Genomic DNA, 144,179 nt, shown 5'->3' on the forward strand with positions numbered 1-144,179 from the left:
ATGAACTCCGTTCAACCTTTGAAATACCTCTGTGAAGGCAGGAAATTGAAATATTGTGCTATATTGGCAACTAAACAGTCATTTATCATCCATGCTAAGTTTGGAGCACAGTGAGTGGAATGATTTTTAAACTCTGAGGGTCCTGATTAACAATTACAAGGTGTGTTTATAGAGATACAGATTATGTACTGAAATATAGTTTCAAGAAGAATATGAGATAATCAACAGCTGTATTCACCCTCCTATTTGCCTAAGATCAAATTTGGCCTGTGCTCAGAGGCACAAACACTATATTAAAACACAACAGAGTTAAGACACCTACTGACAAAAGCAAGGAAATTCACAGTTAAGGGGGAAAACACGCCATATGTTCTGCAGTACCTAGGCACAACAGGGAGCGTTCAGCTCATCATTAAAGAGGCACCCAGTTGTGCCTAGGTAGTGGAGAACATATGGAACACTTCCCTGCTCATGTCTGAATTTCCTTACTGTTGTCAGCTTATGGATCAAGCTTGACTTTTTACTTTTTTTTTTAATACACGGTGCAGAGGACTATTTTTTGTTTTAAATATAGAGTTATGGGGATTTTTAAAAGTAGTTGTTTCATTTGTGATATACCATTTTAAATTTATAATTAACGGCCCCACAGACTGATAATTATTACAAATCTGATCATTATTACAATACATAAATTACTGCAAGTCAGCTTTTAAGAAGATTTCAGGATCACTGGAAACCATAACTTGTAAAAATGAAGCAGTGATTTGCTCAGGGAGTTTCTGGACAGACCTCTATAGAACATTACAACAGGAAGGACTCATGGGCCTTACTGTATCTGAAAAGCAATGGTTTCATTTCATACTTCAGCCCTTCCCTCTAAGCTATCTCAAGGTTTTAACTGCTTAAGACAATGCAATCAATCTATTGCACTACAACGTTTATATTTTAATTAGCAGACTGTTAGGAGTCCCCAGCTGGAACTGCCAGCCTGTGCTTGGTAGTGTACACCTATTTATGAGCTCCAAAGGGCTTACAGTCAAAGCTGCTAAGGAGCTAAAAGAGAAGAGATAATGGTTATTGTTCCCATTTCAGAGCTAAGCAAGGATGGACTGGGACAAGCTGAACTGTGCAACGCCTCCCATCGAGCAGGCAGGATCCTGCTTGGGCATTCTGCCTTTAAAAGTAAAGCAATCAAAGAGAAACCCAAACAAACAAACTCCAACCAAACCAAAGAACCCCCACCAACCCAAGCCAAGCCAAGCCAAGCCAAGCCAAGCCGAAGGCAGGGGCGCCGCAGAGGGACGGGCACGGGCGGCAGGGCTGTCCCCGCAGGGCAGGGACAGCAGGAGAGGGCGGCATCGCTGCAGCCACCTCTGCTGCCACCCGCGTGTCCCCTCCTGTCCCTTCGAGTCCCTCCTGCCCAGGGAGGAACCGGTGAGACACAGGAAAGTGCTGTGCCCAGCGTGCACAGAAATTAACTTTGCCTCAGCTTTCTTGTTATTATTCATTTTAAAAAGTAATCTACATCATCATAGAGTCAAATCAAATTATACAGTATGTCAATTTTTTTTTTTTAAGAAATCACACAGAAATCTGGTGTCTTGGAAACTACTCCAGTCTCATTAAAATGACTATCAATTTGGTTCTCTCATTCAAAGTATACTGAGGAGGAGAAGCGGGGGAGTGGGGTTTGTACAAACAGTAAGTCCTGGTATCATCTCACATATGTACTGGATAACCATAGTTCTCATTTTCCTAGAAAATGAAGCAAAAGAGTAAGTTCATCTCCTTCTTTTGCCTCCTAAACAACCTCTCTTCCTGTCTCAAAATCAGACTGTTCTTTCAGTAAAATAAATAAATAATAATAATCATCATCATTTTTTAAAGTTTGATGATTCTGAAACGTCAGAGTTTTCCATTTTTCCCCACTTTGCTCAGAAAGAAACAAATTCTGCAGACTGACAGGCCACCTGTTTCCTGGCCTTACGGGGTGCTGAGCCATCCCTGCTGCTTATGCTGTTGGTGCAGTTTAAGGCAAAACAGTGACAAGACAAAACTCCTGCCAAAGAGGAAGTCCGCAGGTGCCTGGATGCGCTGCCGGCCAGCTGGGACACCTCTGGCTCTGTCCCAGAGCCTGCGACAGCCCTGGGGGGACGCTGAGGAGGATGAGGAGAGGATCTGCCCTTGGGGGCCCTTCCCCTCTTTGCCCTGGGAAATCCCAGAGAAGTCTCTTGCAGAATATTTGTGGGTTGTAAGGGGATATCTGGGGGTTTGTCAGCCCTTACCCAGCCCCTCACTGAGCCACGGGGCTCACCCCACTTGGCCAGAAGGGAGTGAGTGATAACCAAGGGAGAAAAGCCTCCTCTGCCTGACAGAGCCATGCCTGGGGCACAAACGAGGTCTCCAGGCTGGAGCTGTGTCATCATCCAGAAGAATGCAATGGAGAAAGATTTCCACAGGAAACTGCCCGGCCTCTTCTTCCTCAGCAAAAGCTGCTGGTCTCAGCAAGCCTGGGAGACTAAACCTGAGTGAAATTCACCCAACCTCCCCAGGTCTGCTTAAACTGTGAGAGCTGTACTCTCAACTCCATCCATGCAGAAAATGAAGGTAAGAATGAGATTTAAATCAAAACAATGAAACAACTCCATCACAGTATTAAAACTCATTTAGGTTCCCCCTTTGATCCTTAAATTACCTTCCTCCCCCTCAAATAGACTATTAAAATGCTCTTATGATCTGAAAACAAAGCTAATTCGTATTTGTAAAAGTAGTTTTAAGCAGTCTAACAAGTTAAACAATAAGACTATACATACATTACTAAGCCCAGTGAGTTACCTGACTGTGCTGACGTGTTCAGGGCTGTGAGCATCCCTGGCAAGCTGAACCATTTCATGCATTTGCATAAAAGTTAGGGTGGAAGATTTGTGAGGAGAACACTTGCCGTAAGCAGAGGGAGACAAAGCAAAGTGCAGAGAGCACTGCTGTTACACTCAATTTTCTGTGCCAGCCTGCTCAGCTCTCCTGGAAGCAATGCCTTTCCCTTTATTAAAGTCCTTGAGAGAATGGATACTCTACAATTCAGATTTCAATAGTCTGTGTGACATTGACTACTCAGTTATTAAGTTGTCTTCCAGAAGTTCAGAGGAGCCCTCCCTGTGAAGAGCTGTGGAGCAAACCCAGCCCTGGTGCCCTTGAGATGTCCTCTGTGCCTGGCCTGTCCCAGGGAGCCCCTGCTCTGCCCAGGGCACGGGGGCAGCTGGGCAAGCACAGAGCCCTCTCCTGATGGAAGCTTGTCTGGATTCAAGAGCCAGCTCCAGCCTCTCCTCCTCAGCACTGCTGAGGCCTCGGGACCCGGGGATACAGCAGAGAGCATCAGTGCTCCTCACCCTTTACTACAGCACAGAGCATCAGTGCTGCTCCTCACCCTTTACCACAGCAGAGAGCATCAGTGCTCCTCACCCTTCACTACAGCAGAGAGCATCAGTGCTGCTCCTCACCCTTTACTACAGCACACAGCATCAGTGCTGCTGCTCACCCTTTACTACAGCAAAGCATCATGCTGCTGCTCAGAATGATCACTACAGCACAGACATCAGTCTGCTCCTCACCCTTTACTAAGCAAGAAGATCAGGCTCCTCCCTTCACTACAGACGAGCATCAGAGCCCCACCCTTTATCCCATATGAGATAGTGTCCTCTCCCTTGCCTGCAGAGAGCCTGCTCTGCCCCTCACACGGGAGCATCTGGCAGCTCACCCTTACCACAGGAAGCTTGTGCTGATCATCAAGAGCCAGCTGCTCGCTCTCCCTACTACAGCAGCTAGTGCGCTCGACCCGTTATACAGCAAGAGCATCAGTGCTGCTCACCCTTTACTACAGCAAGAGCATCAGTGCTGCTCTCACCCTTATCACAGCAAAGAGCATCAGTCCTGTCACCCTTCACTATAGCACAGAGCATCAGTGCTGCTGCTCACCCTTATCACAGCAAGAGCATCAGTGGGTCCTCACCCTTTACTACAGCACAGAGCATCAGTGCTGCTCCTCACCCTTTATCACAGCAGAGAGCATCAGTGCTGCTGCTCACCCTTCACTACAGCACAGAGCATCAGTGCTGCTGCTCACCCTTCATCACAGCAGAGAGCATCAGTGCTGCTGCTCACCCTTCACTACAGCAGAGAGCATCAGTGCTGCTGCTCACCCTTTATCACAGCAGAGAGCATCAGTGCTCCTCACCCTTCACTACAGCAGAGAGCATCAGTGCTGCTGCTCACCCTTCACTACAGCAGAGAGCATCAGTGCTGCTGCTCACCCTTTACTACAGCAGAGAGCATCAGTGCTGCTCCTCACCCTTCACTACAGCAGAGAGCATCAGTGCTCCTCACCCTTTACTACAGCAGAGAGCATCAGTGCTGCTGCTCACCCTTTACTACAGCAGAGAGCATCAGTGCTGCTGCTCACCCTTCACTACAGCAGAGAGCATCAGTGCTGCTGCTCACCCTTTACTACAGCACACAGCATCAGTGCTGCTGCTCACCCTTTACTACAGCAGAGAGCATCAGTGCTGCTGCTCACCCTTTACTACAGCACACAGCATCAGTGCTGCTGCTCACCCTTCACTCTGGCATTCACAGACAGAATTAGGTTCTAAAGAGCAAAGGAGGCTGACAGGGTCCCTCACAAGAGCTCTACCCTCCTCTCAATCTTTAATCCTATTTTGGAAAGTAACAAAAACTCTCTAATGACTCCAAACCTTGGAGATGTTCCAGACACTACCTTTTAAACTCCATTTAAAATATCAATAAACCCTTCCTGAACGCCTGCCATGCCCATGTCAAGACCTACTGGCTCTGTACAGAAACACAAGGCAGCATTGGTCTAGCTCTGTGCTTAGATCCCATCTCTCCACTGGGCAAAGGAACCGTTCGGAGCCTGGCTGCAAACGCAGACCCTCACAGCTAATGGGAGCACAGTGACTCAAAACACTGCTGTCACTGTGGTGCAGAAGGCTGTGCAAAGCTGGGGATCAAGCCCACTGCCCTTCAGAGGTGCAGAGATCTCCTGCCAGGGTGCCAGGGCAGGGATGGGACCTGCACCCACCCTGCTCCTGCCCACAGGAAAATCCCCGGTGCCACCAGAGTTTCTGCTGTGCAGTGGCGGGGGCAGCTGCTCCTGGCCTGCGTGCCAATTAGTCAGACACAAGTTATATCAAGTAACAGGGCACAGAAATGTGACCTTTTGTCTGATGAGGTTTTCCAAATTGTCGGTCATCTGGAAAGGGTGTGTGCAGGCAAGGGTCAGGAGTTTAGCAAGGGCTACGCCAGCAGCATGGCCAGGCAATAAACTATCATGCAACAAGTGCAGATATTAGCTGTGTGTACATTTCAAATCCTGAAACAAATTCACCAAAGATTTAGGACTTCATTAAGGTCAAAAGGGTTATGCTGTAGTTGATAGGCACATTTGTTTTATTAATTGAGTCATAAGTTCTGGCAGCCTGAAAATAGATTGCAAAACATGGATCAGCTGCTTTTGATTGCCATGAGAGATCTGAAAGCTTGCCAGTAAGTCTGTTTGCAGCTCTTAAAAATTTTGGCTTAAAACCTGTTTTAAACTATTAACAATTACTTTTTTTTTTAAAGCGCCCAAAGAGGGAGGGCAAGATAGAGAGAGAAAGAGAAGCACATGTTTCCTTTAGACTCAGAGCACAAGAGTTACTGATGGAAGTACCTCCTCTCAGGGAGGCTGATTATTTTCCAGACAGCCCAAGCTCTCCCATTCCCTGGTGTCCCCAGCCTTACTGTTTATCATCTCATGCAGCTCTCGGTGTGGTTTAGAATGAAGAACATTTGGTCAGCGTCCTGCTGGAAGAGAAATGTGCAAGCAAAAGGGGAAGATGTCCCATCTGCATGCTGTGTTTTAAATCTGTAGAGCACACAGGACAGGAACACCAAAAGGAAGCAGTGCAAAGCACGCCAGGGCCTACACTTGCTAGGATCTGCCCCAAATACGTGTCAAAGTACCACTAACAAAATAGAGAACAGCTGTTTTCCTTGCGCAGTCCCAAGCCCAAAGTGATCATATCACAACTCTGAGAAGGTTTCAGCTATGCAGATAATGTTTCATACGTGAGTTACTTAGGCTTCAAACCCAGTGAGTCTCTCCTATTACGCCACCACAGCACTGGGATGATTTGTCAGCTGCTCTCCTGAAAGCTGACACAGCCAAAAGTGGCTGGGGCCAGACAGAGCTGCTCAGTCTGCCCTCCCCTGAAGAGGCTTGACTCGTTACAGGCCATCCCAATGACATACAAGGTTCCAGATTTGGCACCTTCATTCGTACCTTGTGTTGCAGTCTGGAGGCAGGCTGAAGGACAAGGACTGGCATCAGCAGATCTCTCTAGCACGGAAGAGCATTTGGGATTCCCAGCAAGTCTCCAGGGAACAGGGTCTGCCCGGCCTGTCCTGTGTACACAGCCCCTTTTGGAATTCATTTCAATGTCTGAATGTCATCTCAAAGTGGCTTTGCATTTTTTAACAGCTCCTGCCAAATTGCATGTATTTATTTCAAGCCTGCCCAACGTCTGCTGTTTACAAATACTGCCATATATTTAAAACCAAGTCACTCCCAATTAGCTCAAGTGTTTAAGAAAATCATCATATATTCTGAATGATGAAAGATCACAGAAGGAGGTCTCCTAATGGATGGCAGGTGTGGGAATGAAAGCATCTAAAGACTGTGAGCCAAAATCTAAGAAGTCACAGAATATCATAATTCACTTTAAATTGCACCTAGGTCACAAAGTTAAATAAGACCTTTGGCTCAGAAAATATTTTAAACTACCACCATTTTTAAAACAGAAAAACAAACAAAAACACCGCCCAAAATGCTGATTCTTTATAACAAGATATGCAAAGTCAGCTACATGTGGAGGATAAATATAAAATAAATAATAAATATAAAATTAATAAACATAAGATTGAAAACACAGATATTTTTGCCTCTGCCTTCAGGCAGCTACAAGAAGCCTTGAAAAGCTCTAGTCATCCACAACGATCTCCTCCTTCTGTTTTGTTAGAAAACACTGAAAACCAGGCAGGCTAATTCACATTTGAAAGTTTGCATCCACTACACATTGTAGTAACAAAACTACTTCTAGGATCTTCAAACATGTACAATAACACAAAATAACTTTGTCACAAAAACAGTAGAGTAAGATGAACAGATTAGCTGGATGAAGCTCTCCACCCTGGACTCTCATTTGACTCCAGGCACATAACTGACCATTAACTGAGTTCCTTGACATGTCTGAAACTCGTGCCAACGTTCTGTGCCCCTGCCCATACCCAGGCACAACTTTGCACGTGCAAAAGGGGGAGCCATAAATATGCTTTGTATTTCCTAAGAGCTGCACCACAAATTCCACAATGCACTCATTTCATACAATCTCAGGGTATTTATCAAACGAGATAATACTATGCAGGGCCAGAAATGGTATGAAAAGCCACAGGTAGAAAGAGATATGATTCACATTTCTAGTAGTGGATCAGTTGCGCTGGAATATGTTTTTCATCAGAACTTGGTACCAAAGCTACTGTGGCTGCTGATCACACAGAGACAGTGCTGTATTTTAGTATCCTTTTGAGAAAAATACACCATTTCAAAGGGAGTTCTCTTTCTCTTTAGGAAAAAAAATCAAAGCAGCCCCAGGCCTTACCCAAGTGCCCCAGTGCCACCTGCACTGCTCCCGCAGGACACAGCTCTCACCCTGCTGCCTGCCCTGCTGAGCTCTCTTGGGGCAAGGCAGGGCTAGGGCAAGGCAAGAGCTCCCAGTGTGCAGCCAGGGCAGAGCCTGAGCGGCTCCCGGGCTCCCAGGGACCCCCGACATCCCCCCTCACTGAGCAGCACCAGCGGAGCCCAAAGGGAGCGGGGGCTTCTCCACCTGCTCTTGGCACAAACCTCATTCACCTCCCGCTCCTCACAAAGGAGCCTAGAGGCACATTAAGCCACATGCAGTACAGCTTGTTTTCATTGATTTGCGTTCCTTCAGTCATTCCCTGCAACTATCTAAGTAATTTTAAAAAGAGAAAGACAAAACAAGACTTGTGTTGTGTGTTAGATTCTGCCCTCTGATTCTGGAAGCACTTCTCACCACAGCAGTGAAAAGTCTGTCTCTTCTATTTTCACAACATGGTTAGAAATCTCTGAAGTTTTGGATATTTTTTTCCCAACCAACATGCTTATGTACTGATCAGAGGAGGTCCAATTTATGTTGTGAGAAGCCATGGTATATGCTCCAGGCCTAACTGAAGAGGTGAGGGATGCAACCAGCAGGTGAAACCCCAGAGTTGTTCATCTCTAAGATTATCTTCAGCCTGGAATGTTGATTTCTCTGTTTCAAAAGAAGTTAAAAGCTGTGAGTACAATTTTCAACAGACAAATATATAACTGTTTCATATTTGTTTAATATTAGACTATCTTGTCTGTCTTTTGAATATTTGTTTCTGTCTTTAGAAATAGTGTTTTGCAGTTGTGGTGGCTGTAAAGACTATTTGTAAATAAGAATGGACTGGTGGCAGATCACAAGCACCTCTGCTGCCATTCACTGCTGTCCTCAAGCAGAGTCACCAGATCTTTCCATGCCACGTCTGCTGAAGATGCTCCCAGGGGGAGCACAGCAGTAGATTAGAGTCACACCAGCCTTGATTTGCAAATTCTAGTGTAAATCAGAGCCACATGACAGCATGTTAAAAGTTCCCTTTCCTTTTAGGGGAAAAAAAATTAAAATAGTAGAGAGGCCGGTCAGAACATCCACAGTAATGTTTTCAAGTCAAATGAAAAAAACCACAATAGAAATAAAAGTGCTCAGAGTTCCTAATTTGCAGCTTATAACAAGCTGAGAGGAGCATCAAGCATTGCCCTGAGAAATACTCCTCCAACCTTTAGGGCAAATCCTTCTGGCCCTGCTACACGAGGTACACAGAATCAGGCTTCAGGGGTCACACATCTCCCAACAGTTCCGCCAGATCTTTGAATCAACTGCAAATACACTGAAAAAAAAAAATCACTGCACTGACTTCAATACCTAAATAAGGCCCAGACGCCCAGCTCTGAAAACCTTTGAAATAAATCGTGGCAGTGAACCTCAGCCCACACCCAGCTGACATCTGAACCACTGAAAAACTGCTCCAATTACAGCCCAGCTCGGCAGCCAGACAAGGCAGCTGTAAGAATGTATTAGCCTTTTGCTGTCACATCCAACCCATCTGAAGTGGAAGTCAGCAGCCCTTAAATCAGAAAAGGGAGGCAGCACTTCCAGCTCCCAGCCAGTCAGAGATGCAGATAAAACTTCAGCCTTAAAAACAAAAAGTTTGGTCTTACCTGGGGGCCACCTTTGCTGAAGAGCACAAATTGCAATAATATGGTGGCCTAGAGGCAGTGACAGGGTTTGATGCTCAGTGCCAGCTCCAAAGATGGATGAGGGGGCATTACCAGTGCAAGGCAGGGCAGCCCCAGCCTGCTCCCCTCTCAGCCCAGGCAGGCTGCCTGCCCACCCCAGCTCGGGATGCAGCAGGGGGATGCTCAGAGTTCATCCTTCTGCTGTTTGCCAGTCAAACAAAGACTCCCTTTGATTTCAAATTACTTACAGTTTTCAATTAGACTGAAGTGACTGGCTAGGAACAGATTTTATAAGCAATATCATGGCATTAATACACTGACTAAATAAAATAAATGCAAGAAACCATCTTAGTTTGGCTAAGAGAGAGAATCTGTCTGCAGCAACATTTGCAAAGTACTTTATTTCTTCTCCTTTGGAACTGATGTACCCCTTCAGGAGCTGTAAGGTTCAGAAAGCCACACACCATCACAGTGCTGCTATTAGCGTGCCCCACACTGAGAACCCCAGTGATTATCACCTTTGTTAGACTGCCTCTGACCTCCACACGGGGCAGAGGATGGCACTTTCTGGAGAACTCTGTGTCACCCCAGCAGAAGATGCTGCCTCGTGCCTCAGAGAAGGCCTGGCAGCCTTTTCAAGCACACTGGTGTAAAGCAGAGGAGCTCCTGTGTCTTCCCTCTTGCTGTGCCCCTCTACAGCTGGCTAAGAAAAAGGCATTGCAGGATGTTCTTGGGCATTTTCCTAGCCCTGACAGGAGTATCATGATGAGCTCCACCCAGTTCTTCACCAATCTCTCTTCAAGCACACCAAAAATGAGGTACACATATAGGTGCTTCAAAATGAGCCATGCTGCACCTAGTGATGACTCCAATCCAGCTGGGCAGTGCCCAAATCCTAACCCTTAAATTCCACTTCAAAGAAACCAGGATTCACATCAAAAAGCACGCACAAAAAGTACTTTAAGTGAAAAGATCTGCACACCATTTTCCTTTGCTCAGCACCGCAAATTACACCAGCCCCAGCAGTTTCTAGTCCAACTCTGCAACACTTAGTATTTGTACAAATAGATCTCTGTCACTTATCAGTCAAATAATTGCAGTGAATCTGTTAAAGCCCCAAAAGCCCAAGACTGCAGGAGCACAGAGAAAGCCAAAGCCACCACCACGCTCATCTTCATCTCATGTCTGCAAGCAGAGCCAGAGTGCAGAGCTGGAAACGCCTCCCTGGGAGGGCTGATTCCCTCAACTCACTGATGATATAAATATCATTATCTGCAATTCAATCAAAAAGCAATCAAGAGCTGTTTATTAGTGTATTTTTAAAAGGCATTTAGAGCATAGGTTGGGCACTTATTGAATTTAACTAATAAATAAGATTACAGGAATCAAATAACTGCTCTTGGAGAAAAAGCACTTTCTGTGGCAAGGAGTGATTTACAATCATTACCAATTTGAAAAGGAATGAAAAGATAAAAGGAAAACATCAGTGGAAAAAGGAGCAGCAATCCATTTATTTTTACTTTTTAAAGAGGATTTGCTATGAGTGTGTAAACACCACACAGAATCCCAGGATGGCAGTATTTCTCACTGCAGACGTGTGCCACAGGACCGGTCTCCTCAGTCTCCAAAACTGCTTCTAATATTCTTGTTTGGACTGTAACTTGACCCACACCTTCCACTCATGTTTTGTTCACATACACCTTTTATGCTGGATGACTTTACTTGTCTTCATGGCCTTGGCAAGTCAAAAGGGAAACATTTTTAAAAGCTGTGGCATTACTCAAGCTGTGAGGTGGGAAACTCAAGAGAAGCAGCATCTTAAAACATTCTGCACGGGGCAAGTAAAACGTCAATAAGGAAATACGATAGGCTGTTTTTAACTTGCTGAAAGTGTGAGACAGCTGTTAATTTCCTGATCACTCATGTGGAAATGGTAAAAATAATTAAGAGCAAAGACTAATCACCAAATCAAAGCAAATATTAAATAAGCAAACTTGTTTTCTAACCCCAAATCCAGCGTGCAAATGAGAAGTGGCAGTCAAAAGTTTAGCCTTTAGATAATTAAAAAGTACATAAAAAGAAAAGAAAGATCCAGTTTATGGCTGCATCATGTTAGAACATCAGCAATGGGAGTTATGGGAACAGTTGGAGCGACGTGGTCAAGGCTGGAATAAAAAACAGAGAATGACATTAAAGTCAGAAATAAATTGTGTATGAAAATAGAAAGTGTACAAGGGAAAAGCAAATTCTGCCCTTTGCTCATATCCTATCCTGAGAAAATGTCGCTACTGTGATGACAGCGAGGGGTGTGTGGTCCTGGCTGGCCCCTGAAGGCTTGTGCTCCATTTCCTGTCCTCTCTCAGAGCCTGGCTGGTTTGAGGGCCATCCAGGAGGGCATTAAAGCTCGAGATTAGATAAATACACCACCCCTCTCTGGGCATGAGGTGTGCATCCCCGTGGGAAGAGGCAGGGAGGGAGCAGCGGGCCAGGCACAGCGCTGGAGCCAGGGGATGAGCACAGTGCCAGGGAGCGCCATCAGAGCCCATGGCTGCTCCTGCTTGGGATGAGCACAGTGCCAGGAGTGCCAGGGAGCTCCATTATATCCCATGGCTGCTCCTGCTTGGGATGAGCACAGTGCCAGGAGTGCCAGGGAGCTCCATTATATCCCATGGCTGCTCCTGCTTGGGACGAGCACAGTGCCAGGAGTGCCAGGGAGCGCCATCAGAGCCCATGGCTGCTCCTGCTTGGGATGAGCACAGTGCCAGGGAGCCCCATCAGAGCCCATGGCTGCTCCTGACTGGGATGAGCACAGTGCCAGGGAGCCCCATCAGAGCCCATGGCTGCTCCTGCTTGGGACGAGCACAGTGCCAGGAGTGCCAGGGAGCGCCATCAGAGCCCATGGCTGCTCCTGCTTGGGATGAGCACAGTGCCAGGGAGCCCCATCAGAGCCCATGGCTGCTCCTGCTTGGGACGAGCACAGTGCCAGGAGTGCCAGGGAGCGCCATCAGAGCCCATGGCTGCTCCTGCTTGGGATGAGCACAGTGCCAGGGAGCCCCATCAGAGCCCATGGCTGCTCCTGACTGTAAATGCTGGGGTGCCCCTCAGGGCCCTGGAGCCCCCCATCCTCTCTGCCCAGGGCTGATCCCACCCTGCCTGTGCAGGCAGCTCCAAAGGGCTCCCTCCCCTGAAGGGCACCAGCAGCTCCCCAGCACAGGGCCCCAGACCCCTTAAAAACAGATTTCTCAGGCACAGAGAAGATGGGTATTTCTCCTCCATATTGTCCCAGAGACTGCAAGGGAGCATCTGACCAAAAAAGCAGAGAGAACTGGGATCTCACCTGTTTTTATAAATGGATGAGAGGAGCAAAGGACAGAGCCAGACTCTTCTCCATGGTGTCTAGTGAAAAAAGACAGGCAGTGTCTTTCAAATACAGCAATGTCCAAAATACAGCAAATATCATTTAAACATAAGAAACCTTTATGTAAGAGTGATTGATCACTGGAACAGGACACCTAAACAAGAGAACTCTCCTCATCCTTGGGGATATTACAAACGCACTGAACATGATCCTGGGCAACCTGCTCCAATTTACCCTCCCTGAGCAGGGATGTTGGATGAGATGATCTCCAGAGACCTCTTCCAACATCAAATATTCTTCTACTTGAATGGAACTTCACTACAAGAAAATTAAAAAAAAAAAAAAAAAAAAAAAAAGAAAAGTCCTCAAACTCTATCTTAGTGATAGAAAGACCAAAATGCAATTCACCAGACATCACTTTATTCAGGATATTTTTTTTGGAACAGCACCCATTTTACTGCATGCTTGGGAAGTTGTCTGGAAAAGCAACAAAAGCTGTCTTTCCAAGCACATGATTAGAAAGCCAGATATTAACCCAAATGCTTCCTAATGGAAACCACTGTGTTCTAAGCAGATGAGACTGGGGAAAAAAGGTTCTTCCAAACCTTGTGATGAAACTTTCCAAGTTTAGGTTTGCATCCACATTTTGGCATTTGAACTTAGTTTAATTACTGATTCCAAAGGACAGTCTTCTAAATATTCATCATTTGGCCACATCCCCACCATCTCTATGCTTTCCTTCTCTCTATCTCATAGATATCATCTCATATCTATCACAAAAGCTGTGAGAAACAGCTTTTGGTTAAAAACAGATTAAAAATTCTGATGGTTAATTAAGCACATAATGAAAGTTTTATGTAAAAGCCTCTTTTTGTATCCTAAAAAATGAGGGGAAATTGGGTTTTTTATTATTTATATCCACAAATTCCTATTGCGTTTTTCAGTCTATCCTAGAAGACCAGAGAATTCACAGATCCTGTTTTTCTCCAAAATACAGTGGGCTCTTTTTGTTAAAGCAGTCACTAAAAGCTGCTACTCTTTTACTTCAAACAAACAAAAAAACCCCCAAAACTAAACAAAAACACCAGCAAATAACCCCAGCCCATAACTATCTTAGACATTGAAACTTCTGTGAATAAGGTAATAGTTGTATTGCAGAGAGACGTGGCTAAGGAAAATAAGTCAAACTTTTTGCTTGACTTCCACCAGGTCCAAGGACCTCTTAACAAACTGAGAGCAATATTTCATTTCTCTCAGCCTCCTCTCACTTTGAGAAGCAGAGACTTTTCACTCCTATCATCAGAGTGGCACAAACACCAGGGAGAACTACATGGGAAATAACAGAGCAAAGTTTTGAGTGATGTTTACTACACAGAAAATTTTTATCTGGAAAATGAATAAGGAATTCCAGCAATGGCCCAAGTCCACTTCAATGAATTCCAAAAATATTTGTATAATTTTTAACACATTTTGAAGAGCAGCTACTACAAAGAAGATGATTGTACAGATGTGTTTGCAAAGAAAGGGGGTTATTTTGAAAGATTTTGCACTCTTTTAACAAGTAAGCCAAATATTTTTAAATGGTCCCATATTCAGACAGTTCCAGTGAGCTCCATAACTTCTCCCAGGGTGAGGCCGCTAAAGACCTCAGACCCAGCTTCTCATGAACTCACTGCATGAGTTTTATTCTTTTGTTAAAGTCAGGGTGCAAGAATATCCTTAAATAACTGTGACATCTGTAGGAAATACAGAAAGATATATTTCCATGCACTAAAATGAAGCATTGGTAAATGGTTTAATGAATCAATTATATTTCAAAATGTCCTTCTGTTTTGTTTTCCATTTCCTTCCCTTGTAAACGGCGTGCCAACTCCAATACTTCACTCAATAAATGATTACTAAATGAGTAATCATTTATTGAGGGCAGTTACAGGCACGTTGGTCTCTATGACAGGCCATACATAATCACCATAGAAATATATAATTACACCTGTCAACCTCATCTCATGCAACTGGTTCAATAACTAACAATGTCAGCAGCGGGCTAAGCTTCGAGGTCTCACTGTGTGAAAATACTCATACATGGCTAAACATCTTGGTATTTTAATTGCCTGTCATAGTGCCAAGGTTCCTATATTGTACCTATCTCCACAGCAACAGGCTGGAATGAGTCAAGCATATTTAATAATTGCAAAAAGGTGAATTTATAATCTTGCAGTTATTTTACAGCTCTCACAGACAGTGCAAGGTATTCTGAAGACATCTGTAGATATAGTTGCATTTGAGAGAACAAGCTCAATTTGCAAAAAAAACTTCTTCTCTGGGTGGACTGTATGTGCACACTGTGAAATAGAACTCATCATAGAAATCTGAAAATTGTTTCTAATTACAGCCACTGGAGAGGTCAGCTCCTGCCTGGAAGTGTACACACGCCCAGTGTGACAGGACATTTAATCTCAACACACCAGGAGCGGCTGTGAAAAACAGCTTCTCACAGGCTCCTAATCATGCCATGCTTGTCCATCTCATATTCTGCATTACCGGCAGGCTGTGCTGTGCCCAGGGCTCGCCCCCAGGCCAGCCCAGCAGCAGGAGCACCCAGCCCTGCTGCCCTCGCTGCCAATGGCACACGGGCACGACCAGGGCAAGGTCCCTGCGCCGAACCCTGGGCACAGCAGCGCCCGGCTCCCCGGGCACCAGGGCTGCCAGCACAGCCCCAGGCACACACTGCCAGCCCGCGGCAGAGAGAGAATGAACTCTGCAGGAAATAGAGGCGAGGCAACCAAATATCTGGCTAGGAAAAAAACAATGGGGAAAATGAGAGGGTAGACAAGCAGAGGAACTGCTCCACACATTGGCAATGGGCAGTTCTGGAGGCTTCCACACTCTAGGACTTTAAAATCAACAAATGTAAATTCTGTTCACATTCTCTCCAGCACAGAAAAACCTTCAACTGTGTGAAATTTCCATGCAAAATGTTAAGTTGCTTTCAAGCAATTTGTAAGCTCAAATATGAATGATCAAAAAGTAAACAACATCACTGAAGAAATCCTTCTACTCACCAGCAAAGCTGCAGAACACAAGTGGGTGAGAATGCATAGATATTTAATTGAAATGAAGTGAAACAGCTCTACAATCTTATTTACTCTGTAGACTTGTCAGGCTATATTCTTCCCCTCTGATGACTGGCCTTCAATTCTTCTGTGTTTTGGCGGAGTTCTTTCTTAAATATCACCATGAACTGGAACTCTTAAACATAAGAGAAAAGGTGCAACTCCAAAGTCACTACAGACAAAACAAAAAGCAGTGGTAGCATTTACAAACAAATACTTTTCAGTCAAATGTTCAAGGAGAGCATAGCATGGCAGAAAGATCAACCCTGACTTATTCCTGCATGGTTTGATGTTGCATGATCACAGGAAGGGGATGGAGGGCAGATGTTAAAGCCTATGAATACAGAACACAGGAAAATAGGAAAATAGAATTCACTTGCCTTCTTGCTTTAATCTAGTGTTAAATAAAACACCTCCAAATGGAAAACAGCTAAGTGGCAAACACCATTTTTTTAAAAATGGGGTTATTATGGAACTCATTTCCAAAGACAGGATTTTATAAAACAAAAGAGAAATTAAACCCTGTAAAGACTAGCAGAACCTCCTGTTTTCAAACTTAGGTCTGAAAAGGAGAATAAGCCTGGTAGTGCCAGGCAAAGGAGCCCTTTTGTTGAAAACTGGAGCAGCAGAGCATTTATTCATAGCAATGTTCAATGCCAGACTGAAGTGGGATTTCTGAAATGAATCTTAAAACTTGGAGACGTTTTCAGACCTTTTGGAAGGAGATTCTTCGTACACAAGTCAGGAGCCATACAGGCACCCCAGCCTCAGCAAGCGCTGTCTCCCAAAGGAGCACACAGTCTGCGAGGAGCAAGGAGCAGCTGGTGGGGTGCAGGGGAGCTGGGGCCCAGAGCACAGAGCACAGTGTCCCGTGGGCACCCACCCGGCCGAGCCCTGGCCCTGCCCAGCCCCAGGCTGAGCACCAGAGCCATGGAGCTGCCACCACCCTCAGGGCTGTCCCCTGCCTCCCCACAGCCAGGAACTGCCCCGCACACAGCGCAGATCTGCTGCTGAAAAACCAACATCCAAGCTGCTTCCACTGCCTTTGCTGGAAATAACACTGACCCGAGGGGAAACAACCTCAGCAAAAGCCAGCCAGGGGTGCCTGTGCTGGCGCAAGGATGTGGAGACCCAGACTTTCAGCTGGCATGAATCACCTCACCCTGCTGGAGGAAACAGCAGCTGTGCTGCTTGTCCCTGCTGAGGAGTGAGCCTAGAAACACACACAACCCAGAGGCAAGCACACGTTTCCCTCCCTGAATTTCGGGGTAGGCGCAGTTGCCATCACACACTGGCCAAGCTTTCTTGGAGCTGCTCCAGAACATCAATCTAGCATGTTTTCAAGCTTATCCTTGGAGAGCTCAGCTGGCCAGAAGACTTCCCAAACGATGTATTTTCCATATCCTTTCAAAGCAGAGAGGCCAGAATAAGAATCAGCTCAAAGAATTTTACAAAGCCTTTTATACTCATTGTAGTACTTGAGAAACAGCAAGGGTATCACAGTTCTAAGTGGTTCATAGTATAGATGATCCACAAAGTTACATTCTAAAAGCCTTTCATCCACACACAGCTACTGTCTTCTCTACCCATTCATCCCTACAAAACTCCAAAGCAAGGACATTTCATAAAATCTTTATCCTTTTTCATATCAGCATTTGCAAGGGAAGGTCATCAAATTTGCAAGATCTGCTTTTCTGACCAACTTAGTTTATTTTTGCTTTTGCTAATTAGGCTCATTTTCCCCTTGCAGCCAAAGTAAAGCAAAAGGAATAGATATTGTTCCTTTACAAACAATGAAAATATAAAAACCTAAAGTTCAAAATAATGATTATTAGAACTCCTTTCGAGTAGAAGGTTTTTCTAAAGATAATGACACACTTCAAGCCCTGTGAGCTCGTAGGTGGAGAGCTGAAGGAAGCAGAGCCCAGGGCTGGCCTGGCACAGAGAGCTGCAGGGTGTGAGGGTGACACAGCCCAGGGCAGGGCCAGGCACATCAGCTGCCTCATCCCCAGGAGCACAAAGCCAGGTTACACCGGCCAAGGACCGGCCCCAAGAGCTGCAGCTGAATTTTCAAGCCTCAGACAAGGCCTAATTCAACTCCCATTAAAGTCAATAAAGCCTCCCATTGATTACAGCAGTGGCTGGATCAGGGCCATACTAATGTTTACTGGATGCCAGATACAAGGTCTGATTACTTTTATACTGTTACACATCAGATCCTTATTCACTCCATTATTTACGGGCTTGCAAACAAGCAAAGAAATTCTGATCACACAGTCATACAGACTCCATTTGCATCCTTGATTGGCACGATGAGAGCTCAGAGGAGGGTTTGAATATGTATTACACAGAGCAGCAGTGCACAGAACCTGCAGGATGCAGTAAAGCAATCAGGCAGCATAAAGAAATTGAAATGGAATTCCTTGGAGAAAGGGATCATTAAGTGCTTAACAAGCATCACTCCGTTATATCTGTTTTAGTGATGTTAGCATAATTTTAATTGTTACCAACCAATCTGTTTTGATAGCTTTGGAGTTATCAAGATGCTAAATATTTTACGGTGACATTTGAACAATCAGGAAGATTAGCTGCAAAGCCCTCTACCCAGTAGCCCAATGCCTGTGAATAGACAAAAAGGGGGATCTATTTTCTGTGTGGAACAAAGACAAGACAGAAAGATCAACACAATTAAATATTAAACAGAAGTAATTACATAGGCAGCTAAGTAATAACTCAAACACCCTGTATTTTATTATGCATTTCCAACTAGCCAATTAAATTATACAGTATTGTGAATGTGCCTGGCATATCCTGCTGTCTGGTAGGTCATTCAGCCAAGTTTTACTTCTAGTATAGAGAATGTTGCTAAAATTTGTACTGAGCCAAGGAAGCGTGCAAGATAGAGGGTTCTACTTTGTCTTCAGCTGACAAAAAGCTGTTGTTCTTTCTAAGAAATCCAAAAGTCCTCGAGTTCTATCTAAAGCCAGTGGGCTGCCAGGTGCAGTTTCAGAGCCATTCCAGGTGATAAGCTGAGATATGACAGGGGTGGCACTGGCAGCCTCAGCTCACAGCTGTAGCAGCAGCAGCCCCTCTGCACGGCCACTGGCCCAGGGCTCCTGCAGCCAGGGCATGCAGGCACACAATGTCCCAGGGCCACACGGAACCTCAATGGGCTCGTTCACGGGCTTTAAAATGACACACCTGCTGCAAGCGTTTGCTGAACCAGGGCCACACAGGCTATCTGCAAGTGGGCTGTAATTAAATGCAAACTAGTGCTCCCAGCAGAACCGTAGCAACTAATAATGATTATGATAAAGCTAAATATTATCCAGAAGAGAGGCAAAGGACAACTATTGCCAAATGAAATATGGCAACACCAGGGTTTTAATATGCTTGTAAGAAAAGCTTGCAAAATCTTTGGCAGCATAAGACTGAGCCTTCCATCTGGATAAATAAGGATCCAGGCTGAAATCTGACAAGTTTTCGATTTCTTTTGGGAAAAGCTCAGAACCTAGCAGCATATATTGCCCTTCAATCAAATGATACTGCTCTCTAACAATTTCCACCTTAAGAGCTCATCTCTCTGATGAAACTGTAACTGGTTGTAGTTATTCCACTCATGCCCATAAATGAGTATTGGAAAATAATCTCTCACAGGAAAAATTGTATTCTTTACCTATGAGGAGAAAGAATAAGCTTGAGATTTGGGGTTAATGTGATTAGTCAGGACATTGTCAGAACCAGGATGGCAGGGCTTAGAAGTGCCCTGTTAAACCAGGGTCACACTAAGGTACCAGAGGATCTGGCTTTGTTAAGCTCATCAGGGTCAGGCACGGCCTTTGTAGCCAGTCCCACAAAGCCCCCAGCCCCTCCTGAGGGGCTGCCACAGGCAGTGCACAGGTAAAGAGCACACACTCCACTCTGGGCACTCAGCACCAGCCTCGCCTCTGATTCCGCAGGCTCAGAAGCTGCCAGCTCAGTACTCGTCAGGGAAGGGGCTCCTCCTGAGCTGCAGGCTCGTGTAACTTAAAACACAATCACAACAGGGCCACCGTGCAAGGGCAAGGGTTCAGGAGGGCTGCTGCTCCACACGTTCCCCGAGATCCTTACGGGGAAATCTCTTCCACTGAGCACACGCAGCAGCTCCTGTCCTTCCTTCACATGGCGGACATCAAGGGACTCTGCTGGGGCGACAGAACTTGATTTGCAGACTGGCACTGCACCTCTGCACTGGTGATGGGGCCCTGAGCAAAGAAACTATCAAATGCTATGAAGATTGTCACTAAGATTTTCCTTTTTTTGAAGTTCAGGCAGTGATGTTTCTTTCTTTTAGTCACAGGTCAAAGTTCTGATTCCCGCTGCCAAAGGGAGGAGGGCAGTGTGATGGGTTAGACCCTGGTAAATCCATCTGCGACACAACATTGTTTTCCAGCCCTCTGTGGGTATATTCAGGAAATTTACTGTAAGAGTTTTCAGGCAGTTTCACAGGCACTGACACTGGGCAATAGACCAACACCAAAACACCAGTCAGTGTCCGACTTACAGGGCTTGGTTCCCTCAAGAACACGTGTTAAACATATTACTAATAAATAATTGGATTCAAAAGGGTAGCAACAGCTTTATAAGCAAACAGAGCTTTAGAATAATTAAGAAAAATATTTTTAAATTATGCTGACGTACTACAAGAGGACTCGTCTTTGAACATCTAAGGAGAAAATTAACCAGTAATTGGGCAAGTTCCTTGATCCATCTAAAATAGTTCTGTGCTGCACCCCTGGCAGCAAACTGGAAGCACCAATAGCCTTGACAATGAGTAGAACTTTCAACAATATTTTTGTGCATGTTTGAGGAAAAGAGAAAATCTTTCAAAGGCTGAAATACAATAATCCAGTGGAACATCAGGGTTAAAGATAAAGGATTTGGGATGCCACATATAACAGTAGAGCCCAGAGCTCTGAGAGAAGAGGTGTTGAGGCTCAGCTCCTGCAAATCTCATCCAAAGGGGGCAGAGACAGCGGCCTAAAAAGAGCAGGTCTGGAGGGGGAGGCCCCACCAGCAGCATCTTCTCAGGGGCTCTCACAGCCACGCCTGGCTGTGCTGACTCGTGGGGCACCTGCCTGACGCTTTCCTGACGCACTCCTGGAGGGGCAAGGGGCGCCCAAGGGCTGTGCAGAGACCACACTGCCACTCCAGGACAGGGAGTGCAGCGCTGGCTGTCTGCATCAGTAACAGAAACTCAGGACCTGAAACTGCTTCCTGGATCTGGGGCTATTTTAGAAGCTTTTTCTTGAGTCATATTTCTTATAACAATTTTGCAGCTACTCCAAATCACAAACCCTTGGGCCAAACCTCAAGAGTGCCATTCAAAAAATGAAATCTCTTTAATCTTTTCAGGGAGATAATCAACTTAAGTGGTTAATAACTTCATTGTTTTAGAGGAAACTGGTAAATACTTGTATTCTGAGAAAGTTTCAGAGCAAAGACACTAGCTAGAAAGAATAAAACCAAAACCAAAAGAGTGAAATTATCCAGTCTTGGTGTTAAAAGCCTGAAACATTTTAAAGATTAAATAAGTATTTCATGTTACTATTTTTAGCTGAAGAAAAACAGCATTGTCCCTATTAGACATTTCAATTTACTTAAAATAATTGCGCCTCAGTAGCTTACAAAGGAGTGATTACATACAATGTGACAATTGTATTACTTACTACCCTTGACATCACTTCAGTGAGGGTCACTCTAGTTAAATATTTCATTTGCTATAATGTCCATCTTCATCAAGCTATTTTTGAAGCAAACTGAAAAATCTTCAAATCTTTGTTTCTTTGTCTTTGTAAAAAGAGGGCCCTGTTCATTGTTCCCTTTAATACTTAGCAAATTGCCAGAGCAATTCACAAAACCCTTAAAAGAAAAGGGCATGCTAGAGAAATTCAAAGTAACTCATTGAAAACGTCCTTTTCTCACTTTCTTAGTCTTTTCCACTGTCAAACACCCTGCCTAAGTCCAGTGTCTGTCAGAGAGGCAAAGATGCTTTATTAACAGTATCCTCATAAATATTCTGCGCTTGAATGAACAAGATGAAGGATACTTGACATTTAAATGTTTCTTACAACTTCATTTATAAAGCAATTTTCTGATATCAAAGCATGCCTCCATAGTTACACATGAAAAAAATTACAGCCTTCTTAGACTCCTCCATAAGTGTCTTACCATCAGAGACACATCACCATTTTCTTAAACCCATAAAGAACTGAGTTCTGCTGGCCAGATCAGAACCACCCGGGTAACGCTGCTGAGAAGGACTCATCACTAAGCTTTGGTGTCTGTAACTCACCTACCAACCTTCACCACAGAAGCTTTGGTGTCTGTAACTCACCTACCAACCTTCACCACAGAAGCTTTGGTGTCTGTAACTCACCTACAAACCTTCACCACAGAAGCAGCTTTCTGTCCTGGGCAGACTGCAGAGCTGGAAATTCTGACATTGCATGGGTACTGGGGAGTGGAGGAAACATTTCAGTGAAGTCACACATCAGCCACCTCCTCTGCACTCTCTGATCTGCACCGCTGCCCACAGAGGCTGAGGAGACACAGGAAAACCCAGAGGCCTCCCCACCCTGCAGAGGCGTCTCCAGAGCAGCAGAGCAAGGACATTGCCAGGTCAAAAGCAAGAACCCCAAAGCCAGCAGCTTTCCAGCAAATGGTTTGTACATGTACCAGAGGCTGATACTGAGCCCCACAAAACCTGAATTCTCATTAACACTTCCATTACTTTTTCTATAGATTGGAGGTCTTCTTAAGCACTCTAAGACAAAGAAAAAAATAATCATTTTTAAAATGCACTGCATAAGTATTAATTGGCTGTTATCATTATTATTAATAGTACTATGTATCTTCATATGGTAAATATTACTTCCTGCTTCTCACATCAGCATGAAATAAGCCCCCTATGGAAATGTCATTCTGCAGACCTCAGCACAGGCAGGCTGACCTCAGTCCTCAGGAATTAATGCACAGCTTTAAAGAAAGTCACACCAGAAGCATACATTACTTTATGGGTTTCTCTGTAAAATAACCTATCCCTCTTTGAGGCATGATTTAAAGAGAGCCTGCAGGACATAAATCACAGCTGCTAAAAATACAAACCCCTTCAGGACATCACTCCTTAATGGTATCAAAATCTTCACAGGAAAAGACACCTGCCCCAATGGCAGGGAATAATCACCTTCTCCAAAGCATGTGTTGGATGCCTGCTGGAGTTAGCAGGTTCACAGTGCCAAGTTTTCCTTTGGAAGAGAAGACAAGTTTCAAAATGCAAACCAAAAACCCATATTTCCTCAAAAAAAAACCAAACCACTACTTTTCGAAAGGGTGAAGTGTATTATAGAGAAAAAGGTGCACAAAGGTCTCACACAACTCCCTGGGAAAGGCTGTCCCATTCTTGCACCCCAATTAGCAATGCAATCAAGCCAGGACATGGGAACTGGCTGCTAAGAGCCACCCTCATGTAGTGGCTTCACTACCCCAAACTACTGGTAAGAAACAGATTCAGAGAGTTAATTTTATGTAAGAGGTCTTTCTCCAAGTTCCTTTTGATGATGCACTAGATCATCAGGTCTTAGAAGTAATAAATAAATTTGATTTAATGTTAATTTTCTTTCCCTTCCTACCAAAGTAACAATGCCATCATACTTAGGCCATTTTATTTGGTCTACAAGACTTTCCAGCCACCATGGAAAATGTTAAAATGTTGATAGTTTCATCCCAAATTGGAATAAAATGTCTACAGTTTACCTCATTTTTTTTAAATGGACACTTTACCAGGCTTTTGATGAGCTTGCAACACACTGCTTCAAAGTCTTTCTTTGCTCATCCCATCCACACTCTACTTAACATTAGAATAATTTTACAGAGTATAATCCATGTGCATCCACAGGGCACAGAAACATTGAGCAGAAAAAGCACAGTTTGAAAAAACCCACAAATTTTGTCAAAACAACATCATCTTACCACAAAGCGCCTGACACATTTTGCTGGTAACACCAAAGCCCACAGAGTGAATGTTCTCATGTATTGGTGTCAGAACTGGACACCATGCACTCAAAGCAGAGAGCAGATGTGGCAGCAGCTCTCTCCCCTCCAAGTGACCTGGGTCACACAGGGCTCTGCTCTGCACAGGCTGTGACAAATATTCACCTTGCAGCCCCCTGGCCTCCAACGCTTCCAGGGATGGCTCAGCCTCTCAGGCCAGCATGTTCCAGCGCCTCAGCACCCTCACAGCTTCAAACTTCCCTCCCCTCGCCCTTTACTGAAAGGCTTTAAATTCCAAAATAATGATCCAATTTTTAAAGAGAAAAAAAAAAAAATTACATCATCCAGAAAAAAAGAAAAAGAATCTCAGTTTGAAGTGAAGGCAGATTATCCCTGACTAAGGCTGGCCCAGAGCAGAAGCTTGTGCCTGAGCCTGGCAGCTCTGACAATGAAAGCGAAGTTACTTGCAATACCTATCTTAGACCATGAATGACATTCCTTTCCCTACAAATTTCCCCACCCACATGGCAAATGTCGCATTAGCAGATGTTCATGGACACTGTAAAATAGGTGGCTTTTCCCATATATTTTTGGTGCTTTTGTGTGGTGTTTTTCTGTTTCTTCCTTTTTGGAATTACACTGCTTGACTTCAGAAGTTATTGGCACACAAAGTGCAGCAGAAGAAATAACAAAGCCCACAACAACCACATGATGCAAAATAAAAAACAAACAAACAAATAAATAAATAAAAGCTTGCTGTATTTCAATTTCCCAGTTGGAAGTGAGAAGGATATTGGGAATGCTTATGAAAACATAAATAAAGACAAGAGCAGTCATCCAAAAATGTGTGTGTCAGAAAAAAATACCCTAAAGATACTATTAAAATATTCTGGATAATAGGTAACCGTCAGGCTTTCCCCATGAGCAGCACTAATCCTGGCCTGTATCCTGCCCTCGGCCACCCCAGAGGATGCTCCCCCTGGAAATGCCAGGCGCCAGCAGCAGTGGAATCACCCTGTCAGCTGGGCTCCTTCACTTGGGTGCAGTGTCTCGCTGACAGAGCTCTCGGCTCCACACTCCCACTCTTGTCTGATTGTCACCATCTCAGAAATCTCTGCAATATGCTCCTGGAAGGGGCATGACATAAAGTAAATGGAACCAAGCCTTGGATGGGGAATTGTCCCAGGAAGCATCCATGCTAGACATTGTACAATCCTGAACCAGACGCTTCTCAAAAATGTTATCCTAGTGGCACAATTCACCTAACTTCCATCTCTCATTTAAGATCTCACACTTACAAAGTCTACAGAACAAGGCAGGTGCCTTTCTGATATATCAGGGACTTTATTTGCCTTTTATACAGGCCAAGGAGGGAATAGAGGATAGACAAATATTTTCATGAGAAGTAATTTCTTCCTCTCCTGCTACCATCCCAGCTATACGAGCCCCATTTTCCCTTGGACTAGGCAATAAAGACAGTTGAAGTCTTCAACCTAACAACAGCGTCCTTACTCACCATGTTTTGAACATGCAAGAAAGGAATAAAAAGGAGGAGGGAGAAAACATGAGAGGTGGTTGCTGGAACAACATCTGCTACATCTAGGAACAGAAAGCATGTGCGCAGAAATTAGGGCCAGATACACACATTCAACAACCAAATATGTAAGCATGGAAAAACCATCAGGATTTCACAAGGATTCTCCTGCTCTTTTACACCTTATTATTGTTACCTAACTGGATGGATCTCTGCAAGGATCAAGCCCAAGATGTACCAACACGGAGGTCAGGGACAAAAGGCCTCTTTGGCTGCAGCAGGGCAGTCCAGCACCTGGCAGCAGCACAAGTACAGCTCAGAGTGTGAATGAGCGCCCGCCTGGGCTGGGGCTGCAGACAGCCTGAGTGATCTTTCCACAGCACTTCCCTTGCAAAATAAAATGTGGCAACATCCTCCTTGGAAACTGCAGCGCCTGACACCCCCATCCAGATAAGGGAGCACAGACAGCAGCTTATCTCACCACCCTTCACCAAGCCCTGAAACAGATACAGCACTTTTAAAGCACTTAGCACTGCCCCTCCAGACACCACTGCCACTCTAAACCCAACACTTCAGCTCAAGTTCACATCACTCCCTAAGAACTGTACCTAGCCTACAGCAGAGAGCTACCAAAGTGTTCTTAGCCATTCCCTGCTCCCACGCTCCCTCCTCAAATTAAAAGGCTGTGGCAAACATGGAATACAAACAAATTCCCCGTGTTCAGTGGCACACACCACATTTCTGTCCATTATTAGATGTGACAAACACGAGAGGGGGCAGAGCAAAGGGCAGGACACTCAGCGATCTTGTCATACAGAACTTCTCAAACATGCTCAGAGCAGTGTGGGATTACTCAAGGCTTCCCATGCGGTGGGTCAGCAGCACCAGACGTGCAGCAAAACAGCTTCCTGGGAAACCCAGACAGAGCAAGGGGAAAACACAGCCCTGCACACATCCTGTCAGGCACCGGGCACACAGCAGCGTGTCTTTCAGGGACTGTTCACCACTTTGGTCTCTTCTACGATCACCTTGTTACACTAAAACCAGCCCACTGAGAGATTTTGTCAGGTGCAGAAAGAGGTCAAGCTAATGCCAAGAATTTGGGGACAGAAAAACCTCGAGCTCTCCCACTCTTTTCCATCACATGTTCAAGGTAAGAAAACGCTGCTGGCACATCTCATCAATGTCCTGCTCCTCAGGGCACACTGCAAGATGGTTTGTGCTGGGGCATTTCAGCCTTCAGAAGACAGAAAGCAATCCCTAAAGCACCACACTGCATGCAGCCTCTCCCTCTACCAAACTGCCTTTCCTAGAAATGCTGCCCCAGGTCTGGTAAGCACATGGAAATGAAGTCCTTACCATTCAAGAGGAAGGGAAGGCAGGCTCTCACCACCCCAGGCACACATGGTTTCTCCAGACCCAGGTAGCCACCTCACACTGTGCTGATGTGCCACTGTTTATTTTTCAAGCATCTTCAGAGAGCAGCTTTCCCTTGTGGCAGCCTCCTGCACAGGCTCTGTTCTCATGCACGCAGAAGGCTGCACTGCTGCTGCCTGTTTGATCTCAGGCCGAGGTGAGGGGGCTGCAGGAGGGGGATGCAGTGGGAATTCCTCCACCCTAATGCTATTGGTCTGCTTTCCAAGATGCTCAGCAGCACTGCACGAGACAATCCTGTGTGGCAGAGGCTCTCTTTAAGATGATACCCTCACCTTCTCGTGTGACCTTTATTCCCTGCTTGCTTTCCTGGGAGGGTGACAAGGCTGGAACCGACGCGGAGCATCCCCGTCCCCAGGGCTGCTCTGGCTCACACAGCAGCATCTCCATCCTCACAAGGGCTTCTCCTAGCAGATGGTAAACACAGAGCAAGGGGTGAAAACCCCTGGCACAGTGATGTTTGCGTGGCCCTTGCAGCTCTTAGCTCAGCCAAAGCAATGAAAGAGGGTGCAGCATGGCACGGCTCTCCTCACGGCTGTTCTCCTTTGCTCCTTCCTCCCAGTTACACCTTGCCCACCAGTTCCATCCAGGTGGCAGAGCCAGAAACAAGAACAGGGATACTGACATGGCTTTCTGCTAGAGAAACAGCAGCAGCAGTGGCTGCTGTCAAAAGAGAATCTACTCAAATTTTTCAAAGGGATTAGGAGAAAGCAAAGATAATTCAGCCACCAGCTTTAAAAGACACAGGAGAGGCCACTCACATAACCAGCTCACCAAACATGCTCCAGGAGAAGCCAACACATTACATTTCACTGACATTTCCTCCACCCACAGAAAAGGGCTGCTGAGGAGGATGCCTTGGACTCAGCCTGTCTGCACTGGTATTGTGCTTTCAGAGCAGAGGAGGAAATCTTTGGAGATGCTGTGAGACAGAGCTGGACCTGAGGTCTTCCAGTTGCCTTCAAGAGATGGCACCAGGGTAGTCCATGAGGAAGAAGAGTCAAACAGATGCCTGGACTTAGAGTGGACAGGATGGAATCACTTCAAGAATTGTACATTGTGAGTTTTTGTATTACCACAAACATTAATTTCTACAACACTGGTCAAGATTAGACCTAGTTTACAAACTCTTTTTCCTTTCATGTCTTCAAGTCCTCAAAATGTATATTTTTTCCCATGAATTTTCAAACGCTCAATATTTTCATTGCAGATATTTCTAGAAAGTTCACCACTAGCTCAGCATTTCCTATTAAATTATCATTGTGGCCATCCTTAGCAACTTTAACTTATGGAAACAGGTCAAACCACAAAAACTCACACCTACAGTTGTGCTGTATATAGATATCCAAGCAGACAGGAGCCACAGCAAGCAATGTGTGGGAGGAAGTGGCCAGAAATGTTCGTAGAGTTATTGCCTCTTTTAGACACCAAGCAGGGATCTAAATAGATCCAACAAATGCAGCTGAAGGTCTGTGTGGCTTTACATGGGAATTTTGTGGTCATCAAAGCTTCAGATTAGCATTTCAAGGGGAAAGCAAAGTAATTATTATAGTTTGTTACTAATTTGCAAATAGCCCATTTCCCACCATACATATTAAGAGTATCCTGAAGACTTGTACAGCCTCAAGAGGAATAAAACCCATATTATAGTAATAATATGGACAAATTACATGTAAAACTGTGAGAAATTATGTTTTCAAACACTGTACTAAAACCTATCAGGAATCAGCCTCCCACCCAGCCAAACATCAGGAGGGAAGAAAAGACTAATTCAGCCCCATTTTATACCCACGAGACCCAAAAGGATCTGGATGAAAAGGCCTCCTTGTACCAGCAGCACTGCACACTCCTGCAGTTCCATGCCCAGTCTTGCAGCAGCTGGTGCTTCCAGGAAGCCTCAGAACCTGCAGCCATGTCACTCACCCAAATCTAGGCTCTGCACAAAAAAAGAACATGTACCATAAAAATAAGCTTCCAATTCTCAGTTGCAAATAAAACCTTGAAATAGGCAACACAGCTGGACCAAAAAGCTCATAAATATGACAACACATCCAAAAAAATTTTTAAAAAGGGGAAAAAACCCATCCTCATGAACTTTTTGAGGTATAACTCATGAATTTTGAGCACTTAAGGCTGGCAAAGACATACAAACTCCTTGTAAAGATGCACAGCTAGGTGTCAGAATTCCCAGGCCACAGATACCACCTGGACTCACCCAGAAGGTGGCTGCTTTTGAGCACACACCTTTCCACAAGTCACTGCCACTTTGGTTAAGTGCTGCTGCTGGCAGTCGAGGCCCTGGCACAGGTCCCTGGTTGAGCTGCTCCCAGCAGGGATGGCATCCCAGCCCTTTCCCTGCAGAAGGAAAAGAGCCAGCCACTCACACAACACAGGGCTTTATCAGGGAGCAAGACTGGGAAAGCCCAACTGCAGCCAGTAATACCATCTTTCTGAGTTTTTCAAAATGCAGCCGCCTCTGGGAGAGACCCACAGATTCCTCCTCGCAGCAACTTTGATTAATAAGAGGAAGAGCTGATAAAGGTCTGTTTTACACAGAGTTTCTGCTCCCCAACATGTCCCTAGCCTACACTCTGTGCTTTCCAACAAAATCCCTTCTGTGCTTTCCCCCTGCTGCCACTCCTGCAAGGAAGAGCTCCCAACAGCCACCTCCAAAGTGCCTTTGTTGTTTGTCTTCAAGCCAGCCTTCAAAGCTCCTGAACCACCATGCAAACAAACAGCTTGTCAGCACTTCAACAGCATCTTTCCTGAGAGACATCCACAGACCAGCCTCCTCACACACCCCTATCTGCCACCCCTTGTCTTGGGCTCACTTTGCAAGTGGTCTGAGGACAAAACCATTTTGTTTCGTTCCAATGCATTCCCTGACATCCTGCAGCACAACTAAGATTCTTTGGCCTCACAAACCAAGTAACAAATCCTAAGAACATGAACCCATTAAGAGTTAACCTGAATGTGTGCAGATCCCCTGCATGTGCTATTAATAGGAACAGAGAAACTCTCTTGATCCCTTCTATTTTCACAGACACATTTTAGTTCCCCAACTGATGTATAACATGACTTCACAGAACCACAGAATGCTTTAGGTTGGAAGGGACTTTAGGGATCATCTCGTTCCAAGCCCCTGCCATGGGCAGGGACAGCTTTCACTATCCCAGGCTGTTCAGAGCTCCATCAGCCTGGCCTTGCACACCCACAGGGAAGGGGCAGCCAGCCTCTCTGAGCAGCCTGTCCCTCACAGGGAAGACTTTCTTCCCAAAATTCCATCTCACCCAGCCCTCTGGCAGCTGGAAGCCATTTCCCCTTTCCCTGTCACCTGCCTTCTGAAAAGCCCCTCTCCAGCTCTTTCAGCACTGGAAGAGACTCTAAGGTCTCCTGGAGCCTTCTCTTCTCCAGGCTCAACAATTCCAACTCTCTCAGGAGCTGGGAAACATTACCATGACCTTTCTAAAAGAAAAGAAAGAAAATAAATCTGGAATCACAAAAATAAACCATCTGGGCCAAATACTATACACAAGTGAACTACCCCTGATACAGCTGGTTATTTATACTCATTTGTCTGCAGGAGCAGGACATGGCTTCAAGAAAATCCAAGCTTTATTTTGTCACCTCCCATGAAAAATTTTGCTTGCAGGGACTTGGTTCACGATTCTCCTAACCACTCATGAGACCCAGTCCCACCTATCAACAGAGTCATCTTCAGACTCTGTTGCCTCCTCAGTGGAACAATTCACCCACCTGCGAAGCAGGGACAGTGCCTTGGTCATGGCTGTTAGGAAGGTATGTCCATCTCCATTTGAGATATATTATTTGATGACAAAACAACCGGAGGGAAAAAAATGCCACTGACCTTCTCCCTGGTTTTTTTCTCTTTTTAAGTAGTGGCAAGAAGATCTCAAAGTTTGTAAGAGTCATTAGACACTATCATGGTATACAGAACTAATAATGATGAGCAGTTTAAAACATATTCTATCCCTTCAGCTCAGAAAAAAAAATAATTATGACCAAAAAAAATTACAGCAAAGTGAAAAAATGTCATAATTGAAATAAACCATGAAGATCCCACATGGAGAGAAGCATACATTTGGAGACATCATTTATCCCCTAAAGCTATGGCTACTGTAGTATAAAGTTAAACTGCTTGCAGTTCTTCCAAAAGACAACCTGTTTCTTGGGGGTATCATAACAATTTGGGATCCTGCAGTTGCTATGGCAACTACTGCTGCATCCAACAGCAAAGCATTGTGTGTAGTTAGATAAATCTACTTAAGTTATATCTGCCCCGAGTTTCCAAAGCTACAGCAAGTTATTATGTACCCTTAAAATAAAAGAATGTAAATTGAAGAAACCTGTTTCAACATTGAACAACGGCGCATAGAAAGCACTTTCTCCATAAACACTGCCTTTCAGGGCATGGTCATCATGTACCTTTGTGAGGTTCCTTATGTCAGATTCTTATGGCAAATACATGGATTTATTCAAATAAACCAAAGTGATATTAGGATGACATCTCAATACAATAACACAATCGCATGATCTCTGTGCATCTTTTGGCATTACTCTGGTAACACAACAGGCTTTCCCTCTGGCATTTGGTATGCATTTGCTGAAAAGAAAAAAAAAAAAAGAAGGCTTTAATATAAAATAAAATGCCCTGAGATGCACCATTTTATCATTCTAGGTCTTTCATCTCCTCCCTCTGAGAGCCACAACATTGCAGGGAAAGCAGACTTCTGTTATCATAGCCCAACCACACAGCAAACACACAGTGCCCTCCATGTAAATAAACTCACCAGTGCCAAGGCCTCCATTTCCTTTTCCATCCCTTTGCTTTTCATAAAGGACTTCCTGCAGGAACACAGATTATTTGCAGTTCGTTTGCATACTATGGGGAGAAGCTCTAACACACTTCTTAAGTGCTTCATTTGCTCCAGTTGCTCGCTTTATCTCAGCAGGGAAAACCAGCATATGAGCCAAGAGCCTTTCCCAGATGAGAGGTATCTGCCAGCAACCAGCTGACATTTTTTTCAGTTTAGAAGATTACCTGTTTTTTTGTGGTAATACCTAAGCACAGACCTACTCTGAAAAGATAGCAACAGAAAATGAAACCATTTCTCAAAGGCAAAACAATAGACCCAGAGATCACTCAGGAGTGAAGCTTGGAGACTGAAACAAGAATCACAATCTCTGCAACGCTACTGAGGTTTGAACACTTAGTTCATTAAAGCAGGGAAAGCCAACTCATCATTTCTGATTTGGCCACAAAAATGCTTTTATGTTTTGTAGTTAAGAGAAGCTACACCATTCACCACAGGGGTTTTAAGAGCCTAAAATCATCCGCACTAACGAAACCTGGACACGCTGGAGTGCCAGGCAGTGACACTGCAGACATGAGGAAGGAGGACTCATGGTCCCCAGTGGTGACAGCACCCTGCTGCTCCTGGTCACAGGCCCAGGGGAGAGAGCAGAGCTTCAGCCGCCACCTCCCAAAGGGATGCACAGCCACGTGGCACCAATCCCAGCGCTCACAAACACACCTGTGTGCAAAAGCAAGCGCTCCGTAGTTCTCGGACGTAAATTAAATGGCTTCAAAATTAGTGGAAGAGCAAGAGAGCCCTTCTGGGTTCCCTTCAAGGCACGGTATTATTTGAGTGTATTTGACTGTTGGAGTATATGCTCTTTGGAGAGGGTGTCTTCTTTGTGCACTGGGATTTTAGCCGCAGGAGCCGCAGGAGGACACAGGAACTGCACTGGAGGCACCTTTTCCCAGTGAATGCAGCAGCCCCGGAGAGCAGAGCAGCTGCAGCAGCACTGAGCCCTCCCGAAGGCACAGCTCCCTGGCACACCCCGAGGCAGGCTGCAGTGCTCCCTCTGACACACACAATGGAGAGGAGCTTCACCTTTTACTGCTCTTCCACCGACAGCACACAACGAGATCAAAGAGTTGGGTTTATTTTTACATTTTTATGACTTTTCCCACCCCTTTGCTACCACGCTGGCGGCATTTCCCACCCCCAGCACCGTGCCCTGGCTGACCCCACAGGGATGCCTGTGCCCAGGAGGGCAGAGATACAGTTGCTATGGCAACACTACCTCCAAATTTTCTGGCCTCCATGCATGTAACATATTAACCTTATCATTTAATTGCCAGATGAATTTCAAGGTGGCACACAGAAAATCACTTTTAAGTAGATTTGCAGAGTATTCATTCTGACAGGCAGCATTTCTGCACATCAGGGCTCTTCTCCTCATTACCCCACCACTTGACCCACAGTGCAGAAAGGTCCTTTCTCCCTCCACCAGCCAAAATCCTCACAGGAGTCTCTGCTAAAGCCTCCTGCTTTCCTCTGCCTCACAATGCCATCCAAAGCCATCACCCCTTCTCTGTGGTCAGTTGGAGGCACCGTGCAGGGACAGGGTGGGCTCACACTGCCACCCCAGTCCAGCCTGGAGGAGCCTCTCACAGGATCACATCCTGCAGGAAATAAATCCCACGGCACACAGGGCCTGCCCTGCTTAGCCCAAGGGTGCTTCCTCAAAAATCTGTTATTGCAGAGAGCTCTCACAACAGGCAGGCAAAGCAATAAACCAAATCCTTCTTCCTACATAAGGATGCCATGGAGGAGAGCGGGGACCTGTCCCCTTCAGCTCCTCACACAGCAATATAAAGCCAGCCTCAGGAGCACCTCACCCCTCCCACCAAAGCCACTGGTCAGAGCTGCTGCCCAAAGCCACTGTGAGAGCAAACAGACCACGCACCTCCTGTTGATCCCAAACCTCCTGGAGCACGTGACCCCACCAAAAACTTCTTGTTTTCAACATGCCTCCTCTGTATAGAACTTCAGAGATTAAACACCTACCCAGACCCCAGGGAGTACTGCACAGAATTCCTTGGGCTTGTGGACTATTAAACCTGAAAATTGATTTTGCTGGCTCTGTAATTTTCTTGACCATTTGCAGGAGTGAAAATCAACCACTTACCTTTTTTTTCACTTCAGCCACTTATTATGAGCACATGGGGGAAGGAGAGAAGTGGGAGGAATCTATTTTATTTCTTGGCCACTTAAGCTTGTTTATTCTAGAAAATAGCATCCAAATGCATTTTCCAAGAAAACAGCATGATACTACCTGTTAGCAGCAGCAGGCATGGAGAGCTCTCTGCTCAAGAACTTTCCATGGACTCGCAGAAAGACCAGCTTCTGCCAGGAAAGGGACCTGAACCAATATGAAAACAAGAATACGTGAGTTTATTCACAGCTACTTGTGACCAGTAACTCCTCACTGAACCATTTAAGTCTGCAAAGTTAATGCAGTATTACATAAAAAGCATTTCCATTCATTGCTTCTCAACATTTCCAATTTTGGAATTCAATGTATTACTGAAGGCTATTGTTGTAAACATAAAATCCACATTTTCAACCAAAAAAAACCAGTCAGGAAACAGAATTCACAGACAAGGCTGGGAATTCTCTATAAAAAAAATAAATATCTCAAGTGTGTTGAAGGTAGACAGGCCGCACCAGCTCAGAATGTTCCAGGTGCAAAGGTGACTCTCAACAGCTCTCTCTGGGCACTGCCAGTTTTATTCTGAAGGAAACAGAGGACCAAATGGCAGAAGATACCATGTGTAAGCTGGTTAAATTTGGCTGCTCTGTTCCCACTGTGTGCCTGCCATCACAGGAGATATTTCCTACTTCTGGATGTTCTGGACAATAAATATTTACAGGAAGGTCATTAGGGCATGGCAAATCCTGACAGAAGGGCTGTACATCCCCCCACAGGGGATGGAGCTTGCAGTACATGGGATGTGCGAGACACCCTAAGCAGGCACGGGTGAGCTCCCAGTGCTCAGCTAAGTCCCTGCTCTGGCTGTCTCAAGCTCATTGGTGCACCCCGTGCCGTGCCCTGGCTTGGCAGCCCCTGTGCTGACCATGGCAGCCCCTGTGCTGACCACGGCAGCCCCTGTGCTGACCACGGCAGCCCCTGTGCCGACCACGGCAGCCCCTGTGCCGACCACGGCAGCCCCTGTGCTGACCATGGCAGCCTCTGTGCTGACCGTGGCACCCCGAGCAGCAGCTCTGCCACGCTCAGCCTGTGCTGGCACTTGGGCTCGCCAGCCCGGCTCAGGGAGGCGCTGGGCATGGCCAAGCGGAACCAGCCCTGCTCCACAAGGGAGCACAGGAGGGAGGGAGGGAAGTGCTGACACCCCAAGGGGAGCTTCCCTTCCATGGGTCACTGCTGAGGCAGACACTACTCAGCAGACCCCCAGCAGGACTGGGGCCCTCCTTGCCACAGATCTCCACGCTCAAAATGTCCCAAACCCTTTGTTTCGAGTCTCTCCCACCCTTTGCCCCATGCAGAGACATGATCATAATCCTCTTTCTCCACCACCCTCCCTGTGCATCAGTCTCCCCTTCCACCACAAACCTGCTACAGGAATTGTCCTTCCTAAAACCCGCATGGCCCACAAGGAGAACCCTCTGGAGCTGACCCCAGAAAAAACCTGGGGCACTGAACACAGCTCTGCCTCCTTGCAGAGGGGGCTGCAGCTGTGATGCGTGCTCTTTCCTCGTGGTTATAGCCTCTAACCTGTTTGCTGTTTTACAGCAGCCATGTAACAGCCTAAGCACTACACGGATTTTTCTATAACATCCTCTAAATCCTCTCACATCTGCCTCCTGCTAAAATACTCCCTTGTCCATGCAGAGACACACACTCTCTGTCCAGTCTTACTGCTGTAGTCACTTGGGCACATAGACTTCGGTTACCTGCAAAAATAGAGAAATAGGCACTCAGTCCTGTTTTAAATAATGAAATATAGACTGCCCAAAACCCCCACGTTTGAATGACAGTCTGAGCAGTACTCACTTCTTTCTCAGCCAGCCACTGTCTCCTCATCTGTAAAATGGGGCAATGGCACTTCTTGCATCTGAGCGACAGTGTTTGCAAACATTAAGAAACGACTCTGCCGAAGCCAAAAGGGAGTACTCTATTTGCATGCAAATTCATGTAAAAAATTAATCCTCACGTGGTTCCAAAAACACGATGCATACAAATACATTACTGCAAGCCTAAGAAATTTAGCTTTACAAATGCAGCCAACTGTTTTCTACACTGACTGGGGGGAGGAGAAGAGAATCTGACAATGCACCTTCCTTTCTTTAACTGTTAATTCTTTATTCTAAATCTAATATTGATCCTTAATTTTCTATCAGCGTTTTGACTGCAAGAGAGCAGGGGACAAACAGGAGTGGCAAAGACAATCCATTTATTTCACCCTTTCTTCACTCCTGGGGTCAGCTACTCCCTCTCTGAATCAGTGCTAGACCTGCTTGAATAGCTGAGAATGAACCTTCCACAAAGTGTGGATTTACTTTTACTAAATCCTCTAAGTATTAAAGCTCTTCACACCATTTGGTCTTGAAGTGATGCAAGAGTGAGGTGTGGACACCAGTGACAATAAAGCACCATCTGGCAAAGTGAACTCCAGGCAAACAATGACAAGCACAAGTGAAAAGAATTGCAATGATTTCCACAAACATGTGAAATACTATAAACTGTGTGACTTAGCAGCTTCCTCCTCCTCACAAGTAAATAAACATGTCTGCAGAAGGCTGTTTGGTTCTGCCTTTTATATGAGCTGAGAATACACAGAGACGACCCTATTTGCATTCTGCTGTTTAAAAAATATATGCAGATTTGTGAGCAAGGGGGAAAAAGGGCGAGAAAGAAAGAAAAAATAAGAACTAACCAGACTTCACTTTTTCTTGGTTCTTTACTGTCAGGGTGATGTACTGGAAGTCTTTATTTCTTTCAGCTTGGGCCCCTCAGTAGTTCATTCTCCTTCCAGCCTGTTCTCATGCCTTTCTTATCACCTGCTGAGGCCTTGATCATGGACAGAGCAGACAAGCAGCAGGGGACAATTAGAGAGGAGTTCAGACTTTGATCATTTGACCATATGTGAATACAACAGCTGACCACATGTTTTAAAAGACAACTAACTTAAAAGTATTAAAAAAATCACAAAGCAGGCATAGATACTTAAATTTACATTTTAATTATCTGGCACAATGGCGCATTCAACTTTGCAGAATATTGAATTTTTCCTCCTAAATGTACACATGTACACATCTCCAAAAGGAAAATCAGCACTTTGCTGCTTCTCCAGAGCCCAAATAAGCACAGTATCATTAAAATAAATATTTGGATGATTTAAAACATAAACAAACATATCTATCTAGTAACTTGCAGTTTTTACTGACAAAAAATTCACGAATAATTTCTGTCCTGCAAACAGCCCAATTTAAATAGAATAATACTGTATTTACCTCTAAAAATACCATGTATTTAATAGTACACAGACATACGACCTTGCACTACTTACACAACTGACTTTTTCCCCTGAACCTCTCTGTTAGGCTTTAAAACTTAATACAGAAATACAACACAATTTAAAAGCTCAGCTGTTGTAAGGATTTGGTTCTTATTGCTTAGCTGCCTGCTTTTTCCTTAAAAAAAAAAGAAAAAAACCTTAATTTACTGAATTGTTCAATCTTTGCTAAATCTTTAACTTATGAAAGCAGAAGATCCAGTTGTGAGCAGTTTAACTGCAGCCACCTGACCCCGAATACTTGGGAAAAATCTTTGTTGGAAATTTTTGTATACAATAGAAGAGTTATCATCATTTGTGAAGATACGACATCCACTTATCTTCTGCACCGACCAGATAATTAACATATTCATGAAATGGCTATTTACTCTCAAATAGGAGGATAATAGAAAAATAACACTAATTGTTTTGGCAGCAGTTTGTTTAGGAGTTATCTGAGGCAACAAATGTTTCTTTTGTAGTTGTGGAGGGGCAGAAATCCTCCTTTCTGTAAACACTTCTGCCTTCAGCTTTCCTTTCTCCCCAAAATTTGGATACTACCAAGGAAAAACTGCGGAAATCAGTGAAAGGAGAAGGAGGAGGATTTAAAAATTAAATGGCAGTTAGTTTTCTTTGGATAGCAATTGTTTGCATATTTTTATTATAACGGAAACCACAGAGTACAACAACATTTTGGAAAATGATGTGTTTTGCAGAGTACAAGAAGGGCTGTACCACATGCTGACTGAACAAAACAATGGTACTAATGGGGCATGAAGGGTGTGTACAAAATATTTTAAGAGGCTCAGGCTATTCCAGCACACAGGCTTATTTTTTGCTGCTCTGACTGGACTATAACACGCCTCCTTGTTGGCCCAAGCCTGCCCCTAATGAGGGCAGAGGGCCGAGGGCTGCAGCAGCCCAGGCCGTGCCTCGCTGCCACTGCTGGACAGCAGCAGTGACCACCCGTGTGCAGGGCCGGGGGCTCCGGCCGCAGGGCAGCGCTGGACAGGCTGACCCACGGCCCGGCTCTGGCCACGCTGACCCACGGCCCTGCTGACCCACAGCCCTGCTCTGGCCATTCTGACCCGCAGCCCTGCTCAGGCCGCGTTGACCCACAGCCCTGCTCCGGCCATTCTGACCCACAGCCCTGCTCTGACCACGCTGACCCATGGCCCTGCTGACCCATGGCCCCGCTCTGGCCACGCTGACCCACAGCCCTGCTCTGGCCAGGCTGACCCACGACCCTGCCCTGGCCACGCTGACCCGCAGCCCTGCTGACCCATGGCCCGGCTCTGGCCAGGCTGACCCGCGGCCCTGCTGACCCACGGCCCGGCTCTGGCCACGCTGACCCACGGCCCCGCTCCGGCCACGCTGACCCACGACCCTGCTCTGACGAATCTGACCCACAGCCCTGCTCGGCCAGGCTCAGGCTGACCCCAAAACATCCCCAGCTTCCCCCACGTGGCCGCCCAGTCCCTCAAGGTGGCCTCGAAAGCTGCCGAGGCCCCTGCGGCCACCAGCATCTCTGAGGTGCTCTCAGCTCCACCAGCCCAGCCGTGCCAGCCCCACGGGCCCCCTCAGGCACAGCCAGCCACCAGAACGGGATGGCCATTGCAACAACATGCTCTGTCTCCGAGCTGGGATTCCGAGCTGGAATGCAGCTGGAAGACAGGAGTAAGCTCAGAGAAGGGACAAGGAAACCTCTCCAGTTCTGGAAGCTTATCAAAAGGAAAAAATAATCAGTGTGGTTTTTATCTGTAGCCACTGAACCTTTCTTGCTTGCAATATTAGAAGATATTAAAGCTAATCAAATATGAATTATCAGCAAATTTGCCCCTCGCTTTTCGGCCTGAGGCTGAGAGGTGAGTGGCAGAGGGTTTCTGGGCTTTCCCTGCAAGGTTACCCTGCAAGGAAGTTGGGGTTGTTTTCAAAAGCAAAGTTCACCTCCTCAGCACCATACAATAGCTTCAGCCCGCCAAAGCAATTGTTCTCACTGAGAATCTTCCTGCACCTAAGGGCTCTCTGTAATAAAATATGGATGCAGTATTAATTAAATATAGATGCAATTTCCTCCTCCCTTCTCTCCTTAGCTGCTATCATGAACATTAGTGCAGGCGCCTAAGGAAAGCCTGGCTAACGGGGAACAGCTGCCACACTAATTAGGCACCGTGCTCTATCAGCCAGGCCCAGGCCCAGCAAACAGGCACCTGACTTCTCCCCTGGCCGTGCCCAGAGCCTGGCATTGGCCCTGGGGCACAGGAGAAGGCATCACGGACAGAAGGAGGCAGGTTTTGGTTGAGCTCCCTAAATGCCACGAGCTTGTCTCTGTGCTGAAGACACTGCTGATGGGTCACGTTTGCAAAGCACTTGGAGATGTGCTTGGCAGCATTGCCATCTTTGGGAAAGGCTAAGGGAAAGCCACTGCCAAGGCACAGTGTGGCCGTGTATCAGCTGCCAGGAATTCAGGAATTCCTACCCCAGCAGACAGTCTGCTCCCAGTGCCCCAGCGAAACAAAGCAAATCCTGAGCTGATGGTGCTGCTGGGCTCATCCCCACCCTGCAGCCACTGAAAAGAGGGGACCACCACCCCTCCAAGAACAGTAAACCCAGTGAGCAAGAGAGAAGGACCCTGCCACTAAAAGATCTTTGCCTTCACTGTCAGACTAGGAGGACTCCAACCTCCCTCCCCCGTCCTGGCTGGGCAATTTGACAGAAGCTTTGCATCTGAAGTTGTGTCACTGGGACAAAAATATTTTAAAACAAGACTGAAGAATGAAGAGGCCAAAACAGGGATAGGACATGACTAGGACCTCATATTCCACTGGCTGCAAGACTCATGCATGAGTGGGGAGACCCATCTTCCCAGGACTGCACTGTGGCTTATGAACCATTTCTTGTGATGCCATTTCCTGTACCATGTGAGAGCAGCCTTCCTCCATCCCCACCACCACCTGCTCCCAGTTTACCAATTACCATTTAATGTCCTCCATCTGTACAAGGGCAGCACTGGTACTTCCTGACCTCACAGGTATGCCTGTGTGTCTGCACGTGTGAAGATAAATATATTAAAGATTGGGAGGCACTCAGGCCCTGGGCCAAGGGGAGCCATATAAGTGCCAAGGAGACGAAGACAAATGGGGGCCATATAAATAGATGGCTGGAGAGCTGCAGCCCTGAGGCTACAGGCAAGAAAGGGGCAGAGGCAGAGACAAACCGTGGGAAAGAGCCCTGTTTGAAGTCTCTGACAGAGCACCCCAGTGCCAAGGAACACGGAGCAAAGCCCTGCTCCTCACACTGCAGGCTGTGCTGACACCCCTGCCATCAGCAGGCATCCCAAGGAGGAAGGGCTGTCAAAATAAGCCCAGCTTTGGAGCAACAGCTGATAAGGGAGCTCGGTGACATGCAGGAGCCCTGCCATGGCTTCTGGAGAGGTGCCAGAGGTGTAAAATGGCTCTGGCTCCCAGCACAGGCAGCTCCTGGGCTCTCCTGGCACCACCCCAGCTCCCGATGCAGTTTGGGCAGGGAAGCAAGGACTGGGCAAGCACAGGTGTCCCCACTCAGCCCATGACACACGGACAGTGGCCAGGAGCAGATCCACCCCCTGCCTGCCTCCGCATCCCCAAAACTCCATGGACTCCAGCCTCCAGCTCTGTCAATCCTGCTATGAAATGCACTTTATAAAGTGTCATAAATCATAAAACGCATCTCCCCCTCAGATCCACCGCCTCTTCTGCAGCTACTGAGGAGGAAAAAAGGCACCTGGGAGAAATCTGGCCCACAAAGGTTCACAAAAGACTGCACACAGCGCCTTACTGGCAAAGAAAGAAAAAAGAACAGACGAAAGGTAGAGACTGTAAGAGGTTAGAGGGAAAAGCAGCAATATCCTTTGAGAGCTCCCTGAGCTTTTCTGCCTGGTAAGCTTTGGGGATCTCTCTCAGCTTTCAAGAAGAAGGCGGCAGCATTTTTCAGGGGGGAAAAAACCCGTAACATCGAAGGGACACAGATCCTGACCATCGACATAGCTATAAAGGAATTAGGATGATTTTGCCACAGTGGGTCTGCAAAGCATCTCCCAAGACTCCAGCTGGTTAAGCCAGGGGAGAGACTCAGAGGATCTGCTCTCCATTTCTTCACTGGTACACCCATACACTGCTAAAGCAACCCCTCCTCTCAGCTTTATTATTTAACATTTATTAAGGCAGTACCCAGAGGCCCTCCCAGATCCTCAATAATGTACAAAACACACAGGTAGTTCCACCCCCAAAGGCATTTAAAGGCAAGCCACAGAGCACAGCAAGGAAAGGGGAACAGGCAGAGGGGCAGGGACAGAAAATACCTCTTTAAATTTGGAGCAGCCAAGAGCAGAGTCACAGAGCTGATTAAAGGCTGTGGAGATGCATTTCAGTGAGAGAACTCTGTCTAATTAGCTTATCAAAGCCTAGGTTCATGCACACCTCTGTGGGAACCAAACTGTGAGAACAGCTTCCCAATCTAGCAAAGGCCTAACAGAAACAGAAGTTAAACACAGCCTGACTGGGCTAGAAGTCACTCACCACAGGTGACAGCGAGGCAGATCCAGCACTACAGTTTTTTGATGAAGACAAAGCAGATGGTTTGGAAAAGCACTCTTATTCAAACAAATTCACTCATTTCAGGAAAATCCTGTTGCCTGTTTGGGAGAGGTGATCACAACAGAATTAAACACAGCTTTCCCTGCACAACAAGGATTATTCAAATTGAAAAGTATTGAATAGTGGGGTAAAGGATCACAAAAAAGTACTAGAATGTAGCAACAATACATATTAGCTTCTGTTTATTTCATAGGGAGAAGGAAGAGCTTTGGATCTCTCTCCAGAGTCTTAAACTGCTTTAAGATAAAAATGAAGCTCTTCAAATATTCCATACAAACAGACTGCAATATACTGATGTTTAGTTTTTGCCTGGGGCTTAGAAAAGTTTGCAGCACTGCCATGCTCCATAAGCCTTCAGTTTAAACACTCCCTCCATTCTCAAAAAAAAAAAAAAAAAAAGGAAAGAGATCTTAAGTTACTGAAATTGATATGGAGGCAAATCAGAGAAAGCTTTTTCTAGGGGAATTAATCTTCCCTTTTGCTTGCGTCAGAGACTGATGCAACAAAGCCAAAATTGCTCCAGGATGATGGAGTAGTTTCAGAACCAGATAACCCAGAGGTTTTGCCTGCAGATGCTGCCTGCAGGGACTCAAGGGTATCAGCTCTCAGCTCTATCCAAAATCTACCAAAACTACCATTAACGTGCAAGTTTAGGACAAGTGAGGTTTTAAAACATTTGACAGTATGACCAAATCTCACATACCCAAAAATCACCATGATTTCCTGAAAACTACAAAAACTACATCTGTCTGTACTCTGGCCCCAAACTTTCACTCTGTTTTAATTTTTTTTTTTTTTTGGTTGTTGATATTTGTTCTTTATTTTAACTTTTGGAAGAACACTAAAACACACAGAAGTCCTCTAAAAAACTGAAACTTGTGGAGAAAGAAAAAAAACAGTGCATGACAAAAACTGTAACCCCAATACCTACTCGGATGCGCTGAACTGTCTGGGACAATTTCAGGTGGTGGCACAGGACTTTATCCAAGTACTTCCACCACTCTGGCCACACCATGACTGATCAGTTTTAGGGCAGGTTTTAAACACACCATGGGTCTTTACCTCACTTCTATTCCTGTATTAAATCTTTTCCTGGGCTGCAATGTTAAAGAAACAAAAGCAGAGTAAGGACCCTATTTTCACGCATCATACTAAACTGTGTGTCATAAATACAGTCATAAATACAGCTAAAATCTATTGCACTCCAGTTATTCCCAGTATTTCTGTATACAGTATTTCTGTAACAAAAATCATCTGAGGTAAAAGAAAATAAGTAGCAAAATCAGCAGCAAATACTACTTGTTGAAACATAATAAATCAAGTATTTCACCTAGACTTAGCCTAAAGGAAAAAAAACCCAAAACCACAGTTGCTTGAGCCTCAGGAGACAGTCATGCTGTTAAAACAATGCCTTCACTGCCCAGAGAATCAGGGGAGGGTTTGGGGTGGAAAGTGCCTTAAATATCATCTAGTGCCAGGTCCCTGCCATGGCTGGGACACCTCCCAGGTGCCCCCAGCCCCAGTGTCCAGCCTGGCCGTGGGCACTGCCAGGGATCCAGGGCCTGCCCACCCGCCAGGGAGAATTTCCTCCTAATTTCCAACCTAAGTATACCCCTTCAGCTTCAGGCCACTAAGCACTGAGTTTTTGCAAAGAGAAAGGACTGCCAGCTAGACAGGAGCCCTTTGACAAACAAACCAGTCCAGGGCAGCAACTGCAAGGGCTTTGGGGGTTTAAGAGAGAGGGACACTCCACCCTTTTGGAGCTGGTCTTTCATTACTTTGGCTGAAATTGAGAATCCAGTGTGCTGGGAGGGAGAGTCCCACCCCGTCCCAGACCTAATCCTGCCATTTCTGCTGTGCAGGACTTGGCTTAACTACACCTGCACCTCCTGGAAAGAAATAACACAACAAACCAGAGACTGTAGTGAAGATCACTGGACTAAACCTTTTTGCTTTCTGTCCCATGGAAGCGACCACTAAAGAAAACATCTCTTGCCCTCTCGTTTTAGTGGGATGTGATTCAGTAGCTCTAAAAGTTCTGGTTCAGCTTTTCTCTCCCCTCAAGTCCAGGAATGGTGTGCCCAGTGGAAATCACTGCCAGCACTGCTCCTGCTCACACAGAGCTCACAGAGCCAAGCACTGCTCCTGCTCCTGCTCACACAGAGCTCACCGAGCCAAGCACTGCTCCTGCTCACACAGCTGCTCCCCACGCAGACACAGCTCACACAGAGCTCCTTCCCTTTGTTTGTCCTCCCAGGCCCAACAGCAGCACACAATGACAGGGCACATCCCCAACAGGGTCAAGCAAGCCAAGACAATAAGAAGAATGAGACAAACAGATTTCCCCTTTGTGGCATTACCCTGGATTTTTCAACCATCCACAGTTACAGGAAAATTACTATAAATTTGAAGAGAAATTGAAAGTTGGCTCTTTTCCCTATGTTTGCATTTTACAAAGAGAGGGGGAAGAAAGAGATAGGAAACATCACCTTTTGGTATTTGTTCCTTGCTGGTTTCATACTTTAGAAACCTAGACTGAAAACAAGAGGGCAACAGGAGCTGTCAGACTTCCACCAGCACGTCTCTCTGGCACCTCCGAGTGACACACTGACAAAAACTTCTGGTATTGTCCAAAGGAAAGATGAGGGCAGAAGCTGAAAGCACAGCTGGCTGGCTGAGAGCCGGGAGGCTGCGGCAGCAGAGCTGAGTGCCGGCAGGGCCGGGTGCCCGCAGAGCTGGGTGCCCCCAGAGCCGTGTGTGTGCCCCCAGGGCTGTGTGCCCGCAGAGCCGTGTGTGTGCCCGCAGGGCTGTGTGTGTGCCCCCAGAGCCGTGTGTGTTCCCCCAGGGCTGTGTGCGTGCCCCCAGGGCCGTGTGCGTGCCCGCAGAGCCGTGTGCGTGCCCCCAGAGCCGTGTGTGTGCCCGCAGGGCCGTGTGTGTGCCCCCACGGCCGTTGTGCCCCCGCAGGGCCGTGTGCGTGCCCGCAGAGCCGTGTGTGTGCCCGCAGAGCCGTGTGCGTGCCCCCACGGCCGTGTGCGTGCCCCCAGGGCCGTGTGGTGCCCGCGTTGTGCCCCCAGGGCCGTGTGCGTGCCCCTCAGAGCCGTGTGCGTGCCCCCAGAGCCGTGTGTGTGCCCCCGCAGAGCCCTGTGCGTGCCCCCAGGGCCGTGTGTGTGTGCCCCCAGGGCCGTGTGTGTGCCCCCAGAGCTGGGTGCCCCCAGGGCCGTTGTGCCCCCGCAGAGCCGTGTGTGTGCCCCCACGGCCGTGTGCGTGCCCGCAGAGCCGTGTGTGTGCCCGCAGAGCCGTGTGCGTGCCCCCAGGGCGGTGTGTGTGCCCGCAGGGCCGTGTGCGTGCCCCCAGAGCCGTGTGTGTGCCCCCAGGGCCGTGTGCGTGCCCCCAGGGCCGTGTGTGTGCCCCCAGGGCCGTGTGCGTGCCCCCAGAGCCGTGTGCGTGCCCCCAGGGCCGTGTGCGTGCCCCCGCAGGGCCGCCCGTGCCCGGCAGGCCCCACAGGCTCTCCGCGGCCCAGCCACCGCTAGAGGAGGGCAGAGTGCCACCGACAGAGGGGCCACGCTCCCGCAGCTGTGGCAGACGCATTACAGCCTGAGCTACCGCAAAGAGACTTTGCACTCCCTTCCTACCATTTGTATTTTTGTAACCGAGGAGTCTCCTCAGTATTAATGAGATTCGGTAGGAGCTGGGGAAATTACACACACCCAAGATATCTCCAAATTTTATTTAAAACCCAAGGGATCCCAAACCTATAGACATCACTTCTAGTCATCACTAACAATGTTAAATCATGATGATTCTGAGCATTTCAGCTGCAGAAATCAAGCGTCTGAAAGACAGAGTTACCTATTTTTCTTTTTAAACAAAAGCTGAAGCTTTCCATCACTTCTACTCATGTCTATAATCTCCATAGAAAATCTTCAAACTATGAGCTGAATACAGAATAAAAGTTGACAAACCAAGACAGCAAGACAGCCTTCAAAAGGACTCCAATTTATAGATAAATGATAATCTTCTCATTTTTAAGACCATCTCATCATTTTGGGTGGGCCCTATCGCTCATTTTCAAGGGTACAGGCTGCTTATTTTGTGGGCAAGTTTCTGGCACTGATGGGACAGACAAGCTATTATTTGAAAAGACAGCAACACTGCAGGCCTCAGCCAGTTTCAGAGCCATGACTTGTTTAGCTATCGAGCATTCTTAGATCCTTAAAGGGCAGAATGATTTCTAAAGGCTTCAAGCCCACCTCTCTGAGCAGTACATTTGACTGCATCCTGCTCCACCTGGTGCTAGGCTGGAATTTCAGCTCCTAGCCAGGCATCCAAGCTCCCACCACCCTGACAGACCCAAAGGCTCACCGCGGCTGCAGCGTGCAGCTCTTCTCTGAGGACAACTGGTGGTTTCATTCTCTGCAGGAGAGGCCTGGAATAAGGGCTACTGCAAGACGCACATCACAAAAACAGCTAGTCCTGGAGCTCTGCTGCAGTCCCCAAAAAGGGAAAATTCACATGGTAATGCCTTAAGAATCCAGCTGGAGAGAATGGGAGAACATGCACTATTAAGTAATAGTCAACAGCATGAGTAGGCACTGTGCATTATGCCAGCTACAATTATTTATGTCTGTACCCAGGACCCACACATACAAACATACACATGTATATATACATTTAGGGAGAACTGATTTTACTTTTTGTGTTGCAAGTCCTTCCACTGTATTTTTCCATCTAGGAAACCCATATATGATCTCCCCATTCTTCTTACAGAACAAGTTCTCTGTTTCAAACAGAGAACCAACAAAGTCTCTCAGTTGTGAAAGCAAGTCCTCCTTCTGCTACAAATATATCAACTCCAGCCCACAGTATTATTGCTGAAATTTCAGCAAAAAGCAAACACTACACACTAATTCTGATACATAGTCTAACACAGGCAGTATGCTGTGGCCCTAAACAAAAAACCAAAAACAAACAAGCAAAAAAAAATTGATAAGACAAAAAAACCTTTTCAAAGCATTGAATTTTAAAATCATCTTAGAGAATAAGTTCTTCCCCAGCCTCCAGAGTGTTTTCTCACCTGCAATATATTGATATTAGCCAGATTGATTACAGTAGCCAGAATTCAAGAATTAGAATGTAGCAGAGCACTACTCTGGCACAAGACATTTTAACAGAGTGGTGGCTATTTCTGAGCATAAAATACAGTACTACTTAATGGTAAAGTAAACTCTACAGGCTCTTCCAAATAGCTCCATCAACTTGGATTAAATAGTATACATTTCATGTGGCAAGAGGTACACCATATCCAGTGCTGAACTTAGCTATTTTAAAAATTAATTAGGCAATTATACACATGGGGAAACTGTTCTAGTAATTTAGCTGCTTAATCAAATCCCAGGTACCAAATTATGGACCTGATCCTGCAGTTCTTATTCAAGTCAAACTCCTATTGATGTCAGTGGGAGTTTTGCCTAATTAAAGATCAGGACATACACATGTGCAAGGCTGCTTTAAAACTGTGGCTTTGAATTTAGTCTTAGGAATATGAATATGGCTCTGAATCCCAAATCGTTGCCTACAAGTTTCTCACGTGAGACTTTGGGTATATTAATATATATTTTTCCTAAGTCTGGCTCAAATTAACTTCTAGGTAAAGTCTGGAGATTTAGCTAAAGAGTCTTACAAGGCCCAATGGCAAACTGACCTAGTTTTGCAATTTTATTTTAAAGCCAATTAAATACTGCCACAAAACAAGGAGCAGGTTGTAGACACATCACCTACAAATCGCACACAGCTGCAGGAGCTGGCTTTGTGTTATTGCTGGGACCAGTGCAGTCCACACAAGGTGTCCCAAGGGGTCAGTGGGTATGCTCCCAAAAGGGACTGTCCCAAAGAAAGGTTCTGGCTGGAATGCCCGACAATGCCAAACAAGCTGCAACACGAGTGAGCGAGGAGGAGTATTTGGGCTGGAGGAGCACGAACAGTGTCCTCCCTCACGCTCTTCAGCCCCAGCCCCCCAAGGGCCCTTGTGGGGCGCACTGCAGGCACGGGCAGACTGGGCTCAGGGCCGGTGCACGAGGGCTGCCCTCACCCCCGGCTGCTCATGCTCATGTTGGTCCTGAGGGCATCAAAGCCGACATACTCTGCTGAGCCTGCCTCTGCAGATGCCTTGGTGATGTGTCAAGGGGCACTCTGAGGCATCACCGGCTACGAAAAGGTAAACCAAAATCAGTCAACAAGCAAGGAATCTGGTGGAGCAGAAGATTACTAAACACTGACAGTTGCCTGGTTAGTATTAGATGCTTGAAGGGAAATGTCTGCCTGGCCAAAAACATGGGAGTGAGCATATACCACAGACCCCATCTGCTCAGTGGCAAAGAAGAGCAGTAAAACTCTTTTCCTTTTAAGCAAAATAGAAACAACACTTTTCAGCCAGCACTGGGTTGTCTGTGCACTTGCTAAGTTACGCCCTCAAAGTAGGAAGGACAAGACCTTGTGTGTGTCTGAAGATAGAAGGAAATCACAATTCTGTCTAATATACTGGAGCAATTGACCATGAAAAGGTTACATGTTAGGAAATAATTATCTCTAGACACAGCTACTGACAAGGTCAGTGTCCACAAGGATTATTTCCTGCTCACCCAGTGCCTGCTGCCTGCAAGGGAGGTGGGTCTCCCGAGCTCCCAGCCCCACATTTCACTGATGCTAATGGCACTTGTGCACTGAGTGGCCCAGCAGCTGAAGCAGATAACCAGGAGTGAAGGGGTTAAGTGCCTGTCACAATAGAAACCTCTGGGGGCACTTGACCTTTTCACATTTTTTATTCAGGAATGAGCATCTTGTCCCTGTTGGAGGAAGTTCATCTACATTTGTCCTCATTCTTCACCCTGCTTGTGTATTGTCCCTTCCCTTCACTCGGTGCCCCCAGTGTCCCATTAAGTACCAAGCAACCTCTGTTGATGAATATGAATTTAGAGCAAAGATAGAGGGGACACAAATACTACACATTGATCAAGTGACTTACAAGGAATTTAAACATATTCAAGGCATATGTTTCTGCCAAATAGCTTCCTACACATATAATACTCACCTGTCAGTACTTTGGCATGAAGAGGAAGAAAATCACAGATTTTGAACAGAAGCACTATGCTACCTGGAGCAACAGTCTGACAAGAGCATTAAAGATGTTTAAATGCTAAAAAAAAAAGACTAAATCACAGCACTGACTTTCACATGCTAAAGAACATGCCACAAGAGAAGGCACTGTGATACCTGCCCTTGGTCTTTCATTCAGCAATTAAGACTGAATTCCTCTGTTCCAAGAGGGAGGGTCTGCAAACCTCTCTGGCTGCAAATCAGTCAAGGGGGATAAATTCAGAATGAGTTTGTCACTGTCTGTTTCATTTAGGGGCAGATATTCTAAAAAGGTGCAAGCAATATTCGAGACCTTGATCCTGCTGGGATCAAGGAGAGTTTTGCATCGGCTTAAATAAGAGCGGGCTCTACTCTTAGAGCACGTGTGTCCAATTTGTTAATGTTTTGGGTTCAAATAAAAAACAAATCTCAAGTCTTCCCGGCATGGGAGTTTCAACCACATTCTTCCACTGGGGGAGAGCATCAGGGCTTAGACAAGAAAGAGTTTCTGAATGATCTAAGTGAATGGTCCTGAGGAGACTAGCATTACTGTGAGCTTTGAACACAACTACAGAGGGTCTTTTATAGATGTACTCCAGAGGGGAGATCCTTAGATGGGTCCTTTAATGCCTACCCCCATATGCAATCCAGATGAAACTCTTTATCAGATGGGGCCCGGATCTTGCTCCCATTAAAAGTTCTGCCACTGAATTCAGTGGGAGCAGATCTATTTGTCTTATATGCTTATACAGCTTCCCTTATCTCAGTGCCTCAAAATAATGACCCTTCATCCTTTTGAGTCTGAGGAATTCTATTTTCTCTCCTTTGCACACAGAGCACAGCCAGACCAGGTGACGTAGTTATGTGTCACAAGCATATCCAGGTCAGGAAAGGGTCCTAACTCCAAGTGTCCCAAACCTTAGACCAAAGTACTATTCCACACCTTGTCACCACCATGAAACACCTTTATCAAGTGGAGACACATAAGTCAGATTAGAGCAGCCAGTTTCTCTCTCTTGTTTGGACAAAGAGGAACAAAGCCACATGAGAAAACAACATTCGAGTATCTCTCATTTCTTTCTTCAAATAAGTTTTTCCAACTTGTCTTCTGCCACTGACCTTCCTCAGTCACTACTGGATGAATAGGAGTCAGCCCTTGGCTGCTGCACTATGCTGCAGTTCTAGAAAATATCCTTCACAGCTTATACATCTCCACTGGCTGCTTTCCAGACTCAGCAACCCATCCCAAGACAAAAGTAGTGCTCCAATAAACCCGTAGGTATAATGCCAGTCACTGTCCACTATGTCCCAAAGGTAGCAGGTAACTCCATTGTCACTGTCCTTGAAGCACATCCACAGAAGAGCTTTTGGGAGGATTCAGTGCAGTGTAGAAGGCAGGTCTTGGCCTTGAACAAGAATTAACTGAAGACACCTCAAGCTCACACAGGAATGTTTCCTAGCAGTGGATGCTGCAAAATCCCTGAAGTGCTGGAACGCTTTCAGAAAGATCCCTTCCCCACTGGCAAGGGACAGGTGTGCTCCTGCAGCCACCACGCACTGTCAGTCTGCCCCATCTCCGGGGAAGCATTCCAGGGATGCAGCACCAGCCAGCAGGGATGAGCACTGGCACTGCAGGGACTCTTGACCAGCAGAGCCAGCCCGTGCCATGTGAACACACCTGGGAGGTGTCACAGCAGCATCCACCTCCCTGGCAGCCTCACGCCATCCCTGCCTACAAACCAGGCAGCTCTCGCTGCACCTGACAGCCACTTACAGCACTCAGCCCATGGCTGCTTGAGCACTACAAAGGGAAACACTGTGAGAGCAAAATCACCTCCTCAATGTTCGTTATTACTTACCTTGCTGATAGCCCCAAAAGGGCTCCAGCTGGGCTCTACAACCATGCCCCAGAGTGAAGGCTGTTAGTACCAAAAGGAACTTGGGAAACAGAGGGAGAAGAGGTCTCTGGGAGCACTCGAAGGAGAACCCAGGTTTCCCATTTCCAGACTAATACCCTGCCCAATAGCTCCCTGTCCATTTTCAAGAGTACTGACCCAAATACATAAATGAAAGCAAGCGTGTGTTGTTTATTTCCAAGTATGAATGGCATGGTTTCCCCTGGGCTCCATGTTTCTTGGAATTATTTGAACTGGAAACCAATCAGCCTGTATTCGCTATTGATTTATTTTATAAAAATCTCTCATCCCTAAAGTAACAGTGCCTTTCCATGTCTCAGCCTGCTGTTTAGTGACACAGTAATCTAAAAGTTATTGATCACTTGGGTCTCTACAGCCATAACATATCTTTCTAAGTGCCTTCATGGAGGACTATTTGCAACACAAGTACTATAAATGGCAGGGCTGCTAATAAAATGAGAAAAGACATTAATAGAGATGTAACACAGCATGGACAAAGACCAATGGAGGCCAGCATCAAAAGGGAACAAGTATGGTCATTATGAGAGAAGTTTCATTTCTCTTTGAACACCAGAAAGGCCACAACCACATTTTAGTCTAAACAGGAATGCCAGCCTGGACACAGACTGTTCAGACTACTCCCTACCTGAGCAGCAGAGTATCAGTGCTGGAGACACCCAGATGGTCTCATTCTGCTACAGCAGTTCTACTTGACTTCAGTCTACCTGTAGTTCCCAACATCCTGCATAACTTCTGCTTTTCTACAATAGCAGTCAGTGCACCCCAGGACAAAGGATCTGGAGCAAGGAAGGTGCGGACACCTCATGGGCGAGAGCTGCTGCAGAAGTGCTGAGCTGCCTCGAAGAGTCACCAACATCAGAGTCCCAAGTGATCTGAAGCCAGACAGCACAGCAGCTTTCCAGTGGGCCTGCCTCAGTGCCATGCAGAAGGAAGTTCATCATCACCATGTTATTTAGACCAGGTTCTGTCCAGATCAGTAGGTACATGAGTCAGGAACAAGGTCTCTAATGCATGACCCCAGCTGAGACATTCTATGAGCTACAGATTTAAACCAGAAACACATTGCCCCACCCAGAGATAAGGTGTCCGTACATCAATAGCAATCAGCACGTGCCACTTTACCCAGGCAAGCCACAGTAAAACCTGCCTTCCCTGTCCCCTCCAAAGAGAGCCAAGATGTGTTTATTTTACGTGGCACAACTCTGCTCTGCAGCCCGGACTCAGTGCCGCGGGGCAGTGCTGCCTTCATGACCAGAACAGAATTTTTTCACCCCAAAATGAAATCAATCATGGGAACAGGACGGCTCTCCCTGACGCCGCTAGGCAGTGAGCCTGCAGACAGCCGTGCTCAGGAACACACTTCCAGAAGCAGCTTTCAGGAAACATTTGCAACCATTTAAATTTCCCACCCAAGAAGTTTTGCACTTGTCAATTTACCTTATGCCACAGGTTTTTAATTTAGTTGTACGGGAAGAAACTTTATATGCCTCAAATTTTATATGTTAATGCCAGATGTGAACACAATAGCATGTGTTCCCTGTCTGCCTGCTGCACTCCTTGGGAAAGGATGCTGTAATGCTGCAGCTCCAAACACTCACACAATCAACAAAACACTTGCCCCTCTTCTTCAGCAGCGATTCCCCAGTGCCCTGGGGAATTCCAACTGGCAGGAAAATCTGCTCACGCATACTTCCCAGCCTTCTGAGCACAAAATGTCCCTGGATGCAAAAGGATTAAAGACAAAAATTTGATTTGCTAATTACGAAAGATAATAAGGAAACTGCTGAAGACCATGCACTGTCTATTGCAACATGAGAATGCATTCCAGATGCTTCCACGTACGGAGAGGGTGGAGATTATTGATCCAAAAAGCTTTTAAATGAAGGTGACAAAGTTTTTTCTACTACATAGACCTGAGATGGATGAACATGAATAGATGCAACTTATTTTAATTATCATTGTCCTGCTTTAAAACTAGGAACTCTTTTGCACTGTTTGGTGGGGTTTTTTTCCCCAAAAGTTAAATATTTTTGCAACTCTTATCAGTTCTGAAAGTGTAACTCAGTACACCATACACAGGTTTGTCCTCCTGGACTTCCAGCACTCTTCCAAAAGCATCCCCGAGGACAAGGCATACAACTCCAAATTCCATGACTGCTATGAGGCATGAAAAATAGCATTACCGGTTAATGGCATCAAAGAGTTTGCATGTGTTAAACAATGAACAATAATTTCTTGTTAGAACCACTGCCCAAACACTGCTGTCACTGGCAGAGCCATCTTCCCCCGAAGCTTGGGCCAGAGGAGATGGCCAGGCATGAACTCTGCCTCGCCCAAGCTCAACTCTCATTTTCATCTTGATCCCTTAGGGAAGACCTGCCCCTTCCAGGGAAGGAAGATGTGTCCTGGGGACAGCCAGGGCAGGTGAAGAGGGACAGAAGGCATCTCTTCTGGCCTCACTGTGTCTGTCACTGGGCACATGCTACTGCCTCAGCCTCCAACTTCACACTCTGCAAAGCAATTCACCTGCCAGGTTGGGAAGCACATGTGCTTGCCCCAACCAGCCTGCTTTGAGCGCTTGCTCAGCATTATAACCCTCAGCAAAGCAGGGGGAGAAGGGGCCCAGGGCAGCTCAGCATGGCAGTGCAGAAGCCACGATGGGGCCCATTTCAGTTTGATTTGTTGCGGCACTCTAGATGCAAGATGAAATCTGAGAGATGAAATCTGAGCAATTTCTTGCTTCTCTTCTTTCTGGACAGTTATTAACACTATAAAGAAGGCTGAACAGTGGGGCTTCCCAACTCCATTATTGTCAAGGCCTATTTCAAAGGCAGTGGCTGAAATGCCCAGTGCTGCCTTTGTTGATCCTGGGCTCAGGTCTCCACGTTCACTTCTGTCAAACCGCAAGGCTGAGCAAATTAAACATAAGCTTTCTCTGGAGGGGTGGAGGAGGGGGAGACAAGGACGAGCACTCCCTCAGCCCATGTGCCCATTATGTTCACTCCACTCTCACGTTCCTTGTGTAAAACCCGGGGAGCAGAAAAGCCACGGCAGTGCCAGCTCTCCTGCCTGAAGCCTTTCTGGGCACCAGGAGGGCTGTGAAGCCAAGCCATGGGCTGGGCTCTAAGGGGGTGCTGCAGCCTGACCAGGCTGCCGTACCTGCCGCCAGCCCTTCCGATCACACGGAAATACAAAACACACGGGCTCTTTATTTTCCACCTGCAGGGAGGGGTTATTTGTCCCCAAGACCCGTGACAAGCTTATTACAGACCGTTTCAATTCGAATCAACTTGTCAAGAAAAGAAAGTGGCGAAAACGCATTAATTAAACAGCTTTACTCATGCAGAAAAGCTGCCAGCATGAGCATTTTAAATTACCTGGGCACACCTAGCGGATTTGCATTCCCTTGGCACAGCTTTGCTCTGGCCCACAAAGCATCCTCCACTCCATACTTCCATCTGAGCAAGGAACAAAAGAGACTGACAGCCCAGCACCACCTTCCCTGCTTGGGGGCCAGCGCCCTTCCCGAGGGATTTTGTGTCCGTTTATGCAGAAACCTTGCTCCTGCTAGATGCAGGGACAGGAAGTTTGGATTCTTCTATAAAACTAAAGACCAAGGCAAAAGAGGCCTTCTAGAAACAAAGGAGGTGGAGCGGTGCCAGCAGGGGGGTAACTGCATGCCATTGTTAAATATTAACATAAAATAAAGCAGTAGAAATGGATGTCCATCAACAGAATTAGAAGGACCTAAGAGAGTTTAAGAACAAAAGGTTTACTTATTTAAATTACAGGAGATGAAAAACAACTGGGAACGCAATTTATAGCACAAAGTACAAAGCTACAAGACTGCTAAATGTAATTATATTTCAAAGTACGTTTCCTCCTACATTTTAAACTAAACATGTACAATTATTTTCACTAAAATAAAACTAATGACAATGTAGCCTTTAGATGTTCCATCCCTTCCCTCAATTGCTTTCATATTCAGTTCATCCCTTTACACTAACCAAAGAGTTGGATTCCCTCATTGAAATAGAGGTCAGCCTTCAGATAGGAGACTAAAGCTTGAAGAAAGAAAACCACTATGAGCAGATCTTTATTTTTAAAAATCCCCTCTTACTCTTAAATTTGTGGATCTTAGATTGCACTTTCATATTTATTTTTATCACTTCTCTGCACAAAGGAAGAGTGGAAAAGCAGCTGACTAATTAGCTTCACTATTTGTCATGTTTGATTTGTACATTTAGTCACGGCAGGGATGCTTAAGAGTAAAGGTATTTAAAGGTATTCAAAAGTTTAAGGTTTTGGAGGTTTTTACCCTGCTTGGGAAAAAGAGCAACAGTGCCAAAGGCCAGCAGGGTCCAACATTAAGGTGATACCTGCATCACAGCCTGGCTTTGCAAAACCACCCTTTATTGCATTTTTTGGCAACAAGATTCTCCATGTGCAGTGTCTTCCTTCAGCTGAGGCACGGGGCTGTTTGGCTCTGCTCCTGCAGGGCTGCTGCTGCTCCTTGGGCCCCACTGGGCTCAGGCGCCACAGGCTGCATCTCAGTGGGCATTCGGGCTGCACAGAGGGATGTCCATTAAAGGGATATCCAGCTCCAGGGGCTCCCAGCACTGACCCACGGCACTGCATCCTGACCTGCAGGGCTCTGCTGCTCGCCACTGGTCAGGCCACAGCTCATCTCAGGGCTTTCGGCTGCACAGGGAGTCCATTAAGATCCAGCTCCACCGTCCAGCACTGCCTCGACTGCATCTGACCGCAGAGCTGCTGCTGTCTGGCCCACGGGCTGGGCCAGCTCCACCAGGGGCATCGGCTGCACAGAGATTATTAAAGGCATCCTCAGCTCCAGCCGTTCCCAGCACTGACCCACAGCACTGCATCCTGACCTGCAGAGCTGCTTCTTGGGCCCCACTGGGCTCAGGCGCCACAGGCTCCATCTCAGTGGGCATTCGGGCTGCACAGAGGGATGTCCATTAAAGGGATATCCAGCTCCAGGGGTTCCCAGCACTGACCCTCGGCACTGCATCCTGACCTGCAGAGCTGCCTCTCCAAGCTGCCCCTGGTGTCCCATGTGATCAGAGCCTTATTCAGCAGATCAAATTCAGCATAACAAAAGGTTTGTGGCCATCCAGCCAAGTGCATTGCTAATGGTCACTGCTTAAGGCCAGGTAATATTCAAAAATTAGACGGGAGAGGTTTTCAGAAAAATTGAAACGCTGGCACAACCAACTTTATCGCACTATTAACTTTTCCAGCAAAAAATAAGTTCAGGACTTTAGTCAAACATCAATACATTACATTTCTTCAAGTTTCCTTCAAGTAAAACTTTCATACTTAAAATATATTTAAGAGCCAAATGAAAACTTTTTGTCTTAGTAAAAAAATAAACCTATTTCTTTCAAAACAATGTCTTGCAACTCCTTGCTGTGACAAATTTTTTCTGGTTTAGCTCATCTCAAAAAAAAATTACTGTTTCAGATGCCAAATGAAAAAATAAAAACAGTTACTTGGGCAGATCTTTTTAAAGCTACAAACATATTTCAAGTGTTCTGGGCTGCAACAAACCATTCGTTTTGATTCACCTAAAAAAATGTACCAATTCACAAAAAATTCACTGAAAAAAAGTACCAGTCCCTGCTAATGAGTTATAAATAACACATGCACATATAAATTAGTTTATGTTCATCTGACAACATAAAAAAAGCCTGTACCAGATGTTTCAGAGAAAGACACAAGAAGCCTTGAAGTAGACAGATGTGAGATAATCTGCCTCCCACCATGGGTGTTTTCCTAATCCCTGAAAGCAGAAGCAGAAGTTGAGTATCTTTCCAAAAACAATGCAGCAGTTTCTGATTGCATTAGCTGTTACTAAAGACAAAGCTAGCAATGACAGCTTTTACAAGCTCTGTTTTCAGTTACAGCTTTGCAAAAGTTTGGACAACGTTTCATGCCAGGTACATTTTGGATTCAATTTTTGCATTCTCTTTTGATAGGTTCTGCAAGAAATATTAATGTACTTTTAAGAAAACAACTTGAGGAATACACATCATTCCACAGGCATTATAACAAACTCTTCTGACAGGGATTTCACTATGCATTTTACTAATTTAAAAAAATTTAAGAACTTTGTTGAAGCACTCCACACTGTCTTAGAGTTTGAAAGTGGAAATATACATGCAGAAAATCCACAAGCAAGACAAATTTTGCCAGCATCTTTTGGTAAAGGCCAGATGTTCAGATGCTGAAGTGTTTGCACCTGCAAAAACTAAAGTTAACTCCTTAAGTTTAACTGCAACCAAGATGAGAACAACAAAGTGGTGCAAAAACAGTTATTAGCATCCTGACAGAAAAAAAAAATTAAAAATGAAAGAAAGGAAAAAGGAAATCTAACTCTCTGGAGACGATTGCCAGAAGAGAGGCCTTGTTAAGACATTTCTAATCTGTTATTTTTGCAAAATGAACTATGAAGTATTCAGTATAATAATTCCTAATATCATGGGCTCAACAAAAAGTAGAGGTGCCTTTTTATAAAATAAATGTATTCCCTTTGCTTTTTATTTGGTTTGTTTGAATATTAATTTGTTTTTAAAGTCATAGTTTTACAAAAGTTTTTTTATGGCTGAAAGTCAGAATTCACAACATGAACATATGAAAAACTCTTAAAAGGGCTGGAGACTTGCTGTATTTCCCTGCTACAGCCTGCAGCCTATACTCCAGAGAGACAGCAAAAATCTCACCAACACCAGGAATGCTTTAATAATAAATAAAAGCTTTCCTGTCATTGAAAAATATTTTCACCACAAAAAGTAACGTCTTTTTAATTCTAATGTTGAACTTCTCTTCAACATGAGGACATCTTCCTCTGAGAGAGCCCTTAGCACAGATGCACACGGTGACACATCTGCTCAGGCTGGGAAACCACCAAGGCCAGCTTCATGTTCAGGCACTGCAGCACGTCTGCACCAGCAGCTCCCACAGCTAGGATGGGATCAGTCCAGGTAAAACAGCTAATAAAGCTCAAAAAAGGCTGAGCTTTATTAATTTGGATGGGGAGCAGCCACCTTGCCCTGCCTTCCCCTTCCCCTGACATCTAATCATCTGTTCTGCACAGGAGCGGGTGAGCCCGTCTGCTCTGTGTCCCTTGGAAGGGCTGCCAAAGGACAGAGCCCAGAGACAGGACCGAGCTGAGGTGGGGCTGAGGAGGGGCACGGCAGGGGAGGGGGACACACCCCGGGGACACCAAAGGACAGAGCCCAGAGACAGGACCGAGCTGAGGTGGGGCTGAGGAGGGGCACGGCAGGGGAGGGGGACACACCCCGGGGACACGGCCTGCGCTGCCGGGCCACCGAGCCAGCCCTGAGCGCTGCCCCACCGCCGGGAACCACGCGCCAGCAAGGACGGGCACGCGTGCCGGCACAGCTGGTTACCGTGCCAGTTACCCACACTGGTTACCGTGCCAGTTACCCATCCCTGTTACCCACACTGGTGACCATGCCAGTTACCCATCCCTGTTACCCACACTGGTTACCGTGCCAGTTACCCACACCGGTGACCGTGCCAGTTACCCATCCCTGTTACCCACACTGGTTACCGTGCCAGTTACCCACACTGGTTACCGTGCCAGTTACCCACACTGGTTACCGTGCCAGTTACCCACACTGGTTACCATGCCAGTTACCCATCCCTGTTACCCACACTGGTTACCGTGCCAGTTACCCACACTGGTTATCATCCCTGTTACCCACACTGGTTACCGTGCCAGTTACCCCCACTGATTATCATCCCTGTTACCCCCACTGGTTACCCATCCCTGTTACCCATCCCGGTTACCCATCCCGGTCCCCTGCCCCGCAGCACAGCCACTGCAGCGCAGATGAGGCGATGACCAAACTGCTCGGGGTGAGCCCCTGAAGCAGGAGGGGATCCCAGGCAAGGAAGGAGTTTAAGTGTCCATAAGCGATGCAGACCCCACTGTCACTGACTGAAGCCGAGATGGCTCTTCTGAATTACACACCAACTTCTAACATGCCTTCTTTCAGGTGGGTACCTTTCTTTTTTTAAACTCTTTTTCCCTGGCTACCTTTCAGAGCTTATTGCTGATTTTCCGCTTTGTTGCTTAAAAAAAACCTGCAAACACTGTTACAAGACCATAGCTAAGCATCTGCAACTTATAAAACATTTAAAAGCTTTACATTTAACCTATCTATTGGCAATAAAACATACTCCAACACAAATCCACTATTTGAGACAGATGTTTGAAATATGAATGAATGTTTGAATATTCAGTTTTAAATACTCATGATAAAAGAAGCTGCAGAGACATGCCATTGATCTAATACTTGTTTGCACATTCCTTAGGGCTATGCATGAACCATAATGGGATTTCTACGTTACTAAACAACAAAAGGTGTAAAAATGCCTTTTCAGTTGCAAACTTTGTTCATTTATTCCTGTGGCAAAAGAATGCAAATCTTAAGTCATTTTTTTGTGCACTGACATCAAGTCTTTCTCACACAAAAAGTTCCTTAAAGAAACAAGAAGAAAGTTCAGAATAAAGTCATGCTTCCTCCCCCACATGTCCCTGTAAAAGGAAACAAAAAAAAAAAAAAAAAAGGAAGAAAAAAGAGAAAAGAGAGAAGGAAATGTCACTTAACCCAATTGTACCTGCCAGCTAAAAGCAAAGGCTAGTTAAGTGGGTGACTCTAAGCTATTAGGCACGTATGTCAGTAATAAACACAGGTTTGCAAATATTTGTATGGTTAGGCCTTCAGTATTTCCACCGCACGAATTTCTGCCCAGCCCTGGGGTGAAGTGACAGAACCTCTTCACAGATGGAGGTGGCAAAGCAACTCTACATGAAGGCAAATGACAGCTGGTAACTTATAAACATGAGCAAGAAGATACTCTTTAAAAAGCAACATTCTCTGTTAATAGCTCTAGTTTTGGTCTTTTCAGCCTTTCATGTGTAGAGTAGGAGAGGAGCTTTTATTTTCACTATGAAACTGCAGATATTTAAAATTAATACTAAAGCAGGAACTGAAAGAATAGGGTGGTGGGATGCATTTTCAAGGAGTGTAGGGAAACAGTGTTAATGTCAGAATCAATCCTTGAGCTATGAATAACTTAACTTCAAAGCTGATGCTACTGTCTGACTGAGCACCCTATGTCTTCAAGGAAGATAAAGCCACATATGTAGTCAAACCAATGTTTAATTCAGATTACGCAGAACAATACAGAAACTTGACTGGAGCCAATTAACTAAGCTTTCACTGACTGATAAAAATGCCATTTCACATCCTTTCTGTGTACAGCAGGGAGCAGTTTGAGAGCGTTACAATTCTGAACCACATTTGCTGACCAAACACATTTTTATGCTTAACACATCAACAGCAGAATTCCAATTATGACAGTTGACATTCTCCACCTTCCAAAATGGGAAGAACCTTTACCTCTACCAGGAACAAACCCTCATAAGCCTGTATTGACAATTTAAAAGAACAGAGAAGATCTTCCAGTGAAAAATACCGTTTCTGTAGGAGATTCTTTGGAAAATGCAAGACACTTTGCTCAGGCACTGTGCAGGACTTCACGTGCGTGTCTGCTACCAGTCTTACTACTGTCATTCCAGAAAGAGGCCAACACAGGCCCTGTTCTTGCCCAGGGTCCGATTTTGGTTAATCTGTGATGCCTCATAGGAGCCAGTCTGCCCAGGGCCCCACCAAACAAAGAGCAACAACAGTTGTCTCCCAGATAATGTCCCTGTGAAACACCACTCCTCAAAAACCTGCACTTAATAGCTGAGCTGCCCAGACACAAAACATTTATGTTGACTCAGAAAAGTGTAATGAAACATTTCACACTTGAAAATTTAGTATTGTAACTCCACTGAGTCATGTATTTCCAAAATAACAATTGCTGGCATTGTTGAGAGTGAACACAAAAGTATCCCAATCCAAGAATTTACAGTTAACCTACCTTAAACCTTTTGGGATGTGATTCCAAGACAGCCAAAAATTGCATAGGTAACTGAAGGGGGACTATAAAAGGTTACAAGTTGGCACAGCCACACGGCAAGACAGACTGGTCACCATGCAGTGGGTGGCAATGACAGCATCTGAAACCTGGAAAAAAGTCTCTTTATCCCTGCAACGAAGAAGCCAGAAGATTACACTACTGTTTATGTTCAGCTGCAAGTCTTCCACAAAGCCCTATTTCTAAAGGGCTGGCCCCAGTGCCCCTTGCCAGTCCCTAAAAGATCTATTTTCTCTGTGCCTTAAACCCCCACTTGTAAACCAAAAGCAACTTCATCCGTGTCCTACACCTTGCCCACCATCTATTCAATTGCAAGTTCTTTGGGGTGAAAGAAGTGCAAGTGAGGCCTCACATGGGAGTGGTGGCCCTTTAGGAGTGACAAATACCAACAAAAACTGTATGCAGGAAATAGGGAGAGCCTGAGCAACCCTTGGAAAGAAGCAAAGTTGAAAAGCAGCTGTACCACCCTAAGTCTAAGCTGTGCCACTGGTATCAGACAAATGGCATGCAAGCAATTTGTCAGCACTGAACTTCACAACAGACATCAGGAGTGCAGGGAGAGAACAACTGAGCTACTTTCCAAGAAATTCTGTGATTTTCCAGCTAACCATGCAGCTGTAAAACTGAGCAGCCCAGGCTGGATTATGCAATAATAGAAAGTCAATACGGTAGGCAGTCAAGATATTTCAAAACACGCTGGTGAGCTTTCTGTGCATTTTGCCGTTCCTGCCTTCTTTCTCCGTCGTGTCCATTTTACGGAAAGTCTCCAGCCCACACGGCCGGCAGCGCTCCCTCCGCGGCCGCGCAGATGCCCCGGTCCCCGCTCGGGGCACGCACCAAGAGGAGAGCAGGTACCAAGAGGAGAGCAGGTTCCTCCAGGGCTCCTGCAATGCTCCCTGCCCGACTCCGCACGGCGGGATGGATGAAAGCACAGCGATCAGTCTGTTGTTGTCAAGATGGAGAAGAACGCTTAAAAAGCCTTTGAAATAAGCAATTTCCCCTCTCATCAGTATCCTCTTGACTGCTAAGCTCCCTCCTTTGTCCCTCACCTGAATGGTGATCAGCAATGCATGAGTGGCCAAGGGGCATCAGCAGCGAGTGACAACACCAGCCGAAACCACGGAGGGAAGGAAAGGCTGATCTCTAAAGACCTCTGCCCTACGGAGGAGAAGGAAGGAAGGGCAAAGCGTGACAGCTTCATTTGTCCTGCCTATTTAGGCACAGGGTATAGCATTTGCCATCGCTTATAATAGGTTTACTTGGCATCCCATCTCTGAAACGAATCAGAATCGAATGCGCAGGGGCCAGGAATCCCACTGCCCACCAAACAAGCTTCCACCCTACAATCCTTAATTATATTTTTGCTTCTGTACTCCAGGAGGGTGAGTAGCCCTTCCACTCTGCTGTCCTCAAACAGCTACACTGCAACCAAGAAGCTTCTCCTTCGCACAGTGTGTTGTACCTTCTGGTCACACGGGTCTTGTGTTGCCTAACAGCACCCTGAGCTCAGTCAGAGCTTATATGGAGTTAAAGATCACCAAAAATCAGCTTCATTGCCATGGAAAAAGAGGGAAAATTTTATTCTTTAAAAAACTTCATTTCTCATTAGAGGTAGTTCACCTGTGATACTTCAACATTGCTGTTGAACCTGACTGCATGAGGAAGAGCTGATTGCCATGAAGAGATTCTTCACTAATCCAGCTCCATTCTTGCACAGAGCATAGTCACCAGTGTGTTGCCACATTATTTCTGAAGGGCCAGACTCCCATCTTTTATAAGTTTTAGAAGCTAGAAACAAAGTTTTAGAAAACAAGAAAGGAGTACAGAGTGTTTAAATAAAACAAAGCAGAAATTAACAGAGTCTGTTACTTTGTGTGAGTGGTCATTTTCCTAGGGAAAAATTATATTGGGACGATTCTCTGAACAACAATGCCCTAACAAAGACATCACGTGTTACACCATTTGCTCAAATAATTACACATCATTTAGATATTAGTCTTCAATCTCAAGGCATCACAAGGGAGTCTTAGCTTTTTGAGCACATGCAATTCCCATTAACAATAATGAGAGCTACTCACATATTCAGGATGGACAGTACCTCTCTTGGGAATCTCTGCATTTGTTATACCTCATCTGGGGAAACAACAGAAACGTAACACAGGCAGACCCTAAGTCGAGGAGGAGTCAGACACTGACCTGCCATGACTGATTCTCAGCACTTCTCATCAGGGATTGCTCCCCCAGCTCCTCAGGAAACGTTACTGGGATGTTCCTCACTGTGCTCCGGAGCTGCACACCTGTCTCAAACCCTCCCCAGAGCCGCTCTTGCTCCAGGCTACACCACCAGGCAAACCCACACTAGCAATGAGTGAGAACCACTTTCTGCCAATCCTGTTTCTCAAATCCACATTAGAGGATCAGATGCAGATTCTCAGATGGTAGTTTTTTACTTTGGGCTTTTCCAAATGTGGTGCCCACTAACAGCACAGCAGCCAGCTGGTTTTGCTGGCAGCTTCTGTTAGGGCTGTGTCAAACAACAGCATCCTCCTCTGTGGTGTTGGTGCCTTGAGAACCTACGCATGCAAAGGAGAGCAGAAGTGTAAATCACACAAGTGCAGCAGACCCTTCATACTGAAACTGTACCAGCAGGTGTTTAACCCCTTCTCCTCCTCCTCAGCCCTGTCACATCTGTAGAGTTCTGATCAAACTGCTCTTCTCAGCTATGCCACAAGGAAGGTGCATTTCCACGTGCTGTACAAGCTTTATTCCTGCTTATAATTCAGCAGAAGGTCCAAGAGAAGAAGATGGAGGTGTCACTGTTGAATAGAGAACTGGTCATCAGGGGCTTTGAGCTCTATGTCCAGTTTTCCTGTGGGGAATGAACTTCGGTTTCAGCCTCCAGTGACTGCACTTCTTCTTAACCCTCTGAAGGAATGCTGAGAAAGCAGCCATTCTTTCTGAAAGGCATTTTAAAAGCAGAAATGCTTGTTAGCCTTGTGTGTCTACACTAGGCCTTCTGTCATATCCCGTCCAATGTCTCTCCAGTCCCCTGCTTTTGTTTCACACCCAAATGTTTTCAACTTCAGCTCACACCAGCAGTAGGGCTGATAGAGAGCACTCTCCCCTCAGCAATCAAGTCCAGCAGTAAAATTCACTGAGCTTAACCAAATCAACACAATTTCAATGGGACACTTTAAATAGTAGCATAAGCTACAGGCTGAACCTCACAAACAGTTATAAAATTATGACAATTTTTCATTTTTATCAGTAGCCCTAGTGCTCAGCAGATAGAAATAACACTGACTTCCAGGGCTGCATCTCCCAAATGCAGGGCTGCCCAAAGCAAACCCTCCCTCTGAGTGCCTGCTGTGATGTGCAGCACTGCCTCGTGTCCTAAGGAGTCCTTCACTTACATAAACTGCTCATCTAAATATATCACTTTCCATGGCCAACGTGGTTCATAAATGGTGTTCCCTTTATTTGTTCCATTCCATAGCCATTATGAAACCTGGTAAAGAACTTTCTCCAAAGCAAAGTCAAGCCAGATTCATGCTGCTCCAAAGTGCTGATTCAGCTTTCTGGTTGTTTATCACTCAGAGGAAAACACCACTGTGCAACTGAAGAGAGTAGTACAGGAGGACACTCCAAAGAAGAGAAGCAGTATTTAAAATAAACAAACAAAAAACCCCACAAAAAAACTACTTAGCTTCTCTTTCACTTGTTATCACAAAAATCAGAGCTTACTTAAAAAAATTTTCAGAGAAAAACAGTTTCCAAGATCACAATGCCATATTAAATTCTTTCCCAAGCTCAATAAACTACGACTTATAAAACTTTTAAAATTCTTACTAGACTCAAGACAGCTCCACATGTGTCTGTGGCAAGAAGAATGGAACCTTTTGCTAAACATCTGCTAAACCTTGCCTCTTGGCTGGAACAACTCTACCCATGGCAGCGCAGTGTGGGGCTGCTGGAAGCTGGCTGTCCTCAGGAAGCTCTCACTGCCCGTGCCTGCCCATGCCTTTCCTCCCAGCCTGGCACAAGGCACGTCTCGGGGCAGCTGCAGCCCACCAGGGGCACGCTGTGGGTCATCGCGGGCTGCGGCCACACCGCCGCCAGCCACAGAGCATCACCGTCGGTACTCGCTGCTCCGGGCTCCTGCAGAGCATCACCGTCGGTACTCGCTGCTCCGGGCTCCTACAGAGCATCACCGTCGGTACTCGCTGCTCCGGGCTCCTGCAGAGCATCACCGTCGGTACTCGCTGCTCTGGGCTCCTACAGAGCATCACCGTCGGTACTCACTCTCCGGCTCCTACAGCATCACCGTCGGGACTCGTCTCTGGGTCCCACAGAGCATCACCGTCGGTACCCTGCTCGGGTCTGCAGAGCATCACCGTCGGCTCTGCTCAGGCCGCAGCCCAGCACCCTTCTGCGGGAGCAGCAGCTTCTGGGAACAGTCAGACAACTTACAGGAAGTAAATTTGCTTACTTGTGCACTGTATCAGCAATTAAACATTCCCCACTTGATTCCCTGTAAAGGCTTTTTAAGAATAAGCTCTCCTTAACCCAACAGGCATTTTTCTCTTTTGAAGCCATCCTACAGCTCTTGACTCAGAAGAACAGAAGCATCCTGTGTTAACACCATTTGGAAAAATTTGCTAAAATAGTTCAACACATGGAATTTACAAAAACTTTGCTTGCATTTGCTCAGAGCAGCTTTTTAGCTTTAAGGAGAAGCCAGTGATTTTCCATTGAGCTGCAGAGATGCAGAACAAAGCCACTGATGTTTCCACAGTCTGCTGAGTTCCATCTCAAAGCACGACTCTTTATAACAGCACAAGGAATAGATCTGCTGAATGGGAAGTTTGCCCATCTACACCTTTAAGATGCACTGGTCCATGACTTGGATGTGGGAAGAAGTTGTACATCTACAGACCAGCTGAATGTCCCACTCTTTCATGACACGATTTCTCCAGCTCAATTCTACTTCCTACTTTGAGATACTTACGATCCCAAATATTTATTTTTTAAAGTCAACTGTGTCACAAGACACTGCCCACTTCTTGTGAGCACAAGAGATATTTTTTTACCTTTAAATACCATTTTTAAAAATTTTGGTTTTTCTTCTGACAGTCCACCTGATGCTATTTACAATAAATAGGCATTTCCCCCATTGCATCTCTGCACAGTCTTAACATTCTGTAGATACTGTTCTCATGGGTTTAACTGATTTTGGCAATAATTTCTTTCCCCACATTGTAAAGCCTTATATTTTCTGAAGCTGTCCCCAACACTGTAAAATATTACATATAACCCAAGTAATTTACCTTGGAGTACAGCAATGCTCAAGATGGTCCTACTTGGTCTTTAGCATGTGGTGCACCATAAACCATGAATACAGACGCAATTCTCTCTGTATATCACAAATACTTTCCCTTGTGGATTTTTTTGAAACTGGGAAGTCATCTTGACAACCTACACAAGGAGACCCTTCAGAAAATTGAGCACTGTATCACTGTGTTTATCCCACACACCTCCCTCCTCTCAGATGGCAAGAGGATAGAAAGACAAAAAGCAGTCTGCATTCTCACAAGACAAAAAAAGACCTCTCACATCTAAAAAAGAAAACACTATGGCAATCTGGGAACTCCAGTGCATTAGAAGACGAAAGATAAATTGTGTTCTGCGAATGTCACACATGTTGTTGTTATTATCTCTAAGAGGAGGACCCCATTGTGCTAAGCACTGTTCCTGTCCCACAGGCCTCATAACCCAAGGGAAATGCAGTATTGTTGCCTCCTTTTTATGAAGGGGAAGTGGGACACCAGAAGATTCAGTGACTTGAACAAGTTACTCAATGAAATAGCAGATCTGAGAACTGAACCCACATCCAAGTCTCCGTCTCATTATTTAATCCTCACAGTGTTCAAAATCAATTTTAGTTAAGCAGCATCTAAGCTTCCAATTGGCACCCATGATTATTTCTACTTCTACAAAAAATTTGATCTATTGTTCACTCCCTCATTCATTTTAGATTCCTGTAAAACTCGTCTTTAAATATATGTCCAAAAGACACAACACAGCCACAAAACAAAACACTTCTACAAGTAGATTACTTCCACATTCAAATTCAGAGAGTAGCGAGTACCCGACATCTATCTTTAAACATGCACTTTGAAAAAAATACACAAAAACCTTCATTACATGGAAGTACACACAGTAACAGTATTGTGCTTCACAGGTGATCACAATTTTATTCCATTACAATAAAAGAAGAGCCATTATTATGCTGCCCGTAAGTGCAACATTAAGAACTGAGGTGCTCAAAACTTTCTAAAAAAATCAAGGTAGTACAAACCAGGAGTTGGGCACCTAAAAAAACCCAGCCTAGCAGCTATCCAAGCCAGTGGCTTCAAATTCCTGCCTAATTTCATATATTAAATAACTGGTGAAATCACACACTAAGTTACCTAAATGTCTGTCCATTTAATATCTGAACCTAAATCAATATTTCAAAAATCTTGAAAATGTTTTCTTTTCTTGGGAAATAAGAGAAAAAAGAACTCTAAGTCTTAACACAGAGTGAAGAGGGATGTAAGTTTTTTGGAGGTGCACAGAACAATATTCAAAATTCTAAATTTAAAAATCATGTGAGAGCAAACTCACTAGTGTAGCGAAGCTGAAGAGATGCACACTGTGGAACTTTAGAAGAGTTAACCCTAGGTCTTACACCAGAGCTGAGGTAGGAGAACACATTTATAAAGCAACAAGGCTAGTCAGGAAGCTGCACCCTGGGGATCCATGAAGTTTGTGCAGGATGAAGAAAACTCATAATGAAGTTCCAGCACTTTGGGATGGGGGAAGAGCGATAGTCTCGCCAAGCTGGATGGCTCTGCTGGGCTGGAAAACGTCCTTTCTCATAATCCAAGTGCAGCAACTTCTTCCAATTATTTTAAAGAAACTACTGGCAAAGTGAATCCTATTCCCATCCAGCGGGCTTTGCATACCTTGGTGAGACAGCAGTGCAATGTGGTTTGCTGTCAGTATGGATGAGAGCCTGGGTTGGCCATGTGTGAGGGAGCCGGTCAGAACAGGTCAGAGGTGCCGAGGAGGGAGCAGAGCTCTCCCAGCAGAGCAGACTGCTGCTGCATTACCGGGGCCACCACAGTGGCCAGAGCAAAACTCTCACCATGTCTGAGGAAACATTAAATTCAGCTCGTAGGGAACTGACTGTTATTCATCCCTCTGGAACAGAGACTGGCAAGTGCCTCCTGCTGCAGCTCTTGGGATATAAAAGAGTTAAACCAATACCAGAAACTGAGATAACAGTCAACATCTTGGCAGTGCATGGTAGTGGACTGCTCGTCTCGCTGGCAGCACCAAGCAATTCTCCTAAACCAAGTTTTAACTCACTGAACTCTATTTCTTCCTATTCTTTTCTTTGCCTCAACAGTGCATTTATTTCCTCATTTTTACAAAGAAAGAAGTACATAGGGCTACCTAATGTTGCCAGATGCTGTATTTGGCAAACTGGGAATATAAAACTGTTGGATTGCTGAATCTGCTCAGAAAAATGTCCCTGTCTTTGTCCAACATTTCAGCTTGGTCTGTTCTGACAGGTTTCTGGCTTTTCAGCAAGAAACCCTAAACCAAATATTTTCAAATACTACCTCAAGAAAATGAAGTTCGCAGAGTTTTTCTTTGGAGAGGCCTTCTTTAAAAATAATAAAAAAAAACCAAGCCAAAAAAATAGCAAAAAAAAAAAAAAACCAAAAAAACACCAACCAAACCAGCAACAACATGAAAACCCCAAACAACCAAACCCACAAAGTTTGTTTTCTCCTCCTCAAAAAAGATACAATTTTCTTGTTAAATAGTTTCAAGTACTAGCAAACTAGAGAAATTTCAAGTAACTCTAGATAGTAAAACTAGGAAAATCACCCTTCCCATGCAAATTTCTCTCCAGTATCAGCAATGCCATATCTTTATCCTCCGCTGAATGAAAGTACACATGGAAATTAACAGAAATTTCTAGCAACATGTTCCCTTTCTCCAGGGAATGCTGCTACAGCTCAAAATCTGCCTTCACTGCTGCAATGCTTCAGTTATTATTTGGATAGCAACATGTAATTCTTTCATTACCATGTTTGAGAGAAAGATCGCTTATTTCTCTCAATCTTCTCCTTGGTAATATATCATCCAGTGTTTAGGAGGGAAAAGAAATAAAATAAGAGAGAGACATTGTATTGTCCCTAGGGAAAGTCAGATCTGGGACACTGCGAGGAAAAAATAATTGGTCCCATTATTATCATTGTGTCTAGCTTTACACTTAAGGGAGAAATATGTCTGAATAGCTGGTTCCATCAGCAATGCAGATAGAGGAGAAATTCCCACAGTGTGAGTAAGTCTTCACACACTTAGAGAACGTGACCACACACAATACACATGGCAGTAGAGAAGAACAAAGCAGCCTCAGGAAGTGTCCCTGATTGTTTTCGGCTGATTAGGGACATATGCCAACAAGCCTCGAGTTGTTGAGGGAAGCTTTGCAACTTGGGGAGGTCAAATTTACATAACACAATTAAAGATATCGAGGTGTTTGGGTCCATATAAAACTCACATTCAGAACAATGTAAGGTACAAGTTTAAGACAGTTTACTTGTTTCGGACCAGTTCAACCAAGGGACAGCTTTATCATTCAAGTTGAATATGTAGGGGAGAGATTAAAAGTCAGTTCTAATGTAAAAAGCTAATGTAAATTAACACCATCCACTTGTTTTGGAATCAAACCACACAAACTTCAACTAGCTCCAGCTGTTTCAGAAAACTGCATTAAACCAGCATGAACATCAGGCCTTGAAACAAAAATACTGCCTATTACTTTTTTTAAAAGCCACCTAAATATTTTTGGATCAAATAAACTACCTGAAAATAACTGCACTTGCCAGGTTGGTGGTCTTTCCAACAGAGAAGCCAGAATTGCCCATTCCAGGTGTGAAGGCACCCTCAGTGCCAAAGGTTTCCCTGAGCTCTGATGGTGCCGCTCAGAGCCGCCGGTGGGGAAGCTTTGCCCTGCAGATAACCAGGCAGCATCGCCTCGGTGCTGGGCCAGCAGTGCAAGGGCTGCCTGGAGAACAGCTCACCTCCACAGGGGCTGCTCGCTCCCCCCTCCCCAAAAAAGCTACATTGCCCTACAGATCATTCAAGAGCCACAGTGGTTTTAAAAAATCCAACAAGATAAACTAAACACAGTACTTAGAGAAAAATGTAAGGCTTCCTGTAAATTAAATTGAACCTTTTTACATAATAGATCGCTCACAGCTATTTGTAAGGAAGTGACAAAGCTGCTGTAGATCTTAAGATATTGTAGGTTCACAGATGCAGTTATGTAAATATTTTCTGACAACTCGGCTGCTACCGAAAACATTTTTGAAGTTATCAAAAAGAATTTAAAGTATTTTCCACTCTAGTCATTAAGGTTTTATTTGCAAAAAGACAGTAGCAGAACTGTTAAGCAAAACTATCTCTTCTGCAGAAGGCACAAGCCCGGGCAGCAGCACTGCCACACACGCCAGGGGTCTGTGCCAGCGCGCCAGCGGCTGCCTGGCCCCGGGCACCCAGACAGGGCCTGCACTGGGCTGCCCAACACCCCACGGCCCGGGCAGCCCACAGACATTGCAGCCCACAGACAGGCGCAATCGCCCACAGACAGTGCACCCCACAGACAGCGCAACCCACAGACAGCGCAGCCAATGCAGCCCACAGACATTGCAGCCCACACCCCACAGCCGGGCAGCCCACAGACAGGGCAGCCCACAGACAGGGCAGCCCACACCCCACAGATGGGCACCCCACAGACAGCGCAGCCCACGGACAGCGCAGCCAATGCAGCCCACAGACAGCGCAGCCCACAGACAGCGCAGCCCACAGACAGCGCAGCCCACAGACAGCGCAGCCCACAGACAGCGCAGCCCACACGCCCCACACCTGGGCAGCCCACAGACAGCGCAGCCCACAGCCCACAGACAGCGCAGCCCTTGCCCAGGGTTCCCACTCCCTGAGGTGCCAGTGCAGCCAGGGCAGCTCACAGGTGTGCTGAGAGAGCCCTGCAGTCAGCGCCTGAAAACACAGCCAGCAGCCTGGCCTCAAAGCCAGACCTATTTCTTGGCATTGCAAAGCAGGAATATTACATGGCCTGGCAGCGCTCTTTTAGCACATGTATTTTATCTACTGTCACAAATGCATTGCCATTTAGCTGCAATTTCTTTTGGAGCTTATTTTGCTCTCCAGGCATTTAAACTGCATAATATTTTTTTTACTGTTAAGCAAATACAAGAAAACATCTATTAAGTGAAGACTATACCAGCTGGGGACAACCAAGACCAAGCCATTAGTGGTTTGTTAACTCTCCAGCAATCCTTCAGGAATCACTACTGGACTCATCAACTCCTATTAGATTCTGTGTTTGAGTCTCAGGTTTGAGACAAAGCTTTGTGAAGACATGTCATCAGACAGCTTTCCCTACTGGGTACACATCCAAGTCACCTCAAGCATGCAAGACATAATATTTTACTGCTAAAGTCAGCAGGAATTCACATTATTAAAAGGAGCATCACTGAACTCCGTTTCAGGTGGTAGAAGAACTTAGTGCTTGAAGCTTGATACCAGCTGTCTGGGTTATGCCCAAATAACACACCCTTTGAGGGGGAGTAGGGGCATTTAAGGGCAAAGGATAGGACAAATCCTCATTGCTGGGGAAAATCAGGTGATAGCAAACTGCCAGGAGACGGCATCTGAGGTACAGAAGCTGCCTGACAGCTCCTCAACCATGTAATTCATTCCTCGTCTCAGAGCTACACAGGGCAGATCTCACAGTACAACAGATCTTCAGGGCAACCTGCTTTCAGAGTTCAACACCATATTGCACTAGGGATGCTTAGAGAAGTGTAAAAGACAACTGGACATATTTACAGCACCATCTTCTGACCAAAGCACCCAATTTAAAAAAAATCATAGATTACAAAAAAAAAGACAAATTACCGTGTGTGTGTGTGTACTCACATACATACCATTTCTTATTAGTTCTAATAGAAGTTCTTGTTAGTCTAATAGAATGAATAAATGCATTTTTAGTTGGTTCTTATTAATGATTTGATTTCTCTATATGGGTAAGAAGTATTTATAATACCCTTCACTTCACCAACATATCACACAGGTCACACAGTCCTGGAGACATGAAGCAGATGCTTCCCTCCAGAGGAAAAGACACATTTAAAATTAAGGAATGGTCCATACTGGAGCACACTCTCTCCTGACTATACAAAGGAGTATAGAGAGTTTAACCCTACAAATACCCACAGGTTTTCCTTCTGCGGTCTGGACATAGACATGTGAGTTTGAGAGCTCTGTTACTGCAGCTGTGACACTTATGTTCTATAAAGGAACACCTTTAGGTGCTATAGAGCCTCAGCAGCAAACACTGCAATGGACATAACTCCAGCTTCTCACACACAGCTGGGATAAAATGCTGCTCAAGTCCAGTACGAAACTGTGTGCCACTGACTTCAGTGGAGCCTGGATTTCACACTAGTTTTGGAAGGGTTCTCATTTTTGGCTGGCAAGATTTCAACCCTTTTAATTCCCAGAAGCTCAACCACAAATCCCTCTTCTCCTCCCACACAGCTGCACTGGAACTCCCCAAGCTCCTCTAGGCAGCAGCAGAGCAAACCCCCTTGAGAAGACACAGGGCTTTGCTTGCAGGAGATCCTCACATCCTCCCAGCATCTTTCAGACGATTAGAACCCCCATCTTCCCCTCGAGCTCTGTGTATCACTGCCCACAGCACTCACTCTTGGCTTTTCCTGCAATTCAGTCAAGGGAGCACAGCATTGCCACAAGCAGGACTAACAAGATACGGAAGCATGGGCCAGAGTCTGGGGCAAAGCAAAGGACACAGCACTGGACTCAAGAATCTGCAAAAGTCCCACAAAGACACAGCACTGAGGTCTAACTTGGAGCCTGATCCTCCCCCAGTGTTTGTTTTTTTAAAAAAGCAGACATTAAAAATAGATTCTTAAAAACTGCAGTGACAGAAACAAGATATATCAAGTATTGTTCAGCCAAAAAATTAAGAACCCTCCTTTTTGGTGTCTTCCACATACAGAGCTTATCCCAGCCATCTGGCCAGCATACATGGAGACAAGACAGCAACAGCCTAACGGAAGGATAGATGTCAGAGAGCCACAAAGCAGCCTTTTACAGGGCAAATAAAGGGATGAATGCAGCCTTTTCAGAATGAAGCGTCACTGTGATTGGAAGGAGAAAGCAATTTAAAAGCTCAGGGATGTTTTCAAACTAGGAGCGTAAAAATATCAATATCCACCAGCCATCCACAGACCTTGAGGATTCTTTGACAAAATCTGGTAGTCCCAGCAGTGTGAATGACTGGAATATCAGGGGTCATGGGCACAGCACCAACAGCAGGAACAACCAAGCCTGAGAAAGTGGTGCCACATCTGGTATAAGATGACAGACACTGCACTGGCTATAGCAGAGATCAGCTTGTTCAAGCAGCAAACACAGTGTTAGCAGGCAGTCATGGAGGAGCTAAACCCTCATGGCAAAGACGTCCCATGTTTTTCACGCACAGACACCCTATGGCTATGGAAATACTCCCTCTCCAGCCTTCCAGGGATGAGGGACTCTGTGCAGCTCAGTCTGGTACCAGAATTCCTGGCGCTTTTTTGTTTCTGGCCAATCTCATTACTTTTTACTCATGGTGCAGTCAAGTCTAGAGAGGTTTCAGTCAGAAGCTGGAGCCACTAAACACTGCATGATCTTACATTTCCATGGGGAAAAGCCAGCCCTCAACCCAAGCATTTATGTCCCTCATATAAGTCAGATTTTATGACTCTCTCTGTGGCTTTCCTGAAGCCCAGAGATTCCTTAGGGACAAGAAGACAAAATGATTGTCTAGTTAAAATGGACAGGCAGCACAAGCTGTGATACACAGAACCAACTCTTAACTATTTTGTCCTGATCAGGATAGGGCTCCCAGATCAATCCAGCGCTAAGTTCCGCTGGGCACCAGCAGGAATTCCTCACCCTGTAACAACACAGCGCCACCCTGGGCTCCAGCCCTCATTGCTCCCATGTCACATTAAGGGCCGCTCATCGGCATGTCCCTGCTTCATCCTGAGCCTTACACAGGAGAAAAAGGAAGCAAGTGCTCCACCCTTGGTGAACTTTCTGTCCTGAGCTGGCAGTATTGATGCCTGGTAAGGGTCAGTCAGCTTGGATCTCACCAGGTACTGTTACTAACCATGTGAAAGAGTCCCCCCCAAAACTTCCTTTTACAGTTTCTGCTTCATGTGTGTTACATCTTAAGGCTCCCACCACAGTCCAACATTCAGTAGGGAGCTGCCATAACAGTCACACAACAGGACAGCACAAGTCATTCTGTTTGAGGCAAAAAAAGGTGCAAATTACAAAGGGCTTCCAAAGACAGAACATGCAGCAGTTCCCAAGGTTGAGACAGGACAGCAGAGCCCCTTTGGAGTCCCAACCCAGCCTGCAGGAGCAAGGGTGACAGTCCCAGAGCCCTTCCTCAGCAGCACCGTAACCAGCTGTGCTGAGGGCCTGCCGCGGCAGGGGAGAGAGCTCAGAGGCCAAAGGCACAGACCACACTCACTCAGCCCCCAAAGGCACAGACCCACACTCACTCAGCCCCCAGGCACAGACCCACACTCACACAGCCCCAAGGGCACAGACCCACACTCACTCAGCCCCCAGGGCACAGACCCACACTCTCTCAGCCCCCAGGGCCTGGGCTCGGGCTCCCTGAGCTGCCCCCATGCCCTCCGTGCTGCACAGGGCAGCCCAGCAGCCTCCCCTGTGCCCCATCTCAGAGCAGCTGTGCCACACTGAGGAGGTGATTAGGCCCTTCCTGAGCCCTTTTCAGGCTGCTGCCATTGATGTGCCCCACAAATGTATTCCACTTCACTTGCCAAAAACATACAGGAGCTACAAAAGAGGAAGGTATCTTTCAATAGCTCCTAAAATGACTTTTGCTCCTTTCCCTAAAAAGCTGCAACATAAATTAGGGCAAAGATGGGCTGCTAAGGGAAGCTCCTTTGTCCCTGTTATGTTAGAAGAGAAAAATAATTGTTGGCTTTCCATCAGCCAGCAGGAACAACTGCTGTGGTGCCATGCCAAAAGGATTTGCACCTCTCTGTACTCCTTTGTGGACAGCTATGATCTGCTGTTCTCCGAGTCAGTGTTTCTTTATTATGGCACGTATCAAAAGAGCACCATTGTTTAGAATATGCTCCTTATTTCACATCGGAAAGGGAAAATGATAGGAACATAGGGGCTCAAAGTTTGGAAGATAAAAAGGCAAACACAATAAAGACAGTTGTCTTTGAGCTTACAAGCCTCTGACATGTCACAACTGTAAGCACTGAATCATCTTCTTGGTGTACCTTGTGAACCACTTTCACTTCAAAAATAAAAATAAAGCACCAGGATTCTTTATGTCTTGACAAAATCTGCAGTGCCTGGCATTGAGCAGTGTTACATTATTTCCCTTGCAGGTGACCTGGGAGGGGTTTTCGTAAAATTGATTTCTGTTTACTTTCATATGTTTCTTTACAATGGATAAATAAAGGCTGAAGGACCCTCACCTCCCTCAAAATCTTTCTGTTCTCACTCACTGCCCTCAAACTACTTTATTTCTCAATAGCATCAGGAACTCTGAACACAGGCTCATCCCTCTGTGTTGACTGGTATCACGCTCATATTGCGAATTTTGCAAGCTGAAATAAGCACTAGGAACACCAAGCCCAAACGTACCTTGCCCCCAAACAACTCCCCCAGGAACACACTGGACATTTAGGCCGTCAGCTCTGACATCCCTGCCCAGCCAGCTGCAGTAACAAGGTGCACAGCTCATGCAGGTGCTGCTGTCACACAGAGCTCTGTATCAACCCACACATTCAACTTTTCAACAGCCTGAACCACCCCAGGTAGGGTACTAGACACAGCACAACAAACCGGTTGGCTTTCACTGGGAGCGACAGAGCCAAAAGACTCCTGCCTTTGCTTCCCAGCAAGAGACATTCCAGATGTGTTTAGGTTTCAGCAAGCACACTCAAGTTGACTAACATAGAAGCTTCCAGAAATCAGAAATTTTGCAACTACTAGATTTCATCTGGACCTTGATTATTTTTGCATCTATACAAGTATGACACAACACTGGCCTTCTCTCCACCAGAAGGCTCAGAAAGAAGAGCTCCAAATGCACAGACCACACCTGAGACCATCACAACAGCCTGGGTTTCACTCCAGTGTAGCACACAGATCCTGTCCAAATCCAATATCAACATAACGAGCATATTCTGAGCTTCTGCAGCAGGTTTCTAGAGGAAAGCATTCTGTCTTGATATCAGAACATCCAATGACAATTCAATCACCATATTCCTCAGCAAGCTGTTCCAATGTTATGTACTACTAAAGTGAAGATGGACCTTCTTGACCATGTGTATTCCTATCTTGAGGAATTGGGCTGTATTGTGCCTTTCTTTGGAAGAGCAAAGAACCCTTTATTATGAAACACCTGCTCCCACATAAAAAGGTGCAAACCCTGAGCATCCAACAGGGCCTTAATTTGCCCTATTCAGAGGTGCCTCACCTGGTCTGGATCCACTTCTGTGCCCTTCTTAGAGGGCAAACACCAGTGCTAAGCAGCATTGCAGCAAAAGTTAATCCAGTAATCCCACTCCTGATACTGGCTGCTAGACCTTTCCAAGCACTACAAATGTACAAAAGACCTCAGTCACTAGTCAGACCTTTATTTTTATAATCGAGCAGAGACGCAGTGGGCTTTGGCAGCAATACACAAGTCCTGGCTCCTGAGCTGTTTCCTCAGTTACTGGTACCTCTTCTCCTCTCATTCCTCCTGGGGATGAAGTCACGGCCATTTGAACCTGCTGCCTGTCCACCCTGCCAGCATCCCTCTGGGCAGCATCCTCCCCCAGGCCAGGTCTGGGCTCTGCTTCCCTGCCCAAAGGTTCTCGTGCAGCGCCAGTTCCATTTCCCGTCCCGCTGCAGAGAGAAGTCTCTAAGCAGGCACGCCAGCTGCCAGCGCTCCCCGCTCTGGCGCAGGGGCAGCCGCTGCCTGTCCTTAGGCCTCCGTACCGCCTCGGCCCGACCGCCAGTGAGGGACCGGGGGCTCCGAGCACGGCCTCGGCTGCTCCCCACACCCCAGGAGCTCAGAGCCCGGCACTGGGGGCGCCCCACACGCCCCAGGAGCTGCTCCCCACGCCCGGGGCTCGCAGCATGACTACGGCTGCTCCCCACACCCCGGAGCAGAAGGCAGGGCTGCAGCAGAGCCCAGCCCGGCCCTGCCGGGGCACAGCCCGGCCCAGGGCTGCCCACGGAGCCCAGCCCGGCCCTGCCGGGGCACAGCCCGGCCCAGGGCTGCAGCAGAGCCCAGCCCGGCCCTGCCGGGGCACAGCCCGGCCCAGGGCTGCCCACGGAGCCCAGCCCGGCCCTGCCGGGGCACTGGCCCAGGGCTGCAGCAGAGCCCAGCCCGGCCCTGCCGGGGCACAGCCCGGCCCAGGGCTGCCCACGGAGCCTAGCCCGGCCCTGCCGGGGCACAGCCCGGCCCAGGGCTGCAGCAGAGCCCAGCCCGGCGCTGCCCACGGAGCCCAGCCCGGCCCTGCCGGGGCACAGCCCGGCCCAGGGCTGCAGCAGAGCCCAGCCCGGCCCTGCCGGGGCACAGCCCGGCCCAGGGCTGCAGCAGAGCCCAGCCCGGCCCTGCCGGGGCACAGCCCGGCCCAGGGCTGCCCACGGAGCCCAGCCCGGCCCTGCCGGGGCACAGCCCGGCCCAGGGCTGCCCACGGAGCGTGGCAGGACTCCCCTGGGTGACCGGCTGGAGGAGTTCTGAGAGCCAGAACAAAGCCCAGAGCACTAACTATCTAACTGGTAATTACTTTCTGGTGAAGACTGAAAAATGGGTCATTAAAACCATATTAAACTGTTTTCATTAATACAAAAACCTGATTTACATTTTTTTCCCACAGAGCCATTATGTTCCAAACGCGCAGCACGGATGATTTATTTAATCACAACCACATGGAATAGCAATTTTAAGGGCCTGTGACAATCACTTTTTTAACCAGAAAACCTGGCTTGCAATAATTGTCATGTTTTCTGTTAGCCACCCTTCCCACTGCTGTCATAAACCCTCTCCTTTCCAAAGACTGCCTTCCTAGTTGCACATAAAAGCAGCACAATCCACTGATACAATTAATAACACTGAATATTTAGGTCAACGTCAGTTCTATTAATTTTATCTCTTAAAGACTCACACATTTTCTAAACAAGTCTAGCCCTTTGGGGGGTTAAACTGTAATTTGCAGTCTGGTTGTGAGTCCCTATCACATAATAGATCAATTAGGTTGAACACTCTAGTATATTAATCTTATTCACACATAGTAAAGGCAAATATGGCTAATTACTGTATTACAATATTGCCTACTTTTTGCAAATGTGTATTAAGGAAAAGGGGAGTTTACTACATTGAACTATCAAATAAATATATCTTGATATTAAACTGACAGGGAAGGTGAATGCCTGTATTAATCCATCTTATTTTGCCTAAATTAACATCCATTGGAAAATCTCTTTGCCGTTACTAATGTACTGCACATGTAGAAGAGGCTCTACCATATCAAGAACACACTATTTCCCTTCAAAGCATGCTTTGCCTGTCATAGCATTCTGTGAAACACAGCAGTGAGATTTCTTTTGCCACAACTATTAGCTTTATTTTTGTACTTTCCAGTTATGAACTACTGGTAGGATTTCAATGACTCCAGAGAAATGCAGGTACTGATCCAAGTCTAATTTCTGTGCCTCTCCCTGCAAAGTCGCATGGCCAGAGGGCTTGTCTCTGCAATGAAATTAATTGAATTCAGTTTTTAAACTACCAAGTTAATCAAGATTGGCACAACAGCTAACTGGCCAGGAAACAAGGAAGAGTCATGGTCAGCATCAAGTTTACCCGCGGCAAGCTGAGGTGAGCCTGAGTAGGATTTGTCCTCATCTGCTTTCACTAATTAGCAGGTAACAGTTAATTCATCCATAGGCTCATAATAAAATGGGACAAAAAAAGTACTGTAAGAAGTCACCTAGTCTGCCTCGAGGCACCGTGAAAAATTAGTTTCGATGTGACTAAATATCCCAGCAGAAACCTAATTCTGCTGCTTGTTCTGCCAGCGGTGGGCTGCGTGACCAAGGCAGTTGCTCCCTTCCCTTCCCTTCCGTGCTGCGGCGATTTCCCGGCCCATCTCCTTGGGCTCCCACTGCGGAGCCCGAGGGGAGGAATCCCCTCCCGCCCACGGGCACGGGCCCGGCGCTGCGGCTCCGGGCATTGCGGCTCCGGGCACTGCTGCGCTCACCGCTTACACACTCTTAGGAGCAAAGACAGAGCACAACTTGAGAGGACGGCTGTGCTTAGTGCTTCCCTAATGTTCTGCACATTTGAATTTTCCAGCAATAGCTCACAAGCTGTGAATTTGCTAAAGTGGAAACCAGGCCAATAAAAATAAAGACAGAAATCTAAATGCTTGGGCGGCTGCAACAGAAGTCTTGTATGAAACACCTGACAAAAACAGAGATTAGTTTGCCCACATAAGAGACAGTAAATTCAACAAAAACATGTTACTTTAAAAAAAGGGAAAAAATGTGTTATTTCTTCTACCCTGCTGCAGCATATAGAGCATCTCGGATCTCAGGATCATTCCACAGGACACAGGTGAAAAACAGGTTCCTCAGCTTTTTTAAGAGCACACAAAATGTGTTTATGCTAAGCACCTACTCATCCCAGGAGCCAGTTGCTCCAAGGCAGTCCCTCGCCACATGAAACACGTTGGTGTGAGATTATTTATACAGTTCCACACACACATGCACACTCCCACATACAGGAAAGAGGCTGAGCCGTGGAGGATGCAGGAGCCAAAATGCTGATTTCCTGTCGGGCTGACATCATTGGTGTACTATTTGCTATTGGAAACCTCCTTGCTTAGAAGCATTTCCCAGACTTCTTGCATCTCTTCTCTGCAAAACTTGGGAAGATAGACTATTCTCAGGTGATCCACAAAATAAAATGTTCCATAATTGACTCTGCTAAGAGCTTACACAGCTGCATGAATTATAAATTATTATTTCTGCCTTGAAAAGTATTATTACATAGTCTGAGACTACTCTTAGTCTTTTCCATGCCTAGAACTATTCCCAGCTAGAGCTGCTTCACACATGTTGCTGTTTCATAAGCCAATCTCATTTCTTAAGTGGATCATCAATACTTTGGGTTCCCCTTCTCACCTCACGGGCCCCTAACTTCAAATCCTCTCTAGAATTTTTTAACTGCCAAGTAGAAGAAATGCACAGCCAGAAACATCCAGATGTTATAAAGGATCCAGAATGAGAGTAACAATGAAGAAAAATTTCCTATTTGCTTACAACAGAATCAAATTATCTCTGTGCTCCATTTACCAAAGTCAATTATTGAATTGAATCTGTTCCTTTTGTTTAATAGGGCAACCTCAAAGAAAAAACAGTCTCTCAGTTCTAGGAAATCTGTGCAAAGAACCACATTTTTTTTCCTTGGTTGGACCAAACTGTACTAATCAATAGTTTAATTGCATCATATGGAGCCAACACTTGGAATAATTACTTTGACAACAGCATGATCAGCATTAGGGTTATTGACTTCATAGTGCCAGAAGTTCCCAAGAAGCCAGACTCAAACTACTCAAAACAACAACACTTAAATATGTGTGGAGTGAGGAAGAATTGTCCAGGAGAATCTCCAACATCAAAGTGATGTATCTCCCACTCTACCAGCAGCTGCAATCCAGAGTGCATGGTCAGTGCTCAGCAAGGAAGAGGACATGGAGGAAAAGGCTGCAGGAGCTGGAGCTGACTTATTTCCACCAGTGTCCAGCATGAAGGGAGCAATCAGCTCTGCCAGATTATGATTTCAGACAATACCTGCTCTCCAGAGTACAGCAGTATTTGGGGAACACCAAAGGCGTTCCAGAGCCACAGCCTGGATAAGGCTTGCTTACACCACAATCAAAGAACTGTTACGCTTGCAGGGTTTTTCCCTTGGCTATGTTAATTTATCTATACTTCACCTATTTTCAAATAAGGGGTTTTAAAGATTTGCCTTTGTTCTGTGCTGCATATTACTTTAAAGTATGCACCAACCATCAACAAAGCATAATTTTCAAGACTCCAAAGGATCCAGGCATATCAATAATCCAGGAAACAAAAGACAACTCATACAGAATAAACAGAACAAATGGGTCAATCTGGAGGTGTAAAGCAGCAGAAAAAAATCAGCACTCAAAAATGAAAGTGTGACTAACATAAGAGTTCACAAGGAACTGAACTGTAAGAGTTAATACTCTCTCCCTCCATTAAGCACATCAAGAGTGTTCTTTTCCTAATGAGTTAACCTCTTATTATTCAAGTTTAATGGGGACATATATTTGTTTAACCCTATAGCCTCAGGAGTCAGAATTTCCTGGTGTTAATTATATGGCATATATTCAGACTCTTTGCTAGCAACGTGAAACGACAATTTCTGCCAAACCTTGAAACCAGAAATCTCCAGCAAAGCTCAGCCTGCTTGATAGAAGAAATACACCTGAAGGCTGTAATTCCCCATGGTTCCTGCAGTCCAATTCCTGCAGGGCAGCGGACAACAGCTTAGCACACATCTTGGTCCCTAAAGCCAGCTTGGGCTCACGTCCATTGAACAGGCACCAGAGAGAGCTGCCTGGGGAGCAGGGCAGCACTACCTTCCCTTTGGCAGGAAAGGGAAGTGAGCCAGACAGATCACACCAGTGCAGAAATTCCACCTGCGAGCTTCCATTTTAACTCAAATGTGCATGGAAGTGACTGTGTGTGCACAGGACACTCTGCGGTAACAACCCTACCAGAGCTTGAATTTGTGTTGCTCTTTTTGGTCTTTTTCAGGAGAATTTAGTAGGAAAAAGAGAAGAACCCATCCTGTAGAAAGATCTCCAGCAGCACCAGGGCGCTGCTCTAAGCACTCACAAGAGAATGGCTATCCAACCCCAAGGGACAGGAGAAAGGGAGTGCACATGGGACACGCACATATCAGACAGCGCTAGCTGGGAAGGGAACACACGGAGCCCCACAGAAATCTCCTCACTCCTCCCACATAAAATCAGACATTGATAAACACAAATACCTTCAGAGCCAAGGAACAACCCACCAGCAAGAGAGGCCAATGCTGAACACACATGCTGTACCCACCAGCCTGCACTTCACTTCAGGGAAAAAAATACCAAGAGCACGGAGTGCCTCCCCAGCCACCCTGAGAACAGTGATTGCCTTCAAAGCTCTCCTCCTGTGAGAGATGCAGATTCCTTTTTGCTGTGTAAAGACAAGATTTTTGGGGTGGCAGGCAAAGTCAAGCAAAAGGGGAAAGTGGTTATTTGTGAACAACCATATAGCCATGCATGGCTTGTGAACCATGGTTAATTCAGTACCCACACGTGCTCATTAGAGCTATTCATGTGCCTGCTGCAATCAGCTTGTTTACACACTTACCAATGACAACTTTCAGATTATTACTTTAATTAAGAAAACCCCTTCATTCATTAGGATTATATCACCAAAACTCCTTTTCTGGGGGGAGAAAACTAGTATTTACAGGAAGACAAGGAGCTGAGCTAGTCACTACAGCTGCCGGTTGCTACATGGAGTTCATGCTCCAAGGATAAGGAGGCAAAGGGAACCAACACTATAAGCAGCAGGAGACAGGAGTGTAATGAACCAACTCTCAGTTACTGACGTGCAGTGAAGAGGTTTCACAGCAAATCCTGTGGGACTCCCTCACTCCTGAAGGACTGCCCCGTCAGGAGCAGGCCCACAGCAGCTTTATATCCAGCCCTGGTGCTCCTGGTACTTCCCAGGTGCCCTACCAACAGCCTGTCACAGGAATGTGAACCTCAGTGGCTGAGTCCCACAGCCCCCCCTGCGGGGACTTGTCCCAGACCCCACCATCAGGTGTGTCACAGCAGGGCAAGCCCAAGTCCAGACCCCACAACCTGCAGAAGCATCTTGCTCCTACCAGCCCCTGAGAGGTTTGTACCGGGCCCCAGCCCCTCCAGACCTGCTCCAGATGCTCTCCAGAGGGCTGGGCTCAGGACAGTGCCCTCAGCAAAGCCAGCAGCTGCAGGGCTGTCAGGAAGCCACCAGAGATGGTCCTGCTGCTCCACCCGACACAGACACCTCAGCACCAACACCTGCTGACCTGCCACCACCACAAAGTGCAATAGCTGACCTGATTTTACCATGGGAATAAAGTCATTCCTTACAGCTCTTGTTAAGACACCAAGTTCACAACAAACCTGCCTCCAAGTCAAAATCACCATATGATTATCTCCAGTCCAGCTAGAGCAAGACTAGGCTGCAAATGAGCAGCTGATTAACAACTGGTTAACTCCACCAGCATCTCCTAACCTCCTCAAGTTCTATCAGTGGCAAGCCATGTGACATTATTTCCCAGGAGGGGATTTTAACATTGTTACCGTTTTATCGAGCTAAAAAGGAGATGTTAATAAAATGCGTAATTGAAAGTTTTCCCTCTTCTCTTACTAAGAAGCTGTAACATTTTTGAAACGTTTGTCCTAAATATTTCCTGTATTCTACAGCTATAACTCTTTCCCCACACAAATTTTAAACTGACACATTAATCACTGCATTTGTTTGCAGCTATTTCTGAAGGCAGTAAATTAGTCTAAGTTACGGCATCTGACTAAAAAGTATCCTACAGATTACTTCTATGCATTTGCCAAATGCTTTCCAAAATGCTGCATGGAAAAAGTATCAGATAAAGAATATACTCTGAAAAACACCAAAAAATAATATTTTTCTATTTTTTTCCAGCTCATCAATTCTTCTGTGCTTTTTATTCCATGCATATTTCCAATTTTCCAGTATTCATCTGAAAATCCACTTTTCCCCTTGTTTAAAATTAAACCCTCAGCTATTGACACAGAGGAGATTGGCTCACACTCTCAGCAGACTGTAATAATAAGTTGTTGAAAGAAGGAGCCTTCTAGGAGCTGGTGTGAACTCAGGCTCCCGGCACTTGGAGCAGGAAAATGAGCAGGAATACTCCAGCCAGCCACCAGCAGCTCTTTGGTTTGTTTTTTCTCCACATTACCCATGGTATGTTCTACAAGCTGAAACACAGAACAAACTAAATCACTTACTTTCATTTCAAATTTGTACTCGTCTTTGATGCTGACACAACTGTCAACAAACTGAGTAAATTTCCTTTGCAGCTTGGGCTCAATATTAAAACATCCCCTGATTCAGCAAGGCTCTATTTGTCTCTATACAGTCACTGCCCCTACCACTTTACATCCCCAAGGAGCGAGCCAGAGCCCTCAAAACATCTTCTGGAGCAAATGACTTTATATTACTAAGAATCACATCTATCTTCTGTATAGCCAAGCCCTAACCAAGGTCAAAACCTCTTTCCAGGTATTGGTAGGTGGGCACAGAGTCATTCTTAAACACGTATCTGCACCGGTAGGTCAGCAGAAGACACTGAAGAAGCCCAGCAGAGATGCCAGGTCTTCAGCAAGGCCCATAGCAGATGCAGCACTGCCTTTCAGAGTCAGATCTGACTTCAGGAAGCACCCTAGACCTTTAACTCCAGCCCCAAGACACACACAGATATTCTGATAGTTACTTTTTAAAGTCTTTGTCCCAAAGGGCCCATTCCTGGGATAAAGGCTTTGCCTTTGCATGCAGTTACACATACACACCCCCACTTAAAGGTCATCAAGTAGGGGCAGGAAATCTATGAAACTTTTCTTCTCCTCTGCAAAGCAGGAACTCAGCACTGAAGGTCACCTGCTTGCTCAAGCATGCGCTGCTGGCACCCAACTCTCTAGATGCCAAGGTGCTGTTCCTGCAGGAAAAGGCAGAAGCCTTGGGAAAGGACAACATACACTGGTACTTTATGCCTACAGAGTCCTTGGGAGAGGCAGAACTTCAGCAACTTCTGGAAATTTCTCAGTTTGTGTCTGTTGGATGGGAGGGGTGGAGGGATGGTTCTCATTACCAAGTTAGAGGAGTTTTTTGACAGACAAGCCCTTCCCTGTGGACTTCACTAATGCATAAAAACTATCCCAGGATATGTTTCTGTACTGTAACTTGGAAAGGGTAAAGACTCTGATGGATAGAGCAAAACAAATATAACCCACACTCCACAACAGAGCAGCACAGAACAGCCTCTGCTGCTCCAGTGCACTCCTCCCAAATGGGAGCTCTGCCATCCTCGCCAATGGGATTAGCGCTCAGCTCTCGATAACTAGCTCAAGAGGAAACAACTGAACATGCATTGCAGCTGGAACTATAAGGCAGAAATGGAAAGTTATGGGCCAAATTCTGTCTGTTCAACCCTCTTTCATCCACCTCAGGCAAGCACAGTCCTGCCCACGAAACCAGCCTGGGTGGTGCCCAGCAGCTCCTAGGCACTGGATACCCAGGATTGACCAGCCATGCTTAGACAGAAATAGAGATCAGTCCCAGGCAGGATCACATCCAGCGAGGCAGCCCAGCACTGGTGACACCGGCTCAGAGCGCACCCTCGCAGGGGGGAGCCAGCGCTGGCACAGCCCTGCCATCAGTGCCAAGGGCAGCGAGAGCAGCACAGCCCAGCATGAGAAAGGCTGGCGGCTGTGGGCACCTCAGTGCCCCAGATGTCAGAGCGGATCAGCGCCGGGGGAGCTGGGGTGCTGCGGTCCCAGGGCAGGGCTGGATAACAATGCAGGAGGGCACAGACAGCGCAAGGGCTGGTCATTAAAGCTTCAATAGGCAGAAAGGAAAAGGAATCTCCTAATCATTTCCTTTAGCCATCTCAGCTCCTCTCCCATCCTTTCCCCCCTCCTGGCCTTTTGAAGATGCTTGCTAATAAGTGTTAACGAGTTGCCTGACAAAGGAGGAGGGGGAGGGGGAAGACGCTACCAAGGAAGAAAAGGGACCAGACAGAGGCCTGTGCATGCCAGGGCAGCTTCTGGATCCCCGGGACAGGACCCCCACTCCTGGCAGGCTCATTTCAAGCTCTGTTCGAGCTTTTAAATTTTTTTATTATTATTAGTCTTTTTTTTTCTCTGCATCCCACATTTCTCCTTCCCTTTCTTACAGCCCATCTGAGAGACGCCTGCAGCTTGCACTCACCAGCTCACCACCGTGTCAGTGCTGCCACCTTTTCCAGCACTTGTTTTCTTTCTCCCTCCATTTCAGCCCTCTCCGATACAGCCGCACACACTGAAGCCCCCTGGGCTGCCCTAGCGATCCTGCTCTTCCTGCCACAACAACTGTCCCAGAGCCCTGGCAGAAGTCTCACAACACTCTGCATTTTCCAACCACCTCTACAGCAGCTGCTCCTTCCACCTTGAAGGGTTCACCACGGCCATCAGATTTAACCCTTACAGCCTTAAATGTAGGCATTCCCATTCTTCACAGCACTCACCCTCCATATGGAGGGGCTCTACCACCACCCCAGAGCTGCCCTGTGGACACAGGATGCCATAGCCCTCCACCCTCCAGGACCCACTCACTCCTGGAGTAACCCACACCACTTTTGCTCTGGACCAGCAACTACAGAAGATGGTAAGGGAAGGGAGAATCAGACAAGCATCTTTTCCCATGGCAGAGTTTATCTCAGCTAGCTTCTGGCACGGTTCCATTCCCACGGTGGCCAATCTGCCCTCCCAGCCAGGACCTGCAGCACCAAAAGGAGATGCCACCATCTCAAGGCTCACCACCATTCTGCTCTCACCGTAGAGAAGGGAGGCCTTCACTGCAAAAGCAGCACCTCTTTGGGAACCACTAGCAGGACTCTGAAGAAAAGTGTAAAACAGAGTTTCTCTCACCTAAATCTGTAACAACAGGCTAAGCCACAACTCCCTACAGCCTAAGAACAAAGCTGCCTCTCCAGCAGACCCTTCTGCTGAGACAGTATTTTATAGAGACCCATCCCAAAGCAATCAGATCATTTCTCCCAGCTGGCCCATCCCAACCCTCCTACAAATCACTACCTGCTGCACAGGCCTTGCTCTAGCTGCTCTCAAGGGGCTGATTAACTCCTTCCCTGCCAGCCTCTAGAGGCTTGTCTGGCTTGTGGCAGCTTCCATCTGTATTTTTTCTTCCCAGTACTTCTGAAACTGAAAAGGTCTCTCTCTGCCACAAACACATATGGGGCCCGCTCTGCAGAAGGAGGTCGTCTGGCTGTTCACCTCATTTGGAAAATCACTGACCTCATTTATATTCTTACATTCAAATCTGAGCTTCCAAATGTATGAAGTGGATCAACTTGAAATCTCAGCCCTGAGGAATCTCCCTCACCGGCAGCTGTCCTTATTGACTATTGGCCTCTCCGCATTTCTTGTGCCAGAAAAGAGAAGGCAAAGGCAGACTCCCCCTGCTAGAACAGCATCAAGAGGTATTTGTGCCAGCTGAATCCAGCTTCAATGGTGTTACAGACTAAATGAATTTAATCCATAACTTTGTTTCCCACAAAGTACTACTGAGACCCTCAACATATGGATATGTCTTAAGGAAGTGATTTTCTGAGAACAATAGGGAACTTGAAGAGACTGACAATGCCTCTTTAGTGGTTTGGCTAGCACAAGAAGGTTATCAAGTTGTCCCAGGGGGAAAAGGAAAAAAAAAAAAAAAAAACCAAAAAAACCCACAAAAAATACCCACAAACAAACAAACAAAAAAAACCCAGCCAAACCCCAAACCAAAACTGAACTAGGTGCACAATTTCTGAATTGCCAGAAAAAAACTGATTTAGTATCTAATCAGATCATTGTGGTTTTACTCATTCATTCTCAATTCATCAAGAAAAGCAGTTCATTAATCTAAAGAACCAGGCATAAAATTTATATATTGACTACTCTGTTTTATTGCCAAGCCTACTGTATTATACTTCAGTTTTATGTGCATTATAATAAAAAGCATGTGTGAATTCTCATCTTCTAAAATAGTTGTGCATCCGTGTGGTTTGAGTTAATGCTTTTGAAAACAGTCTCCACATGATGCTATCTGCAAATAGAATCTGACTATGATAAAACTTTAACTCTTAAGATGTGGTCTAATAACATATTGTGATAAAAAGAAATTCATTTTCAGAAAATGGACTTTACCCACGTGCACAAAAATATTTTAAAAATATAAAACTTCTAAGGAGGCAAATATAAATTCACTGCAGTACAATCTTCACTGCCACCAAGGAGAAAACATATTTCAAATAGTGCAGCATGGGGGAAAAATTGCCATCCCAGCCAGGTTGAAAGGCTAGAGTGAGTACATCAATAATTAATCCTCATATCTTACCCAAGAAGGAAAAAAATATATTTCAGTCCAGGTACAGGTTAATATAAATATACAGTTGCTTGTGAGTACTATATAAACAGAAACTGGAAACATGCTGTTGGCAAATGGCAGACTTAATCTCTGTGTTCTTCATATATAATGAAGGCAGCAGTTGCAGGAGGATTATGAAACAAACATTTGTTCCCATTTTACTGAGTCTATTTATCAGCAGTAAATATCAGCAGCGGAGATAAGAATAATATCCACTTTGTATTTTTCAGGACACCATCAGAGAACAAGACCTCCTGCAAATAATGAAAAGAAGATGAGGGTAAATGAAGCTCTAAGTATTTGTGCAACATAACATTCACATTACTTACGTGCTGAGAAAGAGTACTTATGTCAAATGCTGGGTGGAGTTTAACCATTTGTAGTTCCATATTTTTTACACCAGCTCTGTGGACTTGGAAGATGTGTTAATGCAAGAAGCGACATGTTTATAATGCTCAACTTCTGTCACATAAATAGCAGTGATTCACCATCTTCATTTGCTTCATGCTAACAGGTGCTACCGCCTCCAGTCTTCACTAAAGGTCAAGCACAGCTTTCTAAGAAACCCTGAGTTCTGTTCTGCAATGTTTCTTTTTCTGCTAAGGTAGAATTGTTTAACAATCATGTCACAATATGGCTTATTGTTACAACGAATTACCCAGTCCATTAATTACAGCTATCTTTCTATCAACTAATAAAAATACCCCCAACTACACACGTAATAAGTAACCTGTTGTTGCAACACAGTCAAAATGAATGGTGATGTAAAAAACAGCATTGTAACACCCCTGTCCCTCCTGAAATTAAACCAGGATGCTTTTGGCCAGTTAGTCTAAAGAAAACAGAGCTCTTCTTGGGTGACTGATCTTTAGTGACAATTACTAAGTACTTGTCATATTCTGAAGTTGCTCACCCTGCCCTGCAGGGACAAGAGGCCCGCCTGAATCAGTATTTGTGTCCGAGCAGGGGGACTGACTGCTGCCCTCGTGCCCCGGGCACAGAACCAGGACCGAAGCATCGCCCGATGAGCTCGCTTGGCTGCAGCACCTGAACCCTGCAGCCACGGACGTCCTGGAGCCACACCTCTGCTCCTCAGGGTTCTTCGGATGTAAAACAGAAAATCCTGTCATTAAGAACCAGAACCCAGAGCTTCTCATTCCCAGGAGAGACACTTGGGCTTTTGGTCTGCGCTGGATCACACCCTGAGGCTTAGGCAGTATTTACAGGTGTTACATTCGTGAAGGTCTTAGCAAACCATCCATTGCACAGTGACAGAAACTGCAGTTCCCAATGACATCGTGTCAAAGCTTCAGTGTGCTTCAAGTGACTCAAAATGACACTCAGCTATACAAAACATCTTCAGAACATTTCATTTTCATAAAAGAAATAGCGAAGACCATGCAATCTTTTGGGGGGGGGACTTTTTTGTTTGCTTGTTTCCAACTCTTAGACTTCATTATTCCACCCGAACAACTGCTAAAAGAAACCAAACGTTTCATATGGAAAGAGGCACAAAAAGTGGATTACAACCACTGGAAGAATGGGGACCTCATGAAAAATGAGTGTATGGTTCCCCCTGTGACAAGATATGAGAACTCCAGCAAGCCTGGAAACCCTTCTGTCATGTCTGCTTACTTCCACTGCGTCCTGTGCCCGCCAAAACATGTTCCTCTTCCGCACAAATGGGAAATCCTGACTCTGAAGTGAATCTAGGGCAGTGTGTAATGGCACAGCCGAGCAAGCCCAGCCTGCAGCTTGCACAGGGCGCTGGGAGCAGCAGCCAGCGTGGCCGCGGCATGCCTGCAGGAAGAGGCACAGACAGACAGCCTTGCTCCTGCCCTCAGACGAGACAAGGAGCGGACACACCACCATGCTACTGCGTTAACTCTTCCTGACAAAGCCTGCTCTGGGCTCAACCTGCTCGGAACAGGCAGCAGGAAATGGGGCTGCCTGCATACGCCCTGAGGGACAGAGCCAGTGTGTGACAAAGACTGCAGCCCATATCAGATCTTTATTCATGGCGCTGGAGCTGCCACAGTGGCAATGGAGAAGCAATACCTCCGCCGGATGTTTTCCATCTGGGCTCCCACCACAAAGGCACATGAAGCAAACAAGCTACAGCATATGATGGCTCTGATGTTCTTCCCCTTCCAGCCTCTCTGGCTGAATGCTGCTCTTATGGTTTGTTGTTCACAATTATGACACAAATGATTTTGGTGTGTAGTTCAACCAGTCCACTGCGACACTTGTTTGAGAGGATTCACTGCTCACAGAGGATTATTATGCAGTGAGGTTGGAGACCTGCATCATACCTGAGCAGTACAAATCAGCTCCATCAAATACCTGGTTTTGTCTTGGTTAATAAGTCTATTCAGTAAAGCAGGGGCCATCGGGAAGATTTAAGCATATACATAAAACTAAGCATACATCTAAGAGCTTTACTGAATACATGTCCCTTGCAGCCTTGTGATAATCATGAATCTTTGCAGAAACAAAATGTTAATGAGTATTCGTCAGAATCCTTTTTGCTTCACATTAAAAATACTCTTTGTGCAAGTGTTCCCAGGAGAACAAGGAAGAGAGCATGGAGATTTCACAGCTCTCTGAAGGCTTTTATACAGCATTCATCCTATTTTATCCAACTCAATAGCAGCTTCTGCTGCAACCACAAGTATACGTCACCCTCGCTACTACCCCCTAAAAAGGCAGATATGGATTCACACTAAAAATTACTGTGTTGAAGACAAATTTGGCTGAGCATCATCATGTAAAAGAGACAAAATAGACTGAGTGGGGGTTGTAAAAGAAAAACAGTGGGTCACCAAGAGTACAGGCAGAGAATAAGAGCAGAAAGCCAAATGCATTTAAATAAGTCCAATGACAGTCTCAGATAGAGATCACTTTTGAGCCAGCTTGGAGTGGGAACACAAAATGACCCTTGATGTTTTGCTGACTGCAGTGTCCAGGAGCTGGTGCATCTTCTGGGGGAAGACACACAATTGCATCAAAGTAATTTCTGTTTTCCATCCTAAAAAGAAACAATCTACATGCCCCAAGTTTTGACTAACCACCTGATTTGAAGGCAGTGAGGCTCCAGAGCAGGGAGCCAGAGCAGCTGTTTTCGCTCAAGGAGCACAAATTACATTATGACTGCAGTTAAAGACACTGAGGCCAAAGAAAGTCTGTGTCTGGACTTCAGGTTCATGCTCACACTTCAACAGGCTTCAACACAAATCGAAGGACATATGGTGTCCTTGACTCCAGCAAGTCAAGTTTTACTTGACAGTCAGTACTGTGACACCATCCTCCGGCACTCAGCCACATCCTGGCGCTTTTCAGCTCTTCTCAGACATTTGGGTCCCATAAACAAACAGCAACTTTTGTCAGCACTGGCTAGGGAGGGTCCCTGGGGAATGCCTTCCACCACCCTTCCCACGGTGAGCACCCTGCATTTTCCAGCCCCCCTATCCAACAAGGCCTTGAGGTTTAGGCTTTGGGCTTGAAATAATGTCCACAGCTTCCCACTAATTTCTCTATGATAGTCACTTGGAGAAATGCACCACCAGAGCAAACACCTTCCCAAATATTCCAAGGGCTTTGCATCATCTCCTGACAAGCACTAAGAATAGGGGAGTTTGAAAGTCAAACTGTGCCCCCAGAAAGAGTGACCACCTAGCTGCAATCATGCTGTGCAGGCAGCATCTCTCCACATCGCCTTTCATGCAGTCCCAGTGGTGAAGCAGCAAACAGATTCCCATTATTAGCAGCTCTCCAAAGTATAAGAGACAAATTGCAGCCTGGTAGTAATTATTAATGAGAAGAATATTTTGTACTATCAGATTTTTGTCTATGTGACTACCAGGTTTAGAATAATCTCTCAGCCAAAGGCGCAGACACAGGTACTAATGCAGCACCGAAAAGCGCTTGTTCAAACCAGGCACAGTTCAGACCCAGAAGGGCCCTGGCAAAGCCACCAGGCCCTGCTGCACAGATCTGCTTCTCGAAGCCAAGGAGCCCCGGCAGCTGGAGCTCAGCCACCACTGGAGGGATTCAGCAGTGCTTGTTTGCTGCGTTCTGTCCCGCCCAGAAGCCAGGGCTCAGACTTCCCAAGCCTGTCTCCTAACTGCGGGAGCGCGGTGCCCTCCGGAGCCCTCCCCACCCCTCTCTCAATGCCCTAAACTGACTGACGGAATCAGATTTGTGGAGTGAACTCAGTTGCTTTTGATCTCTATTCAAGGTGCCATCAAGGGATCTTAATAGGTAGTATCTTAGCAAATGCTTTAAGGCCTGCAACCGTCATTAAAGAAACTCCTGATTCTCACACTTGTCTGAAAGAATAGAGGAGCAAGCTGGCTTCAAATGCCAGTTGACAGATGGGAAGACATATGGACTATAGGATTGCTGATCTAAGGAGTCAGAGCCATGGTCAGGCTGAGGAAACATACATCTTTATTTTGATGTTGACCTCAAAGGGAAGAGGTCTGAGCCAACAGAAAGGGGAAAGGGCAGAAAATATCACAAGTCTGAGGCCACGATTGCTTTGAACTTGAAGACAAATAACACTAAACGGTACCAAGTTGACAAAAAGGCTTCTTGACACTCCGTGTCTACAAATTTAGCAGTCTGACCCAAATAGCTGCTTGATGCATTTTCAGTAACGAGCCGAGTAGGGATCAGTAATGCTGATGCAATCTCTTGTGGCACCCAAGAAGTTTGTCATTTCTTCCAGCTCCAGACATTCACAGGGCTCTGGCATGGAGCAGGACGGAGGCACAAGGAGGCACTTTGGGCTAAAGCCCTCATTATCCTTCTGCCTGTCTTTGGAGCCACAGAGCAGTGGATTCCTGCAGAACACTTCTCACTGAGTCCTGTATTTGTTTCCCTACTGGCTCTCTATGGAAAAATGTACAACCCCATCCCAAGTCATTAACATTGCACATAGCATTTTCTATAAAATTCCCCCTAGGACACTTAACTGTATTCCTTTCCAGCACTGAAGAAAATGCTTAGGATAAAGTTTAGACACTTGGAGCCTTCTGCTGAATTTAAATGGCTGTGCAAGGAAGCCATGAAACAAATGAAGGGACAGATATCCTATTTTCTTCCCAGAAAAAAAGCAGGGCCTTTTAGTTCACTGTCTTTCTTCATGTCGTCTTTTTATCACAAGTGTGCACTGATGACACTACTTTAATGCAGTCTGTGCCAAGAGATTAAATTGAATGTCTGTGTAGAGTTTCAGGGCTCAGCAGCATAGCATGGCAGCTTCGTTTCACATCTCCGGGACACTGGGCAGGCATAAAAATAATTGCAGACTCAGAAACGATCAAGGAATGTATCCTGGCTGCAACAGATGCTGTATTAAAAGGAAAGACAAAAGCCAAAGTGCATAATGAATTTTAAAAGATTTCTTTATCAAACATGTCATTTGTTTGAAGGACTGAATTGTTGGCATCAGATGTGGCAGATGAGCTTGTTACCAAAGTGAAACATGAGGACTGCTATGCAATGGCAATTGATGAGTCAATTGAAATCACTGATGTTGCTCAAATGCTCATCTTCATTTAATATGTCAGTGGTCAGAAGTTAACCAAAGACCTTCTGGTTTTGCTGCCACAGAAGCAAACCAAAGGCTACAAAACATAGTGTGCTAGCACTGAACCTCAGAGGCCCTAATATACTTAATGGGAGCTGACACTCCAACTACACTTGCCTGTGAAAAATAATTTCTGACATAGCCCTAACAACTGAACTCAGGCTCGTGAGCATCAGTGCCTTGTCCATCAAATCATTCTCTCAGCTGCATTAAAAGCAAGATATTGAAATGGCATTAGATTACAAAGAAACACAGTTGTTTGTCTAAGGCTGACACCAATGCTTTTGGTTGATTATTTCAGCAATCTCTGTATGAGGATGTTTTTGAAGGAAATGGTTTGCTGAGTATCAGGTGCTTTGATGGTTGATAAAAATACAACTAATGCTTGTAAAACAAAGAAACTATTTTAAAATTCTTTCCTTCTCCAAAACAAAAAACAAAAGAAAACAAAAACCCCAAACACAGAATAAACAACAACAAAAAACCAAAACAAAACAAACCCCCTCCCCCCAAAAAACCCCAAAATATTCAAACAACACAAAACCCCAAACATATTTCTTCCATCCTTCCTAGCCATTTTCTGGTTGTATGGATTAATTTCTTGGTCTTGATACAACAGGCCTAAATAATCTTGGAAAATCTTTACAAGTTGAATTTTTCTACTTTAGAAATCCAGAAATACAAAGCAGAAAGTGTGACTTCATACAAACCAGTTTTCAAGACAAGCACCCATCTGGATTTTTCACTGGAGAAAAGAGCAAACTGACTGAAAGAGTGTAACATCTCTCTCTGGGTCTTTGGGACATACTGTGAAGATTTTAGTGCAGACAGGCAAGTCTCCTCTGAGCTTGGTAAACAACCCTGGCTAAACTTGCTGAGCACACGCAGGCAGATTAAACTAGTCAGGAAGAGCCTTCAGTGGGGTTTGCTCCACAGGCTGCACTGCGACTGCTTTTTTCTGCCCCAAAATTCCCACCGCCCCTGCTGGCAGGGTCAAACGGGAGTGAGAGGTTAGCAGCCCGGGGGGCTGGGGCTGGCACCCACAGCGCTGACCCGGCAGCAGAAGTGGCTCTGTGTCTAAAGAGACAGAGAGCAGTCCTGTGCCTCTGCCCACGACCAGCGTGCAGTCTCAACCCAGCTGCAGCACCATGCCTGCTACACGCTCTGGGATTTGTTAAAAATGAGGCTTTTCTAATAGGCTAAAGATGACAGGCCTCAAGTTGTCATATATTAAAATGGTGTGTAAATTCCTTCCTCTGAGTTACCAATAATGGGACAAAAATCCTTGCCAACTCCAGTCTGTCCCTCCTGCCAAGGATTGTTTGAGCTCAGCTCATCCCGAGTGCCCCCATTGGGATCCAGATATAGATTAACACAGTTTTGAAATGCACAAGGGCCACAATCATGCAAGGCTTGATCCAACCCCGACTGGAGTCCATGGAAAGGTCTGCATTGACGCAAGTGGATGGAGCACAGCACCACCGCTGCTGCTGCTGCTGAGAAGCCAAGCCCAGTTCCTCTGCCAGGGCAGCACCCGCTTGTGGCCTGCAAGAATGGGGGCTAGTGGGAGCCACGGGGGAGCAGGAGGGCCACCACAGCTCCCCAAGGGCCCTTCTTCCCCCGAGCCTGCTGGGCACGAAGCTGCCGGCAGGACAGCAGCCCGTTCTTTCCCCCTTGCAGCTCAGGCCCAGCTCGCCAAGGGACGCGTCCCATCCCCACCGCAGAGCCCCGGCACAGGAATGGCACCGTGGGTGCCCAGGCGCTGCACCCACAGCGGTGTCCCTCACCCTGAGTGGTGCCCGCACACTGCACCCACAGCCGCCCGCATGGCTGCAGCGTGGGAGCCAGCAGCGTGGAGCCTGCAGCGTCCTTCACTCCAGGCACCACACGCTGCTTCCCACAGGGCAAACCCTGTGCACGTCTCCAGACTCACACACTTCTGCGGGGGCTCTGCCTGAACAGCCTGCAAATGCAAAAGGCTCAGCTGGATGTATTCACACACAGGGACAAGGAGCAGCTCCTCACTGCTGCACCAGCCTGGCCGCTTTTCACTCCACTACTCCTCCTTCGCCAACCCACATCTCTTTTGTTCCTCTGTTCCTCATTCCCACGTTTCTGTGCTGCCCTCCCACGCATCCCCTGCACTGCCCAACAGCCTGCCCTTCTACACTCTTCCCCAAGTTTACTTCTCAGCCATCATTTCTTTGGGATTTGCTGCAGTCAGAGGAGTAGGAATTGAAACGGGGAAATACCAGCCTTGGGGCCCTCTCCCCTTAACAGTCTCTGGTACTGGTATAGAGCTCACAGAAGACAGTACCAAGCCAAGGGGGGCAGCATTCATGCATGCAGTAGCCCCCAGCTTGGGGCCTTCTACTCTATAACAGCAATAAAAAACTGCCCATTCAAGTCCTTTGTCTCAAAGATTTCCATCCTGGCTACAGCAAGTGCAGATTTATTGGTGGGAGCAATTGCAAGAGGAATAGTAAACAGCGTGCGCGTGCGTGTGGATGCGCCAGCGCACCGGGGCCGTGCCTGCACCAGAAACTCAGCACAGCCAACATTAGGTATGGGACTAATATAAAATGCGTTCTCTGGTACATAAAGGAATATCTAATTTGGCACCTGATTTCATGACCTCCACAGCACAGCGAGAGCTCGGTGGGGAGGCAGGGATGGAGAAGCGAAGCCAAGAGAGGGCTGCCTGCGCTGACTCTGAGGAATCAGACGCCGGCCGTACACGCACAGGAGGCACAGCGCGGCCTCTGCCTGCTCACAGGCCTCCCCGCACGCAAGCCCAGCTGCACGCCCCGCGTGCCTCGCCCCGCCGAAAGGTGCAGCCGCGCCCCGAGAGCCCTGCCCAGGGGCAGAGCGCAGCCGCCCGCCCCACACTGCCTGCTGCAGCCTTGCACCGAGACACACAGAACCGTGCCACGCTTGTTGACACGTCAAAATAATACGTTGCTAATGATGAAATCAGCAGCCCCATCTTTAGTTGACTTCTGTAGGAATTTTGCTGGAGAAAGGATGGTAGACCATGACTCCAAGCTTGCTGAGTGACATCTTATATTTTCTAAACCATCCTCAGATTTTTTTATAACATCCAGCCAGCAAGCTGCTGACAGATCAGGATGGTTGCCTGTTTGTTGGGCAAGAATATTTTGCGATTCAGTAGAATACCAAATTTGGTAGGATGTCTTCCACTTTGGTAGAAGATATTACAAACAACTGTGCATTTTAACACGTTTTCACATTACACATCATTCATTCTGGGGAGGGGGTGGTGATCACTCTGTGCAGACAGCCAGCAACGCTTCCAAGAATGAAAATGTTCATCAAACCATAATGAAAAACAGATATTTAGTAACATTTTCATTTTGCATGTTTAAATATTTATAACTATGTTCATAAAACCACATGTTTGCTCTCCTAATGCTCTAGTGATTTTGTTTATGAAATGCAGTATTTCTCCAATGCCCCTTCCTCGCGTCAGCGTCTCCACGGAGCGTGATTTAGTCCCGTTGCTGTACTGACAACCAGCTTTTCTCTAAAGACTGGCCAAGATGAAGAACAGAAAACCAACAAAAAGAAGAAAACATATTTTCAGGGAATTAATGTTTCACTAATACATATATAATTTTATACTTTGTAGGGGGCATTTATGCCAGTTTAATTTTTTCAGTGCAATTTATTGTCAATCTGGAAGGGAACTATTTCTTACTCTACAGCAAAATTACAAAATCTAGAAATGTAAGTGTGGTACAACTAAGGTGCTGATATAAACTATTGTTCTTTAATTCTTTTTCCCTAGTTTAGATGAAAATTAAATAACAACAAAGAACTTTGCTTTAATACTACAATTGCTCAAGTTTGTGTTACAAATTTCTGGAGTTTTGAGTTATAAATTTTTATAAAGCTGATCGAATAGATGTGGTCTGAAATTGGGACTTTATAAGAGCCCTCTGTGGTCCTCTCCTCTGTCCTCTGACTGCAGACATCATGACGGAGCTCACAGGGCCCGTTCTGGTTTCATGTCAAACATACAGAGAGACCGCGGCTGTGAGACAAGGCTGCCACAGCTCAGCCCCACAGCAGCTCCCCGTGCAGGACCCAGGCAGTTCTGTATCAAATCGTCATTCTAAAAATGCCCCATGTAATCTCATCGTTTAAAAAAAGGGAGCTAATGTTTAATTTGTTTTTAAATTTTCTTCTTCTTTTTTTAAAAAATATTTCCAAACAGAGATTTTTTTAAAGGGAACTCCACTGAAATCAAGTCCCCAGCAACTTGAAGTGAGCAGCACCAGAAAGGGTTTTTTTTAACCTCAGCTCAGCATCCTCCCGAAGGTACGGGGAGTGTCTTCAAGGCACATTTTCAACTCCTTTGGTCTTTGCCTGCCTTCTTCTGCATCAGCAAAGAACAAAAAGAAAACAGAAAAAAAGTAGCAGATTGTAATGACACATTGGTATCTCATTTTGAAAAGAAAATGAGGGCTGCAAAGCCATTAAAGTAAAACATTCTACTTGCTGTATTATTTTAAAATGCTCCTGTGGGCCAAGATTAAAAATTCTAATATATATTTTACCACGGCAGTTTTGCCAATTTTTACAATGTTGGCAATAGCCTCATTTTAAAAAATGTAAGTCAAGCCCTAGAATCATGAAATTTACACAAAAACTCAAGCTCACTTAAAAGACTTAAAACATATTTTTTTAAAGCAAGTTAAGTGCCCCTTTGGCCTTGAAGTTGTCACTGAGGGTGGCGTGGGGAAACAACAGCAAAATAAATTCTGCACCGTGAGCCTCTGAAAAATAGGAGACAAAGGGGAAAAAATGGTCCATTTTCTTTTCTTTTATAATCTTGTAAAATTGAGCAAATCCATTTCAAGTGCACCTGGCATAAGATTTTAAAATATTTATGATTCACAGAAAGTTCTTGCAGCATCTTCTTTCTAGTAAAAATAAAAAATATTGCAGGGAAATGAGTATGCTGGGGAACATCTGCCTTCCTCACCAGGAGTCCTTGGACCAGTGAGCAACTAGAGACCACTCCTTGCAAACTCTGCACTCTGCATGACTCAGAGAAACTTTAGTCACATCACCTGCTGCATGAAGCTTTCTTTTAATCAAAGATAATATCTGACTCCGAATTAAAATGTTTCTGATAGTTAAGACTGAGTTTCACCAATCTCAACACAAGCTTTACATTTTTTCTTGAATTTAGCAATAATCCCTGAAAAGCTCAGGTCCATGGATTTAATAAATGCAAACAAAAAAAAAGTTTATTTTCAGTAAGAATATGCTGAAGTAGTGGAAACCCTAGATGCAACAGCATTCTACTTACACAGGTAAAAAAACAAACAGAAAAAATCAAAATAAGGACAAAAGCAAACAAAAAGAACAACATCTTTCTCAGAACAAGAATTATGCTATGTAAATTACAGAAAGTGGCAAAAATACTTCAAAAATAACAAACACCAGATTTTGCACTGAAATAATGTCTGAGCAAAGCTGAGACGAATTTAAAGAAGGTATAGATTAGTAATTAATTTTATGTCAGGCAAAGACTGTATGTTAATGCCCTGCCTCTCGAGCCATTCCGGACAGAGCTGTATTTTCTGAAGTGGCTGTTCTGTGTGGCACACAGATGCAGCAAGCCCACGGCCAGTGGAAACCAAATGCTGCTGTTTTCTCCCCTGCTGTGACCATGCCAAGGCTGCCCAGCAGGCTGTGAAAAAAGCACCAGAGCCCCTTCTGCTCCCAGGCCCTGTGCAGCGCAGGCAGCGCTGCCATCCCGCACCTGCCCGGGCACAGGCCCACACGGGCTGCACAGAAATCACTCCAGCACCTTCCCCTGCCAAATCCCACCGAGGCTCCCGGCCCACACGGGCTGCACAGAAATCACCTCCAACGCCTTCCCCCTGCAAACCCCCAGCTCCTGCCCAGCAGCGGCACAGGGCTGCACAGAATCACTCCAGCCTTCCCTCAACTACAGTCATCACCGGCTGCACAGAAATCACTCCAAGCCTTCCCTGCAACCCACGGGCTCCCATCCACACGGCTGCACAGAAATACTCCACACCTTCCCCCGCCAAACCCCACCGAGGCTCCCGGCCACACGCTGCACAGAAATCATCCAGCACTCCCCGCCAAACCCACGAGGCTCCGGCCACACAGCTGGCACAGGGCTGCACAGAAATCACTCCAGCACCTTCCCCTGCAAACCCCACCGAGGCTCCCGGCCCACAGCAGCCTGGGGCACACCGGGACTGGGTGCTGGGAGCCAGGGGGCACAGGGGCCCAGAGGAGCCGGGGGCTCTGCCCAGAGCCCTGCCAGGAGCCATTTTGTGCCTGCAGAACCCCACAGGCCTAGACTGGATTACACAGTGCTCTGAAAAACAATAAAAGCAAGGAAACAGCCCTATTCTGCACATGTCCTTTATAAGGACATAAGGCATAAGGCTCTGCAGCTTCCTCAGCCCGTGCCCGGCCAGCAGCACAGCCAGTGACCCTTCCCGTCACTGAGTCTCCCTGTCACAGGCCAGGACACCTTGCCCAGCGGGCACAGGAATGAATCCCCCACCTGCAGGCTGCATCTCCCTCAAAGGAAACTCCACGTATCGCTCATTTCAAAGTCGAGCCTTGACAATTTCAAAGCTGCCATTATTGAACAAGTTGCCAAAACAAAATCATTCAGCTAAACTCCTTTTTTTTCCCAGCTCTTTTTATTAAAGTTTCTTTTCACACAAACATTTGAAATGGAGAAACATTACCAAAGTATCAGCTAAAAGAAAACCTAAGCAGCACACAACCTTCTTAACTGAGACTAAAATTAGCATCTAAATATTAAAATATATCTGCGCCTCTTTTGACAACTGCCTCCTCCAGATTCTGCAGGGGGGTTTTTCCGTGACTAGAACAAAACAGATGTCTGTAAAGCCATCCTAAACCATTTCCTATCAGGTCTGCAGGGCAGATCCTTGCTTTGCCATTCTCACTCACCATTGCAAGCTCTTACAAAAGCATTTTTACTGCCTGCAGTTATGTTCAGGTGAGCAGGCATTAGCAAGACAGATTATATTTTTATCCCATGCAAATAGCATAGAAAGGTTAACTAAATGTCTTAGTTCAGGGGATGTACAGATCAGTCACTACAACACAAACTATTTCATTCTACATACTCCATTATAAAATTAGATTTCTCAAAGAATACAGGCTTTCTCTGGAATTTCACCTCTCCAAACCAGGAGTGCATCTCTGCAGAAATATTTTCCTTATAGGTGATCACAATAACAAGCATAAATAACAAGGATGGTTTAGCAAACAATTGTCAAAGTTACGTTCAGTTAAAAAAGCTAGTGTTAGTATGTGATGCTTTTAATCTAAGAACATTATATTAAAAAATAAAATGCAAACACACAATACTACACCCTACCCACCACTTTGGAGCTTTACAGCAAACAGATTTGTAACAGAAACTTAATTCCTGATGCTGTAAGGCTGAGACACTTGAACACAACCTGATCAAAATGCCTTCAGGACTCTGCCTTCACACAGTGTGCAACCACTACATGCTAATGGCAGGCACAATGCTTGGAAACAGAAATTTTTTTCAGAGGATTACACCAGACACAGAGACAGATATGCAAAAACAATGACACCAAAGGAATCAAAATGTTCATGGCTCATAAAGCATGGTAGAGATGGAATGGCTCCAGTTCATTGCCTGCCCCTGCTTAGATTCCTTACAGCAAACGAATCAACATTACCCCTTTAAGAAAACGGTCCTGAGTTGTGTTTATCTGGGGACAAATCCACCTAATCCCGCTCATACAAGCAAGCACAGCAACTTCAAGGGAGCTGCTAGCTGGGAGAGGCCAGCAGAGTATGTCCCCTGTTTGGGAACAGTCCTGGGACTCTTCTGGGGTGTGACACAAGTCCCCTTTTCGACACACTAGAAGCTGAGCTAACAGGGCACCTGCCCTGTCAGTACTGTCCTGCCCTGGTCAGCTTTGTAATGTTTTTGTCCAAGCTGTGAGCACACATCTCACTGCCAGGCCCTGGCTTTGAAAATCATGAGCTGTCTGTCCTTAACTCACAAAACCAGCCCAAGACATCCAGGAAAGAAGGTATTTCCCATTCCAGAACTCTCCGTATCTCCCTGCAACTAGCAAGGGTAAGGAACAAGAACTTTTAAACTCTTTTTACAAAAAAAAACCTTTTTACTTGTCCATGAAAGCCGAGGACTAGGCTGCAGGGAGAGACAGCCCTATTCTGGCGTCAATGGCCAGTCTGAGCCAGCAGCAGCCGGTGGGGCAAAGGCGCTGGCACCAGCACCCACCGCACACCGTTCCACGCTCGGGAGGCACGGCCCTCCTGCCCTGCCCCACCTCACGGCGCTGCACCCTGTGCTGTGAAAGCGCTGCAGAGCCAAGCAGGTCCCCTGCTCTTTCTAAACCCACCCCAAATCCATTGCTTCATCTCATACCACACACAGACATAGAGCTGCACCTGCCCAATCCATGCCCCATTTCTGGAGGGCTGCAGAACGGCCTAGGCGGACGCGGGACCTCAGTGGGGTGCAGTCAACAGTTTGCTCCACTCTTCTGCAAACTGGGTGCAGGCCCTGTCTGGATGGGGAGGCCCGAGGATGGAGGACTGGCTGTCACACCACGGAAGTCAAATGACCCAGGATGCTGCTTTTAAGTCCTAGCTATAAAAATGACAGGGACAGTGCTGCCAGTTGAAGGAAGCACTTGTGGGGGCACGCAGGAGCGCAGCTTGGCCAGCATGGCCCAAAGCCCCGGGGACCAGCCAGAAACGGCCCCTGCACTGATCCTCCAGTGAGGCCGCTACTCCCGGCTCGGAGACGCTATAGCCTCCCGGCCACGGCTCCCCAGGCCGGACAACCCCAGCCACAGCAGAGGCCCCACCCTGGGACGGCGTTCCGGGCCCGACAGCAGCAGGGCCCGGCCCGAGGCGCTCCCGCGGAGCCCAGCGCGCCCCGCGCCTCCCCGGCTCCGAGCAAAGCAGTAACGAAACCGAGCCTACCGGCACCTTTTCCGAGCCTGGCGCGGTCCGGAGCAACGCAGACACGACCCAGGTGGGTGTCCGAGGAAAACCCGGCGGCCCCCGGTGGCTCCGCTGCTCCTCGCCCGCCGCGGTGCAGGGCGGTCCCGCTCGCCCCGCGGGCCGGAGCCGGGCCGGCAGCGCTCCGCGTCCAGCCGCGAGCCGGGCTCTGCGCGCAGCAAGAGAAAGACTTCACAGCAAAAGAGAAGCAGAGATCCATGTCTAGCCGGGACACCTCGAAGGGAACTATTAAGGGAACAGTGGGGATCTCGGGGAATCTCGGGGACATTTTTTTTTTTAGCTGTGCAGTTGCAATGGCTGCAATCCACTTTTCTCCTGCCCTTTTCTGCCCGAGAAACCTTTCTTCCTTTTTTTTTTCCCTACCTTTGGAGGAAGGAGAGGGTAAATTTGCTCAATGTAAATTTCAAAGCATGCAAGGTTCCGCGGGTTGCTCGCCCGAGCGGCCCCTGCGGCAAGAGGAGGGGATGGGCCACCCCCCGTCCTTCCACTGTGCCCCCCGTCAAGTTCAAGACGGGCCGGTCTGGGGCCTCCCCGGTCAGCCAAGCGCGGGTCCCTGCCTGCCCCGGGGGCTGGGCTCAGCCCGCGGCAAGTCCCTACTGCCGGATGGGGACGCGGAGCCGAGCGGCCGGGCTGGCCGTCGGCGCTCCCGCCGCAGCCCCGGCCGGCCCGCTGGACAGCCGGCGCCCTCCGGCCCACGGTGCACCGCGATTTCCACCGTCGCTCTGCTTCCTCAGGGCTCCTGTGCGACGCCGGTAAGTTTCTCGGGGGAGATGTTTGATCTCGATCCCTCTCCTCTCCTGAAGGCGGGAAGGATTTTCCGCATCCTAGTCAGAAATAAAAACAGAACAAAACAAACTAGACGATAACGGCGACAGTCCTGCCCGCCGCTCGGTCCTCCCGGGCACCCCCCGGCAAGCAGCCCGGTGTCGGCAGGCCGGTCCGGAACGGTTGCCCGGCCCTGCACCCCGCGCTGCGCCGGGCGCGGCGCCGCCCGGCCCGCTTCTCACCGGGTACTCACCCGCTACTCACCGTCGGGATCGCCCCGTCGAGGCGGCCCCCCTGCCCCCGTGGCTGCTCCGGCTCGCGGGCCGACCTCGGCCCGCTCGGAAGCCGCGGGGCAGCGAAGCCGCTGGGCGGTGGAGGGCGGGGACAAAGGGACAGCGGAGAGCGGCGGCGAGGAGGGGGCTTCCCCCGGCACCGCCGGCTCGAAAACAACGGCCCGGCCCCGGTGGCAGCGCCGGCCGGGCCCGCCACGGGACCCGCGGCTGCCCCGTGCCCCGGAGGAGGTCAAAAACGGCTCTTTCCAAAACAATAAACTTTTAATGCTAAAGCAGTTATAACCAAAAGCTGTACAGAGTTGGAATTTTTTTGTTTGTTTGTATTTTTTTGTTAGAAAACAATTTTTTCTCCCCCATAAATATTGTTCAGTTCCCGGCACTTTGTATCAATAATTAAATTACGAACGATAAATATGGCATCATGGGTATGTATTTACAAAAAAAGTTATTACAAAAAGGCAACTGTTATACTAAACGTCACAATCTGGGCAGAATAAACACCACATCCTCATCCTGAAAAATACTGACCGACCCCATCAGACGAGAATACATTCACAAGTGTAATGCTTGGAGAGAGAAGGAGAAAGAGAAGAGCAGAGAAAGAAGCAGCAGGAGAGCTAGAAAGGAAAGTTCAAGACATAACAGGACTTTGGCACGGTTTAAGACTGTAAGTTTAAACAATCACCACTAAGGCGAAGGAGAATTTTCATCCTCATGTCAACATCCCACCGAAAGAAAGAAAGAAAGAAAGAAAAAAAAACAAATTAAGAAAAATAAGTGGGGAGTTGGAGGAACAGAGACTCAGGCAAGGTGGGGGGGGTGAAAATCAAAGAAACGACTGAGACTGAAAAAAATGACAACAAAAAAAGAGAAATCTAATCCTGAGAAAAGGACATGGCTAGTCCAGCGTCTGGGCTTGCAAAAAAATAGTAATAATTATAATATAATAATAAAAGACCCCCCTCCGCATCCTGGCAGTTAAGTAGGTGTAGCCCTATGCGGTCGTCGGTGTGGAAACTCCATTTCCGTGGGAGCGAGCTGCAGTTGGCTTGATTTGTCCTTTTTCTTTCCTCGTTCCCTGTGCATTTGGTCCAGTCTGTGGCCGGGCAGCAGCTGCCTTCACACATACCACTCATTAAAATTGGGGGGCAGTCCAGGGTTATGGCCGGGGTTACTCTGCAGGGCGGCCGGCGGCGTTTTAGTGGAGTCCTTACTGCCAGCGGAGCCCACCGCAGGGGGGGTGGAGGACTCGTACCCCGAACTGGCCGCAGGGGAAGAGTCCGACCCCTGGGATTCGTGCACCTAAAACCAAGAGGCAGAGATGGGAGCGAGCTCGGGGCCTCCGCCGCCGCGCTGGGCTGCTCCTCCGTGCAGGAGGGGCACGGCGAGCAGCGGCCCAGCCCTCCCCGGCCCTCAGGCAGCCCGTGCCCCGCGACAAGCGCCGGCCGTGGCCCCCGGACACGGCTGCAGCATCCCAGCACGAGGGGCCGCAGCCACGGGCGAGCCTGCCCTCGCACAGCCCGCCCGCACCGGGCCCCGCTCCGCAACGCGGGCAGCGCTTGCACCAGGGGCAGCGCGGAAAGAAACTACGCCATTTCCCCGGGCTGTGCTCCAGCCACAGCCCAGACAGCGGGGACGGCTCGGGCCGCGCCGGGAACACGGAGCTCGGCCCTGCCCTGCTCCGGGGGAATGAGCCCTGAGCACACCAGCTCAGGGAGGAAGGGGCTGGAGCACTGCGGTGATTTACCTTCATGTGTTTCCTAAGTGAGCTGGGGTGGGTGTAGGATTTGTCGCACACCTTGCAGATGTAGGGCTTGTCCGAGGTGTGGACGTGCATGTGTTTCTTCCTGTCACTGCTATTGGCGAAGCGCCTGTCGCAGCCCTCAAACTCGCACTTGAAAGGCTTCTCACCTGTGAAATTTAGAGAGGGTGAAGGAGGGCCGTTCCCCTCTCCATCCCCACCCGCCTCCTCCCAGGACAGCAGCTGCCCTGCTCGCCCCACCTTATGGATGCACAAGCACCACCACAAATGAAGAAGGGGAAGATGGACGGCAAGATTTGTTACGTGTCGGGTAAATTTGGATCAGCCTTTATGACTTTTAACTCACCTCCCGCCAGGCCCACGCTGGGCTCCAGCAGGGAAGGCGGCTGGGCGAGCTTGGGAAAGGAGAAGACCCGAGATAAATTCAGCGGTTCGGACAGCTTTACAAGACCTACTCGAGGATACAAGCCAAAGTACGTTTGCTTCCAGCCTTCCCCCTCTCTTCCCTCTACCCATGCAGGAGGGCTGAAGGAAAGTCGGGGATGCAAATAAAAATACTTTGACAAAAGTATCGCCGATTTAATTAGAAGAGACGCCAATCAGGCCTAAAAATAAAAATAAAACAGGAGCGGAAGTCACCGAAAATGAGATTTCATTAGCATTTCTATGGTTCCCTCCGCTGCGGAGGCCGAGAGCGGAGGCAGCGCCGCGCAGCCGGCGGCCGCCGGCCCAGCCGGTCCCCGCAGCCCCCCAGAGCCCCTCGGAGCCCCCCGTCCCGGCGGGGGGACACACGCACACGGGCCTTACCGGTGTGCGTCCGCTTGTGAATCTTGAGGTTCTCGGAGCGGGCAAAGATCTTGCCGCAGCCCGGGAAGGGGCACGGGAAGGGCTTTTCCCCCGTGTGCACCCGAATGTGGTTCACCAGTTTGTATTTCGCCTTGAAGGACTTGCCTTCCCGCGGACACTCGTCCCAGTAGCAGATGTGGTTGTTCTGCTCCGGGCCCCCGACGTGCTCCATGGTGACATGGGTCACCAGCTCGTGCATGGTGCTGAAAGTCCTGTCGCAGCTCTTCTTGGGCCGGCTGAGCTGGCTCTCGTCGAGCCACTTGCAGGACAATTCTTGCTTGATGGGCTGGCGCATGTACCGAAAGAAAGCGCCGGGGCCGTGGTGGTGGTGGTGGTGATGGTGGGCCGCCACGTTCATGCCCATATTCATATTCATGTGGTTGTAGTTGTGGAACTGGGCGCCGGCGTAAGGGTCCGTGCGGGGGCTGGAGACGGCCCGATAGGGGTCCGGCCGCCCGAAGAGGTCCCCGCGCAGCCCCAGGTGCATCTGCCCGTTGTCCACATGCCCGTTGGGGGACGTGTGGCTGGGGCTCTGCTCGTGCAGCCCCGGGAAGAGCAGGTAGCCTGGGGTGTCCGGGATGCCGCCGGGGCCGTGCAAGCCGCCGGGGGAGCCGCCGAAGAGCCCGTGCTGCGCTGTGCCGGAGGCGGCGTCCGCGATGCCGGAGCCGCGGTTGCGGAACAGAAAGTCGCGGGTGGAGTTGAAGGCGGCGGCCCCGCCGTAGGAGGGCACCTGGCCGGCGTGGTGGTGGTGATGGTGGTGGTGGCCCAGGGCGCTGGCGTAGCCCGGTGCCTGCGGCGTGAATGCCGAGCTCTGCCCGGCGGCGAGGTCGTGCGGGGCCGCGTTCAGCTTGAAGGCGGCGGCGTGCGAAGAGTCCCCGAAGGGGCCCAGCCCCATGCCGCCGCCGCCGGCGTCGCGACCCGGCATCTCGTGGTGGCGGGGCGCCGCAAAGCCGCCCACCCCCAGCGCCGGGAACTGCGGCCCTCCGTCCAGCAGCATCGTCATGGGCGCGGGGCCGTCGGCGCGGCAGCAGCCTGCCCGCCCCCCCCTCCTCCCGCCCGCCCCCCAAAAAGTACAAAACCACCCCAAAATGCACCCCCACTCCGCCCCCCGCTGCGGGCAGGCGCGGTCCCGGCCGCGGGCGGGCAGCGAGGCGAGCGCTCCCCGGCCGGCACCAAAAACAAAACAAACAAACAACAACAACAACAAAAAACCAAACCAAAAAAACCCCCAAAAAATCCCAGAAACAAAACCACAAAACCCAAAACAGCCACCCGCCCCCCGCGCCGGGCCGGGCAGGGCGGCGCAGCAGGGCGAGGAGGCGCGGGGCGGCCGCGCTCCCGCTCGGCGCCGTCGGGGCACTGACGGGGCGCCCGTCCGCGCCTCGCACATAAACCAACCCCGGGCCAGGCCGCGCCGCGCCAATGGGGAGCCGCGCGCCGCCGGTCACCTGACCCGCCGCCCGCCGCCCCATTGGCGGCGCCGCGCTTGATTGGCACGCGCCCCGCGCCGCCGCGGCCGCTGATTGGGCGCGCGCGTCCCGCAGGTAGAGCGGGGCCGGCCGGGGGGGCCGGGGCGGCGGGAGCCCCGCGCGTGGGGCGGCCCCGCGCGTCCGGCCGTGTCCCGCCGTGTCCCGCCGTGTCCCGCCGCTGTACCGCCGCCCGTGCCCTGACAGCGCCGCCCCACGCCGTGCGGGATGCTCGCCCCAGGCGGCGCGGCGGGGAGCCGTAAAGCCGCTGCAAAGCCGCCGCGTTGATTCAAAAATAAAATTTAATTAAAAAAAAAAAGCTAAAGTCGAGGCTGTTTAGAGTTTATTTATGTATATATATATATATACACATTTATATATAATCATATATACTTTATATATCTGTTTTATTTTTCAGTCCATTCTTATCTTTACTGCTGAAACGCGGGAGCAGAGCCGCCCGCAGTGTGCGTGCCGAGCCCGCCGCTGCCCCTCAGCCCCGGCGCGCAGCGGGACCGCGCCGGGCTCACCCCGCCGGCCGAGGGCAGCCCCTTCCCCCTCGCTCCGTCCCCCACCCCCTGCCGGCACGCCGGCTCCGGTTGGCTTTTCCTACTCTCGTATTTTCTTTTCTTTCTTACTCCCTTTCTTTTTTTCTCCCTTTCTTTCTCTTTCTCTCTTTCTTTCTCTCTCTCTCATTTTTTCTTTCTTTCTTTCCCTCTTTCTCATTTTTTCCTTCGTTCTTTCTCTCTCTTATTTTTTTCCTTCTTTCTTTCTCTATTTTCCCCCCTTTATTTATTTTTTTTAATTTTTAAAATTTTATTTCGCAAGGGAAGCGTTCTGCCTTGGAATAATTATCGGTTGCAGACAGCGCTATAAATCCACTCATTTTCTGTTCTGGAAAGCATTTGCAAAGAACTATGGGGAGCAAGAGTGGAAATAAAAGGCAGAAAGAAAGATGGCTGTAATTGTAATATCCTGAGGTCTGCTGAGCCCCCAAGTCTGGCTATTGGGCAGGTCTCAGGCTCGCCGCCGGCTCTCTGCAGGAAACGTAAAATCTGATCAAGTTCAGAGACGCATTGAGAGCCCGCTTCAAGCAGCGCTTTATAACCGCGGCCCTTTCACATTCTTCCCCCAATCAGCCCCGGGAAAGGCTTCGTCTTCTTTATTTTAAGGTTTGTAGGGAGCGAGTAAAAGGAAAAATAAGAAAAAAAGAAAAAAAAAAAAAAGAAAGAAAGAAAGAAAAGAGAGAGAGAGGAAAAAAAAAAAAAAAAGAAACAGAAGAAAGGGGAGACAAAAAAGCCACCGATATAAAATCTCCCCGAGAGATAGCACCGGTACCCGCCAAACACTCAAATTTCCCAGGCCACAGCCGCCAAGAACAGTCCTAAAGTTGGAAGGTGAGTCCGCCGCTGCCGTTGGTGAACGATCGCAGCAGAGCAAGAGGCGGGAGCGCGGGGACCCGCCCTGGGGGACCCACCGGGGGCCCGCCCCGGGGGCACCCACCGGGGCACCCACCGGGGGCAGTCGGGGCCGCCTTTTGCTCTGCCCCGCACCCGCGGCCGTTCCGCGGGAGCCGAGAGGGCCGGCAGGACCGCAGCCCTGCCCGCGGCTCGGCCGGGAAGCCGGGACAGGGCCCGGGATAGCCGGTCACAAGCGGGGGATAGCCGGTCACAAGCCCGGGATAGCCGGTCACAAGCCCGGGATAGCCGGTCACAAGCCGGGGACAGCCGGTCACAAGCAAGCCCGGGACAGCCGGTGTGCATCCTGCGGCCCCCGGGGGCGGGGGGCGAGGCCCGCACCCCCCTTGCTGCTCCCCTGCTCTACCTGCCTGTCTCGGGAGGGCTGTGGCGGGGTCATTCATTACCTCCCGCACGTGTAGGGCTTTCTCGACAACAACCAACCCCACAATAAAAATTTAAAAAAAATAATTACAAAGAAAGAAAGAAAGAAAGAAAAAAAAGGCCGGAGGAGGGGGTGCAAATTCAATTATTCCCGTCAGCTGAGTGTCGGGGAGGGCAGCGCCTCTGAAGTCGCCGACCTGGAGCGACCGAGGGCGACTGACCCCTGCTTGTGCAGAGGCCTCACGTGCGGCATTGTGTCCCCAGTGCGGGGACGCGCCGGGGCCGGGGCCGGGGCCGGTGGCCGAGCGGCGCTGCCCGCACAGCTGCCCGCGCCACGCGGGGCTGCGGCTGCCCCGAGCCGCGGCGTGGGTGCGGGCTGGGAAACCCTCCGGCTCGGAGGGACCGAGCGAGTGCGGCTCCACGGCGGAGAAGCTTTTAAAAAATTAAACTTAAGTTGTTCTTCGCCTAAAGCGTCGGCAACGGCGCGAACACGGGGCTTCGAGAAAAACATCCCGAGGGCTTGGGATCGGGAAAAAAACGAAGCGATCGTAGCTTTGGACCAGAACTCCCCGTTTCGGGACGGTTTGGTGGCCACAGCCTGCCTAGCAGCTGTGTACTCGCGGATCGGGCTACACCAATTAACCTATAAATCTCTTTTTATACGTTTCCCACTTCTACTCTGCCAACTTTACCTGGGTGTGTTCACCCGGCAGCAGCCGCACTGGCGTTCTATCACTATTTACAGCCCATCGCTTCCTGATTGGAATTTGCCAGTTCGGGGAGCAAAAATTGTGTAAAACGAGATGGGGATTTTTGGGGGTTGTTTGTGTTTTTTTTAAATCATTGTCCGTATAGCCTATGATTGTTTTTCCCTTGCTGAGCTTTCGGAATATATGTGTACATATATAGAAATATATAAAATATATTTTGTACTTTATTTTATCAATTCAGTAATTTCCATTTTTATTCAGCGGTATTTCTGGCTCAATTCATTTTTCAGAAGTCAGGGTACCTCTCATCTCTTTTATTTAAAATCTATCTCAATTGCAAAGGCGAAAACAACAGCAACCGGAAAAGTAGTCTCCAGGCTCCCTTTTCCCTCCGTGCTCCCAACGCGAGGGGAAGGCAGAGGAAGACCCCCTGCGTTACGCCAAGAACAAATACTGTGCAGTTCTCCCACCTTTTTGTTTTGTTTTGTTTTGCTTTAGAGTGTTTTTGGAATTTAAGAGCTACAAAAATGTAAAATTCCCTGGGAAGCGTTGCGGGTGCCTCGGTGCCCAGAGCCCGCCGGGACCTCCGTGCCAGCTGCCCCGCGGGGAGCCCGGAGAGCCCGGGGCTGGGCGCTGGCCCGCTCCGGGGAGCCGTGCCAGGGAGGAGAGCGCGGGCTCCGGGCCCTCCAGCGCAGGGGGTGCCCACCCGTTATGGCAGATTTTCAGCGGGGCTGGGCAGGTGAAGTTTCAGCACCGGCCCCAGGAGCGGCAGGTCTGTGGGTCCGTGGGTTTCCCTCGTCCCTTACACCGAGGATGCGAGGAAAAGGCAGAACAAACTCGGGATAACAGCAACAAACAGCTTGAGCTACGAGCCGGCGGCGAGGGGAATATTCCATCCACCCTAAATAGCTTTTAAACCGCGCTGTATCGCGGTTAAATGAATATCCTTAACAAGCGTAAAGACAAGTAGTTTTTCTCCTGCCATAAACATATTGCATCTCCGGTGTAATTATATGCAAACCAGGAGCGAACGAGACATTTCCATTGTATCTGTCACTCAGCTGAGAGGGAAGCACATGTACATTTGAACTTCAGAGATCCGGGCTGGAGTAAACAGGTCTGAACTTCGGCAAGGGGAGGGGGCGAGGAATATCAAAGGCCAGACGAAGGCAGGCAGAAAGACCGGAGTGGCGAGGAAATGATCCTGCACCCCGGGGAGCCGGGCTGGCACCGACGCTGGCACCCTCGCCCGGGCACCAGGGTCTGTTGCTCGTGTTGTGGTGATGGGAGAAGTTTCCCCCCTAAAATGAAGATAACCGTTCAGCTGCGCGGGAAATATGCACCGGGCTCGGAAGCGAGTGGGAAAACCACAAGGACCGGTTCAAGTGCTGCAGAATAAATTGTGCCCTGTCGCCCAAACGGGGCCGAGACAAACCCAGGAGTAGGGGACAACGGGTGTCGCAGCCCTGCGGGGAGCTGAAGCGGCTCCCTGCACCTTGGGGTGCCCACGCACCGGAGTCACCCCCGGAAGGGCCACCCTCTGGAAGGGGAAAGCACCCACTCCTCATCTCCCCCATCCCCTACCGCTCGCTAAGCCGTCGTTGGGAGGAACAGTGCAGACCGGGCAGGGGGGAAGCCGGGGCCTCGGCGCCCCGGCCCGGCCGAGAGCATCCGCACCCTCCGGCCGCCCCCTTGAGAACCCCCCCACGCCTCCGAGGAGCAGAGAGGCTGGGGGGAAGCGGCGAATATCTCAATCAGCGAGGAGGTGACCTGTGACCCGAAGGGTGGCTCTATTGTCCCGCTGTTGCGGGGGACACAGACTTTAGGCAGCCTTTCTGCGTGACTGAGCCCTGAGGGGCAACCGCAAGCCCAGGGCTCCGGGGAGGCATCCCGGCCTCGGGAGTCGCCGGGCCGGCAGCGGCTGCCGGGGCAGAGCCGCCCCTTCCCCGGCGTGCCGAGGCCGCTGCCTTTTCGCCCCGGCTGTTTCCGAGCCCGCGCCCGCAGTACGCGGCCCCCTCCTGCCCCGGGCCTTTCTCCGGGAGCCGGGCGAGGCTGGGCAGACCCTCCCCGCGCAATGGCGAGCACCGGGGGGACGGAGAGGCCCCGACGGGTGACCCTGGTCGTGCCGAGTTGGGGTTTGACATGCAGAGATTCTCCGAGGAGCCGAAGGGGATAAAGCGGGAGGAAGAATAAGGAGGGGTTGTCCCGGGAGGAGCCCTCGCCCCGGTTGTTCAGCCGGTCGGCCCCGTGAGCGCGGCGGGGCCGGGCGCGGGGCGGCGCTGCGGAGCGGCCGGGCCTGCCCCGACGGCCGGCGAGAGCCCCGCGCTGCCCCCGGCCCTGCCCGCGCACGGGGGATGTGGGGCAGCACGGGGGATGTGGGGCAGCACGGGGGATGTGGGGCAGCACGGGATGTGGCAGGCACGGGATGGGAGGGATGTGGGGCAGCACGGGGGGGATGTGGGGCAGCACGGGGGATGTGGGGCAGGCAGGCACGGGGGATGTGGGGCAGCACGGGGGATGTGGGGCAGCACGGGGGATGTGGGGCAGGCAGGCACGGGGGATGTGGGGCAGCGGAGTGGCAGGACAGACGGGGGATGTGGGGCAGCACGGGGGATGTGGGGCAGCACGGGGATGTGGGCAGCAGGCACGGGGGAGGGATGTGGGCAGCACGGGGATGTGGGGCAGGCAGGCACGGGGGATGTCGGGCACAGCCCGGGATTGGGGCAGCACGGGATGGGCATGCAGCACACGGCTCTGTCCGCACACCCCCCCCCCCTTCCCGGGGCCTCACAGCAGGTGACACGCACCAAACCTCGGCAGCCCCGTCTCTAGCTGCCGAGGGTCACCCCCGGGGAGATGCCGAGCTCCGGGAAGCAGATTCCAGCCCATCCTGGGCACCGTCCTCAGCCTGCTGCGGGTCCCTGAGGCGGCTGCGGGGACAGCCCGGGGGTGCCGGGGCTCCAGCGCTCTTCTCCTTGCCGGGAGTCCCAGGGGAGAACGCGGGGTTTCCTCTCGCTCCCGGCTCTTCTCCCCCAGCACTGGGCACAGCCGCGGCCGGAGCTGCAGGGTGGGCAGCGGGACTCGCCCTCCGTGTGGCCCCGGGCGGGAGCTGCCGCGGCCGGGACTGCCCGGAGCGGAGCCATTCAGGGCTCAGGTGGGATCTGAGGGGGTCTCAGGTGGGCCCGACACCGGGGCTCGGCTCACGCCCTCAAGCGCGGCCCCGCGCATCGGCGGGCACACCGGCAGCGGGCACCGTGGGCGTCTCCCGCAGCCGGCATTCCAGTAAGACGGGGACACGATTTCGCCAGCCCGGATGATGTGTTGGAACAAGGTGTTGGACGATTTAAATATTTTAAGCATTAAAACGACAGAATTTTCCACGGCTCGTCTTTCGCCATCCTCTCTCCGGCCGCATCGCCCAGACTCTCCCCCAAAGGCCGGGGGTTTCCCCAGGGTGTCGGGGAAAGAACCGAGCTCCCCTTCGCTCTCCGGCCCGGGACACATCCCCGACGGTCCCCTTGGGTGACCTGCTCATCCCTTTTTCTCTTGTGTTCTTTTCCTCCCTGGGCCAGGCGGCGCCCCCGCACAGCTGTGGGTCTGGCCCTCTCCTCCTTTCGCCCCTGCCCCACTCGTTTGGCCAACGACGGCAGCGCTCCGGGGCCCCTCCAGCCCGCAGCCCCGACGGGCTCCGGCCGCCCCGGGCGCCGTGGGTCAGCGGGACTGGGCAGCCGTGGCGCCCGGGGGAACCGGGCTCAGCCCTCGCACGCTTCCCTGGGTTAAATAACCCTGCAATAGGAGCCGCTTTCACCGGCAAAACCCGCTCGAAGCTTTGGGGCCAAGGCGGGTGAATCGCAGCGGTGCGGGTGGGGCGAGGGCTTCTGCCCCAGGGTCCCCCTGTGCGCGGCTCCGGGCTGGCACCGGGGGGCTCATCCCCTGCCTGTGCCCGCGGGGCTTCGGGGACAGCCGGCTCTGTTCTTGCTGCCGATATCCCCACGCAGACGCCCCCTCGGGTCTGGCTCCCTCCCTGCTGCATTCTCGGTAGGGAACACCCCAGGCCCCGCTCTGCGGGCGCGGGAGCGCACCCCGGGCGCTGGGGGCAGCCGCGGCCCCCGCGGGACGGTGAACCCGCCTGCAAACGATGTGCTTGCCACGGGGTGAGGGAGCCGAAGCCTTTTAAAGGACTTTTATTTCCCTAGCTGGAGAATCAGTTCCGTAACGAGAACCTTGTCGGGCAGAGGCGGGGCAGACGGCGGTGGAAAAGGTGCCTCAAGTGACCAAACCCGGAGCGGGCAGTGCCGGCGGGAGGGAGGGCTTGCGGCAATCTGGGCTTCGATGAGGACTGCACCAAAATTAAAATTAAAAAAAAAAAAAAAAAAAAAGAAAAGAAAATAAAAGAAAGAAAGAGATCAAGAGAGAGAAACCAAGATAAATCCAAAACGCAACCAAGCAAACGGAAAGCCCCATGGCAGCCCAGATGAAGGCAGCTCTGTGCCCTCGCTGCGTTTCAATTCTCTCGGCGGGGCTGCGAGCCCGCGGGGCCGGCGGTGAGCGCTGCGGGCACGGCTGCCCGCGACACTCCACATCCTCTCAAGTTTTCAAAGCCAGGAAACAGCCATTTCCCGCTACCTTCGCCCGTTCCCCAATAGCTTTCAAGGAGTCCACGTTTATTTTAAAAACTCTTCTGAGAGCCGTAGTAAATTGAGTTTGCTTGTAGCTACAAAGGAGAAAGTTAAGCATTTGTCTATGTTGTTGTATAGGCAGCCAGTTGTTTTAATTAAAGGGTGGGGATCCGTGATATATACACCAGATAAAAGCAAATGCACAGAATAAACTAATTAAAACATTGTGTTTGGAACACATTTTATTTCTTTTTTTGATCTTAGTTGTGTTTTAAAGAAATGTCAGCGCACTATAAAGCAACCTTATTTCCCTTATAGTGTGCGGCGCTTTTCAAAGGCTAGTGTGATATATTTTAGAAAAGAAATCCCGCTGTGAAAGCTTGCGTGTCTTCTCTTTACCAAACTAAGCTCTTGTCAATCATGCCAAGGCATAACCAATCACCAAGTCCCTTTTTGGAAAGCAGCTCATCCCGCTGTGCTTTTATATATCACACCGCAGCATGTTTAGATGCATTTTTACTATCACTTCAGGAGCGGTGACTGATGAGAGCGCAGTTACAGTACCGGCTTCCCCAAACGCCGGAGTTATTAACAATTTGCCTGGCTATTGTGTGCGTGTCTTTCTCTCCCTCCTCCCTTTTTCCTGTCTCACGTTGCCTCTATTTGTCATGGACACGAGGATGCAGGGGATATCGGGGCCGGGGGTGGCGGTGGGGGTTGGCTTACCGAGGTGCCCATCACCTGCCCGGGAAGGGGTGCCAGGATGCTCCGCGGCCGCGCAGCCGCGGCTCGGGGCTCTCCCCAGAGCGCTGTGCAATAATGAGGACGCCCCACCTTGTAACGCGCCCGACCTTTCCACGCCCGGCCGAGGGGAGCCCCGGGGCCGCCGTCCCCGTCCCGCCGCTCCCGAGCCCCCGCGGGTCCCGCTCCGGGCGGGGAAGGGCGGAGCGCGGCGAGCTGTGTGTCGGGACAGGAGCCGCACCGACACGGATCGCGACAGTACCGCCTGTACTGCCTCTCTCCTGTAACGCGCAGCCCCGAAATCGTTGCAGGGGCGCCGCGTTTACCTCTTGATCCCAACAGCAAGTGAGGGAAAAAATAGACGTTTCTTCTTTTTGCTGAATTTCTAGACCCTAATTGAAGACAAGTGGCAAATGGTTTTTATTAAAACCCGCCTCCAGTTCCGGGCGTTTCCAGACAAACTGTGCAAACCTCTGGCATCGCGCACGTACAGACACATCCAATATTTCTCTGTTCAGTAATATATCAATATCATCTGGTTTTGTATCTCTTTCCAGGCTCAAATTTCAGGGACTCGGTTGTGCACAGATCGCCCCGGCGGGTCCTTTGATGTGACCATGTCAGAGACCACAGGAAGGGGAGTCGGGAGGGACGGCCGTCCCCGACGCCCCTCCGCCTTCCAAGGCAACCTGAGCATAAAGACAGCCGATGCTCAACGTATTTGCAGAGATCCCCCACCTTCCTCCATCATTTTATCTCACAAGATTTCGCACCGTTCGTTTGTGGGAAAAGACTGCCCCTTCTCCCCAGACTTTGGGGTCTCCCATGGTCATTGCGCTGGTTTGGCCGTACCGGGAGACACGAAATTATTTTGTCATTTGCCTCAAAAACGGGGCGGATGCGGGCATTTATTTCTATTTTATTTCTCGTTTAACTCTGAGGCGGTAGCGGCTGCTGCATCACACCCACCCTGAAAAGAGAATTACAGGTGCAAATGGACCTGTGGCATACTGGTGCAGGGGAAAAAACTAAATATATATTATATATATTATTTTTTATTCTTTCAATGCCTGCCACTTCGATGCCGGGAGCCACCCCATGCCCTCCCATTTGCCCTGCAGGAAGAAGCTGTCGGGCATCCGCGTTGTTGCTCCGCATCCGTGGGAAGCCCCTGCGCCCATCCCGCTCGCCCGCAGCGGGGCCGGAGAACCCCATGAGCCCCGAGTCCCCCCATCCCAGGACCCCCGGAACGGCGCTTGCTGGAAGTGGGGGCCGAGCAGGGAACGCTGCCGGCGATGCCACAGCCCTTCCTCATCCCGCACAGGGGTCTGTGGCTTCCAGCCTCACCCGTTGTGTCGTGTTCCCCCCTAATTAGCATTTTTCTTTTTTAATTTCGTCCCCGTCAGGCAGAGGAAAGGTCTCCCTTTTGTCCTGCATTTCCGCCTTCCCCCCAAAATTTGTCTCTTTGACCCTCCCCAAAAGCGATGCTTTGAGCCGCCCTCAGGGTCATGAGATGGGACCACGCAGAGCCCCACACGTGTGCCAGAGCTGCCGTTGCATTTCTGGGAGTCTCGCACTGTTGCTCCCTCCCCAGATCTCTGCCCAAGGGGACTTTGTGCCCCTTCACCCAATGCCAGAGGGCAGAATTGGAGCCGGGGCTCTCGGGGTGTGGGTAGGAACCGCGCTGAGAGGAGGGGGCTGCAGGGGCAGGGATTGCAGCTGGAGGGCTGCAGGGGACAGGAGGCACCTGGACGGGCACGCGTCTCGCCCGTTTAGGACACCAAAGGCCCTGGAAGGGAAGGGCAGTGCCCCGATGCGGCACTCGGCAGGCTGGGGCTGGGGGCAGCTCCCCACGCTGAGCACCAGCCCCGCTCCTGGGCCAGCCTGAGCCCAGCGCAGACCCTGTGTCACATGCCGTGAACCAGAAATATCGCCCTTGCTGCCGCACCCGGGGGCTCAGCACAGACACGCCAGGGGTGCTCTGCCTGCCCAGGGGCGCAGCGCTACCACAGCTTTGTTGGCAGAAGGAGAAGGGACCCTGCAGCGAAAGCACCTCATGGAATCACAGCAGAACAGGTACAGAGGCAGGTGCCAGGAAAGATTTAGCATCACCTGCACAAGCCTGCCAAAGAAGTTGTTATTGGGTCTCCAATACCGAAAAGATTAACTTTAAAACAGTTTTCAAATATTGCTGTTTCAAAATGCTTGATACCTCCCCCCTCCGTAGCTTTGCATTTCCTGAACCTTCACAGGACAGAGATACACTTACTTGGCTTTACTTGGCTTTTCTTCTCTAAATAATTATTTTAGCAAATGTTCTTTTTTTTTTTTTTTTTTTTAAAGGCAACCACCAAAAGAACACCTAAACCCCAAAGGTAAAAATAAGCATGCAAAACTAATCCAAGATGTGGCAAGAAATAACACAAGATAACCTTCAACCCAAAGATCCAAGCAGCAAACACAACACTAAAATCAACCTCCTCAAATTCAGGGGGAAAAATAAAATCCAGCTCATAGTCAGAACTAGAAAACCTTAGAAACAACCGTTTTAACAGCTTCCTCGCACATCGCCAGGAGGGCACTGTACAAGTGTCCTTTGCTACTGCTGTGAGTCCCTGCCGGCAGCACGCAAGGTGAGAGGCGGCCGAGTGGGACACAGAGTGCACTGGGGCGGGTGCCCCCCTGGGTGCCCCCCTGGGTGTCCCCCAGCTATGCAAAGTGCGGGATGCTCACCCTAGACAGGGACACAGCACATCACATTCTGCTGCTGCAGTGCAGCGTTTCACTTCCCAACAGCAGCAGAAGTATTGATTCCTCTAAAAGGTAGGATTTGGGCAGTGAGGTCTTTAGCTCATTTTTCCAGGTGAACAGTTTTCCACCTCTCCCCTAGCGCCGGGTTTGGGAAGAGAAGCAGCTCACAGCACGGCAGCTGCTGCCAGGAACTCACACTCTCCATCTTGCAGCAGCATCAGCCCCTGCACGAGTTATCTGTAGGTTACCCAAAGCTCCCCATACAGCACAGCCAGCTGCTCCAGCAGGGAAACTTTCACCACGAGGGACACAGGACAGCCCAAAAGCAAAGCTTAAGTACTTTTGAAAGAAATCTCTGTGTCAAATACTTCAGAGAAAGCCTGACGATGCAAGTGCAGTAAACCAGTGGACTGGAGTCATGCTGGAAGTGCAGCTGTCCCTTTGCTGTTCCAACCAGCAGCGTGCAGAAAATGCTGCACTTTCCTTCCATACACAACCATGCCCTGCAAAGCTCATCCCCTCAGTTCCACGCCCAGGTTTAATTTCCTCCAGCCAGTGGTGCCCCTCACCTGCCGGCAGCCGAGGCAGCGCTGAGCGGGTGTATATTGCATTGTATATTAGGAATGAACTGTGCAGGTGTGCAGTGCTGAGGTGGGGCAGCACGGGCCTGATCTGGCTGCTCTCACCCAGGCTGGGGGTCAGAGCTTAGACCAGAGTAAATCCCCCAACCCCACACTGCCATGGAGCTGGGATGATTTGTGCCCCTTGGCTTTAATGAAGATTCAGCTGGAGGAAAGCAGGCAAAACATTGGACTGGTATCTGGAGAGATGGAAACAGGATTTCTAGCTTTACATTGGAAATTATATCAATTTCTCATATAAATTTTGAATTTTCAATACATTCATGTTAGATTGCCTTCTTCAAAAGTTCAGATTTTCTTGCTGCAAATCATTTTACATACACTTTTAATGTGAAGATAGGAAACCAAAACCTTCCAAATCTGTCCACCTGCGACAGTGTGTCAAGGAACAGTGTACAAATGGCCATGCTGGATTTCTTTTTCGTGGGGTGAAAATTAATTTGGGGTCCTCAAATCCTCATCGGGAAGAAAATAATGTTTAAATAGAGTGCATGGCCTGAGCTCTACAGCCATTCCCAACTTTTGCTGATATTGTTGGCACTTAGATGGATAAATACCTTTGGAAACAGGGTTCTGGGGCCCAGAGGATGAAGCTGAGTGTGCTTTCAGCCTCACTAAATCCCAGGCAAGAATGAATTTTTTGGAGGTGCAGATGTTGGCATTATGTAGCCAATATTTTACAGATGCTGTTGTATAGTTCTGTTACGTTTCTTCATAAATTCAGCATCATTTTGTATTTTTTATTGAACTCCAGAGAGCAGACAGAAAGATTATTTGGGTTGGAAAGTTTTCAGGGTATGAAAGCAAATTATACTCAGAGCAACTGTGGTATCACTATAGTAATATATATAATTATAATAATTTCCACCGTGAGAATTAGGAGCTGCATAAAACAGCAGCAAAAAAATTGGTGTTTAGAATAGAAACTTGGCACCAAGTTCTTTCTGCAGCTGCTGCAAAACAGCACACATATCTCACCGCAGGACTAGTGCTATTGTTTTTTAACGGATTACATTTTATTAGATTTTTGAAGAGCGTTCACATCATAAAATATATGCAGGAAGTACTGTGTATGTAAAACACAGCCACATTAATTATGAAAGCTAGTAAATGAATCATACATTACTGCAAATATATTATGCATTGCTTACATCTCTTTGCCATGGCATGTTTGCACGATAGAAATAGAAACTAGAAAGGAAAGTCGGTAGAAAAAAAATGAGAGAAAAAAAAATCAGTTGAGGAGGCAAGAAGAAAGAGGAAAAACACAGAGGGAAGATGTGATACCAGCATGACCTTATTTTTATATGAAGTCAAACTAATGACCCTTGTGATGTTTGAGTACCTGGGCACTGCAAACATGTGAGCCAGGGAACTCACAGGGTGATTTCTCTGATGAAGATATGGGTGATTTTGATAAGAGAATCAAATGGCCTATCTCACACAGCATTGCTAGGGCTTATGTATTTCTCTCTATCTTTCACACAATCACGTGCCTGGTTGCAGATTTTAGCAAAGAGTTAGTGGTGTATTGTATATTAGGAATGAACTGGCTTTTTATGATGATGACTTATTTCCTGCCAAATTTGCTTTAAGAAACCACTTCAGTTCCATGCACAAGACTTCATGTTGCTTTGATTTATTACCCAGGATATAAATGGGGAGCTGTCTGGTTATAGAGGAATTCAGAGCAAAATTAAATTTTTCTCCTATAGGAATAGCACAACTATTTCATGCAGCCAAAACACATTATCTTGTCTGTAAAACCCTCGCTGTATGTTCAGATATATTAGATGGGGAGGAGATGCACACCATGAGCCTGCCGAGATAATACACACTCGGCTCAACTCGCAGCCAAATCACGATGTGCTGTGAGGCTGTGGATGCATCTTCAAAACTGCAGAGCAGGCCGCTCAAATGTGGGAAAACACAAACCCTCGGCAGCGCCGACCTCCGTCCTGCCCGCGCTGGGGTCCGTGCTGGTGTGGGAGGGAAGGGAAGGGAAGGGAAGGGAAGGGAAGGGAAGGGAAGGGAAGGGAAGGGAAGGGAAGGGAAGGGAAGGGAAAGGGAAGGGAAGGGAAGGGAAGGGAAGGGAAGGGAAGGGAAGGGAAGGGAAGGGAAGGGAAGGGAAGGGGAAGGGAAGGGAAGGGAAGGGAAGGGAAGGGAAGGGAAGGGAAGGGAAGGGAAGGGAAGGGAAGGGAAGGGAAGGGAAGGGAAGGGAAGGGAAGGGAAGGGAAGGGAAGGGAAGGGAAGGGAAGGGAAGGGAAGGGAAGGGAAGGGAAGGGAAGGGAAGGGAAGGGAAGGGAAGGGAAGGGAAGGGAAGGGAAGGGAAGGGAAGGGAAGGGAAGGGAGCTGCCCGCAGAGCCAGCGCTGGCCAGCCCAGCTTGCTTTTGGCAGCTGTCTCTCTGGAGCTGAAGGTGTTTTCCGAGCTGGTTATCCCGCGGTTTGCATTCCGCCGAGCCCGCAGGGCTGTTTCTGCCGGCCGGAGCGGGGCAGCGGCCGCAGGGAGCGCATCTGTGCCCCGCGCATCCCCGCTGCTCTCATGTGTCTGCAAGGCTCCATCGCAAACTGCGAGAGGAACACCATATCCAGTCAGTCTGGAGTTAAAACCATCCCCGGCTCTGCCCAGGCAGCGGGGGTCCGCAATCCCAAACCCAACTTTCACTCAGTTTAAGGCGTTGATTGCAGGCTCAATCTGGCACGCACACATCCTGCTGAAAGCGCTGCTCCGCCCTCTGCTCGGCGCTCGCTGCGCTGCCACGGCGCTGCGGGGACACAGAGGCCGGGCTGGGCTGCCGGAGCCGCTCCAGAGAAGGGCAGCGGAGCTGGTGAGGAGGGCTCTGGGGCACAGGTGTGGTGAGAAGCAGCTGAGGGAGCTGGGGATGTTCCACCTGGACAGAAAGAGGCTCAGCAGGGACCTTCCCATTCTCTGGAACTACCTGACAGAAGGCTGTACCCAGACGGGGTCCATCTCCTCTCCCAGGCATCGAGTGACAGGATGAGAGGAAATGCACCAAATTGTGTCAGAGGAGTTTTAGACTACAGATTAGGAAACATTTATTCACTGTGAGAGTTCTCAATCCCTGTCACAGGCTGCCCATAGCAGTGGTGGAATTTCCATTCCTGAAGGTATTTAAACGACCTCGTGGAACCTGGGCATATGGCTTAGTGGTGGACTTGGCAGTGCTGGGTTAACTGCTGGATTTGATGATTTTAGGAAGATTTTGCAACCTAAATAATTCTATGGTTCTGTTAAACTGTCCTGAAGTCTTTCACTTTTGTCGTATATTAAAAGGACATTTCCATTAAACAATTCATGCTAACAAAACCCATGGAGAAGGTTGCTGAATTTTACTAGAGGAAAATCTTTGAAAGAAGGAGATGTGAAAAAGGGAGTTTGAGATGTGCTAAACCCAAGGCCCTTGCTGCTGGTGATCTTTCTGATAATTGCAGTCAAAGAGCTCTGCTCAATAACCTGCCTCATGTAGCCCAGTGACCAGGACTGTTCTGGCACCTACACAAATAGTTCTGAGAAACATTCAGAGTCTTATGTCTGTTCATATTGCCCTCCATGTCTGAATAGCCAAAAAAGCTAGTTGCACTTTCATTTTGGGGTTAGATCTTACATCACATCTCTGAGATGAAATATAGGAGAAATGCTGGCTGGAAGGGACCTCTGGAGGTCTTGAGTTCAGCCCCCACCAAAGGCAGGGCTAATATCAAGGTCAAATCACAATAAGCTTTTTACAGTACACAGTCTGGAAAAGCATGAAGGAATCACAATGATCTCCTGCTCCCCAGGTGACTTTGGTGAGATCTTCAACATTAAATTCTGGGACCTGATGGACTCTGCAGAACATCCCTCTTCCTCAGGATGTAAATCTGGCCTGCTTACCATGATCAGCTACAGAAGTCTACCTGGCAGGGGATGGTTTCAGTGCCATTTAATACTGTTTGGCTCATATTATTAAAATTGCAAGGAAGAATTCTGGGATGTTGGCTGCAGGAACCAGGGGGTGGTTGCATCAGGGAGGCAGGGGTGTGGACTGGCACTGGGCTCCATCCCTCCTTGCCTTGTGAGGCTCTGGTGCAAAACCAGAGCTCTGCTACCTTCTGTCTTATATTTCCACCACCTTAGAGTAAGAAAAATAAAGCCTTTAGAAGATTTCCACTAGCTCCAGGCAATCTAGAACCTTTGCCAAAGAATTACATAGAGGCAGTATTAAAAAGCAGGGCTTTCTCTGAAGTCTTTTAGACACAGAGGTTGCAACCAACACCCTTTCTGGCAGGCAGGGAAACCAATGTACCATCAGGACCCCATTTTGTGACTTACAGAGCCTGTCAGAAAAGATCGATAGTTGGCATGGTAACAAGCTCATTCCCCAAGAATAGAGCTCCTTTTTATTAAATTTGGCTGGCTATTGATCAGTTCCTGATCCACGTATCAAAACATGACAAGCACTTAATGACTCACAGATTTTTATTGAGGCAAATAAAAAAATAATAATATCATGAGGCAGCTGGGGCTGCAGCCTGCTCCGGAGGGCGGCTGTGCTCAGGTCCGGGCGCAGGTTGCAGACTTGGAAAGCCAGCACAAATGTAACCTACTCATGTCAATTCCAAAGCCTCCTTTGCCCTGCCATGGAGGTCTCTTGGAGCAACATCCCCAGCAAGCAGCTTTGTGCCGTGTGGGATTTCATCCCTCCTCCCCACCTGCTCTCCATGTCTTGCTACTGCCTGCTGACAGTGGCTCCCTCCCCACAGCTCCCAGCCCTCCAAACCCAGGGGTTTCCCAAAGGATCCTTTTTGGACCTTGAGCATTTTCCGTCCCCAGTGGGCTCCTGGTTCCCACAGGCAGCACAGCTGTCTCACACTGCAATGAGGCAACTGATGCAGTCAGCCCACGCAGATTTGCTGATAGCAGGTCAAAAGGTTGTGTTAAATTTATTTATCCTGGTCCCCCCTGAGCAAGGCTGTTTCCTTTGCATCCCTAAGCACATGGCCACAGCCTAAGCAGCAGCTTGGCCATTGCTCACAGCAGCCTGACATCTTGGGGGTCCACACACCTCCCATTTACCATTCCAGGGACAGGTAGCTCTGCTGTGGCACAGTTTAAACCCCTCAGCCTTCCCACTGGAGGGATATAGTCCCTCAGCAAGATGATTTGCCTGTTCAAATTGCTTTAACATGCATTTACATGAGAGATAATAACAGCTCCAAAGGCTTCTTCCAGACTATTAAATAATACTCACTTAACAGAGTGTCTGAATTCATGCTGAAATGACAGACTATAATAATCCAGTCATATCTATCCTGCACACACAGCTGACTATAGAGGCTTAGAAAAACTGCAAGAGGTACTTATTGGCATGATATGGTATATGATAGCTAGTTTTCTCAGGTCATCTGCTGTGACTGCTCTGAAACAGAGAAGTTGCTGCAAGAGGTCTTTCTATCTCCCTCTATCAGATATTTTAAGATGAGAAAAAATGCATTTATTCCCAAGCCCTCTTTCATTGTGTGCATGGCACCACCACAGTGACGTGTGGCAATCTCTGATGTGGGTGTTGGTGCATTCTGATAATGTCTGTCTCCTCTTCAACCCGCAGCAGTTCTGCTCTGCACCAGCAAAGCCAGACACAGACAAGTCCTGCTGGAATCACTGAGCTCAACACAGAGCATCTCAAAACCTTCTGCAGATTAAGCATCATACAGCAATGCCACCCTACATCCTCTGCAGCTAGCAATACTCATTCTGCTTTGCAGGTGGGAAGCAGAGCCCAGTTTACCCAGTGACAGCCACACCAGCGATCCTGCAACACGAACACATCTCCACGTTGCTGATGCTCAAGGATGTGCACAGCCATAGCAGCGTGCACCCCTCACTGTGCACTGCTCCCACCCACACTCCTGCAGGACCATCACAGCATGTCTGGGCCTGCTGGCACTGCTCAGCACCCACCTGAAAGGTCACAAGGCGACAGGTCAGGCAGCAGTGGTTGCTGTTCCTCGGGCTCTCAGGAGAAAGCAAAGCCCAGAGAGCAGAGCAGCCCCCTCTGCACGTGCTGGCTGGGGATGACAGAGTGCCCCAGGTCTGCAGAGTCACTGACATCCTCTGCCTCAGAACAAAGGCTGAACTTTGTCATCACATTACTCATGGTTTTTTCCAGATGCTCAAAAAACAGGAAGAAATCAGGTTAAATCAGTAAGTGGACAAGAGAAATTCTCTTTGTCATCACCTTCCTCCAGGGGCAATTTTGTAGGAGAAAGAAGAGTGCTGCCTTGCCCTTATGAAAGCTTAGCAAATCCTGCCAGCAATTCCACTGAAAGAACATCATGTTCCCGTTTGTTCTCTGTTTTAGACTGCACTCCCAGTCCTGTGTGTCCCCCTCCAGAGAACATTTAACTCAGAGGAAGTTACCTGAGCAGCCTAACACCTGAGCACACCTAAAGGCAGATATTGCCAGAAGGTATCTGGAAATACAGCATATCCATCATGTCATCTAGCTGCTGCTGGGACCTGACTGTGTAAGCCTGGGCTGGAGTCAGGCAGTGGAGCAGTGGACATTGTTTGCCTTGAGATTGAGCAGCTGAGCTTCAAGCAGGGCCTGGCAGCAGGTTGGCTTCCCAAACTGAGGGTGGTTTTGTCCCCATACAGGCCCCAGCTACCCTGTGCCAACTCCTGCCCAGCTGCAGAGCTGAAATTCAGCCCAAACAGATAATTGATCCTCAGGTGGATCTCTGCAGCAAGACCCTGTTTCCCACTACTGCTTATACCAAAGATATTCAAAACTACGTCAGTAATGTTGGCGCCTTCTGCTTACAAATTAACATCCAATTATTCAAACAGCCAGTACAAATTCCAAAGGCGAGCTGTGGTGTATATCTGTGGGAATCAGCCATTTGCACTCTGAGCTGCTTTGGATGGATTTAAAAGGCCTGTGCTGGCGAGAGGCGCGGGGTGCCCAAGGCCCTGCCGGGCTCCACCGGGCACTGCCAGGGGCTGGGAGCGCTCACAGACCCACAGAGAGCGCCCCAAGCTCCAGGGTGGGCAAAGCTGGGCACTATGAGGGGCTGGGAGTGCTCACAGACCCACAGAGAGCGCCCCAACCTCCAGGGTGGGCAGGGGCAGCCACGGGAGAGCAGGCGGAGAGACTTAACAGCCTGGTCTTGCGCTAGGGTTTAATTTAAGTTAGAAATAACATCTCTTTCTCATCTAGATCATATTAGGATTTTGAAAGGGCAGTCACGCAACTTCCCCCGGCAGTTATGGCAGAACCGTGCTCGGAAATGAATGGAGCTCGTGGAAGCATTCAGGACCGAACAATTGGATTTATAATTAGGCCTAAAAAGGGAAGAACGCTGAATAAAAGCAGCACAGCCAATTTTAGAAGAAAAGGAAGTTCTGGATGGAATTCATTGGGGTAGAGCACTGAAGTGGAAATGGAAAGTGTTCAAAGATAAATGAGTTTAGGCCTAAGAGTTTGCTTGACATCTAGAAAATGTACTAGGAACACAGTGTCAAGAAAAGCTAACGTGAACAACAAAGAAACACAAGAAGTGAGAGAAGAGAGGAAAGAGCCATAAAACTTTGGGACAACAAAGAGTTGCAATTATAGAGGGAAATGTAATGAAGTGTAAAAAATCATAATGAAAGCAAAGATAGAGAATGAAAGGATGATTGCATATTTGCTTAATGCACATCGGAGAAGTGTCAAAGACATGGGGAACAAGAGGTCACTAAATGAGAAAATAAAGCCTCTGGAGGAAAGGCACTGAATATTTTTCTTTAAATACAGACTTATTTGCTTGGGATTTACTGCTTGAAGGCCAATGACTGAGGCAAGCAACAGAAATATTTTCCTAGGGGAGAGAAAAAATTTCCAAAGGAAATGGAGCTTCTTTTTTCTTAGGCAACTGATCCAGCAATGCAGTCTGACCCAAGGCAAAACACTGGGATCCAACAAGGGCTCAAAAATAGAGGGAAAACCTTGTACAGCCCGCAAGTTAATATTTTCTTAACAACACCCTTTATTGTCACCACGAGTCCTGTCTCAAAGTGACTCAGGTTTTGTAGGACAGGTGCATCAAAAGGGGGATCTGTTCTCAGCCCTCCTGTATGAGATTTTTCTAATAGGATTAAATTGGTGCCCCAAACACCCAACACATCCCACTGTATCATTCCCCAGTAATATTACAGCAAGGGAGCAGCACGCAACAGGTTAATGCTGAGGACCACAAAATCTTTTTGGCAGGTCCAGATCAGCAGTACAAAGCGGGATGAAAGCCAAACCAGGTTCTCCTGTGGGGATGTCCTCTGGGCTTCACTGCCTCCAGCACCTCTGTGGTTATTTAAAGGAAAACCCAGAGTGTCTCAACTTGGGGAAAACTGAGCTCTGCTCCTGAGTTAAATGCAGTTACCCACCCATACATCCCTTTCCCAGCACGAGGCGCAGCTGTGGCTCTGCATTCACAGATCTGCGGCTGGTTTTTGAGTCCAGCAGAAGAAAACAGCTCTTTCTGCAGAACACAGGGTTTCAGTACCTTTTTCTGCCCTGAACTGAGGAATGCTGTGAGCTGGGGGTCCCGCTCTGTGGGGCTGCTGGGAGAGCACAGCCCCAAGGGATGGGATCAGCACCCTGCAGGCAGCTCCCCAAGCCCACGGTACGGAAGGAAGCAGCAGCTGGTGGAGGACGTGGCTTGGATGGCTCCTTCACAAGCACCACAGAGAAGCACTGAATGGGACACAAGGGATGAGTCCTCCCCTGTGAGTCCCACCCATGTGGGTGCTTTCTCACCCCAGGGGAGGGATTGGGAGCCCCAAGGAAGCACAGGGTGTTCTAGGGACCAGTGGGACCAGTGCCCTCAGAAATGGGGCTGAGGAGGAGCTCACAGCCCACTGCAGCCCAGGACACCCACGGAAAAAGAGGATAAAGGAATGGAACAAGGCTGCCAAGTGCATTTTCCCTCAAAAACCTATGAACAGCAGAGTGACACCCTGGGAATGGGATCCTACTGGTGCATTTATCAACCAAGTGATATCTAGACAATTAGTAGTTTTCTTTAATTTAGGACTAATTTTGTCCCACCAGTTTAAATTAAAGCCCCCAATAGGATAATTTCCTCATAATCGTAATTTTGTTACAAGCTTTTCATTAATCCAATCACAACTTCTATGATATTATTTGGCAGCTGATTGAGACTACAGGAACCACAGGGGTTCACACACATTGTCTCATTTCTGATTAAAAAAAAAGTAAAATTAGTCCAATTAAAAATTCTTTTAGTACTGTCTAATATGTGAAACTCCCCAAAGTCAGGAGTGGAAAATCATCATTCCAGCCACGCAGCCCATCTGTGGGTGACAGCAGAAGCTCCATGTTAATGTCAGCCGTCCGTAGGTGTCTGCCCGTCTTTCCAGCTGTCTGTAGCAAAAATATATTTAAACAAAATTGCCGGGGTGCAAATATTTGTGTTTGGGAATATTTTTCTACGGCTTTGGGGAATTTTCTCTGGAGTATTTTGGTTTGATCTCAAGGCTCTCTCAGCTCCCTGAAGCCTTACTCAAAGCATCCCAGGCCACAATGCAAATATTCAGCACAGAGCGATTCCCTGGAAATCTCATATTCATAGCAAAAAATGGAAAAGAGAGAAACCCAGTGGTGGGAAGGTCTTGTGGCAGTAATAACACACAGTGTTGTCAGATGGGGAAGCTTCAGCATGGAGATGCGCTAATTTGTAGGGGAAAAAAAGAATAGAAAGCAGTGGGGATTTTAAAGTGAATTCAAGTCTTAAATATTGTACTTTCTTCAAGTCACACACAATCACTCCTAACACAAAATTTTTCAGGCACATTGAAGTGCCTAAGGGAGGTGACAGAAATCCCTTGAAATAAACACAACAAAGGAGTCAAAAGGGAAAACCAAAATTAATCTAGGCTGTATAATAGAAATATGAATGCCGAGGGGATCTGTTCCCTTCTTCCCCATGAGCAAGAGCCCCCGGGCATGGAGGGGCCGCTTTGGCACTGGGGAAAGGAGGATTCCCCCTCCCCTCTGTGTGCAAAGCTGTGGCTCACCAGAAGCCACACCATGGCCTGGACCAAATTCCAAGATCAATAGCAAAGGCCTGCATCTTGTGTTTTGGTCAGGCAAGGCCCACCTGGAGACACCTGAGAGGGTGCTGGAGCCAGCAGAGGTGGGGGAGGCCAAGAGCCAGTGGGGCATGGTGGAAGGGGATGACCAAGGAGGCACAATAGAAGGAACAGGTTTTTCCCCCCAGCAAACAATATGCAATGATATGCAATGGTAAAAGGAGGGGGACGGGCACCAAAACACTCCTGAAATTGGGCCAAATATGGAAAATGTTTCTGGAGATTAAAAACAACAACAACAACAACAAAAGTGTCTTTTAATAAAAGAGATATTTTGTATGGACATTTCAAAGACAAAATGCTCCCACTTCCAACTTCAATGCTGTGTTTGCATGTTTGCATTTCAAGTTGACTTCAGCCCAAGTGAGAAAAAGAAAAAGGTTTAGAAGAGCCCAGAGATGAACCCCAACGCATAGTTTGTCCTGGATGAAACCCACCTGAGTTTGCCACAGGGCCTTTGAGCAGGCCAGGCCAAGCTGCCCATCAGAGGGCCGTGCCCCATGCAAGGCCTCCGAATTTTCAAGCTATTCCCACACCAGGCTGCTGAAGGAGGAATGGGGCTGTGATGTTCCCCTCTGTGCACATTCCCCTTTATTGAAAGAAGCTGGCATCTGCACCCCTCCATCACCCACAAACCCCTCGATTCCTAATTAAGCTCTCATTAAGAGCCATACCTGCAGAGGCTGGAGGCCAGCACAGTACAACTGGCAGGAGCTCCTAATCCTTTCCCAGCCTCACCTCATAGGCAGAAAACAGAATGGAGCAATGCTGGAATTTCTGTTCTGTGAAATAATTGAGCATTTTGAAACATGCTTCCTGTCCAACTCAGGGATAAATCAAGACCCAGAAATTATTCCAAACATGAACAAGAAAATTTCTCTCAGAGCTGCCCAACTGCTTCCACGCAGGAGACCTAGAGTGTAAAGAGCTGGTAGAACAGGGGCCTGTGAGGATTCCCACCTGTTTTAATTTTTCGCATTTACACTCTCAGGATATTGAATCTGACTCCGCTAAGCAGCCTGTCGGACAAATCCGACTCTTTCCAGTGAGACCAGTCCTGCCAGGAAGGGCGGGAGGTGAGCTGCGAGCTGTGGGGTGCGGCCCTGTCCCTGCTCTCCCCCTGGAGCACAGGCCCAGCCCAGGCCCAGCCCGGCCCAGCGGAGCCAGGGCCGCCTCACACCCGAGGGCGGCTGCGCACACGGTGAGCAAGGGGTGCTGCCCTCTCACACCCACTGTGCTGAGCTGAGAGCCTCGGCAGTTACGGCTGTTCTACCTCAACAACATGTTTTTCTGGGATCTTTGTTTCTACTGCAGGTTAAACACATCAAGGCTTCCCTGCTCAGAAGTGAACATGGAGCAATTTCTGCCTTGAGAGAGGGTCAGGAGGGGTTACCTTCACACAGCAGCATTGCTCCTCTTCCCTGCTACCCCAGTGATCCAAGCAGATCTTTCCTTTTGTTGTAGCAGCTCTTCCTTTTGTGTCCTCAACGAAAAGGAATTAACTTCTACTGGGAGCAGCCAATGAGGTGCACATCAATAATTAGGGGTTCAGAGGCTTCATGCTTCTGTTTCCCTACATCTCTGCCAGCAGGGACAAAAAGTGTTGGCTTTCCTGCCATGCAGGGAGGGAACCAAGCCCCACATCCAAGGAAAGGAATGCCATGGTAGAGGTAGGGGGCAAGCAGCCAGAGCAGCATGTGTGCCAGGCACCTAGACCTGAGTATTTGGGGTGTGTCTGACTGTTGGCTTGTGAGGTGCCACTGTGTGCTAGGATACCCTAAAACCTGAGAGAATTTAATCCCAGCCAAAACCAGGACAGCCACAGTGGGTGCACAGGACTGAGCAGTTTTGCTGGATCAGGACCGGGGTGCAGGGAAGAGGCAGCAGAGCTGGAAATGCAGGGTCAGAGCAGTTCAGCCCCATATTCAGAGGGACCCCAGTCCTAGTCCCTGTTGAAATTAGTCTTTGCATGGATACTTATAAATAAATCCAGGACACTGCTTGCGTAACAATAACATTTTGCAGTATCTGGCATTTGCCGCTAGTTGAAGGCTAAGCAAACCATGCTCCAGTGGAGCATAAAATTGCTTTTCCTTTGGAACAAGCAGGGCATTGTAGTAATAGGCAAAACTGTACATTGTGTTAACGGCTGTATTTTCACATTATTGATTTACATTGTGTAATGCCATGCAAGACCTGCTTTCGATGATATGTGCATCTGTCAGATCACAATAACTGCAGAGGGCTGGGTGCTGCTCGGGAAAATGAAGCGCTGGGATCCCAGGCAGGTTCCCATCCGTGTGCCCGTCATGCCGAGGTGATGATTAGGGGGATGTTGTGGTAATGAGCAGGTCCCAAGTGTGCACTATGTAAATCAAGGCTGCCCGGGTCAGCTTCCACTCACTGTGCACATCCAACTTTTCAGCCTGCTTACTCCTCTGACAAGGAGAGCGTGTGGAAATGCTTCCCCTTGGCAGGTCCCCTCAGTTGTATGTGTTTCAAGGTATCCAAGAGAGATGGGCTGCATTTTCCTTCCCCTCTCCTTTCCAGCTGTTTCCTGCAGGGGCTGGATCGGCACAGCCCTGGCCTGGGGATGCCTCCCAGCAGAGCAGTATGAGAGAGAGAGCCACCAGTGAAGCCAGGGAGGGTTGTCACAGGAAATGGAATCACTAAACACACTTTCAAACAAGAGAATGAATAATTGGTGGATATTGTGCTTCGAATTTAAGGGAGTTCACTTCAAAAATGCAATAGTGAAGTGTTGATATTAGTCTGAAACCTTTTTTAAAACACTATGTAGTTACTGCAATGCTTTGTTTTACATTACCTGGCTCAGTGGTAAATTAGGTAAGCTTTTATTAATCTGTCATATCTGACTTCACTGCTTACACTGGCTCAAAGAGCTGTATATTATAACAAGAAACATTAAAATAATATTTTTCTTCCATTTTATTTGGTTATTTTTTAAATGGATTGTCTCATTGCTAAAAGAGGAAGGACAGTCCCACATCCACCTTGCCAGACTAAGAACTGGTTCCAATTTTTTCCTCAGCTACTGATTTTCTGGCTTCAGGCAAGTCACATAGTCTCTTCATGCATTATCCCCTCCTAGCTGTAAAAAGACTCAGCCTTCCAGAGCTTACAGAAGCCCACAGAACCCCAGAACAGACAGACTGCTCTAAAATCAAACATCACTTCAATATTTGTACCAGATTTAACAATCAGAGGGGTTTTTTTGTGTCAGATGGTAGTGACAATTTGGAATATTAAAAAATTTATCTAAGAATCAGCTCTTTCCAGATGGAGAGCCATGGACATGCCCGAGGTGAGGAACTTGGGGTGCTCAGACATTGTCAGCACCTTGACCTTCCATCCCCTCACGATGGTGACATCTCATGGCTTTAGGCATCCTCATGAGCCAGCAGGGTTGGACCCAAAATGCAGGGGAGAAGAGCAGTGAACCAACACACACCGGCCATGCAGAGACTGCAGGAGAGGTGTGAGTGTGCACGGGATCTCTGTGCTGTGATGGATGTGTGCGTGTACTCTGGTTGCCCTCCTCGGGCAGGAAGCAGCTCAGCTCTGCCCCTTTGCCAGCCCCTCACAGGGCAGATGTAATTCCAGAAAATTGGTTTTGACCCCAGCAACCTACAGCAGCACAGAGACATTTTTAAAGCTCAGGCTGAAGCACTGCCTGTCTCCTGTCTGTCCCTGCCTCAATGCATTCGTGCCCACCGTGTGCTTGTCACATTACTGAAATGGAGAACCAGAGTTAAATGAGAGCTTTGCCTTTCAGTTCACCTTTCACTGGAAATTCGGCTGCTTTCTTTCCTTATATATTTGTTTTCCTTACTGTCTCCAAGTTTTAATCTATTCTCTTTGTTTCAATTGAAAAAGTGGGGCACATTTTACCAAATTCTTATTTCCCACAATCCAAGATAAAATAAAAGATACAGCATAATCTTAGTTATTACTACAATGAACTGAAAGAAAGTCTAAGCCAAGGAAAGTTTTCACTCTTTTATCATTGATTTTATTTTTTTTACTATTTACTCTGGTGCGTTTGCATTGATTGCTTTTGAGGCTGCTCTGTTCTCCAGACCTGCAAGTCACTAATGATCAAGACTTTAACATTGCACGTTGTTTAAAATATTAGTTGTCATCGGCAGCTCGCAGAGGCAGTGCAACTCTGAACTTGGGTCTCAGAAGGTAAAAATCCTTTCAGTTTGTCTTTAAATACTTGGATAAATCCCGTTAGATTTCTCCATACCATCAAAGCATTTGGATAACATAAAGCAACTGAATACATAAAAAATGTATCTAAACACATTGTAAATTCCTACACAGAGGTGTTGCCGACACTACTTTTAACCCTAGGAAAACATTTCACCAATTACTGATCAAATACAATACAGCTAAATTTCACTGCCAGCACATCATTTTGATAATGGGTATGGAAATTATCCATTCAATAGCTATTCAGAAATAACTTAGAAAGACTGGTTTTCAGATTCTTCTGAGAATCCTAGAATAATCCCCTATAATCACTGTGATGAGATTCCACCAACATTTTTCCCTTTGAAAAAGGCTGTTTGGGGCAAGAGCATTGGGGGTCTCTGCCCATCCTGCCACGGATGAGTTCAAACAAAATATCTGCAGTCACCAGCACTTTGTTGGCAGAGAACTGGGGGTTTCACACTCTTACAGGACAGTCAAGGAAAGGAGGAGGCTTTAGCTCTCCTCCACCAGCGTGGCTTCTCTGGTGCACCTCACAACCCATCAAAATAAATTTTCTTCCTTTCTGACAAGGCAAACTTGCAACATTTTGTCTCCAGAGCATGGAAGAAATGAAACAAACAAAATTAAGTACCTAAAATAAGCAATAACTACACTTTGCACTTCCCTGCTGCTCTGTGACAGCTGCTAAATGTGAACCAGGAGTATTTCAGATTGTTTCAATTTTATGACCTTTCTTGCTGCTTGGTATAAGGCTGAAAGGATTCACTCTTCTTTAGGGAAGGATGCTGTTTTCTGATTTACTGTACTGATTTCATAGATGTAAAATTTGGTCAGACTAGAGGAGATGAAGCAGAGGGATTGATGGATAATAAATGTTTTCATTCTCCAAAGTGGTAATTAGATACCAGACATGAGCATAACAAAAAGAGACCCTGACATGTCCAAAGCTTTCCTTTCCCCTTCAGTAGCACAGATTTTCCTCCGTTATGAATTTCTGGTGCCCAGGTACCACAGAGTTCTTAGCCCAAGGAGAACTGGATTTCTCTCTACTTGAATATAAAGCGCTCTGAGGATGCCCTGCCCTTGTGTCCTCCTTGTCGCCCGCAGCAGAGGGATCCCAGCTCCCCTGCCACCCCCACCACAGTGGCTGTCCCCAAAGGGAAGCACGACCTGTCCAGCTAAAGAAAAGGGCAGCTCCTGGCCAGCAGTGCCTTGCCCCCATCCCAGGACCAGGCTGCTTGTTTCCATGGGTAATTATGCAAGTGGTTAACTGGGGGCATCACAGCCTCCCCTGGGAAGCTCGATAGAGCCCAGCTTTCATGCCGCAGGTGGGGGCTGCAGACACACACCCAGACTGTTGGAACCACTGGTCTCTGTGGCAGTCCAGTGCCACCCCAGCACGGGGGTGAAACAGATGTGTCACCAGTGAGGCACCTGCCCGGGGAAAGGCTGCAGCACCACCAGGACCCACGTGCTACCAGTCCACACCAAAATGGCAAAGCCATTCTCCCCCATCCCAAAACTGCAGGGTTCATACCCCAAAGGGCAGTGCATAGGGGTGAAAGAGTTAAACCAGCAAAACACTAGCATGAAAAAACCTTTCTAACAGCTACACACAAATCAGTTTTCACGCGCAAGCAAATTCAGCCAAAAGAGCACAAGCGTCCACCCCAACCACCCTGTGCTGGCCACCATAACATCTCCACAGGCAGAGGAAGAACCTAGCACCACAGCTTGTTCCATAAGCAAAACCATTTCCAGGCAGATTGGAGAGTGACTCTTACACCAAACCTGCTCACAATAACAGTGATACAGGGAGAGGCTGGAGGCAGCTCAGGGCTGTCACTGGACAAGCCAAGTCTGCCTGCACACCACTCAAAGCCAGGATAGGGGCTCATTTGTGTATGTGCTATTGCTCTGTGGCAATGGGATCAGGGGTGTTTTGGGGGCTGGAGGGGGCACACAGAGCCAGGCAGAGCTGAGAGAGGGGGCAGTACTGAGATGGACGGGCTGCATCCTCCTCTCTGCTGGGCTGAGCCCTCAGCAGTGAGAGAAGCTGCATGTGAGGAATATGCAAGTCCCCCAAACCTTAAGGGTTGCCTTGCACAGGAGGAAGTGAGACTTCAGCATCAGGACTGAAAATCCTGGGCAACATTTCCAAGCCATGCTCCCAGCCAGGCCATAGGGGATGGGGCAGCCAAAGGGACCCACCTGCCCCAACACCTGAGGAACCCTGTAAAGAGGCTAGGCAGCCCTCAGGGCAGCCTTGCTGCAGGGCTTCCTTTACATCAGCTTTACCTTCCAGACAAGATTGTTGACCTTTCCAGTGCAGTATTTAACAACCTCCATTCATCCCCACTTTTCCCTTCCCTTACACTTCATTCCTTTGTTGCTCTGTAATAAGAGAGGCAACAGGGCACATATTTCTGCAGAGCAGAGCATTATCATCCTAGCTATAGTTTCCTGGTATTTTTTTAACTTCTACCATTTTATTAAAAACAATTAGCTGACAAAAAACATCTTTTTTTAAATCTCTACATTATTGCTCTCATTTTTCTCTGAATCCAAGGAGGTCTTTTAGAGGCTATTTGATTTGCAATTACATATGTTGGAACAACTGCTCAGAAAGTGAGCCCAGAAAGGATTCTGACAATACTTTCCTAGTAGGCTTGGTCCTGCTACCTCTGAAGCCTGTAATGCTAATGATTTAATAAAATGTATGTGAAAACAAGGGCTTATTTCTAACAGCTTGTGTAAATGATGGATGCATCCATGCCAGAAGCTTTGGCCTAATGGACTGAGGAGGAGTTGGAATCGCAGCAGAACCAGGAGCCAAAGACTTTTGCTTGGCTGCCAGACTTGGCTCCCCTGGCTCCTTTGAGGCATCTGGCTGCAAGCAGGTATGACCATGAGGATAACACGGCAAGGCTTGATGATTTTCCCAGATAAAGATCCCAGCTGCATCCATTTGTACTCAGAACCGTCAGGACTCTGTTACTGGTGTAAACTGGAGGAAGACTGGCCCCATGGTCTCATTTGGCCACAGTGCTCCAAGCCTGATTTAAGCACAGACCACTACAGCTTGAAAGATGCCTTCTGGAGGTTTTGGCATATGTACAATCCTTATTCCAAAGCTTCCCCCTGACTCCACTTCTCTGTTTACTCTATAGGCTTTTATTTAAAAGAGTACAGCCAGAGCATTGCAATTTTTTCATTTGAAAGAGATTTTTGAAATTTATTTTATTTTTTTACATTGCAAAAACCTTTAAACTGTATCATATTCAGTCAATTGGCTCGTCACATTTTTTTTTAAACTTCCCCTCCACCACCTTTGTTAATTACCCACCATTTGAACAAGGGTCTTCTCCTGCCTTGATCCTGCCGTGAAATCATGATGCTATATTTGTCTTTCTAACATCAAAGTCATTTCCATGGTCACCAACTGTGATGTCATAAACACATTTTTAATGGCTTGTTTACAGCAGGGAACAGAAGGAGAGAAGAGATTATGAGTGGAAGGAAACTCTTATCGATACACAACAGTTTTAAGCACAACTGTGAGGCTGAAGCATGCAGAAAACTTGAAGAAAAAAAAAAACGCTTGCTGAAATAGCTTCTCTTTTGTAGTTCATCCCAGCACAAAATTCCATTTTTAAGTTACTAGTGAACAAGCAACCCCAATGGATTACTATTATGTCAGTCAGCCCAGGTTGTGCAAGTTACTTTGTAAGACTGGAAGGCAGCAAATCCATGTCCCAATCCATTTGGCTCCTGCACACACACACACACACACACACACACACACACACACACACATGTTCCCAGAAACTCCTTCAGAAGTGCTTGGGCAGGGCACAGGGGGATCTGAACACTATTGGCCCACAGCTGTACTTGTCTCAGGGCCCAACAAGGATCAGAATTCCCTCAAGAGACACTCCAGTTGGACCAGAAGGTCCCTTTTTGTCCAGGGATGGCTGTGAGATGCCATAGGTGGTCCTCCCTCTGCATGGGGGTTGCCACATGCAGGCATCACCCAGGAGACAGGTTTCTTTCAGCAGAGAAGATGCCAACTCCAACCTGAGCTTTTGGCTTCCAGAATAGCAGGAACCTTCAGGCTATGTGACCCCACAGCCCAGTCTAACTCCCCAAAAGGCCCAAAGCACCCCACTTCTGTCTGGCAGTTCACTGGAGAGATCACCGGTGATGATGCTCTGATTCTTTGGAGATCCCTGGCAGGTGGAGCTGGCTGTGGTCACCAAAGCAGCCAGCTCTGAGCACAGCTCTGGTGCGGGGGGACGGAGCAGGCCCTGCTCAGCGGGGCCAGCAGGGAGACAGGAGACAACAGGCAGAGGCCGATGGACAGCAGGTTCCACCTGAACATGAGGAGAATCTCCTTCCTCTGCAGTGACCAAGCACTGGAGCAGATTGACCAGAGATGTTCACAGTCTCCCTCAACAGAGAGATTCAAGAACCCTCCAGATGCAATCGTGTGCCATGTGCCATGGGATGAGAGTAGGGAGATGAGCCACTGTGGTCCCTTCCAACCCGACCCATTCTCTTGTTCTGTGAAACAAGAAACTTTGCTGCACCTTCTCAGTGGATGTCAGAAATGGCCATAAAAAGGCTGACACACTCCGGGGTCAGCAGAGACCTGCAGAAGTCTCTGCTTGGAAAAGATTTTCCACACTGGGGTCCCAGTTAGCTGCAGGGTGTCCCTGCCCTCCTGCCTGGACCACAGCCACCCCAGTGATTCCCCTGGGTGAGCCAGCTCTGCACAGCCTGCCATCTTCCTCCACACCCAGCCTCTTCCAAGCAAAATCTGAGCCAAACTCCTCCCAGAGCCTACAGCAGGAAGGACTGGGGCTGCTTGAAGGTGCGGAGCCAGCCATGGCACTTGGCTCTCTCAGAGACATGATGACAAGGCACCCCTGTACAAGCCCTCCAAGGAGATTATCTCTCTCCCCTGCCCAAAGAAAACACGAGAATGAGAGGGAAAAACTCACTGGACAATGAACTTCCTAAATCCTCATGCCGTGAGAAGAATTAATGCAGCTGTTTCCCCGCACCAATGCCTGGAGCTCCCCAGTAGGAAATGCTGTTGTAGCTCACACACCAGCAAGGGTGCATCTCTCAGTGAGCTCTTTCCCAGTGAGCGCTGCCCCTGGCACACAGGAGCTGGCATTTCACACACCCTCCTCATCCCCGAGGCACGAACAAGGGAGCCACCATTTTGCTGCAGTCCCACAGCAGGAATAAAATGGTGGCATAGATGAAAACTGCCAGATCAAACACAATCCAGTTGCCTGTCACCACCTGCAGCTCTTCTCTGCCTTACATGTAACACTGAATTCTTAATCAGGTTAATATTTGATTTCTGGGTGCTTAAACAAACACCAAAAGAAAACCCACCACAAAAAACCTCACACCCTCACAAAAAGGATATAATGCCATAACAGATGATTAATGCTGCAGCCACAAAGTGCTGAGATGCAAGCTATGGATGTCAGAATTTGTATTTCCCCCACAAAACGGCAAGTGTGCAACTCTAGTGTTTTTTCACAACCGGCTCACCCAAAGCCACCGAGAACATGTAGCCTGACACATATTCAACATAAAAAGGCTCAATATCTTTTCTAGTGGCTTTTGGGAAATGTTACAGTGGCAGAGAAAGTCAGAAGTGTTCAATTAGCTGCCATTAAACAGCCCCCTCCCCATGTTACTCCAAATTGCTGCTTAAATACTTTTCAGAAGGCATTCTTGGAGGATGAAAGGAAAGCAGGCTGGCATGGGCTTTTCAGGGAGGACAGTTACTGCAGATCAGGCAGAGGAGAATTTGCTTTTTTTTGCTTGTTATTTGTACACATCTTCTGCTCACAGACAGAGTAAAGCTACCCTAAAGCCAAGCCTAGGCTTAGGAGCTGTGCTTTTTCATTGCTTGATCTCCCAGACTACAGGAGTCCAGTCTTGTAAAAGAGCAGGTGTTGCCACTGCATAATAGTCCAAGTTTAGCCTAAAATATAGACGGTGTCTCTATAGCACTAAATAGGGAAGCGGCTTCTGATGTGTTGTGTCCCTGCTTTACACTTTTCTGACACTCAGAAATGCCAAATAAAATCAAAGATTTTAACAGTTCGTGCTTGGGTAGGAGACTGGCTTGCAGATATTTGCCACAGCTTGCAAGAGTAGGGCAGAATCTGACTGTAAAGTGCATTTGCACAGAGCGATTCAAAGACACTGATGGAATTTTGGCTTTAGCATGAATCACTGCTAAGGGAAAATCTGCAGTGCAGGTGATCGGCTGCAGGATGCCAGGATGGACAGGGTGCAACTGCACCTCAATCTGCAGCACGGGCTGTGCAGATCTGGGCGCAGCTAAGAGCCAGCAGGATGTCCCCAGGCTGGGCTCACACAGCCACCCTGGCTGGCACAAACCCCTCTTTTCTCTCCACATGCTGCTGCCTTTGGCTCCTCCTAATTTCTGCTATGCATCGTTTGCATCATTTCTTTAACATCCTTACACTGAACTACCAGACTCTTAACTCAAGCTTCCTGACCCAGCCTTCATTAAAGATTTCAGGAGAAGAAAAGAAAAAACCAGACTCAATCAAACAAAAGGGAGCTCTGGCACCAAGCAACCCTTCCACAGAAAATATCACACAGTTGGGTTACTGTCCCAAAATCCTTACCTCTCACCCAGGGACACACATAATGCTTTTGGGAGCAAGTGAGAGCTGAAAGAGACACTAGTCATTCAGGAGCAGGAAAAGTTGTCCCATCCTGCAGACACTTGGACTTACTTCTATTTTATTATTTATTTTAGTCTAGAACTTCATATGCATCTACCTGCAAAGTGCTAGGGGAAAGATGTGTTTTGAGGAGAGGCTTGAAGGAGAAGGCAGTGGTGGAGAGAAGTGGAGAGCGCCCCAGTAGGAGGCTATCAGTGATTAGAAATCACCCACAAATGAAATCAACTGCTCATCCTCAGCTTCTGTTTCCAAATGTGATGAAAACATGAGGACGAGATACTATTTGTCAATGTTTGTCACAATAAAATATTAGAAATAATGGTTTTGAGCATTTGGTTTAGTAAATAGAATATTTGCTTAATCAAAAGAACACAAAGTGTCAGTTTATTATTATATTGGATGTAAGATGGGATCATTAAAATTCTCCTGTATATTGAGCAGCACCAGAAAATGCCCCTCATCAGGCAGCTGGGCATTTCTACTACCCCTGGGAGAGCAACTGGACAGGCAAAACTCAGCATCAAAACTCAGTGGCAAAAACACCCCACCCTTCTGATTTCAAAGACAGAAGGATTAACACCCAAGTTATTAAATTAATAGCAACCATGAGGGAAAATATTGAATGTCTTTGCCTTGGCTTGCTGTGTTTTCCTGAGAAAGCTGCAAAAGGAAATTTGTCAGGGGTAACAGCTTATGTTGCTCCTAAAGGCAGCCATCTGGGATGCTGAGATTAGTATTTTAGATTTCTATTATCTGGAACTCCACTGGCAGACTTTGCAAAAAGGTGTTTATAAATTCTGTAGTGCAGTTTAAGTAAAACTATTTAATCTAGGGACTAAGAAATATGTGTAATTACCGTAGGTGGATAATGCTTTTTCACTGCCATTCACCAAAATTAGTTTACCAGATATTATTCCTAAGAGGTATAATTAAAATCAACATAAAATCCAGAACACAGTGAAAATAAAACATTATGAGATAATGTCTTTAAAATTACTAGTCCTCTGCACTGCAGTGCAAGCATAATCACTCTCTGGCCAGCAGTGTTTGTTTTCCCTGAGCAGGGATGCTTTGAACTCCCAGGCTTCCCAGCCGAGCTGTTACTTTGCAGCCCATTGTAAGAAGCAGATATTTAATGACTCTGCATAACAAACTCCTTCTCTAAACAGCAAATGAGAGAACTCCACTGAATGCAGGTTTTGACACCACGTTTGGTCTCTGCGTTGCTCCGTGAGCTCCCATGGGAAGCAGACTGGAACATCCATGGGTTTTGAGGGAGGTTCAGATCTGGGCCCATGTACCTGTCATTAACTCCTGCCCTGGCAAAATGTCCAGGGATGAAAATGGGACTCATGCCAGGGTTTTCTTCCCTGCTACTTAGTGTTGAATCCCATACTGAAAAGCATTAGAAGCGCTTCAGAGCCAGGTACTTGTACCAGATGTTTAATCCTGTTTTCTGCTCCAACAGAAGACATAACCTGATGTTAGATGCCACCTCTCATTATAAATGTCTGGCCTTCCTTGTTAATGAAAGACTTTGTTTTCTTTTTGCAAATGTTATTAAGCAAAGAACAAACTGATTGTCTAAATTGATTAAGCAGATTCATTCCAGTGAAAAATTTATTATTTGTCTCATTCATTTCATCAAATCAATTCAGAGGAAAAAGGCTCCATGAATTAAACTAATCACAAATATATATTTTAAAAGTCGGTCGTTTCTGGCAGGATACAGTTAGTGCAGTCAATCACTGAGACAATAACTGAATTTGAAAGTAGCATCTTGCATTGCTTCTCAGAAGCTTCTTTGTTTTTTCTTTCAGAAAATTGCTGTTTTGGGGACAAATTCTTCCCCTATTTGGTCCTATACAGTCTGAATAAGCTTCTGTGGGTACCCAGGAGTCATTCTTGGGGGAAAACTCAAAATACTTAGCTGGAGTTTTCCATAAAACTACAACCATACACTAATTAGAAAGCTAACTGTGATAGGTTAATAAGAATTTCTGATTGCTTCAGTCCAAACTCTTGAAAAACAACTATTTATAAAAATAAAATGTCATTAATATACTAGGCTGAACACATACAATTCATAAGGCGCACTCACATCACAGTCAGAGAAAATTCCTGTATGATTTTTGCCTCTGTTCTCTGGATAAGCAAATGTTTTGGTTATGGACTTAGACAAGTAAGCAAGCAATGAGAGTTGAGAAAACAAACACTCCCAATAACAGAAGTTTCCTTCAAAACCCTTGCTGCTAAATCGTGCTAAATGCCCTCGGTGTGTATTTCCACTGTCACTTTTGAGTGTTTTTCCCATCTTGTGCTGAGCTGGGGTCTGCACTGACTGCTGCACCCTCACAGTGCCCAGGGACTGGCACTGGAGGGCAGGGATGGCTGTGCCTGGGAAGGTGCCCTTGGCGCAGCTGGAACACCAGCAGCAGAGCACAGCCTCAGCGGCCACCGAGTGCATGTCCCTGGGTAACTGGTAAGGCAGTAACTTAAACATTCCCAAACATTCATTTGCGAGCGTTTAAGTTACTGCCTTACTAGTTACCCAGTGATATCCATGATCAACTACTTAACTTCTCAGAGTGAAAAAAACCTGACTAGGTTATTTCATTTAAAACCTGTGCATTCACCATTCTGATTCTTTTTAGTATTCCAAGGAATAGAAAACACCTCTCATGCACACTTGCCAGCTAAGCCAGCCTTCCCTTCCTTATGGCACTAAGAACTGGCACTGTTCTGCAAAGCGGGAGGGATGGAGCCCCTGGCAAGCAGCACCCAGGCGTGCTGGGAGCTGCACACAGGGCAGGGAGGGGAAGCCAAGGTGCCAGGTAAGAGCTCTGCCAGCTCCCACTGCACTGCTAACAAACCTGCTGCCAGCTGGGAAGTAACACAAATTGGAACTGACAGAGAAATGTGACAAATTCATTATTAATAGCACAACTATTTTTTAATACGTAGAAGGCTGTACTAGATTAATAAAAACAGGCTTTTATATTCCTTTCTGACAGCAGTGATGCTGTGTGATCTGCAGAAAATCGAGTGCTGCTGCTGCTGGCTCTGGCTGGCGCTGGGATGCTGCAGCCGATTCAGCAGGGACAGGATTTCTCTCCAGGACACTGCAACTGCTGCACACTCCAGAAGGTCACGCAGGCTGACTCTGTGGCAGGCTGAAGCACTCACACAAAAGGTCAGCACGCTGTGGAAACCCGCACGCAGCTCCTCCTCGGGGGGCTCAAACCTCTTGGTGTTCATTAGAATCTGCCTTGTTTTATCTCAGCCTATAGTGGGTTTTAAGGGAGATCTATTTTTTAAACAAAGAGCAACCCATGGGGTGTATCAGACACTCGCTCACTCCAGCCCGCCGCTCTGCAAACCAAAACTACAGCTGCACAGGTGGATTTCTGTTTCTCTCTCTCCACCTACCACACACAAACACGTGT

At 47.7% G+C, this 144,179-nt stretch overlaps 1 protein-coding gene and 1 long non-coding RNA gene across 6 annotated transcripts; both read right to left on the bottom strand.

Annotated features, from left to right (window-relative positions):
* Positions 1 to 10,672: 10,672 nt before the first annotated feature.
* LOC135447682 (uncharacterized) lies at positions 10,673 to 87,138 on the bottom strand. 5 transcript variants are annotated; one of them, XR_010440237.1, is made up of 9 exons: positions 86,892 to 87,030; positions 36,634 to 36,767; positions 35,751 to 35,847; positions 35,599 to 35,650; positions 34,011 to 34,097; positions 33,864 to 33,883; positions 15,815 to 16,001; positions 12,732 to 12,790; positions 10,673 to 11,559 (listed from the first exon to the last, which is right to left on the bottom strand). It is a non-coding gene; the product is annotated as an uncharacterized LOC135447682 (long non-coding RNA). The 5 variants fall into 5 exon arrangements; XR_010440235.1 differs by lacking the exon at positions 33,864 to 33,883 and having other exon boundaries at positions 86,892 to 87,138; XR_010440239.1 differs by lacking the exon at positions 33,864 to 33,883 and having other exon boundaries at positions 35,616 to 35,650.
* Positions 87,139 to 104,463: 17,325 nt separating this feature from the next.
* Positions 104,464 to 107,989, bottom strand: ZIC3 (Zic family member 3). The gene is made up of 3 exons (XM_064712770.1): positions 106,788 to 107,989; positions 105,966 to 106,129; positions 104,464 to 105,520 (listed from the first exon to the last, which is right to left on the bottom strand). The coding sequence occupies exons 1-3, from the start codon at positions 107,827 to 107,829 to the stop codon at positions 105,338 to 105,340; spliced, it is 1,389 nt and encodes a 462-aa protein (XP_064568840.1). The 5' UTR covers positions 107,830 to 107,989; the 3' UTR covers positions 104,464 to 105,337.
* Positions 107,990 to 144,179: the final 36,190 nt, after the last annotated feature.

Source organism: Zonotrichia leucophrys, chromosome 4A (genome assembly GCF_028769735.1).
Source record: "Zonotrichia leucophrys gambelii isolate GWCS_2022_RI chromosome 4A, RI_Zleu_2.0, whole genome shotgun sequence".
Taxonomy (NCBI): domain Eukaryota; kingdom Metazoa; phylum Chordata; class Aves; order Passeriformes; family Passerellidae; genus Zonotrichia; species Zonotrichia leucophrys.

What these genes read in the sequence shown, in the direction of transcription:
- ZIC3 (XM_064712770.1), bottom strand. Translation starts at nt 107,829, where the DNA reads ATGACGATGCTGCTGGACGGAGGGCCGCAGTTCCCGGCGCTGGGGGTG. An exon ending in TCACAAGCGGACGCACACCG is followed by an intron (nt 106,130 to 106,787) that starts GTAAGGCCCGTG and finishes TAAATTTCACAG; the next exon opens with GTGAGAAGCCTTTCAAGTGC. An exon ending in CACTTAGGAAACACATGAAG is followed by an intron (nt 105,521 to 105,965) that starts GTAAATCACCGC and finishes TCTTGGTTTTAG; the next exon opens with GTGCACGAATCCCAGGGGTC.